The sequence below is a fragment of the Microtus oregoni genome, unplaced genomic scaffold, assembly GCF_018167655.1.
Source record: "Microtus oregoni isolate MIOR12 unplaced genomic scaffold, Mior012 000080F_ref0000499, whole genome shotgun sequence".
NCBI classification, from domain to species: domain Eukaryota; kingdom Metazoa; phylum Chordata; class Mammalia; order Rodentia; family Cricetidae; genus Microtus; species Microtus oregoni.
This window is the reverse complement of record NW_024544538.1, coordinates 5452666-5596844: the sequence shown is the minus strand read 5'-3', so window position 1 is coordinate 5596844 and position 144179 is coordinate 5452666. Positions and strand designations below refer to the sequence as shown.

Sequence of the window (144179 nt, the reverse complement as noted above, 5' to 3'; positions counted from 1 at the left end):
TTTGCAGCAACTGTAAAGAAACATAAAAGGTGTGTGTGTGTGTGTGTGTGTGTGTGTGTGTGTGTGCGCGCGCGCGCACGCCGCAACAGTAAAGATACATGAAAGAAGTGTGTGTGTGTGTGTGTTTCTGTGTCTGTGTGTTTCTGTGTCTGTGTGTCTCTCTGTGTGTTGTTTTTCTTGACTGTTCTGACCAGGTCCTCCCATTTCAAGACAGGGACCTGGGCAACTCCTTCAGGAAAGTCTTGGTTTGTTTTTCTTATTCCATGTTCATAACAAAAGCACATTTGTTTTAAAGTTTCCCCCATCTCCTAACCTACGACCACCAAGCTCCCCCAGGTCCTCTTCCTTCCCGCTCAGCATTGCTCTGACCTTTTCCCTCTTTTCTTTTACCTCTCTATCCTTTCTTCCTCTGCTTTTTTTTTTCTGGCAACCATACTTTCTCAGTTTTCTCACATGTAAAACGAGGACGAGGGTAGCACCATCGGGAGGGAATGGAAAAAAAATTAAACGGCATATATTATTGATCTGATTTGGTATGGAGTGTCTTCTTATAGTCTCACAACATACTACTCTAAGCCACACTGAGATGGAGGCTGCTTCCTTCGAGCAAACATCGTCACAGGAATACCTATTTTCAGAAACGTGTTATATAAAGGGAACTATGCTCAAATAACGTTGGGAGGGAAGATGGGCGTGCACAGATGCGCTGCCTTATGCTGTGCCTCACGCACAAGCCTCTGAGTGGAGCAGAGGGGAAGGCATAAAAGAAGTAGTACAAAGAACTAGGAGAAGGAGTTTGCCAGGGCCTCCATCAGTTTGCGGTGTTTGTGTACCAACCAGCCTGCTAATTCTTCAGAAACTCTCATTGCACTGGTGCCTCTCAGGTCCACGCAGGACAAAGAACCAGGCAGGGAAAGAAGGGAAAAGAGCAGGGCAGGGCTATAGCTCAGCCATCCCAGCTCGCAGAAATAAGAAAAAAAAATCAGGTCAGATAGGCAGATAGGCAGACAGGTAGGCAGACACACACACACACACACACACACACACACACACACACACACACACACAGAGAGAGAGAGAGAGAGAGAGAGAGAGAGAGAGAGAGAGAGAGAGCAATCAGATTTTCCTTCTCTGTCTCCAATGATTAGCAGAAGGGGATGTCTTTATTTTATCTTAATAGTTTATTTTTATTTGAATACTTATTTTCATTTTGAGACAGGATACAGACCAGGATGGCCTTAAACTCACAGAGATCTGCGTGCTTCTGCTTCCTGGGTGCCAGTATGCTAAGCTTGTGCCACCACACCTTAGCTTTTTTAGTGTTTAAAGGCTCATTATCTAACTCAGACTTCCCTCAAACTCACCATCTTTCTGCCTTAGTGTCCCCAATACCAGGAGAGCAGGCATGCATCCCCATGACTGACCAGGAGGGGTTCCTGATTCTCTTGAGTGGATCATTGAAAGAGTCATCGAAGAGACATTGCAAATGACTCGAGCTCAAGTAAATGACCGTGAGGTCTAGCTCAGAACCCTCTATGCTAGCAATCAAACAACCCCCTTTGTAGTGCAGCCAACTGGCCCCTGCACTGGGCTAATTCACCTTCAAAAGGTCATTTGGAACTACTTAGCAAAATACTGCCTCATGACACCACTGACCTGCAAAGCCTTCTGGGAGTCAAACGAGGGTGCATGTACATCGTTGTAAGACAGGCAGCTGAACACGAATTTGGGAGCAAGTTAGTAAGCAGTGTTCCTCCACGGTCTCTGCTTCAGTTCCTGCCCCCGTGTTCCCACCTTCATCTTCCTCTCAAGCTTCCCTCGATGACCGGCTGTGATCTGCAAATGAACCCTTTCCCCAAGTGATTTTGGTCAGGGTGTCTGTCACAGAAACAGGAACATGAACTGGGATAGGGTGTTAGCTCCGAAATATTCCAGAGGCCAGGTAGATGGCGATACATCAGTTTGGTCAGGACAAGAAAATAAAGGGTTGGAGGTTGACATGTCTAGGTGGCGAGAGCAACAAGGAGTCCACTCAGATGGCACACTTGAGAAAGTCCCCTGCAAATGGCCTTCAGGGAAATGCTGATCTGAGAAAGAGAGAAGCATTTTTTTTTTTCCATTCAGGAGTGGAAGCAGAGCTATCAGCTAGGCCATGGTGTTGCTAGGAGCTGCTCTGGCAATGGCTGCAACACTAAAGTAGGTCTTGGTGTTCTGTTGAACATAATGCCACAGGATGCCAGCCCCAGACAAGGCAGCTCTGTGACTGTGATGGATCCAGACAAAGGCAGGACCACTCTGTAATGTCTGGATTCAGACAGACCGTGAACACGGCCCAAACCACAGCAGTGACCGAAAGAATCCCACTCCCAGCTACCATGAGTTCCTGTTGCTTTTTGTCCACTCTAGTCTCCCCTCCTGCTGGATAGGGCTTTATCAAGATTCTCCATTGCAGAGTGGTTGTGCCTCCTGACATGCCCAACCTAGAGGAAACCACAGCCCCTTCCTCCAAACCACCCAACCAAAGTCCAAATCCCACAACATCCTGGGGCGGAGCTGCTTCATGGTTCGTGTTGTTTGTTCTCCCTCCCTGCAGTAAGCAAGAAACTTATTTTGATGGAATACATGTGTGTGGTGCCAGTGTCAACAAGTGGCTGAGGGCTCCAGAGACAATCCTCTTACACAGGGTCATCTGAACCGTTCCCCGAAGCAACAGCTCCTAAAATGATAGAGGCAATCATAGGATAGTGTAGGAACACAAGAACTTCTTTGCACACGTTTTTTGTTTTTAAACAGTTATTGTCTGTTAGGAACTGGGGATGAAACAAAGACAGACAGGCACAGAGACAGAGTGCCTGCGCTCCTCCCGAGAGGTTGTCTAGCCTGGGAGTTGAGAGCACAGCTTGTAGAGCCAGCTGCTGGGGTTCTTATTCCAGCTCTGCCACTCACCAGCTGCCAACAGCTCACAGTCCCACCATCCACTGTGCATAGTAATTTCCTATTTTCCTGGTCACCCTCCAGTGAGGGGGATGACTCAGCTATCCGACACTGCTGTTCCCACACCAACACTTGGGATGCGTCTTTCCGCCTCCCAGCAGACATTCATCCAAGGCTGGGATTTCTCTGTGATGATGGCAAAGAGCCCAGGGAAAAAGGTCCAGATTGGAGTCTAGTTAAATATGGAGCTCAGTGTAATTTACTTACGGTCTTAGCGCCTGCAGGAAAGCCACAGCTGACGTGCGTGGAAGGAACTCCCTTCTGGCTGCTTCGTTATTTCCTTTTTCTTCTTTTCTGCTTAACGCTTATTTATTTGTGTAAATGTATGTGGGCACATGCCACACTGTCTGTGTGGAGGTCAGTGGACAATCTGCACAGTTGGTTCTCTCTTTCCACTGGTTGAGTGCCAGGGATCAAGCTCTGGTCCTCAGTCTTGGCAGCAATCACCCGTGCCCACTTAGCTGTTTTGCCACCCCTTACTTCTGGTCGTTTCTTAAATGCTTAATAAAGACGTGGATTTGATGACATCTTCCCTCAGCTGTATTTTGGAACACGCATTTGAGCGCAGAAAACCTTATTGTCGAGAAGTGAATGGCCTGATGGAGAGACAGCAGAACACTGACCAACCCAGAAGAACCCAAACCCAGAAGAACGCACTAAAGTCCAAGGTCCCTCGAAAGGCCACCTGCACTCCTAAACTCAGGGGCTGTTCTCACAGGAAGAGTTCCCCATTCATCAGGCGAGACCAGGAAAGCCTTGTGATTCAGAAAGAAGGGTAGAACTAAATAAAATTTAGGTCCAAGATGTTTCCTCTGTCCTAAGGGCATTTCGGAGTGTAGCTTTTCTTTCCTTAGAAATGGATTAGGAGTGGTAGATAATTTTGAGACCACTAGAGCTCCACAAGGGTGATTTCCCCAGAACAGTGCTTGAAACTGTCACATTTGACTGCAGGCTCAGCGCCCCCGACAAGAACATTGTCAAACAGCCAAATGCAGTGACTTCAGATATGCATTTTCCTCTGCCGAAAAACACATAGACCCAACCACAAGTGTATGAAGAGCTGCTAACTCTCATCTGAAGAGTACGTGGAGCATGATTCCTATGCCTCTCGCATCCTCAAACTCCCATTCTGCCCTGAACTTCTCTGAGACCAGAGGTTTTTAATCTATTACTAATTTAGTCTCCAGTCCCTACGAAACCACTCTTTATTCTGACCTATACACATTCATTACCGCGCCTAAACATAGGGGCAAATATCGATGAGAGCATTCAGAAACTGGAGGAGTCTCCCAGAAATAGATGTGTAAGTGCTAATGCAATTATCTTGTCGGGACAAAAATAAACAAATGTACATCCTGACGTTCTGCTTTGTGCACTCCGCTGTATATAAATATCCCCCTTAGTCTAAACAGTCTTCTTCTTGGATCGAATTAGTTAGATCAATTAAATCTGGATGAGTTCTGTGGCTCAGTGGACGACCTTGCTTCATTTACTTGACCTCTCCGAGCTTCCATCTCTTTGTGTCTAAGCAGAGAAAATAAAATCTACTCCCACTTTATCCTTGTCTTGTGGATCAGGGGTGGTAATGTGTTTAGTTGCTCAAGTAGAGAGGAAGTGATCACGAAGTATATTAGCTGTCATTATTTAAGATACCCCCCAAACAATTTTGTAAATCCCTTATTGCAGAAAAGTCCACTTTTAAGGCGAGAAAACAAATGTGTTCATGGGATTTCACAATTTCAATAACTTAGGTGACAGAACACGCAGACTTCTTAACTGCAAGGCAGCCCAGTCTGGCCCACACCTGTCATCTGTGATTGGCATGTAGCCCAGCAGAAGTTCTGCAAAAAGCTGGGGGGAAAGGTAGCACAGACCTGAGTATGTCACCAGTGAGCTCCATGAGACGCACTGAAGCCACACCCTATGCTAGATGACGTTTGCCTGCATCCACGTGATCGTCCTTTGACCACTGTGTCGGGAACAATTAAGCCATTTTTCACTAATCTTGCATTTGGCTTCATGCATACAAACCACTACCAACGCTTTGATTCTAGCTGTGGGTGTTTGTGTGTGCGTGCACATGCATGTGTGCGCGTGTGTGCATGCACGCGGAGGCACATGCTCTGGAGCCTGGCAGCCTTCCCATTTCCTACAACTACAATCTGGAAAGGAACGACTATGTGGCACAGTGGCCCTTATCAGCTCCCAGAGATACTGAAAGCACACTCTGTGCTGAACGCAGTTCTCTGAATCTATTGTGGGAAACTTTGGAACACGATATAGAGGCCTACTGCAGACTTTGCATTCTTGGGAAGAAAAAGAAAAAAATTAAACATAAAGCAAAAGAGAAAATCTTGATGGATGTGCTGTTTCTAGAGAAAAAGAAGATAGCAAATTAGTCTTTATTTTGAAAGCTACAGGATCAAGTATGTCAGGCACCAGGGAGACACTCAGTGTCCGAAGGTCAGGTTCTACTGGTAGTGACAAGCAACTTCATCTTTTTACCTTGGTCAAACAAGTCATTCCATCAGCAGTAATAGGGGAATCCCAAGATACTTCCAACCCCTCGAGGAAGGCCAACAGGCTAAAATGTCCATGCATTCGTCATCTAGGGTATACCCACCAGCAGAAGGGATCTTGAGAAACCTATGCTGTCTCCTGCAGAGCCTGTATCATCCATGTGCTTCCATAGGGGCTGAGACCTTGGCCTTTACCTTGGAAAACTCAGAAGGTAGTTCAAGGCCTACCTCTTCCTGTAGGGTGATGAGATACGGGAATAAACCTTCTCATTAACCAAATTCCTGGTAAATGAAATTTTTAAGACCTAAAGTCTAAGTTGGTAATTTATAATGAAGGATAATCTTCCACTGATTCCTATCCAGCAATTATGTCCAGATGTTGAGATTCCACCAAGCAATCAAAGCTCTGGAATACTTTATTAATGATTCATATTCTTTGAGCCTTTACTATATGATAACAAGTAAGATATTCTTTTCTTTGCACTTGTATGTGAACTACATAGGCATGTTCATGTGTGTGGGCACACATGGGTATGTGTAAAAGTGTGTGTGTGTGCCAAAGGTTGATGTTGCAGGTCTTTCTCAATTGTTTTCCACTTTATGTATTGAGATACGGCTTCTCACTTGGCCCCAGAGCCCACTGAATTGGATGGTCTGTCTAGGAATCTTGTCCCAGGGATGCCTAGTCTCTGCCTACCAAACATTTATTTACAGGTGAGACATCACATCAACCTGGCATTGGCACAGGTAATGGAGATCTGAAGTCAGACCCTCAAGCTTACACAAGCAAGTGCTTGCCCACTGAACCATCCTGTGAAAAATTCTCGTACGACTTATTCCATCCAAAATGCCCCAGTATTCTTGTGATATGCTATGAAGTACTATTTTATCTCACTTGTAGATGAGGAAATTAAGCCTCAGACAGAAGCAATCTACATATGGTAAGTGGCAAACCCATGACTCTAAATCCATTGAAGGCAATAATAATAGTGATAATGATGATGATAATAATAATAGAAATCTCGTTCCTTCCTCAATCAGCTAGGAAGAATATGGAAAGGAGTCCCCTGAGCAGAAAGCTGCCTCGTCTACTGCTTGTGACTCAGCTGAAGCTGTGACTCACGGAGCACTGAAGGTCACCCAGCAAGCTAGATTTACCCTGAACTTTAGTATTAGAGCCTGTGAGTGAACACTGCAGCTTGGTGGCTGTCCCCAACTGACCCCTTTCCTCACTAGTCTCCTAAGGCTGTGCATTCTTCAGTCCTTTGCTCCTACCGCCCTTTCTCACATGTGATCAAAAGGGGCAAATAAGGTCCTTCAGTGTGCTGCTTGGAGAATGTGAAGGAAAGAGATGGGTTCGAAGACACCAAGGAGTTTACAGAATACGTCCTTTCCAGCATTCAAGAATTGAGCATCATCCTAGATGTGTCTCGTAGCATTTGCATCATTTATGAGGGTAGGGACTCTGGTCCCTGTGATAGAGCTGATGTTAAGCAGAAGACAGATGTTCCTCCCATGAGAAGATGAGAAAATAGAACACATCTCTGTCTCTCCTCTACTGTCTGAGCCAGCCTGGAAACCAAGACTCCTAAGTCAGAGCTTGTCTCCGCAGAAGGTACAAAATAAAATAGTTGTTTTATATCATGCTCTGAAATCCCCATAGTGGGGTTAAAGGGGCTGATTAATCTATTTCCATTTGGTTTGCAGAGGTGTTGTTGAAGGAAAGTTGCCAATTCTCTTGTAATGAGAATCTCTTGTTGCTCAGTGGGTTATGGGATGGGAAGAATGAGGACCCGAAGGAATGGAGTCCCTAAACTCTATTCTTCCCTTTCTCATCACTGAAGCAGAATAGCCAAGACAAACTTAAGCTTCGGAGGATTTCTTTTGGACCATAGAGTTTGGGTCCATCAAGGCCAGGAAACAGCTGGGGTGGCTCCATGGAAACAGGATTTGGTTTTGTTTCAGCTTTTTTTTTTTTTTTGAGGTCTCACTATGTAGCCTTGTCTGGTCTAGAACTCATTCTGAGGCCAGATTGTCCTCAAACTCACAGAGATATGCCTCCCAAGTGCTGGGATTGTTTTTAAGATGTGAGCCACCGCATCTAGCACAACGGGAGCTTTTGACCCATCTTGGTAGACCAAGAATCAGAGAACCCTGTACAGCAGTGGGGTGGGACCAGGCTATAACCGTCAAAGACCTATCTATGGTGATCCACCTCCACCCTCCATAACCTCTGCCTCGGGGGTTCCACAGCCTCCTAAACAGCACTACCAGCTAGAGCCCAGATGGTCAAATACATGAGCCCATCGGGACATTCTACATTGTAACACAAGCATGAGATGTTGGCTCAGGTACCATGCCTCACATGGTTTACCTGCATTTTTTTTTAATACTCATACATCACTTACTCCCAAAGTTTAGTTGGCTTTGAAGGCATAAGAATGGACATCCCCCGTTCCCCAACAAAGGGGCCTATGTCCTCTTGCCAAGGTAGCAGATCAGCAGAGGATCACGAAGTCTGGGTAGATCACAGTTTTCTAGCTTCAATATTCCTTTCTGTGTTCTCTTGTTTGGTCCTTTGACTTCTTGAGGCATCCACTGGCCCTCATCCTGGGAACACTGAGGTGAAGGTCCTCTTGACAGTAGGACACCGTGATGCGGCCGTGGACCTTTGTCAGTCCTACTTCTGTCTTCCTGGAGGGGTGGGCTGTGTATCCTTCTTTTGCCTTGATTATGTAACCATTGGTCAGCCACTTCCCATCATGCTCTTCTCTGTCCTAGTTGTACCTCTCAACTTAATGATTTCATAGGTTACAAGAGGTGTGGCTGCTAGGTTGCTATGGAAACCTTTGCTCTATTGACTCTTTTCTCCCTCTAATGAAAAGTAAAAAAAAAAAAAAACAAACTTAAAGCAGCTGTTCAACTAAGACTTGAGTACATTTTAAGTGTAATGTTCTTTTTCACTCTGGGGAGTGTTTGAAAGCCTGTACTTCCAATTCAATTTGTTTTCTTGAGCTTTTTGCTGTGTTTTATGTTTTTATACTTCCACCCAAATATTTTTTTATTGATTTTTGAGCTTTACATTTTTCTCTGCTCCCCTCCCTGCCTCTCCCCTCCCCCCTTCACACATCCCCCAAGGTCCCCATGCTCCCAATTTACTCAGGAGATCTTGTCTTTTTCTACTACCCATGTAGATTAGATCCATGTATGTTTTTCTTAGTTTCCTCATTGTTGTCTAGGTTATCTGGGGTTGTGATTTGTAGACTGGTTTTCTTTGCTTTGTGTCTAAAAGCCACTTATGAGTGAGTACAAATAATGATTGTCTTTCTGTGTCTGGGTTACCTCACTCAAAGTGATGTTTTCTAGCTCCATCCATTTGCCTGCAAAATTCAAGATGTCATTATTTATTTTCTGCTGTGTAGTACTCCATTGTGTAAATGTACTACATCTTCTTTGTCTATTCTTCAGTCGAGGGGCATTTAGGGTTTTTTCCAGGTTCTGGCTATGACAAACAATGCTGTTATGAACATAATTGAGCACATGTCCTTGTGGCACAATTGAGCATCAATACCCAAAAGTGGTATTGCTGAATCTTGAGGTAGGTTGTTTGCTAATTTTCTGAGAAATTGCCAGACTGATATCCAAAGGGGCTGTACCAGTTTGCACTCCTATCAGCAATGCAGGAATGTTCCCTTTTCTCTGCATCCTCTCTAGCATAAACTGTCATCAGTGTTTTTGATCTTGGCCATTCTTACAGGTATAAGATGAAATCTCAGAGTTGTTTTAATTTGCATTTCTCTGATGACTAAGGATTTTAGCATTTCCATAAGTGTCTTTTAGCCATTTTAGATTCCTCTGTTGGGGGTTCTCTGTTTAGGTCCGTACTCTATTTTTTAATGGATTATTTGTTATTTTGATGGCCAATTTCTTGAGATTTTTGTATATTTTGGAGATCAGACCTCTGTCTGATGTACAGCCAAATGTTTTAATTGAGTTCTCCAAAAGGAAAAATAAAAACTTGGCATTCTCTTGTGTTAGTATGTGGCATTACCAAAAAACTTTCTTCATTGTTGTGCCTACATTTTCTAGCCGACAGAAGACACCAGAAACATTTGACAGTGCATGCAGAGGAGAGTTGGAAGTTGACAGGTCTGAAGTCACATGCTAACAAGAATAGCCACTGGAAATGGTGCATGCCTGTAACCTCAGCCCTCTAGAGCTTGAGAGGCCATGTCATCACAAGTCCAATGTCTGCCTGTGCTAAAAGGGAAGACCTTAGCTGAACAAAGACAAAGAAAGAAACAAAACCAAAATGCAAACACACACGCATACGTACATGCATCCAAACAAATCAGCTAAGAGCTAGAGTCCAGGCCCAGGAGAGGAGGAATCAAAAATCCTGCACAATAAGGTTGCTAGGCAATGAAATGTAAGACCCCAAGTAAGTAACAAAGGAACAGCATAAATCTCTTCTGAGATAAGATTGGGCAGCAACCCCAGGTGTGGTAATATTGAGGAGTTGTTTGGGGAATATATAGATATTATTATTTCCCTAAGTCTTTGAACATAATCTGTAAATGAAGATAATAAACCTGTCTTGCCAGGTTTAATGGCACAGAAGTATAATGTCAGCAGTTCTGGAAGTTAAGATAAGATCACGAGTTCAAGGCTTGCCTAAGCTACAAAGTCAGTTCAAAGCTCCTCTGGACTACATAATGAGTCCCTGTCTCAAAGCAACAAAAAGAAGTCAAAAGAGGGCTAGGCACATAATTTGTGGTAGAAATGCTTCTTTAGCATGCTGGAGGCCCTAGGTTCAGTCTCCAGCCCCCGCTGACACATACCACTGTGTGTAGCACAGACTTCTACTTCTGTTCCTTTATTAAATACCATCTAAATAGAAATCGTGTATTCTTTGTGTAAACTCAGCCTCAAGATAGTCCCCTGAGCACGCCAGTGCCTGTTTCCTCTTCAACACTCTCTGTTCTTCTCACTGGTAACCATGCGCCCTTTTGCTCCTCTCAACATTCTCCCCATATACTCTAGCGCTTCCACTGTGTCCAGAGCTTTCATTTCAAGTAATAGAGAATCATAGTTTACAAAGAAATAAAGGGGACTTATTATTTTCTTCTAGTCTTTATGGCTAAATGTGAGACTAAGGGGACTAAGATGGGTCAAGAGGGACCCATTTTAAGCAGTTTTCGTTCCCAATAGAGCTCACTCCGAACACAATCATAGCTCTAAGTTCTAAGGGCCCCATGTAAAGCCAAATATGTCACCTTTGCCTTAGATAAAATGTTAGCCAAGGAGGAGGAAAGAAAGAGAACAAAAGGAATGTGGGAAGTAAACATTTTAAAAAGTATGAGCCTTCTTCGCCGGTCACCATTACCAGCATCTCTGATGTGTGCAGCACTGCTCAAAGTAACCTAAGTCATAGGAACCCTGAGGTCATTACTCATCCTGCTCTAGATGCCTTGACTTATATTTTTAATGTGCTCACTGCTACGATGTGGATGTCGACCTGCAGCAAAGCAGTTGGGGCTGGACCCTAGCACTAAGGGATTTAGGGAGAAAACGAATCCATTGAAAGTTTCTCAGTTGCTCAAGAGTCCCTAGGAGAACTTGAAACCAATATCAAGTTCATGCAAGAAAAAGGACCAACCCACTACAAAAGCTGCCCGTGTTCACTGTTTCCACTGTCAGCTTGTCTCGATTTCGAATCACCTGGGGGGCAGAGGAACCGCTCTGTGTGTTAAGGTTTCCATCAAGGATTAAGTGAGGGGGTTTAGTGCACTGTGAATATTGGTGGTGGCACTATGCTATGGACTGGGGGGGGGGGTGGATGGCATAAAGGCCTAAAAGGGGAAAGACATTCCTATTTATTTGCCTTCAGACTCAGCATGATACAAATCGAAATGCTTGGCTATGCCTTCCCCAGTCTGATAGACTGAGAACTCTGAAACCGTGAGACAGAATAAGCCCTTCCTCCAGTAAGGCCTTTTGCTGGAAAGGTGAAATCCTAACTGAATCCTAGTCCATTCGTGACACTACTGCAGTATCCACCACTGGGCACTACCCACGAGAGCCCACCTCGTCATTACTCTCAGGGTTGAACCACAAGCTTCGTCTTGACACATCTGGGCAGGTGCTGCTGCTGCTGCTGCTGCTGCTGCTGCTGCTGCTGCTGCTGCTGCTGCTGCTGCTGCTGCTGCTAGGGAGGCTCTGCCTTCCACAATTATGCATCTGTGGAAACTTCCCCAAATTTTGAAAGAGGCTTCAAATTCAGGGAAGAATATTTTGCTAGCCTTGTCATAACAAAATGCAACAGACTGAGTGGGTTTAAAAACAAAAATTTATGTTCTCACAGTTCTGAAAGAAGTACAAGATCATGAAGCCAGAAGATTTGGGTTCTCATTGGGGTCTCTCTCTCTCTCCTTTGCTGTGTACTTACACTGTCCCTTGTCTTCATGGAGGGACATTAGTTGGATTGAATTGAATTAAGACACACCCGAATAGTTTTATTTTAACTTAATATATTCTGAATTTATCTTCAAACTGTCACATTCTAACATACTAGGGGTTAATGACTTCAACATTGAATCTGAGGATGATGATGCAATTCAGCATGGATGACTGTTTAGTTCCTTGAGATTGCTGCCCTGCCTTGGGCACTGCTGGTTTGAAATGGCTTCACTACTTCATTCTCTCCCAGTCTGCAAAAGGCAAACTAAGCTATCCACTCTCCTACATCTTAGCCACCACTAGTCACATTTACCCAGAATATTTTGTGCCTGCATTTAACAAGATTAAAACATGTAGAATTCTTAAACATCTAGATATGATAGCTTTTTAGATGATCTTCTGGACTTCAAATTGACCCATCAAATGGTGGTTCTTTCCTGTGTAAGTGTCAACTCAAGACTCAAGGACCAAGTGACTATCTTGCTCCTTAAAACAAGTTTTGGATGCAATGATCCAAAATGTGCTCCCACACTCCACTGCCTTTGAAAAGTTCACTGTGTATATTCATCACTTTTGATCTAGGAAGGCCAAGCTGTATATAGGTGCCATGTTTTAAAGACCAGAAATGCATTTTTCAATATCCTTCTAGGTTACTAAGGAATGTTAACTCAACAGCCCCTATTTTGCAAAATTCTTAATTTTTTTTTGGTTAACTGATATTAATTTTTCCCAATGGATGGGCATTGGTAGAAGTGGCCCTTCTAACAATATATAAAGATGGTTTTGTTTATGTGCCCCCCACACATATGTATATGTATATATTTACATATTCATTCTGTCCTTAGCCAACTAGAATATTCTCCCCTTTAGCCCTGCAGCTAAGAGACTGGAGAGTAGGGAAGAGATGTAGTGCTACCCCTGAAGAAAGGGAGCCACTGGAAGACAGAGGCATCAACTGGATTTGTAACACATGTATTAACGTGAGTTCCTGAGTTGTGGGAGTGTTTTTTAGAGTATCTTATATTTGGAGTGGTTTTACAGAGCAGAAATCTTTGAGGATCATGTCGGTAATGCAAATGTACATTGTGAGATCATAGAAAACTTTCAGATTAGAAGTCAAAGCCCGTTCAAGGGCGATGTGGGGAGCCCCAAGCAACAACAGTCAGAAAGTAAGTGGATGTGTAACATTCAGAAATTGTCTGTGGGAGAAGGGGCAGAGAACAGAGGCAAAGTGTGATGCTGAAGAAGGAGGAGGGACTAAAGAAGTAGTCTATGACTGTGCACCCAAACAGGTGAGTCCAATCATGGAAAGGCAAGGATAGCAAATTCCAGAGAGAGAGAGAGAGAGAGAGAGAGAGAGAGAGAGAGAGAGAGAGAGAGAGAGAGAGAGAGAGAGAGAGAGAGAGAGAGAGATCACTTTATTCCAGGCTCTAGAGAAGAAGAGAAAGACTTCCCCAAGGGGCACAGATCAGAAGCCAGAGAGCAAATGTAGCAGGTTGCTGAGTGAGTGTATGGCAGGGGAAGGAAGAACACTCTGCTGTATCTGCTCATTTATATGGCTTTGTTTCGCAAAGGCAGAACAATCTCTAATCAATGTTTTTATACAAAATGGCCCCAGAAAGATTTAGTGAATATTTTATAATTTGATCATTGCTAAGATTCTATGATGTCACCATATAGCCAGCATGCTTAGTAGACTAATCCAGAAAGGGGGGAGGGTCAGTCTCAAACTTGTCAGACTGGAATAGGTGATCATCTAAAGACAAATCCAGATTTAGCATAAAATCTTGATATGAAAGACCCCCCAAAAGATTTCTGAAATATTATGGCAATCTCAGGTTAATACAAGCTGAACTGACTCAAACAATTATGCCTTAGAGACTTCCTATTATGTGTGCAGAAAGACTTAAATGGAATATATGAATTGGATCATTGATTGAAAGTTCTGTAAACTTCAGGTAAGATATACACAGAGTCGTGTGTGTGTGTGTGTGTGTGTGTGTGTGTCTTTTAAGAGAAAAGATATGGGCGGGGAAGAGACAGAAATCTTTAATAAATAAATAAATTAAAAAATAAAAAAGAGAAAAGATATGGCCAGATAGTGGTGGCAAACACCTTTAATCCCAGCACTCAGGAGGCAGAGGTCTCTGTGAGTTCGAGGCCACCCTGGGCTACGAGAGCTAGTTCCAGGACAGGCTCCAAAGATACAGAGAAATTCTGTCTCAGGGGAAAAAAAAATCAAAAAGAGAAAGAACAGATACATGTGTTCCACAAATATGTGGTGCTATCTGCTTAGATACCAATAGGTCAGGATGATGGAAGAAAGTTTAATCATATACTGAGATGACAAAAAAGCACTTAAGCGGAGACTTCTATCTCCTGGAAGGATTTTGGATTGGTAGGTCTTGTTTGTTATATTTTGTTTCGCTTTGCAGAGTAGAAATGGGACCCAGGATTTTGCACATGCTAGGTGAGTGCTCTACCTCTGAGATTCAACTTTAACTAGCCCAGGTGGTTTCACTCTTAGTCGGCTCCATTTAGACAAGGCTGGGACCATCATGACTTATGCAGCAGAAAAAAGGTCAGGAGAGGTTAATATGAGCTAATATGAAGTTATTGTCCATTGAGTAATGGTGAGTTAGTACATACCCAGGCAAGCTTCTTAGGAGAGACAGATGGCCATGCCTAATTGGCTTAAATAATAGCTATATTGATTTTTGGTTTGGGCTTCAGAAGGTACATTGGTCAAAGGATGCAATTATAATCAGACTAAAAGCTTAAAAATTAGGCAAAGTTTTGAAATTAAGTGAAATTTTTTAGTCCATTTATATCTTCCATAAAAATGTCCTTTTGTAGATGAAATCCCGAGTTGGTTTATTAGGTGCAATTGCATTATTAAGATTTATGGAGGCTAGAGAAGTGCTGTTCACCTCAAAACTCAAAGGTCACATGTGTTTTGCTTTGGCAGGGCTTGCTCAGTGTTTTGATTCTCTTGCTTGTGATATGGCCCAGAAAAAGGAGTGTCATGTCTGCAAGCCATCTCTACAGCAGTGTTAATTCTGTCAGTTGTGTTGAAACACCTAAGAAACACAACTTAGATGCTACAGGGGAGGGACTTTGTCTTCTCAAGCCTCCTTATTTTTTTCTGTTTTCCATTTTCAACTGACTTTTGTAGGTAACACTTTAATAGTGGACTTCATTAATATATCTTTGTATAGATACTGTTGTGCCTTGCTCATGTTGACTCACTACCAGCTCTAGCCTTTCTGCCACATCTACCAGTCCCCTTTGCTCCAACCACATAGTCTCCTTTTGTGTTAGAGATTGATTCCACATTTCAGGAAAATGTGATACTTATTTCTTCCTTCCTGTCTCAGTGAGACAGTTGCTGTGGGACCCCTGCTGTGATGAGACACCATGACCAAAAGCAACCTGAGGAGAACCGGGTTGCTTTCACTCCCAGTTTCATATGACTGTTCATCATCATATCCCCGAGGGTCGGAGCTCAAGCAGGGCAGGAACCTGGAGGCAGGAACTGATGCAGAGGCCAAGAAGGGCTGCTGTTTACTGACCTGCTTTTTCTTATCTAACCCACAATAGGCTGGAGCCCTCTACATCAATCATTAACTAAGAAAATACCCTACAGGTCTGCCTACAGCCTGCTCTTATGTAGGTGTTTTCTCAACTGAGGCTCCTTCCTCTGATGACTCTAGCTTGTGTCAAGTTGACATGAAACTAACTAGCCAGTACACCTACCATTACACTCTCTTGTTCACTGCCCCTTTTTATACCTCTTCTTCCCTCCTCATAGTTTTCTTATTCTAGTGTCATATAAGTATATCTCTATACATGCATAAATATTAAATATTAAATCTAGATCATTTTCTCTGTCTGTCCTGTCTTGCATGCTTCAACGTGTCCGTAGACATCCCAGTGGCCCAAAAGGACAGTGACCTTGCCTCTTCCTGTGATTATTACTTAGAACTATACTAAACCTCTAGTGATGGAGGAAGGTCATTGGTTAATTATAATAAAGAAACTGCCTTGGCCCATTTCATAGGTTAGAACATAGGTGGGTGGAGTAAACAGAACAGAACGCTGGGAGGAAGAGGAAGTGAGCTCAGACTCCACAGCTCTCCTCTCGGGAGCAGACGCCTGAGAGAGACGCCATGCTCCTGGCTCCTGGGCAGACGCACGCTATGAAGCTCCGACCCAGGATGGACATAGGCTAGAATCTTCCCAGTAAGCACACCTAGGGGCACAACACAGATGATTAGAAATGGGCTAAATTAATATGTGAGAATTAGCCTAGAAGAGGCTAGATAGAAATGGGCCAAGCAGTGATTAAATGAATACAGTTTGTGTGTTGTTATTTCGGGGCATAAGCTAGCCATGTGGGCAGCCAGGGTGCTGGGGACACAGCCCCGCCGCCCTTATTACTACAGATTGGCGCCCGACGTGATGGACTAAACCCACTTAAAAAACCCGAGAAAGCTTAAAAGTAAGGGAGAGAGAGTTTAACACAGATTTTTGCTGTTTGTTGGTGGCGTGCTGTAGAGAGATTTCCTGATTCGGCAACAGTAGCAGAAAAAACGCTGTGTCATTTTAAAGCGTGACTTCCTGGGGCTGTGCCGCCATTGCGATCTCTGTCTGGCTCCTGCGAGAGACAGAGCTTTTGAATAGAGCATTTGGAATAAAGTGCTACGATTTGTTTGATGGCAACTAGACTCGCTGTGTTCTCGGGTCTGCTCTGCTTGGTAGAGGCAAGCAAGCGCCTCATCTAAGAGAGGCTTCCTGACTCAGCTTTAGCTGCAAAACCCTGCAGCTCTTAAGAGGTCCTGCCACGAAACACTTAAACAGTGTTGACGAAAAGCTGAACACATGCTTTTCGGTTTTCAGCCGTAGCAGGAAAAAAGCTGCGCCGTTTAAAAATGCCACCTTTCTGGGCTGTCCTGCCAGGGCAAGCTCTGACTTTTACGCAGGCGGTTCGTGCAGTTTGCAAGCACAGGCTGCTGAAGCTCACTTGCTGGCAGGGACCTTGAAATGCCATAGAGTTGTGGCAGTAAACATGGCTACAGCTAGTACCTCAGCCATGAGGCTGGAAAGCTAAGGAATGGGCTGGATCCAGCCGGCAAAGCCACGGCTTTAATCCTACTGAGATTGCTTGGTAAATTAAAGACTCATGTGGTCAGAAAAACAGAGAGAGATACAGTAAAGAGAGATTCAAAGACAAAGAAAAATTTTAAATGATTTACAGCGTGTTAAAAATATATGCAGACTAAAAGTTGAAGTTCTTAAAGTAAAGAACAAAACAAAACAAAAAAAAGCAAGAGAGTTGTGTGTGGTAGTACACACCTTTAATCCCAACACTTGGAAGGCAGAGGGAGATTGACCTCTGTGACTTCAAGGTGTGGTAGCACACGCCTTTAATCCCAGTGCCTAGAAGGCAGAGACAAACAGTTCTCTGTGAGTTCAAGGTGTCCTAGTGTACACCTTTAATCCCGAATGCCTGGGAGGCAGAGACAGGCAGATCTCTGAGAGTTCAAAGACAGCCTGGTCGATAGAGTTACTTCAGGTTAAAGATACAGAGAACCTGTCTCAAAAAGTAAAGAGTTAAAAGTAAAAATAAACAAAATAGAGGTTAAAACAAAGCTGCACAAAGATGGAAAATACACAGAGAATTTTGATACTGTATGCTATTATGCTCTCTTTAAATTATTTAAATGCTGAGGAAGGAGCAACAGATGCTAAAAGATATTTATTTATAAATGCTGCTGAACTAATCCAACATAGATATTTTGATGCCTTGTCTTTGAAATTTGGATCTAAGGACATGATGCCTTGGAAAGGAGTTTCATATTTTGTTTTCACAGAGGATGAGACGCTGTTCATTTCTTCTATTCCGATTTGGTATGATGGACCACGCCCTCCTGAAGGGTTGCAGTGAACATCTTCAGAAAATTGCTTTGCTCAACTGCCAACTGAGATGAAACTAGCACACAGGTTATACCATGAAAGGCCTAATTAACGACGCCCCCATTCAGCAGGAAGCAGTTTGGAGAGAAATAACTGCGCCCATATTCCCAAAAAATGTTTATAAACGTTCTTTTACATTTAAAGGGGGATATGATATAGATATGAATGATTTGCATTAGTATAGATTTTGCTTTATTGATAGAGATTTAAGGTCAATTTTGTTATATGTATATGTATTTCTGATATTGATTAAGGTATTGTGATTGTGTAGTTCATTTAAAAATGTAATGTATATAGGTAGTTAATAGATAATCATAATAGTCAAGTTTGTAGTCATGTTAGTTAAGATTTTCTAGTTGTGCATAGACATATTTTAGATAGGCATTCTTCATATTTTTCAAAGATTATAGAATATGGCATTTTAAATGTTTTAATAACTGAGGACTTTTCATGACAATGAGACACTCTGCTCCTGGCAGCACCAATGTACTTCAAGAGGAAGATGGGCATCGAAGAGGCACCTTATGGAGTTTGATAGCCATTTGGGCAAGAAACTGCTCTTGCCTGGACTATTACATACACTGGACACAGAGAACCCGCAGAGAGGACTACTGAACTTGCCTAAGGTGAGATGATCTTTTGGGGTTCCTGATTCATGAAAGAGTCTGTGAGACATTCTGCAGGACACAACAGATAGTGACTGAACTGACTTTGAATTTTCCTGCTTTATGGAAATGTCTGCTGGATACCATGGGCCTGAAGGCTGAAGATGGATGCCCCAATGGTACAGAGGAACTTTGGGTGACTGTCCAGGCAGCGAGATGTCTCTGTCATTTCTAGAGTTTTAAAAGTTGCTTTTTTCTTGTTTGCTTAGGTAGTATTGTATCTTTCTGGAATCTTTGATGGAGTTAAGAATAGTTAGTTATAGTTATAGTTTTCCTTAGTTATGATAAAGATTATTGTTACTTTTACTTGATAACTGTTTTGTTATATGTAATTTTGCTATGTTAAAGTTAAAGCCTTTTTTTTTGTTTAAACCGAAAAAGGGGAAATGATGGAGGAAGGTCATTGGTTAATTATAACAAAGAAACTGCCTTGGTTAATTATAATAAAGAAACTGCCCATTTCATAGGTTAGAACATAGGTGGGTGGAGTAAACAGAACAGAACGCTGGGAGGAAGAGGAAGTGAGCTCAGACTCCACAGCTCTCCTCTCGGGAGCAGACGCCTGAGAGAGACGCCATGCTCCTGGCTCCTGGGCAGACGCACGCTATGAAGCTCTGACCCAGGATGGACATAGGCTAAAATCTTCCCAGTAAGCACACCTAGGGGCACAACACAGATGATTAGAAATGGGCTAAATTAATATGTGAGAATTAGCCTAGAAGAGGCTAGATAGAAATGGGCCAAGCAGTGATTAAATGAATACAGTTTGTGTGTTGTTATTTCGGGGCATAAGCTAGCCATGTGGGCAGCCAGGGTGCTGGGGACGCAGCCCCACCACCCTTATTACTACACTCTAGCATCCAAAAGAAGCCAGGTATTTATAGAATCATTGGATTTAGAGCAAATGAGCTATTTTGAGGACTTAATTTTGCTGAACTTTAAGCATTCGGACATTGTTGATACTTACTTCCAAGAAGCACTATTTGCAATGAGGTACAATTTGGGGGGGGGCACCGCACTTCAATAGATGTAAGAATTTTTTTCCAGTGCTCTTCAATGCACCAGTGTCATGTGCTAGGACATACATGTGTATACGTGGAAGGGAAACAAAGGTGGTCAATTGGTGTGACTATAGGTCGGAATGGGACAATTGGTAAGCAAAACTCTGGAGAGTGGTAGAAGGAAGTGTGGAGATGGCAAGGCTTCTCAACTACTATACACATCCACTTTGAGATGACCATGGTCAAGTCTCTCCTCCGAGCCTCCCTCAATCTTTCCTGGGTATGAAGAAATCAAAATGTAAGAAGGTGGTGTCATGGATTTGGGGAACCCATGAGTTTAAAAGGCACATTTCTCCATTTCCTAGACCTTCATTTTGTCACTGGGAGAACTTTCTAGGGAACCACACTTGGCCCTGGAAAACTCAAAGGAGCCAGAATGGATCCCAGAGGGGAAGAAGCAGAAACTCACAGCTGTGGGTTTACTCGAGACTCTGGAGCAACTCCAGATAGGGACTAGCTTTCTTTAAAGATAGCCCAGTCCAGTTCTCTAGAGAGCAAGCTATGCAGCCAGGCTGAGGGCAAGAACTGACTTGGAAAGGGAACTTGTGCCTTTGGCTTAAGTGTAGTGTGTTTCCTGTGAATAGAGACTGTCAGATTGGACACAGAATAGCAGCACAGTTCAACACAGACAACCATTCCTTCTGGGCCTTAACTGGCCAAGAATTCTGATTTTTCTCGATTACTCCATGGGTCTTGTTAGAACAAACAAGCTTGGACTGAAGTAGATAGAGTTTTCCCATCATTTTATTTTATCATTTCTGAGAGTGGATCTATGTTGCCCTGGCTAGCCTTGAACCCAAGATCCTCATATTTCAGGCTCCTGAGTAAGTGATATTATAGGTGTGTGCCAACATGCTTGTCTTTTTATTTTATGCCATTTGATGGAGGTGGGTCTTGTATCTTATTTGTTGCTTTCTTTGGTTAACTAATAAAGAAAACTGCTTGGCCTGATAGGACAGAAAATTAGGTAGGCGGAGTAGACAGAACAGATTGCTGGGCGAAAAAAGCCAAGTCAGGCAGTCGCCATGATTCTTCCACTCCAGACTGTAGGGGTAGCCCCAGCCAATCACCTTGCTTGTAGGGCGGTGTGGCCTGAGGATATTTTTTACTAATAAATATTGCTGGTGTGCTCTCCCCCGCCCCTTCTGCTTTCCTGTTCTCTGCTGGAACCTCTGGTTCTGTAAGTCTCTTTTTCAATTAAAGCTGTATATATTATTACAATTTCTGTCTGCCTTCATTTAAGCCGCTACACCAGACAGACGCAGGTCAAGATCTTTCCTGGTAAGCCACCTCTTGTGCTACACAGATTATTAGAAATGAGTTAGATCAATATGTAAGAGCTAACCAATAAGAGGCTGGAACTAATGGGCCAGGCAGTGTTTAAAAGAATACAGTTTCCATGTAATTATTTCCAGGGCTAAGCTAGCCGTGTGGGATCCAGGTAGGAACGTAGCCCGCTGCTCCTTCAACAGTGGTGCCCAACGTTGCCAATTAAATCCACTTAAAAACCTGAGAGAGCTTAATTTTAAACACACAAAAAACAGAGTTTAACACAGCTTTTTGCTGTTTGTGGGTGGTGTGCCACAGAGAAAATTTCCTAACTCAGCATCCACAACATAAAAGGCTGCCGTTTTAAACTGCCACTTCCTGGGCTGTGCCGCCATTGCAATCTCTGTCTGGCTCCTGCGGGAGACAGAGTCTTTTTTTATTTTATTTTTTTATTATTTATTTATTTATTAAAGATTTCTGTCTCTTCCCCGCCACCGCCTCCCACATCCCTCCCCCTCCCCCAAACAACTCCCCCTCTCTCATCAGCCCTAAGAGCAGAACGGGTTCCCTGCCCTGTGGGGAGTCCAAGGACCTCCCACCTCCTTCCAGGTCTAGTAAGGTGAACATCCAAACAGCCTAGGCTCCCACAAAGCCAGTACGTGCAGTAGGATCAAAAACCCATTGCCATTGTTCTTGAGTTCTTGACTCTTGAATGGAGCATTTGGAGTAAAGTGCTATGATTTGTTTGATGGCAACTAGACTCACTGTGTGCCTAAAAGGAAGTAATTGCATGCTGTGGCTCAGAGGCACAAGCAGCTCCACCACGCTACTAGTGTAATGTGCAAGGATCAGAGGCACAAGCAGCTCCGCTATGTTGGACCGGGCGGGGCAAGCAGGCAGTACCTGTTTTTGACCTAGGAATGTCACAACTTAGATTCTTAAGCGCTTAACGATTTAAAAGTGCAAAACAAAGTGCTCCTAGATAGTAAAAAAATTACAGATTCACAATAAAACAGATTTCAGACATAAAAGACCTATAAATGGATCACAATGTTGGATAAATATACATAGGCTTGAGAGAGAGAAGAAAAAAATATATATAGAGAGAATAAAGTTAATGGTTTAAAAAAAGGTAAAGTCTTTAAAGAGACAGAGTACAGATAGTTATAGATTAAGAGAAATAAAGAAAAATAAGCCACGTAAAAATGAAAAATTCACAGAGAGTCTGGATTCTTTGTATTATTGCGTTTTCTTTAAAATTTTTGACTGTAAAGGAGCTAAGTACAGAGAGATATTTCATTATATGGGCTGCCAAGTGGAACCAGAACAGATATCATGAGGGTATAACTTCAGAATTTGGGTCTAAGGATATGATGCTTTGGAGAGGGTCTTCTTTTGTTTTCACAGAGGATGAGACCCTGTGGATTGCTTCTATCCCAATATGGTATGATAGACCACGCCCTCCTGAAAGGTTGCTGTGAACACCCTCAAAAAATTACTTTGCTCAATTGCCGACTAAAATGAACCTAACAGACAGGGTGTCCCATAAAAGACCCAAATTACAGCGCCCCCATTTAGCAGAAAGCAGTTTGGAGAAAAAAAACTGTGCCCATGCTCCCAAATATTGTTTATAAATGTTCTTTTACATTTAAAGGGGGATATGATATAGATATAAATAATTTGCATTGGTGTGGATTTTAAGGTCAATTTTGTTATATGTATATGTATTTCTGATCTTGATTAAGGTATTGTGATTGTATAGTTCATTTTTATAATGTAACATATAATTAGGAAATAAAGGTTGTTGATGGATAATCATTGATAATAGTCAAGCTTGTAGTCATGTTAGATTTTCTAGATATATAGACATATATTTCAGTTAGATGGGCATTCTTCATATCTTTCAAAGACTACAGAATATGGCATTTAATGTTTTAATAACTTAGGACTTTTCATGACAATGAGACACATCTGCTCCTGGCAGCACCAATGTACTTCAAGAGAAAGATGGGCTTCAAAGAGGCTCCTTGTGGAGTTTGATAGCCATTTGGGCAAGAAACTGCTCTTTCCTGGACTGTTGCATAAACTGGACACAACGAACCTGCAGAAAGAGAACTGCTGAACTTGCCTAAAGGTGAGATGGTCTTTCGGGGTTCCTGATTCATGAAAGTCTGTGAGACATTCTACAGGACACAGCAGAAGTGACTAAATTGTCTTTAAAATTTCCTGCTTCATAAAAATGTCTGCTGGATACTATGGGCCTGAAGGCCAAAGATGGATGCCCCAACGGTACAGAGGAACTTTGGGTGACTGTCCAGGCAGCGAGATGCCTCTGTCATTTCTAGAGTTTTGGATTTCTTGTTTGCTTAGGTAATATTATATCCTTCTGGAGTCTTTGATGGAGTTGAAAAATAGATAGTTATAGTTTTCCTTAGTTATAATAAAAGATAAAGTAGATAAAATATTGCAACTGTAATTCTTACTTGATAACTGTTTTTTATATATAATTTTACTATGTTAAAGTTAAAGCCTTTCTTTTTTTGTTTAAACAGAAAAAGGGAAAATGATGGAGGTGGGTCTTGTATCTTATCTGTTGCTTCCATTGGTTAACTAATAAAGAAAACTGCTTGGCCTGATAGGACAGAAAATTAGGTAGGCAGATTACACAGAACAGAATGCTGGGAGAAAAAAGCCGAGTCAGGCAGTCGCCATGATTCTCCCACTCCAGACAGACGCAGGTTAAAATCTTTCCTGGTAAGCCACCTCGTGGGCTACACAGATTATTAGAAATGGGTTAGATCAATATGTAAGAGCTAGCCAATAAGAGGCTGGAACTAATTGTCCAGGCAGTGTTTAAAATATTAGTTTCTGTGTAATTATTTTGGGTAAAGCTAGCCGTTCGGGCGGCCGGGTGCCAGGAACGTAGCCTGCAGCTCCTACAACAGCCATTCTCTACTTCATATTTATTGTTTTAAGAGAAGGGTTTTCATACTTTTCAAAGTGGCCTTGAACTCAAAATCATCCTTTTTGGGCCTTTCTAGTGGGCATTACAGGGGTGTGACAGTGAACCTGGATTATTAATAATTTTTTTTCTTTACTGGTAACTGTAATTGAGCCCATGGCCCTGTACATACTAAACAAACAACCTGTCACTAAACTATATCCCAGTCTTTCAGTTCAGTTTTTCAGTCTTTCCTTCCTTCCTTCCTTCCTTCCTTCCTTCCTTCCTTCCTTCCTTCCTTCCTTCCTTCCTTCCTTCCTTCCTTCCTTCCCTCCCTCCCTCCCTCCCTCCCTCCCTCCTTTCCTCCCACTCTCTCTCTCTCTCTCTCTCTCTCTCTCTTTGTTTATTTGTTTTTAAAGTCTTGAGAATCCCAGGCTTGTCTTGAAATAGTTACGTAAGGGAAATGACCTTAAACTTCTATTCCTCCTGCTACCAGCTCCCAGGCACGCCATGCTGAAGTTACGTAGTTCTTCAGGTTAGGCAAGCACTCTACCAACTGAACCACATCCCTGGCTTCTGTCCGTTTTTAAACTGTTTCACTCTTGTGTCCTTTTTCCAATGGTAAAATAGAAGTTTCATAAATTCTGTTCTTGCACAACACACAAATCAGCACCACAGAGAAGATGGGATGCATTGCTGGAGCTCTCTTGCTGGGGCCAGTTTGGTTAATATCACACAATGGCCCAGAGAGTTTTATCAGTTTTCCTATCATTCAGTTGGTGCTGGGCTGAGGCTGGAGCTCAGTGGCACAGCACTCGTTTGGGGCTTGTGGGGCTCAGGTTCTATCCTCGGTGCTATAAAACTGCTTCATGTTTTGGCTTCGCCTTTAAACTATTCTCCCCCCTCCCTGAGACAGGATTTCTCTGTGTAACAACCCTGGCTGTCCTGGAACTTGCTCTGTAGACCAGATTGGCCTCAAACTCACAGAGATCTGCCTGACTCTGCCTTGTGAGTGCTGGGATTAAAGGTGGATGCTACTACCGCCAGGTTTAAGCTATTCTTTTTTGCATTGTTTTATTACTTCAAAAAATATCAATCTAAATTCCCACTCCCCTCCTCCCACTCCCTCTACACACCCTCCCATCCTTCCCTAAGCTATTATTTTTTTAAAAAAAATCATTTTTATCCCAGGCTTTTTCAGACCCAGGCCAGCTGGCCTTGGTGAGTTCCTGATAGAACATCCCCATTGTCTCAGTGTGTGGGTGCACCCCTTGCGGTCCTGAGTTCCTTGCTCGTGCTCCGTCTCCTTCTGCTCCTGATTTGGACCTTGAGATTTCAGTCCGGTGCTCCAATGTGGGTCTCTGTCTCTGTCTCCTTTCATCGCCTGATGAAGGTTAATATTCAGGAGACTGCCTATATGTTTTTCTTTGGGTTCTCCTTCTTATTTAGCTTCTCTAGGATCACTAATTATAGGCTCAATGTCCTTTTAGCTAGTGCATGCATGTGTGCGTGCATGCATGTGTACTTGTGTGAGTGTGTGTGTGTGTTTTCCATGTACATTCCAGGGACTGAACTCAGTTTATCAGACTTGGCAGCAAAGTGCCTTTACCCCCTCAGCCATCTCCTCAGCTCCCTTTAAGCTCTTCTTGGTAAACCACTTAATGAAAATTTAAAAAGCTTAAACGTAAAAAAATTTAAAAAGATAAAAAAAATTCATCAAACATATTAGCCATTGGATGATAAGGTAACAAAAAGTCTTGCCTTCTTCCATGACAGCGCTAGTGATGAAACAGTGGGTAGGTGATCTGCTTGACTCAACCATGATACAGGAATGTTTTATTTACAAGGAAGCTGGACAGATAATTGGAAAATGCTTAAACCCTTAGCTGAGGGGCTACTGACTATAGAGGAGAAAGATGCCTTTTTCTTTGGACGTGTGGTCCCTGGTATGTTCTCCATGCCCCAGGTGATGGCCCCACACCTCTATACATCCAGGCAGCACTCATTCCACTCAGTGGGTTCGAGAAAACAAGGGGGCCAGGTTTGCAGGTGGAAGGGAAACATGGCAGGGGAGGTTCAAGAGAAGTTAGAAAAGGGGTGGGGTGTATGGGATGGATAGGGTCAAACTGCACAGGATTCATCTACGGACTTATTAAAGAGTAAAAGTGATGTTTAAAAGATTCCTTTTGGTAAATGCAAAAGCAGGGATGGCTGGAAAGGGAGAAAGAAAAATGCTTCAAAAATAAGTTGTTAAACATAAGCCAACCTTTCCAGTGCTTTTGTTTTGTATTTAAAAGACACTCAATTTATAGCCAGTGTTTCAGAACATATTAGTCATGACAATCTGTTCACACCTGCCTCGTTGCCAAATACGCAAGTGTTTGCTGCTGGGGCACAGACTTGGTGCCATGAGGAAATGTTTTCATTTGTATTGCTGTGGATTGAATTAAGGACCTGGCTCATGCTAGGCAAGTGAACTACCACGGAGCCACACACCCAGTTCTTTAAAGGGTCTTGTCATCAAAATATGTTACCGCCAATAGGAGGACAATAGCCTCTTTCCTGGGGCTACTGAAAGCAGCTGGTCACTGCTCTCTCTTTTTGATATTTCTGTGGGAATGGGAATGGAAACCAGGGCCTTCTGTATGTTAGGCAAGTGTTCTGCCTGAGCTGTATCTCCAAACCTTTCTTATGGTATTTATTTATATATTATTTACTTATTTAGGAAACAAGATCTCATGGAATTGTTCAGGTTGGCCTCACACTCACTCTGTAACCCACGCAGGCCTTGGCCTTGCAACCATTCTGCCCCGCCCTCCAATGCAGCTGGGATTACAGGCCTGCACAACTAAGGCCAGTTTTTAGTTCTTGCGACAGGGTCTACATTCCCTACGTCAGCGATGAACTTGCAATCCCCTTGCCTCAGCTTCCCGTGTAACTGGGACTGCGCTCCTGTACCACCAGGCCCATTCGGGCCCATTCATTATTTTTCTAGGAAAGAATACACTTTGACACAGAGACAACAGGAAACTTTTGTTTAATGAACAATTTTCACACGACTGGCTACATCACATTGCGATTACAATATCGATGAGCTGAAACTATGTGCGGGTTTAGGAGAAGGGAACGCCTAAAGGGAAACCAGGCATATAGAGGTAGTTGAATAGCGTCGGTGGGGAGGGAGCGTTATCTTAATTTCCCTTCAACTCTGTGCAAAAGTCAAATGGTTGCTTAACAAACAAATGGAAACCAAACACACACACACACACACACACACACACACACACACACACACACACACACTTGCCACTGTTTAAACGGCCTGATGTTTTAATCCCGGCATCACAGAGAACTGCATACAATAATGAGACTCGTTTATCTTTCATCAGCCGACAGTGGCACGCTGAGCTATTGGCTCTTCTTTGTATCTCCCGGGTTGTCTTCGTCACTTGAACAACGGACGAATGTCAGCGGACTTTTCAGATAATGCACAAGGTACAGTGTTGCAGTGTAAACTTCTGTTAATCACATTTGTGGCTGCAAACAGTTTTTAAATGCTACAAGGTCGTGAAGCCAAAGCTTGAAAGAGACACCAGGAACAGCGGTTCCAGGCACTTCTCTCCGGAGGTTAACTTAACATGCTTGGGCACACCCACTTCTAAGTGAAAAGTTCTTTGTTTCACCTGTGGATGAGTAAAGTCCAGAGCATCGAGTAGTTAAGCAGTGGAGTGGGTGGCATCTACCATTCTAAAAGGAACTGGATGTGTACACTGTGCATGGCTCCTTTCCCTTCCTGCTCTCTGTACACGAGAAATGCCATAAAGCAAAGCCCATGCCCTGGTTGCTTTTCAGAGCTGTCTTCCATCCAGAATCAAAATCTCACTCCTTAGGCCCTAGAGTGGGCTTCCCGCCTGCTCACGTCTACTTTGATGAGTAGAAATGGACACACAGTCAACAAGCTTGCAACCCAAGGAATGAATCGACGGTTAAAATTCACAAGGCGGAAATGGAGTTGGCACAGGAAATGCAGGCCCTGGAGGGTTGCAGTCCATCAACAGGACATGACCTGTTGGCTGTAAGAGACCTCTGGGTGCAGTGACCCAGGCATAGGAGTTCTGAGGCTTTTGTGGCTAGTCACAGGGGAATCTCTGAACCCAGGTCAGATCCACAGGCAGAGACGGCGGTGCCACAAGTGCCATAACTCAACTCTGCTATTGAGGCAGCATTGAACTTGAAGCAGCTGACCTTCAGGAAGGCAAGCTTTTGGAATGGTTCTATGTCCCCAAAAGTGAGGAGCAAACACCATTTTCTTCAAATTATCTACGGAAAAGTAGTTTGTTTATTTTTCACTTTCTACATTTTGCTGGTTTTTAGCTAGCAGCAGTGGTACGGTACAAAGCAGAAAGGCATAAGGTCTGCTTGCTACCTAGTGTATGAGTGTGTATATGCACGCACACACACACAGATATACACATATACATACACACAAAGTAAATAGTCTATAGGGAAAAAACTGGGTCAGCCACGCTAGAAAGGAGGACTAACCCAAGAAAGTGGCACTGTGTACAAGGGGGGAATCTTGTCCTTCCAGCCGAGACTTAGAAGCAGAACCAACCTGCAAGCACTAAAGATGGTCAAGTTCAACTGATTATCCCTCTCATGCCCATCGCCAAGAAAGTTAAAGCCTACTCTGGTGCCTCCCTCCATCACTGAAACAAAAGCTGACTGGAGAACAAACCCAACATGGATTCAGGCTGCTCAGAGGAACATGCTATGCAGCCCAGCCAAGATTTCCATGTGCTCAGATTGGGTACCCTCTTACCAATGGGTACCTCAACTTAACTTCCATTAAGGAGCCAAACTTCCTCTTTCCCTTAGACTAACAAGAGATGTGTTGGGCACTTCTCATTTTGAGCTCGTAAGGTGGTTTGTGATTTGACTGCCATATCTATTGAATAAAACATGTAACAAACTGTTCAAAACATTGAAAGATCTGCCGTGTGATAGGCAAAGAATCAAGCTTGGCCACTCATTGAACGAACATGCTACATAGGCATATTCTTTAAAATTGCTGAGCCTCTGTTTCCTTCTCCATATATGTTGCTTAACAACGCTGTCTGAAGGTTATTCCATGTATTCAGGTGAATGAGATCACTCACTTTCGTACCTGGTACATGGTAGGTTCTCAACATACTATTGTAGAGCCTGTTATTTGGGAGAGCATAATGAAATACCATTAGCTATGTGCAAAACCTATAGATGGTGAAATCTAATTATTTATAGCTGAAATTCTCAACACATTTTGAAGAATGGGAAAGGATGGTGTGGTCATGCTCAAAGAGCTAAAACTTAAGGCTTCCATTCTATCAGGAATTTTAGATCCCCCAAATACAGGATTGCTTTTTCAGCCGTTATTAAGATGGGAGCTATTTTCTTGACATAGAAATTAGTCCCTACCGCTAATACTCGTTTGTTCTCCAGTCCTTTCGTTTTATCTACATTTCTTCTATTTCTACAGTACTGGAGCTAGAACCCAGTGACCCATGCAGGTAAGGCAAACACAAGCAACTGAGCCATATCCCCAGCCTGGCTTTCCTAGTTTCACCCCCAGTAGGAGTTACTTGCAAACCATCAAGCTGTGGTCCAAGAATCAGTGGTTTGAACTTTCCCCACCGAGGTTAACGTGGCTGTAAATGAGTACAGCCAGTAAAGGTGGGGCTTCACGTAACTGTAGACTACTGATGACAGCGTACGACATGGCTGGTGACAGAGTTTGTCTCTCTCGTCATCAAGGCACTGTGCTAAGTAATTTCTGACATGTCTAATTTAATGTTCCTAAGAAACCTAAATGCTATTAACATCACCACCATTCCATCTTTTAATACAAAATACAGAATACTATCCAAATCTGCATGTTATCCTTACAAAGGGGCTGTGATAATCTTCTCTGTGCCATTCCAATTTTAGTATCTGTGCGGCTGAAGTGAGCGCCAGTACCATTTCATATGAGGAAACTGGGGCTCAGTGCCAGTTAAATTAATGCCAAAGTACCACGTGTAGTACGTGGAGAGGCTTTTGATCTTTTTCTCTGCTGTGTTTGCACTGCAGGATAGGAAACAATCATACTAGGACTTCGCCATGGCCATATAGTTGGGTGTCAGTCGGGAGGGGAAAGCATCTTCATTTCCCGCTCTCGAAACCCTCTAGACTTAACTCCTACATTTCCATTCCATACACTTGCATTCTCCACTCGCCCAGATTATTCCAAACATCAAAGCTGAGCTGATGACGCTCTAACAGTACAGCCTAGATAAGCAAGTGCAGATGATGACTCATGTACCTTCTGCTTACATGAGTCTCTTTGACAGCATCTGGAGACCACCTCGCTCACACACTCAAACCCCACCGGTGGTTACAGAGGAACCCAGACTGATCCTTGAATCTCTCTCTCTGTGTGTCCTGCTAACAGAATGGAGGGGCTACACGTGAATAACACACCATAGCTGTCCAAAATCACCTGGGAGTAGTTTGCCCAAGAAAGAAATGTGACAATTTCCTTTTTCTGGCTCTAATTTTCTTCTCTGCCTTTAAAACACGTCCACACTGTTTTTCAGCTTTCTCTAACACTAAAAGACTCAAACTAGCAGTAAGCAAGCTAAACAATGCTAACCCTTTTCCCCTTCTTTTCTCCCCATGAAAATCTTTTTTCCCACAGAAATCTTTGGTCCATTGTTAGCAAGAGGGAAGGCAGTGTTTACATAAAATCGTAGATTCATTCTCTGGTTCTTTTATAGAGATTTAAAAGTGGGCTCAAACCTATCTGATATCTTTACGATTTGAAGATAGAATAGCCCCTCAAGTATTCCAGCAGGTGCTGGTACGGGTCTTGATGTCATTCGCTCTGAAACACCCGGTAAATATCAATCTTATCCTTAACCGAACTGGGGAGATATTAATACACTTGTCATCAGATTGCCTGAAACAAATACCTCTAAAAGGTTGTAATAAAAGACACTTCTAATTTATCTCTCTATTTTTGAATAATCCTTTCAGCCTTGTTCTGCATGACACCCACAAAATGTACACTTTTACTTCACTCTTACACACGCCACAACTTATGCCAAATCAAGTATTTTCTATCACTTAACTCAAACTGAAAGAGTGGAATCTGTGAAGAAAAACCACCTCAGAATCCTTCTAAAATTCTTTGAAACTTAGTCCACTAGAATAGACAAGAACTATATAAAAATAGTCTAAGAACTACGGTTACTTCAGCAAAATGTAAAGAAAGAACCTCACACATGTTTAGTACTGTTAATCCCCTACATACAGTCAACCACTTCAATAAATAAAGCAATGGACTTCTCAGTAACGTAAACTTAAATAGTTACAAACGTACATGTAGAAAAAGGATACAGTAGTGCAAAAAATAAATTATTAAAACAGAAAGAAGTATGAACATTATTTTACACAATGCTCTATAAAACCTGAACCATTTGAAATGAGACCTCAAGTCAGTGAAAGAATACAGTGACGCCTGCATCCGCTTCCCATTCCAACCACACAGTCACTCAGCTACGACAAACAAACTTTTAGAAAAACTGACGCTAAACAGCGACTTTTACTGGCCTCTTCCACACCTCTGGCTGTTAGTGTCAAAAAGCATCTGAAGACAGAAAGTCAAACATGTCACATCCTTTCTGTCTTCCTACTCAACTTATGTGTGGTCAAAACGCATAGCAACATCTCTCAAAAATACTCTCTTCTGTTAACGTGTTATTACAACTAGATATCTGATACAAGAACATCACCCCAGGGCAGTGGAGAGGGTGGAAATGCCTCCTTCCCAGTCTGCTCCCCCTAATTTTGGTTTCTGGCTATAAAGGCCAGGATTCGCCGAATACCATTCAGTCTATCCTTTAGGGACTTCATTGCTAGGAAGGGGAGCTGAGCTCTGGTTTCCAGGGGAAGAACCGCTAATGTCCACCAGCACCAGGCTGGACCGTTCGGATTAACCTGCAACAGAGAAACACAGTTCATCGATCCTGCTACTGTGCAGTCCACACACACAAGTCCCCACGCATAAAGTAAACACCCCACATGGGCCCACTTAGGTGTGTGGCCGAGACTGCTGAGAGCTTTCATCACTTCATTTGCTCCTCGTTCATTTCAGCTGAGCCCACAGCAACATGGTGGCAGCTGCTACGGGACACTATTGTTTCCTGGTCTCCCTGGTGGCTAGGTGAGGCCATAGACAAAACTGTGGCTAAGGAGAAGTGGTAAGTTCTGGGTCGTGCTCTGGGAAAAGAGCATGCGGCCTCTGACTACCTTTGTCTCCATATTTCTTTCCTTTTTCATTTTCTTTTTTTAAACTTTTGTTATTTTATGTGTATGGGGTTTTGTCTGCATGTCTGTCTGTGCACCACAGAGGCTGGAAGAAGGCACCTGATTCCCTTGGGCTGGTGGCTGTGAGCCCCTGTGTGGGTACTAGGAATTAAACCTGGGTCATCAAGAAGAACAGCCCGTGCTCTTAACCTCTGAGGCATCTCTACATCCTCTCCCCTTTCTCTAGCAAGACTGAAGACATGGTGATGACCAGTCTTCTTTAGTCAGGAAAAAAGAACTTTCTAGAGATGGCACAGCCCTGTGATAAAAGAGCCTGGGTCCTGGATGCTCTCTTGAAATAGAACTGTCTTAGTCCTCCAGGACTGGGGCCTTCTCCCTCATTGGAGCTGCAGTCTCTTTTAGTACTTGTTAAACCAAGCAAACCAGCATCTTACCACATACTCTGTGCTTCCTAAGCAGCGTGGTTTTACAAGCTCTGGAGTACCAACTATTTTCTCTCTTTCACTCCGAAGACCCTTTGGACTTATCCATTTAAAATTCAGGCCTTTAATCCTAGGGCTCTTTGGGCTTGGCATGATGGCTTCACACCCATTATTTTCTTACTTTGGTGGACGGCTGTAGTCTAAATATACCATGTCCCAAACAGAACCATAGCTACCTTCTCCCCTGAAACCAAGAGCTATGATTTCCAGTTTCAAAGAATAGCAAGCAAACATTTCAATTAGGAAATACATTCCTGTTAACCTTCGGGGTTTTCTCCAATAAAGACATGTCTCATCCCTTACCAATCCTTCACCGACATGTTCTTTGTCATCAGCTTCCTGAGCACACATCTTAGACATTTATTACTAAGCCTCAAATGAGTTTTCTTCCCACAACTTTCAGAACGAGTCAGCTTTCGGCTCGTAGAGAAGCGCTTGCTGGTCTCGCTCCCTCCATATGAAGTTATTTTACTCCAAAATGCTGTGTGGGTTTCTCCCTGAATGTCCCTGAAAGCATTGGGACACCCCCATCTCCTCTGTCTCTGTCTTTGTGTGTGTGTGTGTGTGTGTGTGTGTGTGTGTGTGTACCTCACTGTAGTGTGCAATCTATTTTCTCTTACAATCACTTTTGGATACCAGATTGCTATTCTGAGCTTTCTTTCCCAGGATCACCAGGCAGAGACTTAAGTTGATGTTAATACCATTGCTGTTTCTAAGAAACCTCCCACCGAGGCGCGAAATTCTTATTCGTGGAATTGCTTGGGGTTGCAGGATTAGATACAGCAAACTGGATGAGTTTTTGCTGTCGCCGCCACCACCAAGGCAACATGATAACAAAACTAATAAGAAAGGAAATGATTCGGACTTGCCATGTCATTATGGCCTTATGAATCACACCGAGGCACCTGTGCTTTCTCCTGTGGAAGATGTGCTTAGCACTGTTATTCTGTATCTTTTGCCTGACTGGCAGAGAATGTTCCTCAGCAGGTGAAGAGGAACATTAAGCTCGAACATGACCTTGTTCCGAGTTACGCTGACTTCTTAAATCACCATAGCCAAGAGCTGGGTCACCAGAAAGCACTTGCTGCCCTTGCTCTCTTTAGAACATGCGAGGGATGCCGTTATACGGAGGGAGAAGAGCCACTCTGTGGGCTGCAGGAAGCAAGCCAGTTCAGCCCATTAGGGAGCAGATATGTGTTTTGAGGTCTCAGAATGAAGGAAGAGGAGGAACTTCAGACTCTTAATGATCCCCTCTGATTTTAGAGAAAAGTTGAGAAAGGGGAAAGATATTTACCCAAAGCCACACTGTCAGAAAAGTCAGAGTATGTATATATATAATCAGATTTTTCTATGGTAATAGAATCAGGGAGCATACGTTAGAAAAGAAATCAGAGAGGTTCCAGCAGTGTGGGGGCAGCCAGCTTAGCATATAGGGAAAGGCAGCATTAAGAGAATAGTACAGCTTAGGCCGTCTCTTCTCCAAACTGGAAGTCCCCACAAACACTGCCTGATTGAAAAACAAGGCAGGCAAATTGTGGGAAAACCGAATTCTCCCCACATTCCTAGTGTACTCTGGATCTGCAGCCTGAGCTTGTAGAGACCCAGGCCTCAAGGAAGAAGAGCAATCCAGTAGAACCTAATGAACTATGTCCTGGGGACCACCTTTCTCAGGACCTGCTCAACCTAGGAACAATGGCAAGAGTCTAGACTCGCAGGGTTACACATTGATGGGCCGGCTATGAAGGATTCTGCAGCTGGACTCTTGTAGCATAGGTGATCCTACCTCCTAGCTCTTGCAGAACTGGAAAAGGGGACATCAAGCCAGCTAGAGGTGCAACCTTAGTTTTCATCTCTCTTACTCCCTGGCTGTTACATGTGTCCCTGTCACCTAATATTACCATGGCTGTGGGTCTGGACTCCCATCGAAGGCTCTCCTGTCGGTAGTGTCGCTGCTCCCTTCCTCTCACCTCACCTATGTCTCAATATTTGTCTTAGTTCCAAGTTCCTACTACTTACCTTTATAAAGCCAATTCTGACTGGGGATCCTTTTGGTCCTACCTGTGATGCTCACTACTTAGCCACACAAGACTATATTGGATGCCAACCCCACACCCATCTAGTTACAAAGCCTGGAATGTCCCACCTGGTGGGGCAACCTGTTCTGAACAGATATACTTGTATACCTGGGGATCTTCATCTTTCTCTGGCATCGGACCAAAGTGATTTAGTATCCGATTCTTGAGCGATGTTTTGAGCGAATGAAACCACGAGGAGGCTTGCTCATACACACAGTTATGCAGCCCCATGAGTTCGGCACGGTCTTCTCCCTCAACCTGCAAATATCAAAATGCAAGTGAAGCAGTCTCTGCCTTCTCCACCCACCTCAGAGTTGTTTTCGGACACCCGACTCTCTTTTGAGATTCTGACCTGCCTTTCCTTTCCCCTTCTGGCTCTCTCCTCGGTCAAATGTGGAACACCCAGCAGCCAGGTGCTGGACTGGGTACGAATATGGCATAGAGAGCAGGAAGACGAAAGGTTTAACCGAGAAAAATGCCCGAAACAACAGGCAGAGAGACAGCAGCGGGAAGCTTGAGCTAGCCCAGGTGATGGCATATGAGTAAAGTTCACTGGGCTGCTTTATGCCTCTGCCCCTTCCATCTTTATGTCCTTTTCTTCCCTACTCACTGGGAAGGGAGATACGGCTGTATCTGTGCCTCAGCACATCCTCAAGGCCAAATGAATTTATCCATTCACCATGCATCAATCTACAACCTAATTTATACAAATGAGCATAGGATTACTGACCTCTTCCTCTACCCCTTAGCTCAGGGTATATGACATTTTGCTTTTACTTTTGGGGACGCTGAATGACTCTGAGGTAGGAACACAGTTCTTAAGCAGGTTGGACATTTTAAAAATGAATTTCTATTGCAATCTACAATAATCTCAAAAAATGCACTGGAAAATATAAATCAAGCCGTAGTTAAAATGCTTATGTGTACCCCATTCTACACCGAGCCCCCAGAGGGAGAGAAAGGGGGAGAGAGGGCTTTGGATGCAGGTGGGCAGCTGCCCAGTAGCATTCATCTAGGACCAATTTGGTGAGAAATCCCAAGGCCCCAGTCCAATTCTGAGAAACCTCTTCACAATCATCTTTGTATACCAAGCTACAATAATAATTTGACTTTTAGGTTTCTTGACCCTGGCTGCCCTTACCTTTTGATCTTCAATGTATTCAATATCAGCTGTGTTGTAGCCATCCCGCTGGCCCTGATTGAGCACCTTGAAGCGCCTCTTGCCTATGCTGTCAACCACCGATCGGCCATCAGCAAAGAATTGGACATTTCTGATTTCTAGCATGCAGCCGTATTCTGCAAAGCTGGTTATTGAGAATCAAGTCAAGAGAGTGGATTGTTGATGAGTTCTGCCGTCCTTGGCCTAGATCACCATGCCTAGCACCCTGGGCTGTTTGCTAGAGGACTTCTCTGCCCTGATCTACAACTGTACCTATCCATCAGACAGCACCTGTGAGGAGAAAAGATCTGAACAGAATGGTAAACTGACTCTCATTTGTTGATTGCACACTATGTGCAGTGCTTTGGTTTCAATGTTTGTCCTTTTCAAAAGCTGGTGTTGAAATTGAATTGCCATTTTAACACTGGTCCTGCCTTTAAGAAGTGATCAGGCCTTGAAGGCATTGCCCACATGAGTGGATTAATTACTGCAAAAGTGTGTTCTTTAGCAAGAGGAGGGTTGGGCTTCCCTTCTCTCCCTTCCTCCTTGCCTTTCTACCAAGATGTTATCCACATCCTGGACATGAGAGCATATAATGATAGTCCTAGCCACAAAAGAGGCTGTTGGCAGGTGAACCACAAATTTGAGGTTGGCTTAGGCAACTTAGTCCTACCTGGTCTTAAATGAAATAAAATAGGCTTAGGATATAGTTCAATGGTAGAATACCTTCTGTGGTAGTCTGAATGCAATGATGGCCCTTTTAAGCTCATATGGAATGGCACTATTGGGAAGTGTGGCTTTGTTGGAGTAGGTATGGCCTTGGTGAAGGAAGTGTGGCAATGTGGAGGTGGGCTTTGAGGTCTCCTATGCTGAGGATATTACCCAGTGTCTGAGTCTACTTCCTATTGCCTTCTGACCAAGAGGTCTGCCTGTTTGCTGTCATGTTCTTTCATGACCATAACGGACTGAACCTCTGAACTGTAAGTGAGCCACCCCAGTTAAATGTTTTCCTTTAGAAGGGTTGCCATGGTCATGGTGTCTCTGCACAGCAACAGAAACCCTAACTAAGACACCTACCTAGACTCTGGATTCAGAAAAAGAAAACATTACTGTTATCAGATGCTGGCACATTGGCTGTAGGCATCACAGCCTTGATAACTGTAGGCATAAATGTCTATTGCCTGTGGTGGCTCACACCTGGAATCCTAATGTAGGGGAGGCTGAAGCAGAATTGCCATGAGTTTGAGGCAAGTCTGGGCTATACAGTGAGTTCCAGGTCACCTTAGGTTACAGTATGAAACCCTGGCTCAAAAAAACCCTATTGCTTATAAATTACTTGCTACACAACATTATATTACAGTATCCCCAATGGACTTATTTGGATAGGAACCTTGTGTAATGCTTGGAGCCCATCAGCTCTCCCAATAAGCAAGACCAGCTAGGTAGGCATACCATCATGCCCACTTAACACACAAAGAAACTGGAGACAGAAAGGCTAAATGATTTGCCCAACATCAAAGGTAACTCCAAGGCCAGCACTCAAATATTAAAGTGGGTAACTTAGCTCTAGGGCTAACACTCTTTACAAAACAATTTTGTTTGTGTGTTTCTGGGTTTCACTTGTTTTTGAGACAGGCTCTCATGTATTGTGGGCTGTCCCTGGACTTTGCATGTAGTCATGGGTGACCTTAAACTTTGTTTTCTCTTGTCTCCAACTCACTACTATTGGGATTGTGGGTGTGCAGCACTCCAGGTTTATGTACTGCGGAGGATCGATTCCCAGGCTTTGTGACTGACAGGCAAGCTGAGCTACAGCCCTAGCCTACAAGACAAGTTTTGCAATGTATGGAACCTGCTTAATGAAAGATTACCTCTAGGGTTACTTAAAATAGAACTCATACTATAAAGTAGGTATCAGAGGGAACGTGATCCTCACAGATGTTTGGGTGCTCTGAGCTGGCTAACCTCACGAACTTGGTTGATCCCACCACACGAAGCCCTCCGAAGTAAAAGAGAAATCCCCTTATGTTGAAATAAGGGTGGTGGGGCTGTGTCCCCAGCACCCCGGCTGCCTGGCTAGCTTATGCCCAAAATAACAACACACAAACTGTATTCATTTAATCACTGCTTGGCCCATTTCTATCTAGCCTCTTCTAGGCTAATTCTCACATATTAATTTAGCCCATTTTTAATCACCTGTGTAGCGCCCCTAGGTGCGCTTACTGGGAAGATTCTAGCCTATGTCCATCCTGGGTCGGAGCTTCATCGGGTGCGTCTGCCTGGGAGCTGGGAGCATGGCGTCTCTCTGAGGCGTCTGCTCCCGAGAGGAGAGCTCTGGAGTCTGAGCTCACTTCCTCTTCCTCCCAGCGTTCTGTTCTGTTTACTCCTCCCACCTATCTTCTAACCAATGAGGGCCAAGCAGTTTCTATTTATTTAACCAATGACCTTCCTCCATCACCCTTATACCTAACTTCCCTGTTCCCTAGGTCTCCTCACTTACCCTCTGACAGGATCTCCAAGGCACATGCCAAACTGTTTTGTGCCTGTCTCAATACATCTCCGAATCATCAGGCGATAACAAGGCTCAAAGATATGCAGGGGACAAGGGACAGTGGGATAGGCCATGGTGCAAACGAAAATAGGCACATTCTTAGTTAAGCTGTCGGGAAGAGAAGATGAAATGGATCTTAAACCAATGGAGCAGAGAACCGACAGGTTGGTCAATGTCACAGTATGTTTCCTTGGAGTAAGACAAGGAGTCATCAAAGTTTAATGGCGGATAGGGAAACATTGAAGTGCCCTTGATTCTGTAAGGCAATTTCCATGATCCAAGTCTGAAAGCCTAAGCTGGCATTGCACACATTCTAAGTTTGTTGATTAGATCTCGATTACCATAATACTGTATTATAATACTAATACAGTAATACAGTATACTAATACATAATATAATACATAATGATGTATTATAATACTAATACCATAGTACTATGCTGCTCCTACCTTTCTTCCCTCCCTCTCTCCCTCCCTCTCTCTCATTTGGACCACTTCAGGCATTTTGTTTGAGATATGAAGAAGAGCACTGATGTTATAAATGCACCCAGCTTTGCAGATGGGCAGTACCGCAAAGTCCTTACAAGCATCTCAAGTTTGCCACGTCTCTCAGAGACCATTGAGAGCAGACCCAGCTAGGAGGAGTAGCCAGCAAGAGACCGCCAAGACAAATGTAGCCCAGTGATGCTCAAATGCTCATGGACATAAGAATAATTGGGGACCCTTAAGTCTAGATGACTGGACCATTACACCTTCAGAGATACTGATGCATTCCCTCTGGAATTGCGATGCAGGAATCTGCCTTTCAATAAATATCCTTGAAAATTCAGACACATGGCTCTATGGGGAATCTCCAACTGGGACAGCTCTTCATAGATCCTAGTCCCCTGAAGCATCCAGTAAAACTGGTGCAGGGACACTACATCTAAAGGGGCCAAGAAATGTAAGACCATCTGTATAAATCCTAAAAGGGGTCCAGTCTGAGATGCCTTTAAACAGAAAGCCCCTCAGTATGTACCACTATTTATTAGGACAACTTTGCATGATAGTTGAGAAAAGGACTCAGAGAGGTTAAAACAACCATTCTCAACCTGTGGGTCATGACCCCTTTGGGGTTCAAATAGCCCTTTCACAGTGGTTGCATATCAGATACTCTGCATAGCAGGTATTTGCATTATGATTTATAACAGCAGCAAAATTGCAGTTATGAAGTAGCAACGAAAATATTTTTATGGTTGGGACTCCCATGTTATGAGGAACTGTATTAGAAGGTCACAGCGTTAGGAAGGTTGAGAACCACTGGGTTAAAGACTAAGTGAAGGATCAGAAATGAGATAAAACTGTGCAGAGTGGTTTCAATATAAAAAAAAAATTTAGTCTCTGAGAAAAACATGTGAAGTGAAGGCACATCCAGACAAATGGGACGCCCAGTTCGAAAGTGATCTCTTCCCAGAGGGCATAAAAACAGCCGTGATTTTTCCCTCAGGAAGCTGTTTTCCAGCAGAACGCTGTCAGAACTCTTAGGGAGGGCCGGGAGGAGGGCAGCAGCCAGAGGTGCAGGACTTAGCTGTTATTTCCTGCTTTTTTGCTAAGTGCATGGCACTCAGAGCCCCGGAAGATCCAATTATGTCTCCATTCCGAGCCTTCCCCTCTCATACTGTGCAGCAGAGAAAATACACAGCGAGTATAGGCACTATTGCCTTAATAAGTGCTTGCTGTGCAGCAACTCATTCGGGTCTTCAGAATAAGCCTACAATACAAGAGCTATCAGCTTCAAGTCACTGGCAAGGGAACTGAATCCCAGAAAGGTTGAATGGCATGTCCACGACCACGAAACACACTCCCTGATAGAACTGGGCCTTAACCCCAGGTGTGGCTTCACACCACTGTTTACCCAGCCATCACCCGCTTAAGGACTTGAAGGCATCTCCTAGCTGTCTCATGAGGTCTGCTGATTAAGCTGCCCGTTAACTCAGTCCAGCCCATAGCACGTACTTCCTAGTGCTGAGACGCATCAGGTGCCTCTGTGCTTTGCCGCTGAGCTTCTTAGGAGACATACTGGTAAATGTTTAACAACTGCTTCTGAGAGGGATGCGGGGGGGGGGGGAGGACAATTTGTAGCATTTGTTGACTTCCATGATGCAAATATTCTCCTCATGGCCATATCAAGCTAGTAACGACATGGCATCATTGAACCAGAAGTTGCTAGGAAATGTGTCAGTTTTTGTGAGCGGACACACATGAAACGGAAGCCAGAAACATGCATTAAACATACTTAGAAAGTTCTTCCATTTCCTCTTCATGAAGGCGCTTTCGTTCCCTGAGTTCTTCTGGCAGGAATTTAGCTATTAGTTCTTCCATTATTATGTTCTTGCTGTACTTTCTTGATTGAAAGCCCTAGAAATGGATCAAAGTAATGAGATAATATACAGTCCACACGAAAAAAAAAAAAACACAGACAATCAAGTGTAGCCCAGATGTAGTCTGATGGAGACCAGACAGTAGTCAAATCATGCATGTGTTGTAATTTGGACCCATAATTTGGAAGCTAATCCAGCCACAATATATGTATCTTTTGGATGTTAGAGTTATGATTTTCCTAAAAAAATTCAATTGAACATTTATAATTAAAAATATTTTAACAAAAAATGTTGCATTAAGCTTTTGAAAAATTTCACAGATGTCATAAAGCTTTGGATTTGAGAGGTTCATGTCTGAACTGTATTTTTGTGTTTACGAACTCTATCTTGGAAGTGCTGAAACACAAAGGGTCCAGAGAATCAGACAGCTGTGTTCATGTACCCTTTGTTGCCTTGCCCACCTCCACTCCAATCGAATGCTTGGCTCCTAGATATTGCCAAGTCTCCATGTCTTAACTTTAGTTAAAATAGAAACCACACAAAAACTAATGGCCAAATACAGGTGGTTGTCTCATTGCCAGTTTATGTCACCATCTTAGGTATCACTGAAACTCAGAATCAGACTTAGGTTAGAATGTCCCTACCATATGCATACCCAGAGATCTAAGTGCAGTATGTATTAATAATATGGCCCAAACATTGAATGGTAAAATATCTTCTAATAGAACAGTAAAACCTTAGAGGAGAACTTATTATTTCAACTTTCCTAAAGCAATACAATCTATTTGTAATTGTATTCTAAATACTTATCCTTCAGGGACGTGCAGCTCTCACCCCTCACCGAAGAAGCTTCTTTTTGTAGCAGACAAAGACTAGTACAGAAAGTCACAACTGGTCAAAATGTAGATAACAATCCACTGTGGGCTGCTCATCCCCAATTGAACAACTACAACACAATCCCTACATGTAAGACTCAGGACATCACAGAAGAGGGGACAGAAAGGCGGTAAGAGCCAGAGGACCAGGATGTGTGCTTCCTTCTCTATATGCCTGGAAAGTTGTACCCATAAAATCTGAACAATAATACAATTCTCTAAACAAGGCTTGAACAAATGACATCCCCAGAAAACCTATTATTTGTGTAATGAGGAAATCCCATGAAGCTATTCCTAGATGAGGAGCTCCAGGCCACTAAAGGCTGCTGGGAGGGGAAGGATCCATCTTCCCCAGGGAGAAAGCCGTTAATTGGTCATTTAATATCAGTGATCAGCCCCAAGAGCACATGCGTATGAGCAACACTAACTGGACTCGGAAAGTCGTAGTTATATATTTATATGCACACATATATGAAACACTAGTTAAAGAATATGAGGTCACAAAATTGAGAGGGAGTGGGGGGGTCATAGGCAGGATTGGATGGAAGGAGAGAGGGAAAAAGGAAGTAAATACAGCACTCGTGAAATTCTCAAATAATAATAAATAAAAAATTAATATCTGCAGAGAATTGATTGTGGTGGGACTCAGCAGAGGGAGCTCCTAAGTACCGAATTGCTGGCTTCAGACAATTAATTTTGTTTCTTCCCCAGGAGTCTCTACTCAACAACTAACATGGCTGGAATATGTATCACTCTGTTAAGTGGTGGAAGTATGCCCCTGGATGAATACAGAGCTAGATGAGAATATCTTCGAGCCTCTGAGTCTGAGATCCCACGGCTTCTGCCTTCTGGATGCCTTATCAAGTACGGCCATTGCATGGCAACAGGCAAAAATCCATAATGTCCAGTCCCAGGTTTTAGGGTAAAGCAGTGCCTCAAGAGGTAGGCAGTCTACGTGGGAAAGTGATTCCTCTGCTGATGCTAAAACAAAACTCCAGGAAGCGGACACCCTAAAATGGTAACAGCGCTTTTCTCTAGAGGCTGAGCATATGGTAGATGTTTCTCCTTCTGTTGGTGTGAACTTTATGGTGTTAACTAACACAGCATGGATATCTCATTTAAATAGAAGAACCATGAGAATCTTATCTACAATCAGGTTGTGAATCCCACGTCTTTATCTAAGTGAAGCTATTCCATTAGCGGTTTCCCATTCTCCTTCTCAAGGCTACCCTGGACGATGGCTTCGCTCTAGCTCCTTTTTGTCAATGTCAGAGGTAAGAGAGGCTCAGCATGCACTTCTGTGGGCCTATAAGAACCTATAAATAGGGGGGTTGGGAGAAATGGCTCAGTGGTAAAGAGCATTGCCTGCTCTTCCAAAGGTCCTGAGTTCAATTCCCAGCAACCACATGGTGGCTCACAACCATCTGAACTGAGATCTGGTGCCCTCTTCTGGCCTGCAGACATACACACAGACAGACTATTGTATACATAATAAATAAATAAATAAATATTTGTAAAAAAAAGAACTTATAAATAATCACTTTTCTTCATGAGACAAGGTCTATCCTGGGTGACTCAGGTAGACATTGAACTCACAATGCCACTGTCTCAGCTTCCCAAATCCTGGAACTACCAGCCTGCGTTGCCATTCTCTAGAGATAACCCAGCTCCTGCGGCCTCTTTTCAGGGATGATAAGGGGAAAGCAACAGTAATACTGTTTGTAAGCTGAGATCCTCGAGTCTCTGAAGGAAGGAAAGCAACATACATCTCTTTCTTTTGCTATAGGAAAGCCCATAAGGCCCACATGAAGATATACGCTTGCATCGTTAATTTTGATGACTCTCAAGTCCTCAAAGCTTGACAAGTATCTGCTGATAAGAGCGGTGGCTCCCGAGGAGTTGTCGAAAGATCACATTGACATCTGAGATGGTTCTCTGAGCAGGTGGTGGCTGGGGCCTACAGCAGCTGACCTCTTTAAGCATAAGTAAACATCACTGTATGCCGAAGTCAGAGCTATCTAGTTCAAGGATAGTGGAAGCAAAATTCACTCAAGATTATTGCTTATGCAGTGCCACAAAGGTACCAGAACCAAGATTTCTGTTTATCGTCTAGTTCATGCTTTTGCTTCTAACACAAATGAACTTCATTACTGAGAGTTATTGAAAAGCTAGATGTTGCCTCATTTTCCTGAAGGACTTTGTGGAGAGAGAAAGGATGTTTAGGAGACAGCAGAAATAAACAGATGGTAAGCGGGGGGGGGGGGAATGGGGGGAGGTATTTTGGCCAAGCACAGTACAGTGGCTTAGGACCCAGTTGAGCACTGAGTTAGTAAAAAATAAGTTAACACAACCGAGGAAGAAAGAGCGGTTTACCTGGAAAAGAGAATCTTTGCACAGTGGACACTTCGCGTTATGATCTAGGCATCTCTCAAGACACTTCATGCAAAAGGTATGCCCACAAGTTGTTGTGACTGGCTCATAGAATAATCTGAAATTTAGCAAATGAAATAGAAGAAATTTTAATGAGATTTCAAAATAAAAGATAGGGGCATTCATGGTTAAGTGTTCACAGAACTCTTTATCCAAACCTGAGGGAGGGCACTCTGTGTGTCTTATCACCAGCATTTTCCTTTTCATTCCTGAACTATATGTAGAAAGATGCAGAGCTTCATATTTAGGGCATAACCAAATTATTTTGTAACATTAGCCTTTTCCTGTCTGGTCTAAGAAAAATTCAGATTAGTGCTCAGAGTGTCTGAACAGATTCCATTATTAAGAAAGTATTTGGCCAACCTGTTTACCAGAGTATACTGTAAGCACACAAATACGCACGGAGAGATAGCCACATGCACACACACACATAGACCATGTATACCATATTACAATGGGGGAAAAACTCAATTCGTTTGCTAACCTTTAATTTTTCCTTCATTTAAGTGACATTTGGTGCCTGAAGGTTCTTACATCTGTAACAAACATGCGCCTGCCTCTTGTGTGGATAGACAATTTTCCTAGCAGTAGTAAGTAATATGCTAACGCATTTACTCCTATCAATAGACATGTAAAATATGTGCATATATCTACTTACATTCTTACAAATAAAAGTATGTTTATATGTACCATATTCCTAATAGATCTTATTGCTTTCAGAAGGGAGGATTTTTTGTTTTGTTTTTTGTTTTTTGAGACAGGGTTTCTCTGTAGCTTTGGAGCCTGTCCTGGAACTAACTCTTATAGACCAGACTGGCCTCAAACTCACAGAGATCTGCCTGCCTCTGTTTCCCTAGTGCTGGGATTAAAGGCGTGCACCACCAATACCCGGCAGGAGGATGTTTTTAAATCAATCTGGGGAAACTGGGGACCCTTAATAAAAAAGTATTCTACACATTCAGAGATGCATAGATTTATTTTGTGTAAAGAGAGGTTCATCTGAAGCAGGACCAAGAGTTAGGGGACAGCTGGTGGTGACTATTAACTGGGGCTCAGCCGGATGATGGTGGTACACACCTTTAATCCCAGCACTCAGAAGGCAGAGGAAGGCGGATCTCTGTGAGTTCGAGGCCAGCCTGGTCTATAGAACAAGTTCCAGGACAGAAAGAGCTGTTACACAGAGAAACCCTGTCTCAAAAAAAATTAAATAAATAAATAAAGAAAGAAATGAAGAAGAAGAGGAGGAGGAGGAGCAAGTGGCTTTTACATTGAGCAAGATGAGACAAATCTTGGCCAGCTTCTTTTGACTTCCCACGAGTGTTCAATTTAGAGCAAGAGGTTGTGAGCCTTGTGGTATATGGTATCACACATATTTAATTAGAGGTCAATAGAAGAGGTCAATGATTTGAGAAGGAGGAAGGAGACACAGGAGGAGTTGGAGGGGGAAAGGGAGAGCTGAAAATAATGTAAACACAGGACTCAGAAATGATAGTCTCAAAAAATCAATTAGAAAAGAACTGTAAACATTTGCTGCACCTCAATACATCCCAATGAGTTATTTTATTTGGTTGATTTGTTTGAGGAAAAACTTGGCAAGCATCTTTCTAAATGCAATAAGGATATGCAAAAGGCTGAGAGCCAAGACACATCTGAAGAACAAGGATGTGGGAGGACTTGCTTTACCAAGCATCAGAACTTATTATAAAGCTACGATGGTTAAAACAGTATGTACCAGCACAAGGAAAAATAGATCCATGGAACAGAATAGAAAGCTCAGGAATAGAACCAGGCATGGATTCTTGACTTATGACAAATGTGACATTTGCAAACAGGGCCACAGGAGGGTTTGAAAGCACAAACAATCTGTATAAAGGCTAGAGCGGCTATCTGGACAGAGACATGAAAGTGGGCCATCTTTTATACCACACACAAAAATCAATTCCAGGTGATGTGAAAAAAAAATAAATCTGAAAAGAAAAACAACTTCCAGAATGTAAAATCGGAGAACATCTTGATGAAACAGAGATGGAAGTAGAGAAAACTCAAAGAAACACTAACTATAAGTGAGAAGATCACTAATTTCAACTGCACTAAGATTAAGAATTTTTAAGTTCATCTAAAAGCATAATTAAAAGGGCAAGGGGAGAGTGCTTGCCATGCCCAGGTAAGAAAAAGCTTGTATCTAAAATATACCTAGAACTTGTAAGAAAAACACACCCAAAGCAGTAGGGAAAACCAATAACCTAGTAGAAAACCAGGCAAACACTGGCACACGCAAAAGCGGTGGCCATCCATGATATTTCTAAACTAGAGCCAGCCCAGCTAAGTACCCATCTAGAATAGAACGAGGAGACTGTGGTACACTCACACAACGAGACGCCGTGTGCTAATGAAAATGAACAAACCACTTACATGTTGATACGGACTTTAAAAGAAGAAACCAGACTGAAGAAATATACTAAAATTCAATCTAAGTTTTACAATTTAGGCCAAATCAGAGTATACCCTTTACAGCTGCAAATACACATGGCCAACTTATAAGAAGGAACAAACTAGAACTCAAGAGTGTAGCTTGGAGGTTACAGTAGTTACTTTTATATTGCATGCCTTCCCAGTGCTGGGATTAAAGGTGCACACCACCACTACCCATTCTTCATTGTTTGTTTTTTTTTTTAAGATAAGGTCTTGTTCTATAGCACCATTAGCCTAAGAGCACTGGCAAGCCTCTTGCCTCAGTTTCTTGCTCGCTGGGATTAGAAATATGTGCTGCCTCCCCTCGATTCCTCACCCTTGCTGTTTCTCAGGGGCGGGTTCTCACTCTGTAGCTCAGGCTGGCCTGTGACTCCTAATTCACCTGCTTCAAACTTCTGAGTATTGGTATTATAGGCATACTCATGATATCTGAATACTTTTAGATATTATTGATTATACATATGAGGATAATTGATAAATTCTATCTACTGCTAATATACAAAACTATTTTTTTCTTGAGAGCTTGATGATTGAGACTACTGCTCTTTTAAGACCATAAATATATTTATCCTGCTGTATTTATGGTTGTGTGCAACACTATTTTTCATTAAAATTAACTTTATATATTAATAAGTGGCAATTATGATAAACTATTTTACTGCTGAGGAAATTAAAATGCAAGCAGACGAGATAACATGCCCAAGATTACAGAGTTAGCTGGTAGACAGAAAGCTTGGGATGTATAATCACATCTGACTCCACAACTAATCTTCCTCTTTCGGTCTACAAGACAGCTAGGACTACATGTGTCCTTATATTCAACTGCATTCCAGCCACTCAGCCGACATCTGCCCGCCCAAGTGCACTTCCACAAACGCTTTCCTCCTTCCCTTTCTGTCACTCTCCCTCCTCCCTCTGCTCTGCAGAGAGAGACACACAAAGCATCTTACCTACGAAGAGAGAGAGGTATATACTGGGACGTCTGTCTGTCCTTTTTTCACTTAAGATAAGGGTTTTGAAAACACTTCAGGGAGACAGCTTTAAATCAGAGCAGGGCTGGCTTGTCTCACAAGAAAGCATTTCACATTATCAGAGCGATGTGGTAAACAATAGTAAGAAAAAAATCCCTTCCCTTAGATGTCAGTCCAGATAAAACGTCTGGCTTATCTGGAAAGAGCTATCTTTCCCCACCAGTGACAGCCTTGCACTGTGTTCTTTTGCTGTCAGGTTACAGCAAAGAGAGAAAAAGAAGCAGGAGGGAAAGAGAAGGAAAGGAAAGGAAAACTACCTTAATACCCAGTGACTTAGGGAGCTATAACAAGATTATATATAAAACTGATCCTTTTGCTCATCGCCAGGGTCACTATGCCACCAGAGAACTAGTTCAGATAGCAAACAGTCTCATTTCATATCTCAGAATACAGAATTATCGCAAAGGTATTGTTTTACAGAAGCCCAGAGATGAGCCCCAATGGCTACAGTGATGCATGCCAGATAAACCTCAAGGGGAATTTCATGCCCCTAATGATTGCAGGGCAGGATTCTGAGATGTGGGGGTCATTGGGGCAGACTTCCCTTAATGGAGTCCTTCCAATTCAGCAGTGTTGACTTAAAGACAGAAAAGGGTTTCATTATGTACTCTCCAATTACTCTTCCACTTTTTAGAAAAATAGGGCCTCCTGTAGCCCAGCATGGCCTTGAACTCACTATGTAGCCAAAAAATCACCTTGAACTCTTCACCTTCCTACATCGACATCCCAAGTGCTGGGATTGCAGTGTGTGCTGGCTGCTACCCCTGGCTTCCAGTCACACTTTCCACCCTTTCCCTGTGAAACTTACAACCCAATCTATTTCCTCTCTCGAATCAAAATGTATAAATTCATGCTTTGTCTCCCTTTTCTCCACCAGGGCTTAGATTTCAGTCTAGAATCTTGAACAGGTAGTACAAATGTCTAATTCACACCCAAGCATCTTGAAACTACCTGTGATTTTAGACCCGTGATGGTTAATACCAATTGCCAACCTGATGGATCTAGATTCACAAAGAGAGAACCCTCCAGGACACTTGTGAGAGATTGTCTAGGTTAGTCTGAGGTGGAAAGACCCATCTGAACTGTGGGAAGTGCCATGCATGGCCTGGGCTGGGATCTTGACTGAAAAGGAGCCAGTGAGCTAAGCAATGACACTCCTTAGGGCCTGTTTCCTGTGTTCCTGTGTATTGGGAACTCAATGTGAGCTAGAGGCAGGGCTCCTGATCTTACAACCACACTTTGCCCACCTGCTGTTAGGCCTGCCTCACCATGAGAGCACCAACCCGCCAAAGGAAAGCCAGAATAAATACTTCCTCCCTGAAATTGCTCTGGTCAAATATTTAGTCAGAGCAACGAGAAAAGTAGCCAAATACAAAGCCTCTCCTCCAAAGACACACCAGGGCCAAAACAAAACCCACCAACAATCGTGACAAAAATACCAATGGCTACAAGTGGGAAAAGGAACTTTTGAAGCCTAGAAAAACACAGGTGAGGGCATCCACACTAAAGAAATTCCGTCGGCATCTGATGTGGAACTTCCAGACAGAGCCTGTTGGAAGGGAAGCTGCATGTTTCTTCCCAACCGCTGAAGTGTTAAGAGCTTCTAATCAAAAAGTCCTCTAGGCTAGCCAGGTTCCTTACACCATAAGACAGCGAGAGTCTAGCTATAATTTAGTAGCCTACATAACAGCTAGCTACTCTGGGCAAAGACGGAACAAGGGGTCAGAAAGAGGGACACAGTGGCTTTTAAGCTTAGGGGGTGTGAACTAGACGGGGTGCTTATCCTCCGTGTGTTTATTTCTTGAACCAAATTCCTAACTCTTCTACAAAGTCCCTTGTGGTTAGGGACAAAGAAGATGAAAGAGGAAAAGAAAAGGAAGACGAACAAAAGAATTTCAACCTCAGGATTTTTATTCCACAGGGAAAACACAAACAGGATGAGTCTGTATGTTTGATTGTGGGTCGCCCGGGTTTTGGCAGGAGTGTTAAGGAGGGTTAAGCAGAACAAAGACCTGCTCTTTCTGAGGAAGCTAAATTAAATCTACTTCACAGTGCCTATCATGGGCTTTAGAGCCACTGATTCAGTAGGTACCGAGCCCCTTCTCAGCTTGAAAGCAGGTTTTTGCTGTCTCCTACCTTGGTTTAGCATGATGCACTTGCCACTCTGTTGTGAGGGGCGGGATGAAGCGGTGTAAAGGATCCACTTCTACTGTTCAGCACACTCTTGTCTACACCACCTAAGCGGACTCCTGACAGTGTGTTTGCAGCTTAGTTTGATGACTGGCTAAGACCTGTCTATGCTTATGAACAAATCTTGCTACAACAGATTTTTTTTGTGTATTATTATTTTACTATTATTGTTGTGATACTGATTATTAAATCCAGAACCTCATGAATGGTAGCCAAGTCCTCTCCCACTGAGCTACTCCCCTAGACCCAAGTATATTTTCTCTAAGAAAAGTCTGTGTTTTAGGTAATAGTTAATTCTTAATCAGATGATTAAGAAAAGTCATTCAGAATATAAACTCATATGACCAATAGGAGAGGAATAAGCTCGCAAAGGACAGGCAAACATTTGTTCAAGTGTCTCAGTTCTTTCTTAATACTTTTGGAGAAAGTCACCTCATTTGAGAATCTAAAGAATGCTATGTGCTTTCCTCTTAGAAATATGCACAACCACACACACACACACACACACACACACACACACACACACACTTTTGCTTATTACTTCAATGAATTCATGGATCTATTTGAATATACACAAAGAGCTTCCTCGGAGGTCTATGGATCTAACATGAAAGACCTCTGGGTAAGAAGAAAAAAACTGTTAATTTTTTGAGTACTCCCTGTATTCCAGACACTACTCTAGGCACTGAATAGTTTTTCTTAATCAGTCATCACAGCTCTGGAGTTCACTGCCCTGTTTTCTACTTTACTAAAGAAAAAAGAGTGGCAGAAAATGTCACTTGCTCTAGGACAGAGTCTGTAGGTGGGAAGAGCTAGGATCCCAACAGTGGCTTCAGAGCCCTTTCTCTCAGCTACTACACCACAGCTATGAAATGAAATAAACTATTACATTTCAAGGTGGTGAACAGACCACAATCACAGAATCTTTCTAGTTGTCCTTGAAGTGTGGCATATGGATAATCTGCTCTTTAGAGCCCTGAGGAAGTATAGATAACATACTAGTTGGAAGGAAAATGCTTGACCAAGAATCATATGTACTGTTCTTTAGACAGCATAAAATACACACCAATGTAGGCTTCTCTTTGGTTTCCAAAGAAAATGCTTATGGCATTGATATTAACCCTTAAGTCCTTAATGTAGTAGTTTAGATTCAGGGTCACAAGTTCAAATACCTCGAAGGCTCGAGCAATAATGTGAGACAGGCTGGGATAAGTTCGTGGGATCATGACCAGCTGGCAAGTGTATGCCCACTGTACAGTCATACATAACAACATCAGATCTAATGAGGACCAAATAAACATGCTCCACTTGGGGCCCATCAGTTTTTGACCTTTGTTGCTTTGCCACTCCCCAGATCTTTTGAAATCATGACTTAAGGATGTAAAGATCACCATTTGTAAGCTGGGGACACCAGCGGTCTCGTGACAATGTGATTTCCATCTCATCTGGGCCATGATTTTACATACTAACTAACTCAAGAGTTACTAGAGGGAAAGGCCCAGCCACCAAAGAGAAGGAACTAGCAAGCAGTTAAGTGATGACCCACGTCACATACCTCATACACAGTGAGCATTCAAGGTCAGTCGCATCAAGGGATGTAAGTGGAATACTGAGATCAGGTTTGGCCCCCTCATCAGCAGGGTGATCTGTGATTTAGAACACAGCAAGTCAGAGCTGCATCAACTTGGTTTTACAAACAAGTACTTCTGAGTGAAAAAAAAAAAAAGAAGTTTTCAAACTTCCCCCAGAGTTTAATTTTGTGGCTGCCTGAGCAATTGCCAGGCATTCCCTAAAGTGGACTTCCAGGGGGTGTTTGAGCAGTCTCCATAGACAGAAGGCCAAGGCTAGAGCTCCTGGCGAGCATTCAAATTCATTAGCAGCAGTGGCAACTCCATGGAGTGAGCCAGGTCTTCAAAGCTCACACTTAATCTTGGAAAGATAGGGAGCCTGCTTCTCAGAACACAACTAAGTGAGACATGACCACACCTTTCCCATCCTACATTCCCAGACCAGGGATGAGGGCAGGAAATGGTTGGCCTGGAAGAAAGTGACATGATGGAAAGCATGGGATGGTGTTACTTGATGCAGTACCTACCCCCGATTGTCTTGACTACGGATGCTAATTATCACTTTTCTGTGTGGCAGCTACCCCACACACTCACATTCTGTGAGAAACCTCACAGCAACCCCTGGGATTTAACAGCTGGTGAGTGCCAGAGCTAGGTCACAAACTCAGAGCCAGAGGATCCCCACCCCCCACAAAAAAAAACCGAGGGAAACTACATATGTCAGTAAGCCCAGTCATCTGCATTAAGCTCCTTTCTCCCTGGGTGGAATTAGTACCTTGTCTGGGGACTTTATTAGGCACGTCCGGGTCTTCTTGGTTTTCATCAACTTGGCAATGGTTCCTTTTCTTTTCCTTGCATTTGCCGGTCCTGATGGAGGCAGTATTGAGCTTCTCTTCTTCCTGATCTTTTCCATTGTCCTCCTGACTCCCCACCTTTACTTGAGCTGAGTTCTTCAGGCTGCTGCTTTCTCCCTGAGCTGCTGCTTCCTCCTGACTTGAACAGTGTGGAAGCTCTGGACTTTCCTAGATGGAGCAAAAGCCAGATATCAGAATCGACTAGAGACCAATATCGTCCTCCAATATTGTCCCCTTAGGGGACAAAAAGGAAACAACATAATCCTGCTCTTCACTCCTGAGCTCTCAGTGGATACATAATTCAATGGAGGGCCAGTCATGGGGCTTACTGCTCACACCCAATCTATGTCAAAGGCTTGCCTTGCTTAAATAGAGTTAGGGGACTTCCCTAGGCACGGCCAAAAGGCACATGGGAGGAAAAGCTTCCTGGGCAGGGGAGAAAGGGGACTGTAAGGGAAGGCACCACTCTTCCCTCCTATCCACATCACTCCCCGGTGGTCTGTGAGGAAAGCAAAGCATTCTGTGAGGGGTATCCTGTTACCGGATACTTCCTCTCACCCTTGCCATCATTCGTCGCCATTCTTTAAAGGACTTTAGGAAAGGCTTTGGGGCCAGCTCTGTACAGGCCTTCCAAAGCAGCCCATGTTCCAGGGCTGTATGCTAGTTTCATCAAAGGAGCAGGGGACAATCCATTCCTTTTCCTCAATTTTGGGTGAAAAGTCTGAAAAAGAGACATAATAGTTTGGCATAATAGCTGGTCTCTAGCCTTTTAGAGAATTTGGTCCACTAGGAAGGTATTGGGAAGCGGAACTAAAAGTAATTGCAAAGATGTGCTTATGCACAGTGCTCCGGAGAAGCTCTCTTCTGCAATCGAAATCAATATTTGACAGCAAAAGGCTCACTTTCCGTTGTTTCTCCTCTACCCTTGCCAGCAATCCTAGTGGACACAGGCGGGAAGAAACAAAGAAGTGGAGAGGAAAGGAGAGGACGTGGCTTTTCTCATCCTACATCCCAGGGGTTCTCAAGTACTAAATTAAATAACACTACAGTCTTGACTTTCCATGAGCCCAGAGCACTGTCCACATAAGACCCCAAGGCATTGCAAAACAATGTTTGGGTGAAAATACACTTGCTGCTCCCCAGTCTGCTCACATTGAAAAGCCAGAAGCTCTGTTTCCTTCATTTTAGACTGAGTGGCAAATCGAATTCCCCACTGCAGACCCTGGGTCCTCATGTTAGCTGCGTTAGTCATCTACTAATGACCACTAGGGATTCTCTGATTTCAGGAGATATTCCAAGTTCTGCCTTTACCAAGAAAAAACAGCCGCCTTGGGTTTTATTCCTTCTCTAGAGCAGACACAAAAACTAGGAAGACGTGAGCATCCAGGGCTTATATACAAGTAAGGAACTTCAGGCACAAATGGAAACTGCTCCCCAAAGGTGCCCAGCAATTCAATGTTAAATCTTGCTTAAAGTCTGTTTTTTTGAGCCCCAACTTCTGCCCACTTACCCTGTGCTAGAAAGGCCAGCTCCTAATGCCCCATCCCTCGGCATTTGGTTCCCTTGTTTTCAAAGAAAACTACAAACACTTGTCTTCACTCTCAAGTCAACTCTCGCACCTCTACTTTGCTAGAAATGTGCATGAGAAGCCTACTTATGTGGAAGGCATAGTGCAAGAACAAGAAAGTCCCTCCATTTGCTCCCCAAATGGAGTCACCCTTGCACAAAGCTCTCACTGGTGCTCAAAGGCCATCAGCTTGAATGTGCCCCAAAGCTGAAACCAATAAGCACACCCCAATTACGGGGTTCCAAGGGAAGTGGGCCAATCTCTTTATACTTCTATCAAATCTTTCTATTTCCAGATCTGACCAAGACTACAAGTAAATTAACCAATAAATCAACTTTTGGAGCATGCCTGAAATTCCCAGTTGTAGCTTTAAGCAAAGGACACAGCCATTATCGACTACATCTTTCTTTTTCACTCAGGAACCAAAGTAGGAGAGGTAGGGCTCACTTCTCGTGTGCCCACAAAAGAGCCAAACGAAGCATCATGAGCGAGCTGGGTGAGTTGAGTTTTACCTGTGACAACTTTGGTAGATTATGGCTGGTGCCTTCAGTAGCCATTGACTCTACGTGTTCCTTTAATCTAGGGTGAGGTGCCAACAGCTTCAGGATATCGGGAGAATGTTCCTGAGACTCCCCCGGGACTGATGGTGAAAAGAAACTAAAGAGAAGCTGTGACATAAAACAGAAGACTTCACTACTCAAGTTTCTACAGGTGCTAGACTAAGGTGAAGGGGGAGGGATGGGGGACGAGAGAGCACAGCTTGCAAGGCAAAACTCCATTGAGGAAGCCTTGGAGCGGTGTCCCTAGACACACTAAGGAGAGGTTGTTGCATCAACACACATCAATATCATCTAGGAGCGGGGGACAGGGATACAGGAAATCACTTAGTCATTAAGAGCACATACTGTTTTTGTATGAAGATCCAAGTCCGATTCCCAACACACATGTAAGGTGGCTCACGATCACCTGTAAGTCCAGCTCCAGCGATGGCGGACACCTCTGACACCCAGAGGTGTCAGTACTCATGTGCAAATACCCACACACAGATTCAAACACATACACATATTAAAAAGTAAAATACATGTATTTTTTTATCAAATAAGTCACCTAGGAACTTATGAAAATGTTGGTTCCTGGGTCCAGCTCCAGTCTCCCAAGGTCTGAAATATGACCCAGAGAAGGCAAGACAAATGCCTTTGTTACTTAACCAAGGTTAAGAGCCACCTCTATGGTGCCACCATTTTGCAGAAATACCTGCAATGGAGCTTGAAAATCTGTCTGAACCAAAGGAAACATAGGAGTTAAGTCAGAAGAGATGCCTGTACTGGCTAGTGGGGTTATTTTGTTTTTTGTTTTTCATTTTTCGTTGTTTTTTTTTGTTTGTTTGTTTTTGTCAAGTTGATAAAAACTAGGTCGTCCTGGGAAGAGGGTGATTAAATTGAGAAAATGCCTACATCAGATTGGCCTGTAGGCAAGTTTGTGTGGGTATTTCCTTGTTTAATGGTTAATGCAGGAAAATAAGCACACTCTGGGGAGTGCCACTCCTGGGCAGGTGCTCCCAGTATGTCTGAGAAAGGTAGCTAAATGTGACCCTGAGTCACAAGCCAGTAAGCAGATTCCTCCAGGGCTTCTGCAGGAGTTCCTACCTCCGAGTTCCTGCCGTGAGTTCCTGCCCTGACTTTCCTCAGTGACAGACTGCAACCCAGAATGTGTAAAGAAAGAAAACCCTCTCTTTCCTAGGCTCCTTTGGATCATGGAGTTTACCACAGTAATAGCAAAGCAAACAAGGACACCTTAGCTGAAGAATACAGAGTCAAGCCCGCAGCAGCTTCGTGGGCAGAGAGGTCCACAAATCTACACTGGGTTCCTTATTGCTGTTTTTCTCCGTCTGTCTGTTTCGAGTCCCCCATCATCACACCTGGATTTTTTAAATCCCTTCAGAGCTGGGGACCTGAGTGATTAAATGTTAGGAAAGCAGAGCTCAGACTTCCTCTCTCCTTTCAGCCTCTTCCTCTTCCTGGTCATCTCTGTATAAAGTGTCAGGTTCGCCTCCAATCGGATATACCGATGAGGGAGAAGTTAAGTAGAAGGAAAGGGTCTAGGAGACAAAGGAACGCATTTGAGTGCAAGCTGCAGTGTTAGTTGTTCGCATTCTTGCTTCAGTTCCTCCTTGTGCCAATCAGGGGTCAGGGACTGTATGTAAGTATGTATCTATCTATCTACCCGTGCATGTGTGCATGTGCGTGAGAGAGAGAGAGAGAGAGAAAGAGAGAAAGAAAGCAGAAGAGAGGGCATGTCAACGGGCTTCTCGAATGTTCCTCACCTAGTCGACCCTGCCATGTTTGGAGGCTCACTAGAGAATGCCTGACACTATAGTTCAGTCTACATAATCAGGAGCGTTACTTCATCAAGAGAACTTGAAAAAAACACTAAACACAAAGTTTGGTTTGTTCTCTTGTCTGTTCTTCACAGTTTCTTCGTGACGCTCCTTTCTGCCTCAGCACTTTCTCTGCACAGAAGCCCTCCTCAGCCTTTAAAGTTGAGCTTGAGAGCTGCCTTGCCTCAGTACTCACACCTCTCTGATCGCACCTGCCCTTTCACGTTCTCTGCAGACCACGGGACTGAACCTTAAACTATTTCCTCTCACTCAGCACTGGAAGTCTGTCACGAAGTAAGTCTTTCTTTCCAGCCAGAGATAAATGTCCCTCATCACCCTCATGGAAATGAGGAAGGTGTTTCTACATCCAAGGATGTATTCTAGCACTCAGGTGCCTCAACTCCTCAGAGAGATGCTTCTGCTTCCCTCCACTGTTAAAACCCCTACTTTCGAGGCATAAGCTGACAAAGGTGGAAAGGCCCACAATACCCAGGGTCATAAATGTAATCTCTCAGAGCTAACTCATCCCTAGGAATCAATGTTGGCTCACAGAAACCCTACTCAGGGACCCAAAAGGGTCTATCCACTTCGGAGACAGTCTCCCTGAAGGGGGCCATCTAGGCCCCGGGTACAAAGTTGAAAAGACAGAAGGTAGTGTGAGGAAAAGGAGGCCAGGAGTCAGAATCAAAAGAAAGAAGGCAGGAATAATACAACCGTGCCCTTCTTAGCATTACTACCTAAGATCTCCGAACAGAGCTTTTCAATGGTTCTGGAAAACACAAGTTAGGGTCAGCTTTCAGTGAGAATAATCGTTCCACATGAATGAAAGTTCATTCTGATATAATTTCAGCCAGAGAAAGACCCAACTGGGTTAAGAATCTGTAGTTTAAAATAAAGCACAGGGCTGTGGGTTCTAAGGAGGCTTATTGATGTCTAGCGCATCTGGACCGTTTGCAAATGTTTAGCCCTATAACTGGAATAATCCAGTGAACGCACAGTTGAAGCTGCTCACTGTATTTACATGGCTGTTATAGCTCCATGACACTCAGCAGAAAATTGCCTCCAAATTCTTACATTAATTTCAGAATTTTATAACCATTAATTTAAGCACACATTCATTTATATTGCCTGGCAGTCATATTCACCAACAAAATATTACAAGTTCCACGAGGAACTTAGGCCTTCTTGTGTCTCTACAGTTTCCCACAGTGCCTTGTCTTTCATCAGGCAGGTATCGAAATGACAACAGGCCATCCTTGAAAGCAAACTGAAGAGAGAAGTTAGTTCAGCTTGTAATATCAGAACCTCTTGGGCCACCCGAGGAATGAACAAAAGAAAGCCACTGAGCCTTAGAGTCCGCACCTATTTGTCTCATCTATAACATGCTGAGAAATATAACAGCGAGGCTATGGGGATGATATGGACCCTTATACAGAGAGGACTAACCAAGTGGCTTACATGCTCAGGTCACGTTAGACTATGAACAGACTACACTGAAGTTTTAGGAACGGCCCATAGATTGCTAAATAATTCTACCTGAGCCATGCCCCTTTCAATTAAACCTTATCCACATACACAAACCAGGCCATTTTTTTTTCTAGACAGGGAATGAATTCTATGCCAAAGTCAGAAAATCCAGAGTCTAGCCTCTGCCAACTTTATCAGTTTTGCTAAAATATTCCGTTCTAGAGTCTTCAGAAATCAGTTCTGTCTCTTGCTCACTTTCTTCCCCCCTTTCCCTGTCAAACCATTATAAATGGATAGGAGGGCTTATGGTCTGGTGTTGAATGGTGTATGGGGACAGGAAACCAAATACAACCACTGAATGTCAGCATCTCACTTCCAGACACCAGAAGAATATATTAGGATAAATGACAAAGTCATTTGAGGATCAAATGAGGATGCTTGACCCTTCAGCCAAGTCCTTGGTATTTCTCATCATATTTGTTTTACGGCCACAATCTCCCGGGCCCAAGAATTGGAAGGACTAATCGGATTGTTTCACAATGGACTCTGACTTGAATTTCTGAGACACTGGGTTTAGTTTTCTAGCAGAGGAGGTGAAGTTTTGAGTTCTGTATGTGGCAAGCAATGTGGAGATCATCAGTGTCCTTTCCCGGGAGCTGTCCTCCATGTGTGACTGGTGAGATGTGTGACTGAGGCAAAGCAAAGTCATACAGCTGCAAGCAGTCCCCACCCCCTGGCTCCTGATCTCTCATCGACAAGCAGACTATCCTCAGTGACCCTTTACCCCCAGGTTAGCTTACTTGGTGCAGTGTGGTTTCTATCCCACTGACTCTAAGGCAAAACATTCTTCACTGGCTCCTACAAAACAGTAGGAGCTGCCAATTTGATAGTACATACCAGAGCGGCAGTGCTTCTGGGCAATCAGTTGGCATCTCTCTCATGACCCTTAAACCCAGAGAACCACCCACTCAGGATCACAGATACTGAGGATGGTCGCATCTTCATCATTCTCCCTAGGAAGACAAAGTGGTGGGGGTCCACTAGGCAGCTGACACTGGGTTATTCAACTCACCCTCTGAGCTTCAATTCTGGCTTTCTTGTTCTTTCCATCAAGGGATACACAGTAGAGAAATTCTCTGAGTGCTTCCTCCACCTTGCCTAGGGTGGCTAAAGCTTGTGCTTTTCTGAGGTGTGCCTGGAAGAAAATGTTAGCAGTCAATCACATCTTAATAACCATCTTAATGTAGCTACTATCAACAGCGATGGCTGAGTGCTTACCGAGTAGTCCCTATCGGGTGGAGTGTTGTTAAAAGACTTTGATTTTTGTACCAGTAACAATGGCAAACTATCATGAATCCCATTTTAAAGGCAATGAAAGGGGGATCCCAAGAAATAACTTAACCAAAGTACAACAGTCAGAAAGCTGTAAAGTTCAAGTTTAAACCTGAGACTGACTATATACAAAGCCAAGATTCTTAGCTCCTAGGCTTACTACCTCCTCTCACCCCACAACTGAGCATCACAAACATGTCAGAGCCTCCATTTAACCACAGACTCTAATAGCTCAGTTTTCGATGTTCATCCAGAGATGCCGTGCCTCTCTTTGAACTGGTCTGTAAGACAGTGGTGGCTCACGTGAGCCCATCACTTTTACAGAGACCTGAGAGAAAGACCATGGCCTCTCTAGCAGCAATCTCAAACTGAAACTGTGGCCTGAGAACTTCCAGAAGACCAGTCACTGAGCCAATGCTTTTGTTTCTAGAAACGTAGCTGTCTTTTCCTCTGTTGCTGCACACTTTATAGATATAAGGATGTTTCATGGCCTCCGGATTTAAACCCAAGTGCTCCGGACTAATTTCTGTATAAGGACCTAAGCAGCAATCCTGAGCAGGGCAAGAATGAAAGAAAAAAAAAAAAACAGAGTAAAGGGGCTGCCTCCTCTTAGTGCCTAGTATGAATATCCCTTGTCAGGCATCCCTCTGCCTTCTAACGTGTGGCTGTATGGTGTCAGGACCTGGCTAGGATTCTTGAGCAGTGGCCACAGCTACAAACCTAGTGGGGACCTCTATCCATGCCCTCAATTCTTTCTGGATCCAAATCTTGGCTGACACACCTCCTTCTTGCTCCTGCCAAAAGTGACCTTTTGGAGAAAGGCTAGCCGGTCATTGCAGAGCAGCTTCAGTGCTGGGAACCTGCAGAGACCTCTGGATGACTAGTAACCAATCCAGTAGCAACTCACACAGCCTACTTTCTCAGGGTGGCCAGCTTATGCTGACAGCTGTACTGCCGGCAAGATGCACGGAATGACACAGAGCCCTGGATGGATGGATGAAATTGGGCTGTCTACTGGCCTTATGGCATTTCACCCAGAAATAGTGGGAAATACAGAAATCAGAGCATTCGACCCTTTCAATCCCCAAGACAACAGAGTTCTCTGAACTTTCCCTTTCCTCTTCCTCCCAGCTGTGGGGAAATGAAACCCCTGTCAAGTACTTATACCAGTTCTTTCTTCACTGTAGAAACCCCTTTTCTCATTATGTCTACAACAGGCTTCTCAGGCCTCTTCCCATCGTGGTATCTGGATTTAGTTTTCCAGTAAAAAAGGCTGCAGGGAAGCCCCCCTTACCCCAAGGCTTTCATGTTAAATAGCCCGTCCCCATGGCAACTTAAGGCACTGGTGACTTGGATTAAGCTGTAAATGTCTTCCTTGGGAAAGAGAACACAATGATCCTTTACCATCCACGAAAAACGCTTTCGTGAAAGACCAGTGAGCTTCACTCTAATATTACAGACTCGCTGTCATACTCCAGGCTGGCCTCAAACTCCGGATCCTGATTGGATTATAAGTGCATGCCACCACACCCAACTTCATCAGGCCTTCTCTGAAGTTCCTAGGTCTGTAAAACTTTCAATGATCCGATGTTTTCATAGGTTCAACAACAAAATTCATTAGGCAGCAATATCTGAACTAAACTGATGTAAACGGTTTTGTGGTATTTACCTGATCAGTGTGATTTTGCACGTAAAGTGCCGCAGAGAAGTATGTTTAATTAGACCCACTGGGAGGCTATCTGGAGACTATTGAAGGTGGTGCCTAATCCAAGGTCAGAGAAACATTCTGCATCCAGAGGATACCTGCTCCTGTGACCGTCAGATAGGCACAGTGGCCCTGGTCTTGGAGACACTGCTTTTCCCACCCTCAGGCTGTAGACAGAGGTTCTTAAACCAATATCCTGTAAAGTTTGTAGCTTGCAGAGTTTGCTCTTCTCACCTTTGATTCTTACACATACCTGCAAAATGATCATGGCCGATAGCACTAGCATCAGATAGCAAATAAGAACACGTGAGTGTTGGAGAGTGCAGTCATTTCCGCACAGTCACACTTTGCAAGCATTGAGCCACAGACCCAGTTCTAATCTTCTAAACAAAATACAGACATGTGGAAGAGGGTGGTCCTGAGGCCAGGCAACGATGCAGAAAGTAGTACTTTGTATTCAGGTATCCCCTGTCTTGAAGTCTACCTTGTCTTTCTTCTCACCTTTCCTTTTTGACCGAGATTGTTGGGGGGTATACATGATGACGTATCAAATGACTGTATTAATGATTCCAAATGGCACAGCTATTGTGTTAATTTGACAATCGCTTTAAAGAAAGCTGTTTAAGCTCCCAAGAAGCCTGGTTATCAGTAGACATTCTTAAGGACCAGGGCAGCAATATTTTTCTCAGATTTCTCTACTTATTTTCCCTAGAAAATGGTAAGAGTGATGATGATGGTGGCGGTGATAGCAAACACTCATACAATGTTACATGCATCGTTCTGAGCATCTTCTCTACATGATCTTGTATAATCCCCACGACAACCCCATTTAGTAGTTGCCTTGAATATAAGCATGTTAAAATGAGGACATTAGACACAGAAATTAAGTGATTTTCCCAAGACCATACAGTTAAGAAAAGTTGCGAGCTGAGACACAAAGTCAGGCTGTGTGGCTACTGATTCCATACTTTGAAAAAAAAAAAAACGAAGACAAGCCTATCCTTAAGGTCACCAATTGAAGGTGGACTTACTAAGATTCCTTGCAGACTTATACTTTCCTTTATTAATGGATGCCCTGCACAGCCCAGGCTCTAATATCTCCTGGCCCAGAGGGCCAGCCTTCTTGCCCATCCCTGGCTGCAGACAGCCCCTTTCCCATCCCTCCTGTCCCACACTCACCTTAAAACCCATTGGCCGAAGTTTACATGCTATTTCTGCATCATGCAGTGCATCCTCGTGAGACTCCAAGGTGAAATAAATTTGAGACCGATTGCTATAAAGCAAATGATCATTTGGAGCTGCCGAAATGAAAAAAAAAAGCCCTCATTAATGGCTCCCAGCACAAGCATATGATAAGTCCTGTGTGAGGATGGATCGTAAGCTCTTTCCACTGGACCCAAAGGCTTAAATGTCATTTCCAGTCCTAATATCGGCCTGACTTTTACACCCTAGCTTCTCCGTGCAAAGGAGTAATGTCGCCCTCCTTCTGCAAGCTGGCGCTAGGTGGTGTAGTGTCCATGATACATTAGAAACTTTTCCCTAAAGAAAACCCTGGTGCTCTTCTGCCAGATGAACGATGCAGGCTGCTAGTGTCCAGCAACCTGGCTTCCGAGGGAGCCAGTATCAAATGAGAACGAAGCCAGGGAAGAGAGGCAGCCAGACCTCTAACAAGACAAGTCCATGTTAGTATTCCAGACGGGGATTACCTGTGGCATTAACCACCATATGGTCAGGGCATATGAAGCTTTCCTGGAGGAAACAGATACGCACTTACCAGGTCCAACCTCCCGTCGATGGCCAAATGAAAAAGCACTTTGACAAGGCTTTTAGGGGTCTCACCCTCACCACCACCGAATCACTAGAGCTCAGGCCTGGACAGGTCTTCAACCCCCCCATTCTTTAGATAGGAAAAACAAGGACAAGGAGATGACGTTGATAGGGTTTGAAGCTACAGGGCTGGTTAATCTTTTGAGGCCTGTGTGAAGGGAAGTTCCTTTTTCTGAGTGTGGGCCCAGCATTTTGAATAATAAGACACTAGCCATTTCCAGGATACATTTCATACCATCGGTTGAAGAGGTCCCTTTTCCTCTTAGCAGGGTGACGGTGCTATTGCCATTTTTTTTTTTTTTTTTTTTTTGCCCTGACTGCTCTGAAGAGATTAACAAAAGTGTAGGAAAGATGCTCCCAGGAAAAGTGGTGGTGGTGATAGAAGAGGACCCTGAGAAAGGGCTTTCCTGGCCAGCCTTTGGGGAATGGATGAAAGAAACAGAGCCACCCTTGGAATTCCATTCAGAAGTGGCCAGAGCCTATTCCATTCACATTGCTGCCTTCTTCCTCAAGTTCTGGGCTCTGACGTCTACCTCTACCCCGACCGTCCCTCAGGAGTACTCTCAGAGATGACCTGGGTGCCAATAATTTGCTTTTCACTTTAGCATGGAGTTTGCAGTCTTCTCTGCCACTTTTCTGAACTGCACATTGGCAGCTCAGAGCCTGTTTTGTACAGGCACACACAGGATGTGTTTTGTGAGTAAGGTCTGTGTCCCTCAGTCATGGGGTCCAGTCAGCCCTGGTTTTGTTCCCGCCAACACTACCTGTTGCTAGCTTGAGCGGGATTCAACATGTGGAGACTCCATCCCATCCCACTTCCACCTATCAGAGATGGTCTAGGGGGGGGGGCCTTAGGATCCCACAGCCCTGTCTGCTTAGCCCCACTGCCTCCTCCCCAGCATGTTTCTCTGGACACCGCGCCCAGCCTGCCTGCAGAGGTGCTGGCACCAGCTTGGGGTTCCAAGGCCACTTCCTAGATCTGAGTAGGAGGAGGCTGGTGGAGCAAACAGGTCCCCGGGAGAACTCCCGTGCTCCATCCACTCCAGGAGAGATGTGGGGCTTCCCGCATTGCCCTTAAAAGTTACAGAGCCCACCCTTCCTCTACTGGAAACTTTTGGAGAAGATTGACAGAGGCATGCCCCCTGTGTAGACAGTCCCTTGTTTCCTTGGGAAGTTGCCTGGTCCTGCCGCCCGTTGGGTTAGAGGGGTCAAAGGGTTCGATGTCAGGGCGAAGGCTGTCTGACTGCGGCGCATAGAGGGGGTGGGGCAAGTGCATCTATTTCAGCCAAGGATCGTGTGATAGGAAGCGGTGACAATGAGTCACAGGGCAGCGGGGAGCGAGCCCCCCCTTCTGCCCCCCCGCACACGCTCGCGGGATGGTTTCCGAGGCGAGCGTGGCCCACTTCGGTTACCTCAGCGTTACACAATCCCCGCCTGCCCGCCTGCCCGTCCGCCCGCCCGCGCGGAGGAGGGGCCGCCGGCCCGGGCGGCTCGAGGTCCTTATGCAACCAGTGCTCTCCTGACCTAATTCCAGGCCGGACCCACCCCACGGGGAGCCGCGGCCCCGGAAGGGACAACTCCCAGAGACGGGAGCAGCGGACTCGGGCGCCGGCGGGCCACTTCTGGCTGGCAAAAGCCGGGAGGACCGCGCGGGAGTTTGAGAAACAGTGCCAAGTTCCTCTCCTGGCAGGGAAGGTAGCGGCAGGTGTAAGAGGGAGCGCTGAAATGTCCAGGAAAGATAGAGAAATAGGGACGGTGACACCGCGCAAGGCAGAAAATAATGACAAAGATGAGAAGAAACGCGCAAAAAGAGAGAAACTGGGGCCCGGTGGCATAGAAGCACAAAAGCAAACAGGAGATACGGAAATGAACAACAACTAAAAAAGCAATAGCACCAGAGAGACCAATAACAGCCAAAGAAAGCTAAAGTAGAAACGACAAACTCCTAGAAAGGTCCCTCCTCCTCCTCCTCGTGGGCCACGGGCCATTCCCTCCCTTCCCCCACCTCGCCCGCGCGCGCCCAACTCTGCCCCGTCCATCCCCCACCTCGCAGCTGGGTTCATCCTCCCGCCCCCCTCGTGTCGTGACCAAGCCCTCGTGGCCCGGTGGCGGCGCGGAGGACTTACCCAGCCTAACTGCTTCGTTGTATTTGAGCAGAGCCGCCTCCACCTGGTGCTCGCGGTACAGCCGGTTTCCCTCGTGCCGGAGTTGCGACGCTCGTGCCGGGCCCGGGAACAACTTGCCCAGAACGCCGCTGAGTACCACGTTGACTCGCAGTTGCAGGGGCGCCTGCTGCCCAGCCCACCGCAACCCGAGAGCTCTCCCACCGGCCGAGAGCTTGAGCCCGCAGACCGCGCACCGCCGATCCGCGGCCCGCCCACGTTCCAAGCACAGTTTACAAAAGGTGTGGCCGCACCACAAGGACACGGGGTCCGAGAGAAATCCGTGACACTTTTGGCACTTAAAGCCATCCCATACCTCGGGGACCATGGCTGCAGCCTCCGCTGCCTTTTTCAGGGCCGCCACGCAGCAGCTCGAGCTGCCGCTCTGGTACGAGGGAGCCGGCGCCACGAGGTTTTTTTGCGGGACGCTCTTAGCCAGGCAGCGCACAAACTTCTCCAGCTGCTCGGCCACTAGCTGCTGCTTCTCCGAGAGCTGCCTGTATACCCCGAGGGCTTCCCGAAGGCGTCCTCCGGATGCCAAGGCGTCCGCCTGTGTGAGCAGGACTTTGCACTCTGCCGGCGTCGAGGTCCCCGGTTGCGGTGTTTGCTCCATCTCTTGCTTCGGGGGAGGTTCAGAGCCGTCGGGAGATGCCTCTGGGTGGGCTACGGAGTCTCCTCGGGCCACTGATGCCCCCCGCTCTTCCGGCTCCGCCAGCTCCGCCAGTTCTAAGTTGTTGCTGCCGAGCTCGGCGGGCAAGCTCAACATCTGTGTAGTCTGAAAAGAGTCCAAAAAGAGAGAAACCTGCGGAGGTTGCGGGTGGGTAGGTAGAGGAGAGGCGTCTAGGAACAGGAAACTCGCAGGAAGGAGCGGCGGACGGAAACGAGCTGCGCTGCCGTGAACGCGGGATCGCAGTGCGCCTGGCTCTGCCTCGCCTCCCGGAGATCCATGCCGACTGCCCCGCGCCGCCTAATAACTGTCTTGTCTCAGCAAAGCGTTATATAAAACGTCACCACGTGACTCCACCCCCACGCTGCTCATTGGCCGGCAGCGGGGAAATTGTTACAAAACCAGACAGTTTTGTAACAGTGTTGTGCTTGCTGCTTTTGGCTTCGTGTTTCTTGGCTTCTTTTTTGAGGTTGTTTGTGTTTACTCTTTATTTCCCACTCGCGACCCGAATCTTTTCTGGACCAGGGAGAGGAATGCAACCTCTTCTTTCACGCTTTTCCATCTCACCTCCAAAGTAGCCAGCAAACAGGTCCTCTTTGCCAGCCGCTTGCTAGAGTCCCCTGCCCCGGAGAGGCAGGCTCCCCTCCAGGGGGCAATGGCTGCCGTATGCAAATGCAATGGGTAGCACCCAAGGGGCACCCAAGAAGCCCTCACCCTTTGTTCCCTAGAACAGCCCTAAGTGCTTCGACTGAAGCTCCTGAATTTCCTGGGGGAATCTCCCCAAAGAGACTTAGAGCAATTTCGGGAGAGCGCTCTCTGTTTCCCACATAGGCTGCTAATTCCAAACAACGGATCCAGTGGTTGAAAAAAGTTCGGCAGCCCGTGCTGGGCAGCAATGGGAGCACGAAGACCAGGATTGCTGACTCGGACCCTGGGGAGGTGTCCCTTGGGCCCTCCTCATCTTCTCCCCTAACTCCAGAACCAGTGCAGGAGTGAGCAGTGGGCATCCAGCTGGTGCTTCGCGGACCCCAGGACCCAGACACCAGATAGGCACAAGCTGAGTTTGTTGAGTTTGGGTGGGCTAGGTTGGACATTAGTAGTAGTGCCTGACTTGGGCGGATGGGGGTGGGATCTCGACCAGGCAAACTTTAAAAAAAAATGCCAGATTGGTTCCACAACACCCAGAGATTTTCTGCCAGCCCCTGAATTTCAGACAAAAGCCGTGCACACAATGAACAGACAGGTTTCCATACAGAGAGGAATATCACACTTCAGGGACAGTTGTGCAGCTCCAAACAGGGAGGCAGAGTCCAGCCTTCCTCTCAAATGGCTTCCCCTCCGCCAGTGCCTAGAGGTCCTTGGATAGTGATCAAAGAGTCCCAGCAGAGTGCCACCAAGTCGGCTCCTGCTGTGACCATTTAGCTGGGGGACTTTGGGTAATATCATCTAAACCAGTTATTTTCACTTCTAAACAAACAACTGTCTGGGATGGTTTTTAGCTGGGATGAAATCTTGTATCAGAACTGCGATGTCAGACCTTCTCCGGGCACTGAGGTCCTTAATCCAGACATAAGCTAACAAATACCAAGGTCCCAGAGAGTAAGTCCAGATACTGGGCAGCACTCTCCAGATCCCCTCTCTCTGGTCCGAGAGGACAGTAGGCTCAGGGCAGAGAAGGAAGGCAGTTTATAGACTAAAAGGAAGCAAGAAATGAAAGTGGGCTCCGCATCCAACAAGGAAGGCAGGATCAGCATAGGAAAACTTGGTCTAGTCTTAGCTTTGTCAACATTGGCTGTCAAGCAGACCCTGTACTACAGTTTTCCCCCATCCCAACCTTGAGTGTTCTTGATCCTAAAACCAAATTTCAAGTGTTAACTACTGAATCCCAAATAACTATTCCATATGCCATGGCAGGGGGCAGAGGGGATGCTTGGAACTGGAGATGATCCAGTGGCAGCAAATGCTGTCATCTATGAGAGTCCAGCCTGAGCTAGATTGCAAAGACAGGAAGCCTAGCAGGAGACTGACCAGGAGATGGAGGAGGTGGAGCCAAGTCAGCAGGGAATAAGCTGCTGTTTCTGGTGGCTTGTTGTCTGAACTGTGGCACTCCTGAACGGAGTGAAACCCCTTAGTTTACTGTCAAATGGAACTCCCAGAACTAGTTTTATGCCTACCGCTTCTGGCATATAACGAAGTTATATGTATAAGTGTCCTCCTATAATGAAGGACAATCTGTAGGGCACAAAGAGATTCATATGAAAGGGCCATGACACCCGTAACAATGAAACCTCTTAATTGAAAGGCATTATCCTTCCGACCTTTCTAAAACATTACCGCAGATTGCTTTCCAAAGATAGAGATGGGGGTGTGCCTTGATTCTCAGACCACTCTGTCAAGTAAGCTCCTTGACTTTGTCTCTCCTTGACCTATTGGTGATGGGGAAAGAAAGATGTCAGCCATGCTGGGCAGAGGGTCACAGTCCTCCAAATGGAGAAGAATGTGCTCTCCACGAAGGTCTTCCGGACATCTGCATTACACGACGCTGACCATGAATTGCGTTTGGAATATTTCTGAATGTCAGGGCAATGCAGGGTGCCCCCAGGGCAATTCAGGGTACACTGGGGCAAAGGGCAGCTGCACCTAGTTGGTCACTGCCATACCAGACTCCACAGAAGAGCTTTACACTGTAATCCACTGTAGTAGACTATATCCAACAAGCATTCTACTGAGCGCTGGAACAACTAGCACAGCAGTTTTCTTTCCTTCTTTTATTTAAGTTAAACAAACACTAGTCTCATATACATTGGTGGATCAAGTTTCCTAGTGAAAGTAGCCTCTTCCATGCTCTTAGTAATAACTGGGGGACCCCTGGAGTGAGGGTGGGAGGAGGGAATTTGCAGTATTTTCTTTTCAGATACCCATGTCCCCACTGAAAAATAATATTCTATATATTTTGTTGAGATGAACTGGGGGAGGGAACAAGAATTGAACCACTTCTCATTTCTACTGGAGGAACCTTCTGGATCCCAGAGGAGAGAGTACACAGAACTGGACCCTAGCTTTCCTCAGTTAAGACAGTAGCATATCTACCTCATTCATTTCGTGAGCTTAAGGTACAATGCCATTAAAGGTGTGTCTTTAAAACAAAAATGTTGGAGAGTTATGGACATTTTGATTCACTTTCAGATCTTTATATTTCATATCACCTATGTAACACACTCCATTCTAGGTACTGGAGATTTCTGTAAGCAACCCTTAGCTCCCATGTGTTTCCTTATGGACTGTAGCACAACTCCCCCACCCCCCCGCCGCCATGTCTGTGTGCCGACTTTCTGAGTAAATGAGATGCTCCAGGAAGGAAAGAAAAAGAAGAAAGTCTGGCGCCTCGCGCTGCTCTTGTCCTCCTCGGAGCACATCACTTGAACAGCTTTATCAAACACAATAACGAATGTTTTAGTCCAGACTAGAAACATCCCGAGGAGTAAGCAGAAATCCAGCTGGAATGCAACAGCTCATTCATAAAAAGAACGGAACAGGCATGTAGATAGTGAATGTTTGACATTCCTGGGACGGAAGAGTCCAGTCAAAGCCAAGGACATGAATGAGAAGTGAGCAACATTCTCCTCTCCACACACACAAGGCATAGACCCTTGACCAAAGCACATGCTTTGCTGTCTGCCCGAGCTTCTCAAGTCAGAACCTGGAACTGGCTCACACTTCTTAAAGACACTCACACCTTCACAGGAGACAAAGACTTCCCATTGCTCTGCAGAATATCCCAAGTCCAGCACTAGGATGAAGCCTATATATCAATCCTGGCTTCATTTATGAGGAAATTCAATGCCAGAGAAAACTAGTGACTTACTACAAGTCACAATGGGAATTTAGGACACAGTCAGGATCGGAAGCCAGGGCTTCTGTCTCCATGAGTATTTTCCCATGTGATCATTTTGCTTCCAAAGGACACAGAGCATCTGTCCAAATAAGTAATAAATTATGTCAGATTTCCCATCTACAAGACTTCCATCAGTTCAATTAATGTGCACTGAACATGCGCTGTTGTGTTAACAAAGCTGACATTTGGGTACAATAATAATAGGCTATGATAAACACACTACCTACTCTCTGGGAGCTCCCTGAGGGTATAAGAAGCAAAGATTTAAAGCAATGACGTGAAGACAACAGGTAGCATGTGAAAAATGCCCAGACAGCAGGACAATGTGCTTATGGTAACGCTCAAAGTTTACATACAGACAGCGGTACTTCCTATCTCACGAAGAAGGTGCCTGTCAGCTAGGTGACAGCTGTTTTGAACCGCCGCTTCTCAACTCAAGGGGTCTCCCTTGTTATTGGGGCTGTGTTCCATGGGGGGAAGGGGAAAATTCCACTTTGAGCTGGCCGAGCCCCAGGGTATTGTTTTGTGGCACTGAAGATCGAACCCAGGGCCCTACATAGGTTCGACAGATGGTATAGCACCGCGCTGCACTCCTGGCCCAAGCATTTGTGGTTTTAGAAGGTCTCCAGGAGACTATGATGCTCCAAGTGGTCTAATGTTCACCTGTGGAAAAGATGAGTGGTGTGGGATTCCCCTCTGTTTGCTGGGAATATGTTTTATTACCATTGGTTAATAAAGATGCTGCTTTGGCCTATGGCAGGGCAGAATAGAGCTAAACAGGAAAACTAAACTGAATGCAGGAATAAAGAAGGCAGAGTCAGGCAGACACCATGTAGCTGACCAAAGAGAAAGACACTGGAACCTTACCGGTAGGCCACAGCCTCATGGCAATTCACAGATTAACAGAAATGGGTTAATTCAAGATGTAAGAGCTAGCTAGGAATACACCTAAGCCATTGGCCAAACAGTGTTGTAATTAATATAGTTTCTGTGTGATTATTCGGGTCTGGGAGGCCAGGAACAAAAGAGCACTCTCTGTTTACAGATGAGACAGGTCCTTCTTTCCCTACTTCATCCTCACTATCCCCAAAGGACCTCTGGGATATCGAGAGTTCTTTGCTATATTTGAGTGGAGGGCAAATTGAACATTTAGAGATTTTCAATGATGAGGCCTCCTGCCAAGCAGGAAACAAAGCAAGACCATAAAATAGCAAACTGAGGAAAGCTTGCTTCATTTATCAACAACACAGTTCAGACCTGCTTCCAAAGCCAGTCAATCTGGTGTCCAAAGTACAAAAAAGGAGCAAGGTTGTGGAGTTGGCAGCCATGTAGGAAAGCCAGGGTGATGCTTATTGCTGGGAGCATGCTGTTTTAACTTCACGGTGTGACTCAGGCCAAGCCACTTTCCCCTTCTCTTTATGTCTGTTCTTCACCTATTAATCATTATGTCCAATGTCACTGTCGGGATTATCTCCCAGTGATGGAAAGGGCACACTGTAACTAGTCCTGATACCATTCCTGGGAACAGAAGGGATCCAAGCCATCTGCCCATGCTTGTGAGTAAAATGTGTGTATGCTGCCTTCAGAGAAAGCATCTTCTTCCCAGGAGGAGAAGGAACCAGTCGTGTATGTCTGGGTCCTACCTTAGCACCCAGGGGAGCAGTGTCCAGTGTGAAAGCTCTAGAGGCCCTGACAGGGAGCATTCCAGCCTTAGGACAGAGGAAATAAAATACAAATTAAAAGATTAATCAATCAGGAGTGTATTTTCGGACATCAACAAGACTGAAAACCGGTGAGAATGCGCTAATTATTATTAGGTTTTCCACTTGCCCTCAAATCCACATTTGAAGTTTTATACTTTAACCGTTTGAAGGGCATATTCCAGTGGCATTAAGTGTAGTCACACCGTTGAAAAAACATGACCACTATCAACAGCTAGAGCTTTTTCTTTCCCACTGTGAAAAGGACTGCACAGCCCATTCAATGTGAGCACCCTATCCCCCATCCCCTCACTGCTGGCACCGCCATTCTACTGTCAGTCTGGCTAGTGCACTATGATAGTAGCTCAAATAAGAGGAATTATATGATTTTCTCTTTTTATGGATGAATTATTTCAGTTTAGCACTGTGCTTTTGGTCTTACCTATATTATGGTATATGACAGAATGTCCTAATGTTAAAAGGATGAATGATGTTCCACTGACTATCTACACATTTATCTATTCCTCCATTAATGAACACTGAGACTGCATTGCCCTGGAGCAATTGTATATCGAACATCTGTAAACTGAGGTAAACAAATATCCCTTGGTGATCCTGTGATTACCTCTGTGAACTATGTACCTAGAAGTGGAATTGCTGGCTCACATGGTGGGTACTCCTATTTATGAAGGAATCCCCATACAGTTTTTCACAATACCTAAACCATTTTACATTCCGCGAACGATGCACAAGGTTCTAACTTCCCCACTTCATTGCCAACACATTTTAAAAATAGAAGCTGCCCTAGTAGGTATGAAGTATTATCTCATTGTTGTTTGAATTAGCATTTTGTGATGATCAATGATGTTCAACTTATTTCCATATGCCTTTTGGGCACCTGTATATCTTCTTTACAGAAACAGCTAGCCAAGTTTCTGTATTTGTTTTTAATATCATGTTGGACTTGTTTCAAATCGCTGAGTACTGGTAGTTCTGCCGCTTGTCAGTAACCCAGCAAACGCACCACCGACGGATAGTTTTCTCATCTTGTGGATTACCGTTTCACTCTGTTGGCAGTTTTCTTATTTGAGAAGTTTGTCAGGATTGGGCTTTTGAACTTGAAATCTCTACTTCCAAAATCTGGCTATGAAGCTAGGCATGCTAGACATTGTGGGATGCATTTGCAATCAGGACCCGGGAGACTGGGTGCAAGGACCAATGCCAGTTCAAAACCAGCCTGGCCTGCAGGGCAGATCTTGTCTCAAAAACAACAATAAAAATCTAGCTATGAGACACTGGGTAAGATTCTCAATGTTTTTGAACCTATATTTGTAGGCTTAGCTTTTTTTGTTTTGTTGTCTTCTTTTCATCTGAAAAATTAAGGTGATATGTATGAGAGAATCAAGTTTATAAGACTGATATGAGGAGTAAATGGCATTGTCACATCAAATCTTACCTCAGTCAAGCCCACTTCAAATGTTCAATAACTGGAAGGCCTTCTTTAGTATCAGCTTGAAGAAAGAACGAGAACGACATCACTGAAATGTGGTATTAGTTCCTATCAAAAAGCTTTATCCAACAATATTAAATAACCAAGTTGAACATGGTAGTATTATGCAATACTTAATACTAGTATAGCAGGTTGCAGTGTCAAAAAAACACTTAAATATGTATCATTCATTCAACAGGCCCTGCTGAGAACATAATCACGAGTAAGATACAGTCCCGGAGAGCTGAGTGGGAGAAACAAACCAGGGAAAGGGCAGTTTCAATCAGGCTGATGAGCGCTAAGAAGACAGAAGCACAAAGGGGGAGGAAACAGGGAAGAAAGCAATTCAGATTGGGGGAGGACCTCCTGGGAAGATAATAAGGGCACAGAATTCTTCACAATTCAAGAGCGAAGAGAAAGAAAAGGGCAAGCTGGAAGGACTGAGTGTTCTAGGTACAGCAAAAACTAGCACAAAGGCTAGAGGTGAAAGAGACTGCCTTGGGAAAGAACTTTCAATTTGCTATGACTGCAGTCTTAGGGAAAGAGTGCTGTGGGAGAACCTGGAAAGTGCAGCACTCGTCAGTCATGATAAGTTTTTTAGACCAGAGAAGGGGGTTGGAATATTTTCTTTTTCTTTCAAACATAACAGTAGCTCAGGCTGACCCTCCAACTCTTGGCAATCCCCCAAGAGCCTACATAAGCTACTGCACTCAACTATAAGGGTTGGAATCTTTATCTTGGAAATAACAGACAGCTGGCCAAAGGATTAGAGAATATATATATATATATATATATATATATATATATATATATATATATATATATATATACACATATCCTCTAGAAAGATCGCTTTGGCCACAGAGGAGAGGCTAGAATATAGCTGAGAAAAGAAAGAAGCACAGTATTTGAGAGCAGAGATGGGGACTGAATGGACAACCTCGGACCTCAGTCAACACTTTGCCAGTTAGAGACTTTGGTGTTAGTACAGTTTCCTTCGAGCTAGGCAGTGGGATTTGAGAACAGCTAAGTAGCTGGGCGGTGGTGGTGCACGCCTTTAATCCCAGCACTCGGGAGGCAGAGGCAGGCGGATCTCTGTGAGTTCGAGGCCAGCCTGGTCTACAAGAGCTAGTTCCAGGACAGGAACCAAAAGCTATGGAGAAACCCTGTCTCGAAAAATAAAAAATAATAATAATAAAAAAGAAACAGTTAAGTAGCTTGAGCAAGGTCCTTCTGTCATATGGACTCTGGCATTCCACACTGACATCTCACTCATTCACGAGATAGATGAAGCTGGGAGACAAGTTTCTACATCTGCATGAGTAAATCCCTTTATGGTCCCCAAGCCCTGCTTCCCTAGTGGCTGCTGTGCAATAGTAAGTCATTTCGGAAGTCGTTTATCAGTTCTCAATTGGTCATCAATGCACTATGGCTTTGAATCCTTAACCTTCAGACCTTTCCTCTTCCATCTGCCTGAGTGTTAGGTGAGTAAGAAGCCTACAAGGGAACCTTTCCATCCCAGGGAGGCTCAGATAAAAAAAGCTGGAAAAGGCCAGAAAGAGAAGAATTATGTCATCTTCAGGAAGATGGATGCAACTAGAAATAATTGTAGTGCATGCAATTGGACGCAGACAAACACATTTTCAGCAATTTGTATATCCTGGATTTTAGCATCACTCATGTATATAGAACCTGCAAACAGAAATGAGAGTGCCTAGGGGAAATGACTAGGAATAATAGGAGGGAGGGAGAAAGGAGAGAGGGAGAGGAGAATATAGTCAAAGTACTTGATGTTCGAAAAGGTCTTTATGAAATCCATCATCATGTAGAATAAATAGACGCCGACACAAAAGATCACTTGATTGTAGCCAAAAGGTCAAGACATGATAATGAGAATTTTATATTAAAGAACTCAGTGTCACTTGCAAATAGCTGTGAGACATAGCTAGTCACATTTGTCTTATAAATTCCTCTCTGAAAATCAAGGGAGAACAGACCAAAAAATTGCACTCAAATTCAATAACTTTATGAATACCTCTTAAAAATAAATGTACTTTCAACTAAGTAAATATTCACCTATCAGTCGCCCAGCAAATGAGTTTTCTGATGCAATGCCCTTGGAGTTAAGAGGAATTTTCTCCAAAACTCTACTATTTGTTCACTTGGGAATATGTCCCTGTCCTGGAACTGCTGAGCATGGTGTTATCAAACCTAAACTGTCAACCCAAGATACATAGGTATGTTTCTATCTGGGACACTTGTATTAAGAAGATTTTACTTTGGCAAGGATGGAAAATTCACTGAGAGAAGAAAAATGAACAAGGAGGCGAAGTTACAGCTTCCAGAACATCCAGCTAATGTACCTACCCTGAGGCATCAAGATGATGGAGCATCGCCTGAGTGAATGGCAAGGCACTGCCCATACAGAGGGAGATGATGGTAGCATTATTGTTTCCAGCTAGGAAAGGCTGTGAGGGCAAAGGAGATTGGGGTGATACAAGGCACAGGGGGCTACAAGCTGCTGGGGGAGCAGTCCCACTCAACAGAAAGAACAGAGCAGCCAAATGCAACTACATTCCCAGCACTGGAGTTGTATCGGTCACAGAGCCTATGACAGTGAAGGTCCTTGGAATATGAGAGTCAAGGTTGGGTTTTGTTGTAAGAGGCCAGCATTTCTTAGGCCCTGCTTCCCTTCCAAAGTTTGCATGAGCATCAGGATAGGCTGAGTTTGAGAACCCTGGGCACCTTACTCTCTTTCTATGGAGGAGGTGCCCTGTGTGGGTGTTTCTTTTTGAGGATCACCTACAGTACCCTCTCTCTGCAGCATGGTAACTAGGATGTCAGTGAAAGGCCAAGGGACTTCCTGCCACATGTGCAAAGTGGAGGCAGGGTCACATATCAAGTATAACATCCTCATTTTTTTCAGCATCCCAGGGCAATCATAACTAGCCACAAGGGTGGTGATCTCGTTTGATGCCCCTGAAGGCATCTAAAGAAATGAAAGAAGCGGCATGGGAAGGCCTGTGTGCACAGTTAGACCCAGTGCAGGTGGAAGAGAAACACTGCTAAGGGTGATAAGGTTTCCAAAGCCCCAGATTTATTTGAGGAACATTTTTCCAATACTCATCCCGTGCAGAATCCCATGGCAGGTGCCATAGGTGATAAAACCTTGAGGAAATGTTGGGCATGACCTCTCAAAAGGCTGTGCTTTTCCAGAAAAGCTAAACACTGACCTAAGCATGTCTTTCTGAATTCAACATAGCGTGGAGGACTGAGCACAAGCAGAAAAGAAGTCTCCCAAACATGGTTCATTTTCAGGCAGGATATAAAGGGGAGGCTTTAATTGATTTTTCCCCAGGAATACATCCTTTCTTGGCTGTATATGAAAAAATCCTTCAGGTGTTATACTCTGGAGTCTCCCTCTGCCACCCCCCTCCCCATCTGAAGATCTGCATTTGACCATTTCTGTGAGTGGTAGAGGGAGAGGGATGGGAAAGAATGCCCTTCCCCAAGGAGATCTGGTATCATATCCATTAGTTCACATCATGGAGATTGTAAAGTACGGCAAGCCATAAGTCTTAGGCACCAGTGCGTTCTTGATCCACAGCAAAACTCCAGGCATATAGTAAGTGCTCAAAACATGCTCACTGCACGACTGAATTGCTAGTGTCTGAAACGTCTGCCCCATGGCTTCAAGTGAACAATCAAGCTTTTGCTGACCTGGAAAGAAGCTTGCTTTCTTAGAAAAAGCAAGGTCCCCAGGAGGTTTCAGTTGGGTGGCAGGCTAAGAAGGTTCCCCATTCTTCATTCTTTTTTTTTTAATCACTACACAACTCCCCCAAATTCTTTGCATTTTATCAAGGACAACACCTCCATCCCTCTCCTACAACCAAAGTCCCTTTGAGGACCTGTGCGTGCCTTACTGTGGGCATGCGGAGATGGTGGCCTGCCTTACTTCCTCCTTCACAGAACACTGCTTTTCTTTCAAAGCCCCACATGCTTCCCCCCTTGAGGAGCCCTTCCTGAGAGAAGCCTACATGCCATCATCCCTTCTGATTCCCTTAGCTGCACTGCTGAGTGACCCATGATCTTGCAGACAAATATGCTTGAGTCATTCCAGTCAGATACGGTCTCATGTGCAGTTTTCTCCCAAACAGACTCCGAGGCCTGTTTGGTTGTCATAGATGGTGCCACTTGCTTCTTTACCCTCAGGAATAAGGCCCTGCCACATCGGTGAGCAGATTGAGATGACATGAGAACAGATCAGAACCATTCAGGGACTCTCAAGTCAAAGATATTTACTTAGTGGAATCCAGAATACTAACCTTTCTGAAGTCCGTCTGCTCCAGAAGATGCGAGACAGGTAAGCAATAACGTGTGGTTCAGAGAGATGGCTTAGCCAATGAAGGTACTTGCCACCAAGACTGATGACCTGAGCTTCAGTCCCTAGAACCCCACACAGTGAGAGGAAAGAACTAACTTTTCTGTAAGCTGTCGTCTGTCTTCCACATCTGCACAGTGACATGTAAGTACCCACACATACATATGTGTGCTTGCGCAAGCACACTTGCAAACAAATGTAATAAATTACATCCCTTTTAAAGGAAGGCACTTGTTTCAATTTCAAACTACAAATGGGCAATTTTCCACTACTTTCCTGGGTTTGCCAACAACTTGTGTAAGTTTTCTATAAGCAGTTGACTGCCTTTGATCTCAACTTCTTCAATTTAAAAATTAGAGAAACTTCTACTAAGAAGTAAGTAAGAGAGAGTAAAAGGGGTTTGGTCTACCTTCCTACATGAAAACAATCAAGTAGAGTAAAAAAAAAAAGAAAGGAAGAAAAATGATACAAATCAAGAATTCTCCAGACACTAGTGAAGCAGAAGAATTGTGACTCTCAGTCTGGCCTGAGCTATATGATGACATGTCTCAAAATAAGTAAGAAATAAATAGATACAAAATAATCAACTGTTTTCAACTCTAGCCACCATATGTGTTGTGGACTCAAGTAGATTACCTGAACCCTGTCCTCACTCTCCTTCATTCAGGTTTCCAAAGTCCTCTGGATGCTTGCTAGGAATACTCACATCCTCCTCACCCATCTCTCTTTCTTTGGGACTCATCTGATCCCCACATCACTTGTTGCTGGGGGCCTTGTAGCCACCACTCATAATGAGGACCTAAATAGGTTACCCACACTCTTCCTCTTGGTTCCCCACCATTTGGGTCACCCAAGTTCCTTAACATCTTGCCAGGGATAGCTTCTCCTTCTCAGCCTGTCTACCCACCTCTAGGACTTCCTGTACTCCACCCCTAGTGTTCACCAGGGACCTTTTGGCCATCACATATTACCAAGACTCACAGAACCGTGCCTCTTCCTGGCTGAGAAATGCCAGTTGCCCTATCCTACAGGGCCTTGAGTACACACCACCTAGGGAAGCTGGCTTCAGGCTCTTTAATCAAATTGCTGAAGGCACTCAACTGTGGCAGAGAAACAGAAGACCTGAATAGAGGCTATATTCCCAAATACTAGACAAACAGAGGAAATTGAGGTCACAATCCTGCTATGATTTTATGAATTAGCCCCATCCTGAACACTGTAAATATCTCTGATAAAGGAAGCAAAACTCACCCAACGAACTAACTCAAGATGGCAAAACCCAGCACAAAGAGAAAAAAGCGAAAAACCAAACTAACATCACCTACCAAAATTACAAGTCTCATATTAATGGCCTGTAAGGAAAATGATCTAAAGAACTTGCAAAGCATTCAAAAGAATGATTGCAACTGTGTTCAAACAGTTCAAAAAAGAAAGTCTCCACAACATATCATAGTTAAAGCACTAAAAACAGAGAATAAGGACGGGTATTGAAAGCTGCATGGTAGAAAGGTCAAGTCACGTATGAAAAAGGGCCTCTTAGAATAATACCTGATTACTCAACTGAAATCTTTAAAGCCAGAAGGGTCCAAAAATATACTCCAAGCCCCCAAAGACTACAACTGTCAAACCAAGCTATTAATCTCAGCAAAATTATTTATTAAAATCAAAGGGTGATTCCGTGCTCCCCTATCCAACCTTCCTTTATCCCAATCCTCCTGTTTCCCCAAGGCCCCCCCTTCTTCCCTTCTAACTTTTCTCTCCCCATCTCCCCTTACCCCCATCCCACCCCACCCCCAAGATCCCAATTTTCTCCCCGGCAATTTTGTCTACTTCCCTTAGACAAGAGGATAACTATATGTTTTTCCTTGGGTTCACCTTCTTATTTAGCTTCTTTATATTCTCCTATTGTAGACTCCGTGACCCTTATTTATGGCTAGAAACCAATTATGAGTGAGTAAGGGAGCCACTTTAGGGTTGGCAAGAGATTTGAACCTAGAGTGGCTCCCAGGTGCCCAAGCCGAGGTCCCCAGTTAGTTCCTTGGGCAGATGAGGATAGGGAACCTGAAATGACCCTATCCTATAGCAATACTGATGAATATCTTGCATATAATCATAGAACCTTCATCTGGTGATGGATGGAGATAGAGACAGAGACCCACACTGGAGCACTGGACCGAGCTCCCAAGGTCCCAATGAGGAGCAGAAGGAGGGAGAACATGAGCAAAGAAGTCGGGACCACGAGGGGTGCACCCAACCCACTGAGACAGTGGAGCTGATCTATTGGGAGCTCACCAAGGCCAGCTGGACTGTGACTGAAAAAGCATGGGATAAAACTGGACTCTCTGAACATGGCGAACAATGAGGGCTGATGAGAAGCCAAGGACAATGGCACGGGGTTTTGATCCTGCCTAATGTGCTGGCTTTGTGGGAGCCTAGCCAGTTTGGATGTTCACCTTCCTAGACCTGGACGGAGGGGGGAGGACCTAAGACTTACCACAGGGCAGAAAACCCTGACTGCTCTTTGGACTGGAGAGGGAGGGGGAAAGGAGTGGGGGGAGGGGGAGAAGGGTGGGAGGAGGGGGAGAAGGTTGGGAGGAGGGGGAGGCTGGGAGGAGGTGGAAACTTGTTTTTTTTTCTCCTTTTCTCAATAAAAAAAAAGATAAAAAAAAACAAAAAAAATCAAAGGGTGAATAAAAACTTTCCATGATAAAAACAGATTTAAAAAACGTTTGACTAAAATGTTAGCTCTCTTAAATAGGAACCAAACAATGCAAACACCAATAAATGTGCTATCATGGAAAGGGCAACTCTCACAGGACTTCATGCCTAGACAATGCACTACAGGCAACTAAGGAACACTGAGAGTGGAGGAAAGGAGTCTTCCCCAGGGAAGGGCACACCAATTGGCTGTCCGGTACCAAGTGGTCAAACCTGAAGTCATATACATACAATCAACATAAAACAGATTCATTCTATTGTATTTATATATTTATACATCTATATACATACATCATAATAATAATTGGAGAAAAATAGGCCATGAATTTGAGAGTGGGTGAAGGAGTTCATAGAAGGGGCTGGAGGAAGAAAATACAAGGGGAGAATGCTTCAATTATATTATTAAAAATATATTTTACACTGTGATCCAAGTAGCTTCATCCCAGAGATGCAAGGATGGTTCACCATGTGTAAGTCAATAAACATAATTCACCATGTGAAAAGACTTAAGGACAGAAACCATCATTAGATGCAGAAAAAGTCTTAAAATCCAACACCTCTTCATGATAAAAGTCTTGGAGAGATTAGGGACATATGTGACATACCTCAACATAACAAAGGTGATTTACAGAAAGCCTGTAACCAACATCAAATTAAATGGAAACAAAGCAGTTCCCTAAAATCAGGAACAATACAAGGCTGTCTACTCTTTTCATATCTATTCAATGTAGTACGTGAAGTCTTAGCTAGAGCAGTAAGACAGCTGAAGGAGATACAAATTGGAAAGGAAGAAATCAAAGTATCATGATTTACAGAAGGTGCATAAGTGAAATAGACTGAGAAAAAAATCAGAGGAATAATTCCATTCACAATAGCTTCAAAAATATCTTGGAATAAATCTAACAAAGGAACTAAAAGACTTGTGAAATGAAAACTTTTAGGCACCAAAAAAGGAAATTGAAGAATATGTAAATAGCTCCCTTACTCATAGACTGGAAGGATAAATATTGTGAAAATGACTATCCAATCAAAAACAATCTCAATATTTATCTCACCAAAAATTCCAACATAATTTTTCACAAAAATTGAAAAATAATCTTAAATTTCATATGGAAACACAGAAGATTTAGGATATTCTAAACCATAAAAAAGCAGTTGAAACCGTTTCAGATCTCAAGTTACACTACAGAGATACAGGGATAAAAACAGAATGTTACTGACACAAAAACTAGATTTGTTGATCAATGGAATCAAAAGGGAATATGCTTGAACTCATCGGTGCAGAAAAGAACTTTCTGAATAGGACCCCAACAGTTCAGGCATTAAGACCAACAATTAATAAATGGAATCCCATGAAACAAAAAGGTTTCTGTATATCAAAGGATACAATAATTTGAATGTAGAGGTCACCTACAGAACGGGGAAAAAGACTTCACCAGCTATACCTCTAACAGAGAGTTACTACTTAAAATAACACTAAATATCAAGAAAAAAATTTAAAAATGGAACCAGAGTTTTCAAGGGACAAAATACAAATGGCTGACAAATGGTTGTTTTGCTTTGTTTTGTTTTTAATGCTCAACATCTCTAGCAATCAGGGAAATACAAACTAAGACTACTCTGAGATTTTATCTTACCCAGGTCAAAACGGCTGATATCCAAAAAACCAGATGACGACAAATGTTGGCACAGATGTGGGGAAAGAGGAACACTTACTCACTGCTGGTGGGAGTGCAAACTGGTGCAGCCACTACGGAAATCAGTGTGGAGGGTCCTCAAAACTCTAGAAAATAGATGGACCACATGATCCAGCTCTACCACCCTTGGACACATACCCAAAGAACTCTTTATCCTACTAGAGAGATACTTGCACCCCAATCTACTGTTTGTGGCTTTTTGGTCTCTACAAATTTTCCACCCCTGGAATCTCAAAAAAATAGACCAATGTAGCAGATGGTCTTCATATTCAGTATAACGTTTTCGAGGTCTATCCATGTTAGGGCATGTATTTACTTTATTCCTTCTTATGGTCAAATAATATTCCACTCTAAGAATAAAGCATAATTTTGTCTATATAGTCATTAGCTGATGGATATTTAGACTGTTTCTACTCTTTGGTTATTTCTGTCAGCAATGGGCTTTGAAACTAAGACCTTGTGCACTCTAGGCAAATAGACCACCACTTAAGTCTATCTCCAAACTCACATCCTTCAAATTTGAGACAAAGTTTTTTTTTTTTTGAGTGACCCAGGCTGCTTTTCAAATCACTCTGTATCCCAGACTGACTGTGAACTTGGATCGTTCTGCCGCCATCTCTGAAGCAGCTGCAAGTTTGAGCCTGCGTGATTAGCTCAGGCTCATGCTGACTATTTTCACATGTTCACTGTCTATCTTAGGCTTTTATTGCTGTGAAGAGACATCATGAGCAAGGCCACTCTTATAAAGGAAAACATTTAGTTGGGGGCTGGCTTATAGTTCAGAAGTTCAGTCCATTATCATTATGGCAGGAGGCATGGCAGCATGCAGGCAGACACGGTGCTGGAGAAGGAACTCAGTTATACATCTTGATCCTCAGGCAGCAGAGAGTGAACATAGACACACTTCCTCCCAACAATGCCTCACCTACTCTAACCAGGCCACACCCCCTAATAGAGCCACTCCCTATGAACCTATGGGAGCCTATTACTTCAAGTCGCCACACCATCTATTTGTATAACTATCCTGAAGGAATGTCTATTCAGATTCCAGGACCACTTTTATTATTGAATCCTTAGTGACCTTTATATAGTTAGTGAGCACTTTCTTACATTAAGGATAAGTTGGCATTTCTCTCCCATTCTGTGAGCTGTGACTTCACTTTGGTCATGGTGTTATTTCCAGTGGGATCTCAAGGCAGGGGCCTGCTGGCAGAAACTGAAACAGAAACAATAGAGGAACGTGCTTGTAGCTTACTCTCCATAGTTGGTTCTGCTTTCTTTTTTTAATTTTTTTAAAATTTTATTTAATATTCCATCTACAGTTCTCCCCCATCCCTCTTCCTACCCCCTGTCTTCCCGCCCCCTCAGCCCACCTCTTTCCACTCCTCCCAATGTGTAAGGGCTCCCATGGGGTGTTAACAAAGTCTGGCATATTAAGTTGGGGAAGGAGCAAGCCCCTCCCCCTGCATTAAGGCTAAGCATGGCCTCCCACCATAGGGAATGGGCTCCAATAAGCCAGCTCATGCACCAGGGATAGATCCTGGTCCTACTGCCAGGGGCCCCTCAAATAGTCCAGGCTTCACCACTGTCTCCCACATGTGGAGGGCCTAGTTCGGTCCCATGGAGACGCCACAGCTGTCGGTCTAGAGTTCCTGAGTTCCCACAGGCTTGGTTCAGCTGTCTCTGTAGATTTCCCCATCATGATCTTGGCCTCCCTTGCTCATACATTCCCTCTTCCCTCTCTTTGACTGGTTTCCAGAGCTCGGCCTGGTGCTTGGTTGTGGATCTCTGCATCTGGTTCCATCAGTTGCTGGGTGAATCAGCCTGGTTTCTTATGTCACCCAGGAACACCTTCCCAGGGGTGGCAAAACTGGCAGTAGGCTGTGCCATTCCCACATCAATCACTAATAAGATAATGCCATACAGACTTACCTATAGGCCAGTCTTAGGGAGGCAGTTGTTCAAGTATAGCTCCTTCCCAGATAACTCCAGCTTGTGTCAAATTGACAAAACCTAGCTGGCACATTTTTCTATGTGGTGAAAGACACAATCTGACTTGTTCCTTTTAGCATCCAATTTTCTCAGGCTGGTTTGTTTTCTCCCCAGTGAATGGTCTTGACATCCTTGTCAACAATTCCTCGGAGCTATGTAGATCTCAGTTCTGTTTTGTTGAGTCGTATAGTTCTCCTTAGGCCCTTGCCAACCTCTTTCGATTACTATTGCTTCCTGGTGAAATTTGATAGGAAGAAGTGATACTTCTCTTTTATTTTTTTCTTGAAACAGAGTTTTGTGTCATTAAAATCCAAAAGAAACGTGCACAGGTAAAGAATACAGTACACCCAAAAGAGTGGGTATGGGCTCCCCAAAGAAGAGCTGCACTTCCAGTGGTGATTATATATAGGATTGGGGAAAATATTTCAAATTTCATTGCTGAAGTGATTTTTAATTAATCAAAATTCTTATTATGATGTCAATTATGTTAATTATGGCATTGTCACGAATGGATATAGTATATTTGGTCACATTTACTGTTACCTTCTTTTGCCTCCTTCCCACTCGCACTGAAACCCTTCCTCTTCACAACCAGTCCTCCTTCTTACTTGCATGTCTTTTTACGTATTTTTTCTTGGTGACCCAGTGGATTCAATTAGAGTTGTTTCCACGAGTGCAAGTAATTTATCGGTGGCTACACCGCTAAAGAAAATTCTCTCTCTTTCTGGCCGGCTGTTCCTTAGGGAAGGGTGGGGCCTTGCGATCTCTTCCCTTAATGATGATTTAAGCCCGGAGAGTCCCCATCTTCTGTAGGTCTCGTGCAGATAATCTTCGGTGGTGTAAGTTCCCAAGTGTAGCTAACGATTACATTATGCCCAGATGGCAGGCTTCTCCAACACTCCTTACCTTGCTTTTGCTCATACAGTCTCTCTGACCCCTCATCCACAACGTCCCTTGAACCTTATGGTTGATGCTAATCCATGCCCTGTTTATGGTGGAGCGTGCACTAGTCACTTATTCTCCTCACTTTGATCAGTTAATGAATCACTGCAGTAACTGACACCCACAGTAGAAAAGAAGCTTCTCTGACCACAGGTGACAACACTCATCTATGCACATCACTTCTTGAGACAGTAGTTCGACAAGCACAGCACAATTAGTGCCACAGCAGTGGCCACTTCCCCATTAGGACTTATGACCTCCTCAGCCACAGGTTTACTTTGACCAGGTTTACAGTATTAGTAATGAACTCCCTCATGAGGAGCGGGTCTCAAACCCACAGGAAGTGTCAGCCGTGCCACAATTTCATCAATAGGCATATCATTCTTGTCAGGACAGTGTTATAGCTCAGGATCCACAATTGGTTGAGACTGGAGATGTCTTTTTATCCCCTCGCAGCTATGCAACCAAAGCGTGTAGAGTCTTCAGCGAAAACAGTCTTACCGCCAATTTGTGTTGGGCAGCCAAGAGCAGTGGAAATAGCCTGTGTTGACTTGGGGGCCTCAGGAGCCTCCTTGACTACCAACTCACACGGAGATAGTCAAAGCTCAGCGCTGGGACTTTCACTTACCAACCTATGGCATCTAGGTGCGGCTTTCTTTTTCAGGTAAAGTGCATGTATGTATGTAAGATAGTCCATGATGTGTTTTGTAATTGCTTTACAAAGTAGAAGATTTACTTAAGAGTTTTTCATACATCCTTCGTTTTGGGTGACCCTGCTCTCCACCATTTTCCTGCCCACTCACAGCCACTGAGACCTTTCCATTCCTAGTGTCCCCACTACCGTTGTCACGCCATGTGTTTCTACTGCCCTTTCTAGTGTGTCTTTTCCACCCCTCTCATGGTCCCTTCTGAACTTCCTGTCCTCTGCACATACTAGTAGCTAGCATCCAATGTGGTATTTGTCTCACTCTAAGTTACTGATGCAATATGTTTTCCAGACCCATTCCTGCAAACTTCTCAATTTCTGTTTTTTAAATATCTGAATAAACTTCCATTGTATATATTTATCACATTTTCATTTTCCATTTGCGGGTTGATCTTCATCTAGGCTGATATAATTTCCTATCTAGTGTGAATAGGGCAGTAGTATATGGATATACCAGATTCTTGATGGCAGGGTGCAGAATCTTTCAGATCCATGCCTGAGAGTGGTAAATCTGGCTCATATGGTAGTTCTAGTTTTAGCTTCTTAAGGAACTTGCATACCTATTTCCATAGTGGCCACACACACTCTCCCCAACAGTGAGTAAGAGTTCTCCTTTCCTCAGAACCTTGCCAGCACTCGTCACCATTTGTTTCTTGATAGTGGCCATTGTAACCAAGGTAACACAAAACTTCAAAATTCAAAGTAGCTTTAATTTGAATTTTCTTGATGGCAAACAATGTTGAGCACTTAAAAAAATTTATTGGTCATTTCTATTTCTTCCTTTGAGAAGTTGTTCAGTTTCATAGCTCTTTTCTTTTGCATGTATGCTCATGTACTGCGTGTATGCATGGCGACTGACCATGGAGGAGCACCTGGTACCAGAGCTACAAACATTTGGTAGACACCAATGTGGAACTGGGAATCAAACATGGGTCCTCTGCAAGAACAGCAAGTGCTCTAAACAACCGAGCTATTTCACCGTTCCCTGGGTTTAATTTGTGTACAGGGTGAGTGATAAGATCTAGTCTTATTCTTATACATGCAGACAGCTATCTTTCCCACCATCATTTGGTAAATAAGTATTTTTGGCATCTTTGTGAAAAATTAGGCAGTTGTAGCTTTCCGGATAGTCTGGTCTGGCCGCAGGATCTGCGAATCTGTTTTTATGCCATGCTGTTTCTAGTGCTTTAGCTCTGTCATGAAACCTTTGGAATTTATGATGGTTTTTCTGTCCCCAGCTTTCCCCAGGACCACACAAACTTGCATAAACCAGCACTGGTGTAAAGCCACAGACACATGACCTCCGGTCTCAGCTCCCCTTGAGACCTGGACAAACTCAAATCAAGCCTTGGCACCTGTCTGAGATTTAAAGCAACTGTGACCCTAGATCCTGACCCATCCCCATATTTCTGACAGCTGCCTGTGGTTATAGATAGAGGAGTGACGCCGGGGACCTTCCTGGACTCAGTTCCCACTGTGACCCACATGAACTCTCATTCGCCCTTAAAATCAGTTGCCACACTACCCCATGGGTCTTCCCTTTCTTAGGCTCCAGCTGGGATGAGGTGGTCACATACCCAAAAGCCAAGACACCCGCTGATTTCCAGGCTTCTCTCATAGCAGTCAGGGATTTAGACAACCAAGGCACCTGTTCAAAGTCACCATTGACCTCAGACCGCTGCCTTTCTCCAGGTTCCAGACACACCCTGTATTACATCTCCTGCAAACGAGCCAGAGTCACCTCAGCTTTCCCACCCATGATCAGCAGGAACTTTCCTCACAGCTGAGCTCTAAGCATCACCAACAGATCCAAAACCATGTACGCCTTAGGAACACCAAGCATAGATCCAACTGTCCCCTCAGTGCAGGGGGGCGAACACTTATACCCAAACAAACAACACTGAAAACTAATCCTACATGTGCGTGTTCCAATGCAAAAGAAACAGCAAAGAAACAAGTCTCCCTACAAAATTGCCAGTTCCTTAGTAATGATTCTTAATGAGAGCCTCTTAGAAGAAATTCCACACAAAGAATTCAAAAGAACTCATAAATATATTCAAGGAAATAATAGAGGACATGCACACACTTCTGAATAAATTTAAACAGGCTAGGAATAAACAACTGAATGAATTTGAAAGAATATAACTAAATGGCTGAATGAAATGGGGGAAATCAATTCAGGATACAAAAATAGAATCCATAAAGAGATAGAAATACTGAAGAACAAAACGAACGGAGCTGAAACTAAAAATGAAAATTTCAATACTGTGTGGAAAGCCTCACCAACAGAACGTATTGTGCAGAGGACAGGTTATCAGTCTATATTAAGGTTTTTACTGCTGCGAAGAGACACCATGACCATGCTAACTCTGGTAAAGCAAAACACTTAATTGGGGCTGGCTTACAGCTCAGAGGTTCAGTCCATTATCATTATGGTAGGACATGTCGGCGTGTAGGCAGACATGGTGCTGGTGAAGGAGCTGAAAGTCCTACATCTTGCAGGCAACAGAAAGTGGTCTTAGTGTCACAGTGAGGGAAGTCTGAGCAAAAGAGACCTCAAAGCCTGCCCCTACAGCGACACACTTCTTCCAACAAGACCATACCATACCTATTCCAACAAAGCCACACCTCCTAATAGTGCCTCTCATTATGAGCTTATATACCAATTACATTCAAACTACCACACAAGTCTTGAAGAAAGATAGAAATTGTATTATTCAGTCAAGGAATATTGTAACTATAAAAATGCATACCACAACATGTGAGATTTTAAGACACTGTGAAAAGACAACAACCTCTGGACCATGGGCACAGATATATATATCTCACATATATCTTAGCCAGTTGCATGTCTCTATATTAGGCATTCTAACAGAGGAAAAAAGCAATCATCAATCATACCAAGATGTAGACTCTGCAAGCTACAACAATGACTGGCCTGGCAAGACATGTCCCCTAGTACAAGAGTGGCATGGATGTCATGAGAATAACCAAATGCTTTCTGATTGGATTGGTTTCACTCCATGAGATGAAACCCATACCTGGCACCATTATTAGGCTAAAACAATATGGATAGAAAGGCCATAGGCCCTAGAGGAGAACTTTCATTATTATAATGCTAAAAATGGCTATGATGCTAAACCAACTCCCAATGACATTGTTAGAACCAGAGATCAATATGTCTCTCATCTAAGAAACTTCTAATTGCAGTAGAGATTGGCATACTTGAAAAATTTTTGCAGTAAAATACAATCTGAATTTGAGAACTCATCAAAAGATCATATATCATGATTAAGATAGGTTCATTTAAGAGATGTAGGATGGTTCAATATATGTAAACTAATAACTGTAATTCATCATGTAAGTGGTCTCAAACAGGACTACCACGATAATCTCATAGAAGCAGAGAAAGCTTTTGACAAAATCTAACATCTTTTCATTATAAAAACTTGAGAAACTAGGGATGGAAGGAACTTATATTAATATAAAAAACTCATGTATGACAAACCAATAGTCAATAAGATAGTAAATGGGAAAAAAATTCAAAGTAGTTCTGTTACAAAAAGGAGCAAGATAAAGGTGCCCACATTTTTCATTCTTATTAAGTATTGATCTTGAAATCATAACTAGAACAATAAGACAAGAGAAAGAAATAAATATGAGGTAAATAGGAAAGAAGGAAGTCAAAGTATCCCCATTTGAAAATAGCGTAATTTTCTATATAAAACACACTGAAGGCTTCAGTAGAAAATACTTAGAGCGAATAGACACTTTCAGCAAAGTGGAAGGACACAAACTTAACCCACAAAACTCAGTAGTCTTCTTATTATATATCCATGATAAACATACTGAGAAAAGTTAGGAAAACAATCCCATTCAAAACAGCCTTAAATATGAGTGAGTACATCCCATGTTCCTCTTTTTGGGTCTGGCTTACCTCACTCAGGATAGTGTTTTCTATTTCCATCCATTTGTATGCAAAATTCAAGAAGTCCTTGTTTTTTACTGCTGAGTAATACTCTAATATGTGGTTTCTAGCCATAAATAAAGGACATTGAGCTTATAATTCATGATCCTAGAGAAGCTAAATAAGAAGGTGAATCCAAAGACAAACACATAGACATCCTCATGAATATTAACCTTCATCAGGCGATGAAAGGAGACAGAGACAGAGACCCACATGGGAGCACCGGACAGAAATCTCAAGGTCCAAATCAGGAGCAGAAGGAGACGGAGCACGAGCAAGGAACTCAGGACCGCGAGGGGTGCACCCACACACTGAGACAATGGGGATGTTCTATCGGGAACTCACCAAGGCCAGCTGGCCTAGGTCTGAAAAAGCATGGGATAAAACCAGACTCGCTGAACATAGTGGACAATGAGGACTACTGAGAACTCAAGAACAATCGCAGTGGGTTTTTGATCCTACTGCACGTACTGGCTTTGGGGGAGCCTAGGCAGTTTGGATGCTCACCTTACTAGACCTGGATAGAGGTGGGCGGTCCTTGGGCTTCCCACAGGTCAGGGAACCCTGATTGCTCTTCGAGCAGATGAGGGAGGGGGACTTGATCGGGGGAGGGGGAGGGAAATGGGAAGCGGTTGCGGGGAGGCAGAAATCCTTAATAAATAAATAAATTAAAAAAACAGCCTTAAAATACCTTGGAATAAACTTAATCAAAGATATGAAAGACCTCTACAATGAAAACTTCAAAATACTGAAAAAAACAATTCAAGGAAGACAATAGAAGATGGAACGATCTGTTGTGCTCACGGAGCAGAAGAATAAATATTGTGAAAATGACCACCTTTCCAAAAGCAATCTACAGATTCAATGAAATCCCAGTACCATTTTTCATATAAATGGAAAAAAATCTTAAAATTAATATAGAATCACAAAAACAAAACAAAAAAACCCCCACAATACTGGGGATGTGTCAATACCTGATTTCAAGATATATTAAAGATCCAGGATAATAAAAGCCAGGTTCCATTAAAAAAGCAGACATGTAGATCAACAGAATAGACTAGAAGTCTATTCATATAAGTCCACCCAACTTCAGTCAACCAGTTTTGACGAAGATTCCCATACACATTTTCTAGTGAGTCAGCTTGCTGTGGAGGGCCAATCTCTGCCTTCCACACGGTGAAATTATAAGCAGTCACTGAACCACGTACTGAACCAGTTGATCACTATCTCAGTTACTGTTCTCTTGCTGTGATATACATCATGACCATGACAACCCGTTAATGAAAGCATTTCATTTTAGGCCTCATCTTCTCACCCTTCCCAAACAGTTCCAACAGCTGGGGCTGCATATTAAAATAGATGGGCCTATGAGGGCCATTCTCATCCCAGCTACCGCAACCGCTGAAGGGATAAAGAAGGAAGTTAGCATGTTGCTTAAAAGCAAATGAAAACACAATATATCAGGACTGTTGAATCGGTGCCAAGGCAGGTCTAAGAGTTAAACTATGAATGCCTACATACAAATTACTATAGAGACCTCAGATAATAAAATGTTTGTTATAAGTGTAATAACTATTGTTTCATTTGAGAACAGTCATCTTTGCCAAGATATTTACCACTTCTTGGGAAACATTTTTTTTAAGTTATCTGCTCCAGTCCATGCAAATATATCATAAACAGCAATGTTTTTTGAACTATTTTGAGCAATAAATAAATTTTTGTCCTCGGTATAAATGCACTTTTCACAATAGAATGCTATTTGTATTTTATATAATTAAGACTTTAGAGTTTACATTAACATCAATACAACGGTTTTTAATCTTAAAACAATATTGCAATGAGATGCAGTTGTAAGATACCAAGCAAATCTTGAACACCATCAACCTTTTGCCCCATAGAAAGTATAATTACTATTAATAGACTATCTCCCTGCCTTATAGCACAATGGTATAGAATGTCTAACTCTAGTTACCACTAAATGAAAACTCACTAAATGAAACGAAAATACCACCTGGTTTCTAAGGCACTTGATTAGCTGCTGGGATTTATTCGTTGAAGTGCAGCAAGGTTTCAGAACATTTGCTGCAGTTCAGGGAGAAGCAGGCAAGTCTGTAGTCCAGAAGGTGTATCAACTAAAACATGTCAGTCTTCATATCTAAAGTCACCCAGAAACTGCAAATGTAATGTTTCTGCAGAGGCGTTTTAGGCTGGTGTAGGAGAGTTCAGTGCTTCAGAGGGATAGGTGAACTCAATTCCCTTTTTTTAGCACCGTCTTGCCTCTACTACATGAAATCTGATCTCCAGTCCCATTATCCGATGCCCTGCCTCCCTTTATTGTTACACACAGCAGATAAACATACAGTCTCCAGATAACCCTGCTGAAATGTAACAGCGGGCTTCTGTGATGTTCCAGGAGCTAAGGGATTTTCTCCGACAATTCTCCTGCTGCTAGATTTCATTTTACAAGTACGTTTCGCAGAAGGACGGTGGATAAGCTAATAAGTAAGTTCAGGCTGCTCAAGCATTTCCTCCGTGGGCAGCTGCTGCAGCTCAAACTGTAACCAATCTGCGAGGTGAAATAATGCCCAGCAGTCTAGGCTGGGGCGAGGGGGAACCTTCTTCCAAAGACAGCTCACAATTTCTGCTTCAGGGTAATTCTGAGGCGGTGCAATAAAACCTAAGCTTCACATTGTGCCAGAGCTGCTATGGCTCCAATTCATCTTCAGCCGCTCTCACATTCTGAAAAAAAATGTGAAGGTCAAAGAACCGGTGACAGAAATCTCCTAGGTGACAAAAATCAACACTTTCATCCTTTAACTTTTCTCTTGCCTGGTGGTACTGAAAGCGCTGGATAGCCTCTGTCGACAGAGCTGGATCTGGTGTTTCCTTCAGTGTCCATTGTGATTGTTTTTCCAGTAATCTTTCACATGCTGAATACGATGATGTTTTTTAGTAAGTAGCAAGAGGCATAACAAGCCCGTGTTACCAAGTACTTACCTATGGCTTCTTGGTGGAAATATTTTTAGACCTTAAAAGTTCTCCACTTCGGCAATTCACTAATATTGCGTGAGCGGCATTTTGACAGTCCTTGAGCTGCAACAAGTAATGGATGCATTACATAGGGCCTGATATCATCATTGTCCAGAATGCCGAGCGGGTTATGCAAACGTCCATCTTTAAGTAGCTGAACTCTAACATCTCTCTTCTCTCACCTCACTGCTACAGTGAAATGCCTGTTTTGCTTCCCACCATGCCTGTCTGTGTCCTGCCCTGATGACCACGTATTAACCCTCGAACACTGTAAGCAATCCTGCAATTAAATGCTTCCTTTTATAAGAGTTGTCTTGATAATGGTGTCTCTTCATAGCAATAGAATAGTAACTAAGATACTATGTAATAATTGATTACTTGACCTAGGGGATAATATGGACTTTTATCTATTCTAGAAAAAATTTCTGAAGCCCAACAAAAGGGTATATTGTTAAATACTCATTTTGTTAAAAATTAATTGACTTTTTTTAAAAAAGAACATTACATAGAATCAATCAACAAAAAGATTTTTTTTAAAGATTAACAATACTTGTTACTCCCTAGACAAATAAACTGATAGAATCTAAACAAAAAAATCAAAAGTGGAAAAGTGGATGCTACAACAAATTTGAATGAAATTCAGAAAGCTAGGAGATACTTTGAAAAATTGTATTATAAGAAATTAAAAAATATGGAAGAAATAATAAATTTCTAAACATATATAACTTACTAAAATTAAATGAAAATATATAAACAAACCAGATCTGTAACAAGCAATGAGACTGGGGAAAAAAATCTACCTACAAAGAAGAATCCAAGGATGGATCAATTTATTCCTAAATTCTACCAAATTTTTAAGAAAGAACTAACATTGACACTCTGAAAACTATTCTACAAAATAGGAAGTAAAGGTTCACTAACAGTTCATTCTATGAATCCAGTATTACTCTGATAACAAAACCAGATAACTATACAACAAAAAGTAAACTATAGACCAATTTCCCAGATGAACACACATGCGAAAGAGCTCAATAAACTATTTGCAAGTTCGGTAGTGGTGCACACCTTTAATCCCAGCACTTGGGAGGCAGAGGCAGGTGGCTCTCTGTGAGTCTGAGGCCAGCCTGGTCTACAAGAGCTAGTTCTAGGACAGGCTCCAAAGCTACAGAGAAACCCTGTCTCAAAAAACAAACGAAACAAAACAAAAAAAAAGTATATTTGCAAGTTGAATTCAGGAGACTCAAGGTGATCATACAACTCAACAAAGTTGATTTTATCACCAAGATACAAGCATAGTTCAACATGTTCAAACCTATTAATGTAATGGCACAAAAACAGAGTTAAAGGCAGAAATCACATGATCACTTCAATAGAAACTTACTTAAAAGGACTGACAAAGTTCCACACCCATCCATTACAGAATCCTTGAATTGTATATTGACAATTCCAGGGCAGGTAACATGTTCCCATCTATTATAGAATCCCTGAATTGTTTATCAACCACATTCCAGGGCAGGTAACATGCCCAGGAGCAGTTGGCCAACACAAAATGGATTCTTATGGTTAGGTGTGTGTGTGTGTGTGTGTGTGTGTGTGTGTGTGTGTTGGTAGCTTTTTTTGTTTCACTGATTTTTTCTTTAGTTTGTCTGTTCTGTTTTCCTCTTCTTGTTGTTGTATAACGTCGGGTAGGTATGAGAGTGAGGAGGATCTGGGGATGGAAGGGTATATGGTCAAAATATATCATATGAAAACAATAATAAAAATAAATAATATAAAAGTCCTGAAGAAATTAAGAACAGAAGGAGCATATAATAAACCTATAGACGACATTCAATTAAATCAAGAAAAAGCTGAACGTGTTTTCTCTACAATAAGGAATGAGTTAAAGGTGTTCACTCTCATTTCTTTTACTCAATATGATGCTTGAAGTCTTTGAAAGAGGAATATGACAAAAAGAAGAAAGAAAAGGAATGTGGGCAGGAAAGGAAGAAGTTACATATCCCTTTTTACAGATGATATGGTCCTACATTTAAAACCATCTAAAGAGTCAGACACATCCCCCACTCTCAGTGTTAGGAATCCACCAAGCTACACAACCATAAGGTATATGCAGAGGACTTAGCTCAGGCCCATGCAGAGTCCTGTTTGTCACTTCTGTGTCTGTGAGCCCTTATGAGCCCTGCTTTACAGAAGGAGCAGCAGAGAGCATTCCTGCCACCAGACTCCTGGTCATCTGGCTAGCTTATGCCCCAAAATAACAACACACAAATTGTATTCTTTTAAACACTGCCTGGCCTGTTAGTTCTAGCCTCTTCTTGACTAACTCTCATATCTTGGTTAACCCATTTCTATTAATGTGTATAGCACCACGAGGTGATGGCTTACCAGGAAAGATTCAGCATGTCTGACCTGGTGGCTGGATCCATGGCATCTGACCCAGAGAGGAGAGGCGCCATTGTGTCACTTTCCTCTTCCTCCCAGCATTCTGTTCTGTCTACTCCACCCACCTAAGGGCTGGCCTATCAAATGGCCAAGGCAGTTTCTTTATTAACCAATGAAATCAACACAGAACAGAAGACCCTCCCACATCACTGCTTAGTTGGTTCTGTGGAGAATGTTCTCCATGGTGTTCTGACTCCTTGGGGTCCTACAATCCTTTCTCTTTCTCTTCTGCAAGGTTCCTCTGGCTCTCCCTAGTGTTTGGCTGTAGATCTCTGAATCTACTCCTATCAGTTGCTAGATGATTTCCTAATGACACTTGGACTAGGCAATGGTCCTCAACCTTCCGAATGTTTGACATTTTAATACAGTTCCTCATATGATGGTGACGCCCCCAGCCATAAAATTATTTTTGTTGCTATATCATAACTGTAATTCTGCTACTGTTATGAATCATAATGTTTATTTTTGGAGAAAGAAGTTTGCCAGAGTTTGTGACCCACAGATTGAGGACCACTATCCTCCAGCCCTTACCTCTCTATACCTCTTCTGGGAGAGGTGGAACCTTACAAGTTTCTTCCCTAAACATGATGAAGTGTTGATGAGCCCAGTCTTGTGCGTGCTTGAGCAGCTAATACTGATGTCGTGGGTTCATGGGTGTAATAGCCATCTCATGCACAGAGGACAGCACTGCACAGCCCTTCTCCCCATGCATACGTCCAGTTCTTACATTTGCTGTGATGCTCTCTGAGTCTTAGTCACTGTTCTTAGCACACTGACCAGTCATGACTCAGTATTAACTGTCCCCCAGTACAGAACTTGTTTTGGGGTTATTAGTTCCAGGAGCTTTGTGCTAATATATACATGCTCTGCAGATAAAGCCATGTCAATTTCTTTGCAGTTGTCCTTAGTGCCCTGCTCCCTTATTTTGAAAGGACAACGGCCTTCTGGGAAAACCAGAAAAGCCTGTCGTTCTTCCCAACTCCAAATGCATGACATTTTACAATTTCAATAGACAATTTCTAAATGTTCTAAGAGAAAGTTCTATTTTTTTTTCATTAAGAAGCTTGACCTGGAGCATACAAAGAACAAATCAACTCAAATATTTTCCAGCGAGAGAGAGCACAGAGGAAAAAGAGCAGCTGGGGATAGGTACACTTAACTAAAGAGAAGAGACTAGGCTGGGGCATTTAAACAAACAACGTCCCCGAGTGCCCTGAAGTAGCACGGTAAGCTTCAGCACCTGGGTCAAGAAGACCCAAAGGAAAGAACAGAAGGAGGGAATAAGCTCATGGGGGTTATGATGTGTTGGGAGCTTATGAAAGACATAATTTAAATTCCCTTTAAAGTCTGTATTTAGATTTTTAGTTTTTGATCTTGATACCAAACAAATAGTAGGCATTACAGTAGTTATAGTTCTGAGAAATTTTATTTGCATAATCTTTACTATGTTTCAGGTAAGTTTTTTTGGTTTTTGTTTTGTTTTGTTTGGCAAGGTCTCGCTCTATCACAGGTTGTTCTGGAATTCATTTTGTAGCCCAGGCTTGCTTCAAATATCATAGCCTTCAGTCTCTTGAATTCTAGGACTGCAGGCATGAACCAGCATGCATGGCTTCCATGCATTTGGAAAACCTAGTTATCATTGTTCACATCAAGAAAATGTGGTTATTATATACATGATCAGAATGCAGATTTTCCTCATAAAATTGGTATGCTTTATGATTGCTCATGAGCCATGCAGTGGAATAAAATGCATTGCTTTAGGACAAACTGTTAATAGCCTTTGGGGGAAATGAAGGTAGCAACTGTGTACTCGTCCTGTAGAATTCAGAGCAGTATCTTCCACGTTCTCAAAATAGGCATTATAAAGTTGAAGCAGAAAATTCAGTTCTACTAAATAAACTTGGAACAAAAGTGATTATAGCACATAGCCTCTGGTACCACTAACATGGCCTCTTTCCCCTTCTTAAGTAAACACACCGATTGCCCCATTTCAGGCCTCTTCTTAATGCTTGGCATGATAACCTTACCTTTTCTCATGAGGCAGAAAGACTTCAATACATAGTCTACCTCCAACTTGCCTGTTGGGTCCATAAGCACAGGACAGGCTAATTTGGAAGGGTCCAGGATAGTTCTTTGGATAGGCTACTTGGGAAGGGTCTGTGTTAGTTCTTTGCATATTTTCTAGTTCCTCAACTTAATGCCCTGATTCGAAAAGATGAAGATGATGTCGGGACACACAAACATTTCCAGCACAGTTTACATCTTATTTTTGCCTCTTAACTCAAACCCATTTTCTTCACAAAATTAATCCTTTGGAGAATCCATTAAGGACAGCCTTGAACAGTGGAAAGGCTTTTAAAGTTCTTAAAAGTTCACAGAAATAGGATTTACCAAATGTTCAAAAATAATTATGATGAATCACAATCGCGAAGAAACAGTTTTCTGTCGTTATTACAAAGTTATTTTTAAAGTGTTTCTTCATGAATCATACAAAATAACCAATTGCAAATAAACTGTCAGCTTCATAACCACTTCTGAAAGAAGGAAACTGTAGTTAAAAAAGAAAACCAGTATTTTAATTGAAGAATATATTCTACACAATCAAAACATGGTACAATAGTGGAAGAAGCAATATCTTGCAAAATGAAGGGTGGTATCATTAAACAATACGGTCCTTAATCTTTAACTCAATTGTAATTCAAAAAATTTTAAATTATCATCAGAAAAGGGCAAACCATTGCAGGACATTTAATTCCTTCACTATCAGAGCCGAATCTTCGTAGTTACTGAAAGTAGAATCTAAACCTGTGGAAGGCTAGCTACACATGCTTCAAGGGTTGTCCCCACAACCCTTGTCCCTATTGGGGCAGCCCAAATTATAGTCTATTTTTAAAAAATAGAGCATAAAGTTGGGTGGATAGGAAGATGGGATGGGCTTGTGAGAAGTTGGGTGCTGTGATGAAAATAATCAATATACATTGCATGAACTTCTCTAAGGATCAATAAAAATACGATTTGTTTTAATCTGGAGAGATTTTTTTTAAAAGTCAAACCTATCAATAGTGGAGGTTACAACTCCTCTGTCCATAACTGTTTCTATTCAAACGGAAGCAAACAACATTGGATCCTTTCATGCACATTCACACCATCTTCCAAAAGCAAAGCAAAGAACAACAATACCAAAAGCTAAAAGCCAGATGTAGTGGTACATCTCTAAAATCAACATTTTGAGAATTTGGAGTTCAAGGCCCACCTCAGCTACTTGAGACACTTCTACAATACAAACACATGACCACACATTTCCTCTGTTTGAAAACATCAGAAGTATATTTTTAATTAATTTTTATTGAGCTCTACATTGTTTTCCCCTCCCCTTCCACCCTCTCCATGTCCCCATGTTCCCAATTTACTCAGATCTTGTCTTTTTCTACTTCCCATGTAGATTAGATCCATGTATGTCTCTCTTAGGGTCTTTTTTGTAGTCTAGGTACTCTGGGATTGTGATTTGTAGACTGGGTTTCTTTGCTTTATGTTTAAACACCACTTATGAGTGAGTACATATGATAATTGTCTATCTGGGTCTGGGTTACCTCACTCAATATGATGTTTTCCAGTTCTATCCATTTGCCTGCAAATTTCAAGATGTCATTTTTTTCTGCTGTGTAGTACTCTATTATGTAAATGTATCACATTTTCCTTATACATTCTTCAGTCAAGGGACATTTAGGTTGTTTCCAGGTTCTGGCTATGACAAACAATGCTGCTGTGAACATAGTTGAGCACATGTCCTTGTGGCACTATTGAGCATCCTTTGGGTATATACCCAAAAGTGGTATTACTGGGTCTTGGGGAAAGCTGTTTCCTAATCTGAGAAATTACCATACTGATATTCAAAGCAACTGTACCAGCTTACACTCCCACCAGCAATGCAAACCTCTCCAGCATAAGATGTCATCAGGGTTTTTGATCTTGGCGATTTTTACAGGTATAAAATGGAATCTCAGAGTTGATTTGCATTTCTCTGATGACAGAATGTTGAGCATTTTCTTAAGTGTCTTTTAGCCATTTTAGATACCTCTGTTGAGAGTTCTCTGTTTAGGTCTATATTCCATTTTTTTTATTGGATTACTTGTTCTTTTGATAACCAATTTCTTGAGTTCTTTGTATACTTTGGAGATCAGACCTCTGTCTGATGTGGCTTTGGTGAATATCTTTTCCTATTCTGTAGGCTGTCATTTTGTCTTGTTGTCGATGTCCTTTGTTGTACAAAAGATTTTCAGTTTCAGGAGGTCCCATTTATTAATTGTTTCTCTCAGTGTCTGTGCTCCTGGGGTTATATTTAGGAATTGGTCTCCTGTGCCAATGCATTCAAGCGTACTTCCCACTTTCTCCTCTATGAGGTTCAGTGTGGCTAGCTTTATGTTGAGGTCTTTGATCCATTTGGACTTGAGTTTTGTGCATGGTGATAGATATGAATCTATTTTTCTTCTTCTATAGGTTGATAACCAGTTATGCTAGCATCATTTGTTAAATATGATTTCTTTTTTTCCATTTGATATTTTTTGCTTCTTTGTGAAAACAAAAATCAGGTGTTCGAAGATGTGTGGATTGATATCCGTGTCTTCTATTTGGTTCCATTGGTCCTCCTGTCTGTTCTTATGCCAATACCAGGCTGTTTTCAGTACTGTAGCTCTGTACTAGAGTTTGAAGTCAGGGATTGTGATGCCTCCAGAAGTTCTTTTATCGTACAGACTGGTTATGGCTATCGTGTTTTTTTTTTCTTTTTTTGCTTTTCCATATGAAATTGAGTACCATTCTTTCAAGGTCTGTGAAGAATTTTGCTGGGATATTGATGGGCATTGCATTGAATCTGTAGATTGCTTTTTGGTAAGATTTCCATTTTTACTATGTTAATTCTGCCTACCCAAGAGCATGGTAGATCTTTCTACTTTCTGGTATCTTCTTCAATTTCTTTCTTCAAAGATTTAAAGTTCTTGTCATACAAATCTTCCACTTATTTGGTCAGAGTTACTCTGAGATATTTTATACCATTTGTGGCTATTGTGAAGGGTGGTGTTTCCTTGATTTCTTTCTTGGCCCATTTATCATCTTTGTAAAGAAGGGTTACTGATTTTTCTTGAGTTAATCTTGTATCCTGCTACATTACTGAAAGTGTTTATGAGTTGTAGAAGTACATTGCTAGAATTTTTGGGGTCGCTTATGTAAACTATCATATCATCAGCAAATAGTGAGAGTTTGACTTCTTCTTTTCTGATTTGTATCCCCTTGAACTCCTTTTAGTGTCTTATTGCTCTAGCTAGGACCTCAAGAACTATATTGAATAGATATGGAGAGAGGGGACAACCTTGTCTTGTTCCTGATTTCAGTGGGATCACTGGGAGTTTCTCTCTATTTAGTTTGATGTTGGCTATTAGCTTGTTGCATATTGCCATTATTATGTTTAGGTATGTTCCTTGTATCCCTGCTCTCTCCAAGACCTTTTTCATGAAGAAATGTTATATTTTGTCAAAAGCTTTTTTAGCATCTAATGAGATGATCATGTGGTTTTTATCTTTCAGTATTTATATGGTGGATTACGTGGACAAATTTTCCTATGTTGGACCATCCCTGCATCTCTGGGATGAAGCCAACCTGATCATGGTGGATTATGGTTCTGATGTGTTCTTGGATTCGATTTGCCAGTATTTTATTTAGTATTTTTGTGTTAATGTTCATGAGTGAGAATGGTTTGTAATTCTCTTTCTTCATAATGTCTTTCTGTGGTTTGGGTATCAGAGTAATTGTAGGACTTGATCATGGTGGATTATGGTTCTGATGTGTTCTTGGATTCGATTTACCAGTATTTTATTTAGTATTTTTGCATAAATGTTCACGAGCGAGAATGGTTTGTAATTCTCTTTCTTCATAATGTCTTTCTGTGGTTTGGGTATCAGGGTAATTGTAGCCTCCTCAAAAGAGTTTAGCATTGTTCCTTGTTTCCATTGTGTGGAAAAAATTTGAGGAGTATTGGTATTAGTTCTTTGAAAATCTTGTAGAATTCTGAGCTGAAACTATCTGGTCCTGGGCTTTTTTTAGTTGGGAGACTTTTGATGACTGTTTCTATTTCTTCAGCAGTTATAGGCCTGTTTAATTTGCTTATCTGGTCTTGATTTAATTTTGGTAAGTGATATTTATCTAGAAACTTGTCCATTTCCTTTAAGTCTTCCAATTTTGTGGAGCACAGGTTTTTTTAAATATGACCTGATGATCCTCTGCGTTTCCTCCAAGTCTGTTGTTACATCCCCCTTTTCATTTCTGATTTTAATTTAGATATTCTCTCTCTGCCTTTTGATTAGTTTGGGTAAAGGTTTGTCCATTTTGTTGATTTTCTCAAAGAACCAACTCTTTGTCTCATTGATTCTCTGTATTGTTTTCTTTGTTTCCATTTTGTTGATTTCAGCTCTCAATTTGAATTTTAGGAAGTCTTTAATTTTAGGAAGTCTTTAATTTTGATTATTTCCTGCCGTCTAGTTCTCTTGGGTGAGTTTGCTTCTTTTTGTTCTAAAGTTTTCAAATATTTTGTTAATTCACTAGTGTGGGATTTTTCAGCTTCCTCATGTAGCCATTTAGTGTTATGAACTTTCCTCTTAACACTGCTTTCATTGTGTCCCATAAATTTGGGTATGTGTTTAATTTCCATGTGTTTGTGGGCTTACATCAGAAGTATCTTAGTGAAATTGTAAAGTCTGTAACCCTGGTTGCTTTCCTTCACACTACAGGAAACACTATGCATCTGGTTCTTCAAACATTTATAGTCTTGGAACATAACGGTAATTGAATGAAGGATACTTGATACTTTACAAGTGTACAGAGATGCTACTAGTCAGCCTAATATTGTAAGTTTCTCCATCAATGACAGCTGACATTTCAGGGCACCCATCAAATATACAATAATACAAATTATATGTATATATTTTCCATTAGACTATGAACTTGCTGAGAGGAGGAGTCCTTCTTTATACAAGACATTGAGCATAGTAATAATGATAAAAATGGTGATAATAAAAATTACCTCACTGGGTACTTACTATTTACTAGGCTCGACATCCTAAGACTTTGACATGATTAGCTCAATTCTCATAATGATCCTATGAAAGGTCTACTGTTTATATACATGTACAAACGAGGAAAATGAGCACTTATAGGCTGAGTAACATCCAAGATAAAATCCAGCTAAGTGAGTTGGAGGCAGCCAATGCACTCCAGCTCTTAAGGTGGATTCTTACCCTCTAAAGGGATGCTTTGCTACCTACAGTACATGCATGATAATTCAATCGGTTTCAAGGAAAATGTTTGTTCAATACCTTGCTCTTTCAAAAAGCTAGTCTTCTCCTCTAGCAAAGGCTTGTGCTTTCCTCAAGGTAGCAATCTGAAGGACAGTAATTTGGACCCGTGACGAGCAAGAGATACTGTGACCGAAGAAAAGATTGTCTTATGCTTCCGTGGCTTACAGTCCATAAAGGCAAAGAACTCTGAGATTACACAAAGCTGTCTCTGGAGAGAAAACACGGTCTCTAGAAGTGGGTAAGTACTATCTGGCTTGGGTGGAGTGAAACGCATGAGTATGATGAAAATTGTTGAAAGCTTGGAAATGATATACCCAGGTAAGAGCTCGTTAGTTCATTTCTGTAACTCTTACCCTTTGGGTATCAACCCTAACTCTGTCGAAGTTTTCTTTTAAGAGACAGAGTCTCTCTGTGTAGCCCTGGATCTACTGGAAGTGGCTCTGTAGACCTGGCTGGTCTTGAACTCGGAAATCTGCTTGCCTCTGCCTTCCAGGTGCTGGGCTTAAAATCACTCACCATCACTACCTGGTAGTAGGAATTTTTATAGAGGTCAAGGAGGTCACATGACAAGATGGCATAGATTGGAAGGTATCTCAAGTGTGAGGTTCTATTTGGGAAGGACGTACATTTGGGGGGATTAAAGATTTATGGCCTTGGGTAGGATGACAAAATTGGACATTTCAAAGAAAGGAAAAAAGTTATAAGCAAATGACAGCAGAGACAAATGATCTGTTCCACAAGTCAGTTTAGAAGTGAATCAAATGAACTCAGAACAGGGGCCCAGAGAGCTTACAAGGAAAGCCATTTTCTGCTTGACTCCCTTCTAGTTATTTGCCTATTTAGCACATGAACTATTTTTATAACTATGATACAAAGTTAAAGAAACTACAGAAAAGAAGCTAATATCATTTCTACCCTACCGCACTTTGTAACCAGGAGGGAATCTGTTGTATAAAAGTTATGTTTCTGTGTCTTAGGATTTCTATTGTTGTGAAGAGACCCCCATGACCACAACTCATATAAGGAAAAATTAAATTGTCGTAGCTCACTTAGAGTTCAGAGGTTCAGTACATTATCCTAATGGTGGGGAGCATTGTGGTGTACAGGTAGACATGGTGTTTGCTATGTCTTGATCAGAAGCCAACAGGAAGTCAACTGTGATGCTGAGGAAAGCTTAAGTAGAAGAGACCCCAATGCCTGCCGCCACAGTGACACATTTTCTTCAACAAGGCCACATATTCCCTCAAGGCTTTGCCTTTTAGTAGTGTCACTCCCTATAAGCTTATGGGGGCCATTCCACCCAAACTATCACACTCTGTGATAAGTCCCAGAACAGGAAGAGAGATGGCATCATGTACTGGCCTTGCCCTACCACATCCTCTCCCCAAACTGTCATCAGTCACCCATAGAGATGGCAGGGAGATCAGTCTTCTTTAGAAAGTCCCCTTTCAAAGCTAAGACTCTTCACTTAATATTTTTTATTGTCATCATGTACATGTATGTGATGTTTCTGCATGGGTGTGCAGGCCACAGCACATGTGAGATCAGAGGACCACTCTGTAGTGCTGGTTCTTCACTCTACCTTCATGTTGGCTCTGAGGGTCCAACTCAAGTTGCCAGACTCATATGGAAAGTGCTTTCATCTAAGTAACGGTCTCACGGGTCCCTAGAACTCTACTTTTGAGAGGCCATGAAATCAATTTTCAAGCTCCAGTGTGGGAATTCTCCCACTCTAAAATCAATTCCAAGAATGAGAGCATAGTTTTCAGTGCTGGGCAGCAAATCTAGGACCCCGTGCATGCTAGGAAAGCTTTCTGCCAATCAGCTACACCTTCAGCCTCTCTCAAACATAGGTATCATTGGGCAAGGAAAGACTATTCATACTTTTTATTATCCCAAACAGAAGTTCAAGATAAAGATGTTACTAAAGACACAAGAATATTCTCTCAAAATATTTCCCAGATCATAGAGACTGCAAAAACTCCAAGACCCGCCCTATTCCTTTCTGTTCAACTTTTCTACCCATATTCCTGGCTTCTATGGCTAATTGCAGTCAGCTAGTTGCTGGCTTCGCCCCCCCCCCACACACACACAATTTAAGATTAACTTTACTAACACAGTCTTGCGGTGTCACAACATTGCAGGATGGCTTGCTCTCTATGCTATGGTTGGCTCAGTCTACTTGTTATACCATCTGGGACCACTCACCAAGGTGTGGTGCCTCCCCCAGCGAACTGAGCCTTCCCAAATCAAACATCAATCCAAAAAATGCACCACAGGCTTGCCCATAGGCCAATCTGGTGGGGTCCTTTTCTCAATTAAGATTCCTTCTCCCCAGATATGTCTAGATTTGTGTCAAGTTGACATAAGCCTACCTACACAACTGGAAAGCATATTCCAATAAAAGACTTATATTTGGAATATGTGAAAAACTAATAAGCTTTATTAGTACACTTCTGTAACTAAATATAATGTACTTCGATAAATCAGATAAAAAGATGCATAAAACTTAAATGTGGAACACTAAGTCATTTGCTAAGAGAACCTGAATGAAGAGATCCATAGCTTATTCATGGTCAGAACACTCAGTATTGTTCAAATGACAATTCTTCTTAAATTGACTCGTGAGTTCAATAAAATGTCTTTCAAATTTCCAGTAGGAACTTTTGTAGAATTTGACAAATTGATTGTAAAACAAAAAAACAAATTTAAATGGCCTAGAAAATGCAATACAAAGTTCATTAAAAATTATGTTATAATTGAGATAATGTAGGATTTATATCAAAACAGAGATATATTATATTAATGGAACAAAAGACTAGAAATACACATAGAAAAATATAGATAATAGCTATTTGTTTTTGTAAAAGTACAAGGGCAACCGACTTGAAAAAGAACAACCTTTTCAATAAATGCTATAGCAACTACTATATATAAATAGGCAAAAACTTGGATTTATATTTGTAACATATATAAAATTAACTCAAAATGGACAGTAGGCCTAAATATAAAATGTATAATTGTAAAAGTCACTAGAAAACATTTAAAAGAAAAACTTCTATGATCATAGTTAGGGCAATAATTTCCCAGACATTATGCTCCTCCCAAATCTATTACAGATCAATTGATGAAAACTTATTTTTTTGAGACAGCCCTGGCTCTCCTGAAACTAGTTCTGTAGTCCAGGCTGACCTTGAACTCACAATGATCAACCTGCCTCTGCCTCTCTAATGCTGGAATTAAAGCTGTGCACCACTACCAGCCAACTTTCATGAAAAGTTTTGATGTTATGAGAATATCAAAGAATTTTCAATTTAAATTAAATGCATTTTAAATAAAGAAGACAGAATAGTGAAAAGACAATTCATGGCATAGAAGAACATTTTTTGCAAAGCATGTATCAGGCAAGAGTTATATTAATAATCTATAACATAATCTAAAATTAACGAATGGAAAGTATAGCCATCAATAAAAATTTGATGAAATATTTTAATAGGCACTTTAGCCAAAGATATACATATGTCACAGAAGCACATGAAAAGATATTGACATCATTAGTCATTAGGTGAAAGTACAAATTAAGAGCATGGTGAGTTGTAACTATGCACTAACTGAAATGACTTAAATTTTAAAGAATGGTGAACAAATGCTAATGAGTTTTGGACAGTTAGGAGGTATATAAATGGTTGAAGACGGTATTCTAAATTTAACTTCTTCCGGTTTAAACATATACCTGTAAAGTAATTCATCCATTGTTCATTATTTACACAAATGGAATGTATATATATATGTGTGTGTGTGTGTGTGTGTGTGTGTATGTATGTATATGTGTGTGTATGTGTGTATACATATATATATATATGGGGTGGTATGTAGCTCAGTAGAAGAACACTTGCCTAGTACCAGAAGATCTTCCATTCTACCCCAGCACTGCAGAAAGAAAGAGAGAGATAGACAGAAAGAAAACAAACAGAAGGAAGATATAAAGGAAGAAAGAAGGAAGGAAGGAAATTGAAGGAGAGAATGAAGGAAAGAGAGAAATAGAGGGAGGGAAGGAGGAAGAAAAATCATTTGTATTATCAATGTCTATTATATTTAGCATTATTTTAGTTAAAATCTGAAAGCACCTGCAGTGCTTGCTCAGCATAAGATAAATGAATAAACAAATAATGCTGCAGGTCCGAAACCCAGTATTCTAAATTTTAAAATGCACCAAAATTGAAACTTTTGAACAGTGAATGATATTACAAATGGAAAAGCCCACACGCACCCTCGTGTGAGGGTGGAGGTCAAAATGTAGGTACACTAAGGCTAGTGTATAAAGTTACCTTCGATCTTACATGTCTAAAACATACAGGAATTTTACGATGAGGTTCTGGTTCTGTCTCCAATATCACATTATATGTATGCCAGTATCCTAAAATTCCAAACCCTCAAAATAAAAACACTTTTCTTTCCTAGTATTTAGGACAAGGAATACTCAACTATACATGCACATGGTGAAATATACTCAGGCAAAAGAATAATGGGCTAAATACTTGTGTTACGTGGGTGAATATGCAAATTATTCTGTTCAATCAAAGAAGATAGAAGATATTTTACTTGAGATATGATTCAACATATAAATATAAGAATATGTAAATTTATATTTTGGAATATAGTTTACTTTCTAATATATTTTGAAAATGCTGTAAAATATATATATTTCAAAGTGTATATTTTTTAAATGATGTATTTATTTTTCTTTGATGTGCGTTGGTGTTTTGCCTGGATGCTTGTCTGTGTGAGCATGGTGGATCCCTTGGAACTTGAGTTATAGACAGCTGTGAGTCACCATGTAGATGCTAGGAATTGAACTCAGGTCCTCCTGAGGAAAAGGCAGTGCTTTTAACCACTGATCCATTTTTCCAGCCCCTAAAATTGTAAATTCTAAAAACTGAAAATTCATGCAAAGTGACAAAAGCTGTCACTGCCTGGAGTGCTTGCCTGTGGACTGATAGGGGAAGGGGAAAGAAGGGATTGCCTAGTAAATTTAGGAACTTCAGGGAAACATTACCTTAAGTGAAGTGATGGTTTCTATCCAAACTGCAAAAAGAATTTGGGAGGATGTGAGGAAAAGACCCAGAGAGATTTGGCAACAAGATACAAGAGCCCTTCTAAGGTTAGGACAGCTTGTCACTAACAAAGGGAATGAATGCCCAAAAGTATTGAGTCTTTGTGATCCTTGTGGCATCAAAACAAAAGGGGCCTCCCACTCTCTTGTGTACTGACAGGAACACAAGTTGTTCTGCCAACATTCGGATAAGCTACAGGTCACATCTGCCTGGGTGCTGCAAGCTCCCAGCTTTCCAAGCCAGAGTTGTCCTTCTGTATCTCCTATGCCATTCCATAAGGGGGCGTCTGTACCTACCCTTGCTCTGCATCCTCTGCTGGCCTTAGACCCTTCCAGAAACATGATGCAGATGCACAATGCAAAAAAGGGGGACATCAACAAGAATGGAACGTTCATGTAACTTCTGTTCTCTGAAAGATAATGTGAATAGGATTAAAAATAGCCCACAGGCAGAACAGATTTACAAACCACCAGCGTGTGTGTTTTAAAATCCTTTAAACTAGCAGACTGACCACCCAATTTTTAAATTGATTTTTATTGAGCTCTACATTTTTCTTTGCTCCCCTCCCTGCCTCTCCCTTCTCCTTCAACCCTCACCCAAGGTCCCCATGCTCGCAATTTACTCAGGAGATCTTGGCTTTTTCTACTTTCCATGTAGATTAGATCCATGTATGTCTCTCCTTGTGTCCTCATTGTTGTCCAGGTTCTCTGGGATTGTGCTTTGTAGGCTGGTTTTCTTTGCTTGGTGTTTAAAAACCACCTATGAGTGAGTACAGGTGACAACTGTCTTTCTGTGTCTGGGTTACCTCACTCAAAATGATGTTTTCTAGCTCCACCCATTTTCTTGCAAAATTCAAGATGTCGTTAAAAAATGATCACCCGATTTTTTAAGTGGGCAAAAGCCTTGAACAAACACACCACCAGTGATGATACACATGGCATATTCACAAAAGACACTGAAAATCACTAGTCAAGAGAGAAATTCAGATTAAAATACCAGCGAGCTGCTACTATGCACCTGTCCAGATAGCTAGCACAGAAAATGAATCAAATGCTAATGATGGCAGCAAATGGGACCTCATGCACACTGAGAGTAGAGATGCAAAATAATATAGCCACTCTAGCAATAATTCTGGTAATTTCTCAAAACATCAACCATTAGGTTACCATGTGGCTAGTAATAACACTCCTAGGCATTTATTCCAGAGAAAAATATCTCTAATGTTCACGTAAGAACTTGTACACACACTAGGTGCTTATGATTGTGCCAAAACAATACAAATCTTACTTGAATGTTCACAGCCATTTTTAACACCCCCAAATTGAAAGCAAATTAAATATTCATCTTTATGAATGGTTAAATGCATTCTTCTTCTACGTTATACTGTGGAGTACTGCTTAACAACAGAAAGAAACCAGCCCTTTGACACATCCAAATGACTCTTTAAGGACACTGTGCTCAGTAAATAGCCAATTCCACATGCCATATGCTTCTATCTATACAACATTCTCTAAATCAAAAGCTAGAGAGATGGAGCGCATCAGAGTAGCTGTCAAGAAAGAGGTGGTGGCCAGGCGGTGGTGGCGCACGCCTTTAATCCCAGCACTCGGGAGGCAGAGGCAGGCGGATCTCTGTGAGTTCGAGACCAGCCTGGTCTACAGAGCTAGTCCCAGGACAGGCTCCAAAGCCACAGAGAAACCCTGTCTCGAAAAACCAAAAAAAAAAAAAAAAAAAAAAAAAGAAAGAAAGAGGTGGTGCTCTTGGGAATGTACCCAAGAGATGCCTTATCATACAACAAAAGTATATGCTCAACTATGTTCATAGCAGCATTGTTTGTAATAGCCAGAACCTGGAAACAACTTAGATGCCCTTCAATGGAAGAATGGATGAAGAAAGTATGGAATATGTACATATTAGAGTACTACTCAGCAGTAAAAAACAATGACTTCTTGAATTTTGCATGCAAATGGACGGAAATAGAAAACACTATCCTGAGTGAGGTAAGCCAGACCCAAAAAGAGGAACATGGGATGTACTCACTCATAATTGGTTTCTAGCCATAAATAAAGGACATTGAGCCTATAATTAGTGATCCTAGAGAAGCTTAATAAGAAGGAGAACCCAAAGAAAAACACACAGTCATCCTCCTGGATATTAACCTTCATCAGGCAATGAAAGGAGACAGAGACAGAGTCCCACATTGGAGCATTGGACTGAAATCTCAAGGTCCAAATCAGGAGCAGAAGGAGAGAGAGCACGAGCAAGGAACTCAGGACCGCGAGGGGTGCACCCACACACTGAGACAATGGGGATGTTCTATCGGGAACTCACCAAGGCCAGCTGGACTGGGTCTGAAAAAGCATGAGATAAAACCGGACTCACTGAACATTGCAGACAACGAGGACTGCTGAGAAGTCAAGAACAATGGCAATGGGTTTTTGATGCTACTGCACGTACTGGCTTTGTGGGAGCCTAGGTAGTTTGGATGCTCACCTTACTAAACCTGGATAGAGGTGGGTGGTCCTTGGACTTCCCACAGGGCAGGGAACCCTGATTGCTCCTTGGGCTGATGAGGGAGGAAGACTTGATTGGGGGAGAGGGAGGGAAATGGGAGACCGTGGTGGGGAGGAGGCAGAAATCTTTAATAAATAAATTAATTAATTATTTAAAAAAAAGAAAGAGGTGGTGGGAAGAGCGAAAGTGAAAATAAACAGACATGGAGAAACTTCCTCGTGGCTGTGTTGGCACTGGTGGTTACAGAAATCAGTACCTTCTGGAAAATGCCATACAATCATAAGGATAGTCAAAAATGGTATGTGTGTGCTGAAACTGATAATACCTGCAGAAACCATGTAGCCTAGTCAGTATCTTATGTCAGCTGATTTTCCCTGTCCTGGAGGAAAGAACCTGTGGCCCTAGGATAGAGAGGTCTGAGGAGGGGCACAGACCTCGGATCACGGTGTTGGGAAGTGGCGTGAGATGAGGCTAGTTCTTCCAAGTGAACTGAAAAGTTCCAAAGTGGATCGGCTGGTGCTCTTGGGAAGATTTGCCGTTTCCCAAGTGAAGAAGCAAGGCTGAAGTGATGCTCACAGGAAGCCTGAGCAGACAGGAAAGCCGCAGTCAGCAAACAGGAAGGAACAAGTCCTTCAGTTGCTCGGTCTCCTCTCTACTGATCCCCCGTGGGAGAACCTAAAACAGAGTCAGTGGAGAAGGCAACACATCACTTGGCCGTGTGCTTTTGCTAGTGTCACGAGGCAGGATAGAGACAAGTAGGTTTAGGACTGAGATAGCAACTTAGTAGTCGGCAAAACCTAGCTGGAGCAAAGGCACTTGGCTCTCCCCCAAATCTCCTAACCACTCTTCTATCATCTTCAACATTATTCGTCAGTCCCTCTTGTCTATCTTGTGACCTTATGACAAGTCCTTACCAGCAGAGGAGTAGTGGAATGTGGAAGTAACAGAGCTACCCATACCTCAACGGATATGTAAATCTCCACAGACTGTTTTGACACCTCCCCACACACACACAGACACATGAAAGGGGACAGACACAATGTTGATAGTTGCCATGAAATGGCCAGAGAAGATTTTAAATGCTCCAGCAAAGAGCTCACAAGTGATTATCACGACTGTATTCTAAAGCCAGACATAATAGTGCATAACTGTAAGCCAGTCCTTGGCATAAGAGAGGAGGAGGATCAGGGCTTTGGGATAGTCATTGGCTTTTAGCAACATTTAGGTCAACCTGGGATACATGAAACTCGGTCTTAAAAAATATCTTAAGGGTGCATCTCACCCCAGTCAACATGACTATCTCAAAGAAACAAGGAGAACAGATACTATTCTCCATGAAACTCTGTCTCCAAACACCCAAAAATGAGAAGAAAGAGAGGAAGAAAAGAGGAGAGGGAAAGGGGGAAAAGGAGAAGAGAAGAAAGGAGAGACCTCTACTCTGAGTCAAGTTTTTGGCCCAGGCCCGTGTTCCCAGCTACTCAGGAGGTTGAGACAGGAAGGTCCATGAGTTCAAGGCTTCATAGGCCTACAGAGTGAATTCAGAGCCAGCCTGTGTGAGAAAGTGATACTCTTATCTAAAAATAAAAAGGAAAAGCTGGGGGAGACTACATGTAGCTCAGTGGGAGATATGTTCTGCTTTCAACTGCCAGTGCCCCCCCCCCACAAACAGTAATAATAATAATAATAAATTTCTACTTTTCATATAAGAAGAAATGTTCCTTTTACCTTTTGAACTTCCAGATCATTTAGCTGAGGATAATAGATGTTCTTAAGTGTTTTAGAGAATTTATTCATGTATTCTAAATTGGAGAGTACTTAGCACTGATAATTCTTCTGGTTTAATGTTGCAGCTATATTATAATAGCACACCATTAGAGTTATTAAGAAAATCTGTCTCATTTTATGTAAAATACACTGGGTGTGGAGTAGATGATTTGATGAACTTTAAATCTTCTCCCTTCACCTCAATGATACATCTTCAGACACTTATTAAAATTATATGATAACACGCCAATTTGAAATTCAACAGTTGAATCCAGTTCCTTTATTTGACAAAGGTATAAAAGGTGAGAGTTTGCTAAGTAAATGGCCTTAAGCAACAGTTTTTCAGGAAACGGTATTCAACATTCTCCCAAATGTGGGAAATAGTCAAGAACATGCAGAGAGAAAGATTTTTCCAGTTTAGTCAAAAAGAAAACATCATCTAAATTATCCAGTCCTGGGCCAAGGTGATGGCTTAGCAGATGAAAACCCTTGCCAGACAAGCCTCCCATGCCTGCAAATCTATGTATGTTTGGATTCTCAGGGCCCACATAAAAAGGTGGAATGCGGTAGCAAGCATCCGTAAAAACAGCATTCCTGCAGGAATGTGGGAGGCAGAGACAGCTTGTAGATCACTGGCCAGCTAGCCTGGAGTACTCAGTGCAGCAGAAACAAGAGACTCTGCCTTGAAAACAAGATGGAAGGAGAGACCGACACCACACAGGTGCCGTGGCAAGCACACACACTTGCATTAACATATACACATGGACATGTGCACGTACACACACAAAAATAAATGCAAAATAATAAAATCTCCTGTCCTTTTGAAGGAGGAAGTCTGGAATCTCTGCAGCAAAGTCGCATGATTTACGTAAATTACCTTTTAGGCTGGGAGTGGTGGCACATGGCTGTGCATTATTCCAGAACTCAGGAGATGGAAGAAAAGGCGTAGCGACACAGTGCAAGGTCATCTTCAGCTACACAGCAAGTTCCTGGCTATGTCAGGGTGCATGAGACTCTGTCACAAATCCACACAAGACAATGTAAGAAAACAAAAGAGCTAAACTCATGTTTGGAATACTTAAATCCAAATTTGCTTAACTTTTAATATTTGAAAACTAGTGACAAAACTGGTCAAATATATTTTTAGAAAAGGGTACCAAAAAGCTCTTTCAAAGGTGTTGGCTAATGAGGCCAAGGACAAAGGAGTGAAGAATAGCAGCAACAAGTTGGTGGAATGGCCAGAAGGCATTTCGCAAAATCAAATGTGCCTTCCCAGGGGCCGGATGTCTCTAAGACCAGTAAAGATACCTTAGAGAAGAATATGAAAACTTCCTTCTTTTCCTTTTGGTCAAGTTTCTCCAAGAGCTGAAGACAGTGGTTACTAACAAAGTCTAAGAAGAGGAGTAGAATACTAGAATGGCTTTGATGACTAGATATCAATACAAACATCAGTGGATTTCCAATCTAGTTAGTGGGTATCAGGAGCAGCAGGCTCAAACATGAGTGCTCACTCAATTTGTCCCTCTTCATCCCCCTTTCTTACTTTTTTTTTACCTCTCCATCCTCATCCCCAGCCCCAGGCACCTCCTCTACAAATCTAAACTCAGAACATTGGTCTTACCAATTGTAATTCTTTGCAACAGCTCTCTCTATTCTCCCTCTCAAAGCTCTCTCTATTCTCCCTCTCCCTATCTCCCCCCCTCTCTCTCCTCTCTTCTGAGCGTCTGTAATGTCACTACACAAAGAGTTGCTACCTATTTTTCTGACATAATCTCCCTATCAGGGTACCAATTCTAACTCTCTCTTCCAGGACACCATCCAAAGAATGACATATAACTCACATAGCACAGAACCAAAGTTTACAAGATTTTGCAAAAGTACATAAAATAGAATTGTTTTTATTAGAATTCTCTATCAATAGAAGTAGACACATTTTCAGCAAAATGAAAAAATTTACCTACTAGAAGTTTGCGATGCTATAAAGTCAGTCACAAGTCAATGTGGGTTAAGACACACACAGACTAAACTACTAGGATCAGAAACCATCTGCCAGCCTCTAAAATCCTCCCACCAGCAGCTTTCTTCTAACCTTGGAACTCTCACCAATAGCCACTCACATTTTCCAAAAGAATAGAAATAGGTTTCCAAGGTCTTTGTGCAAAAGAATAAAGTAATTCCCATTGAGCTTTGGCACCACCGAGGACTGCTTAAAGACCTCTGAGCTGTGGCTTCTTCATTTAAATACAAACCTTTCTTAATCTGGGTTGTAAATCAGGAGAAGAGTACTTGTGTAGCACCTGCTTGGCCCTGGCTCCCACCCCTATGGCCACAGAAAACACCCTTTCTCTTCTCTGTACCTAACACAAGTCTCTTGGGGTCTGTGAGCAGCTAACATTCATTATCACATAGGGGCTCAGTAGGCTGTCTTTCTTCCTGGGGCATCTACATTTTAGTAATAGTGACTCAGTAGCACATCTAGTGCACATTTGCAAGCTTTTCACCAAACTGTCCCATCAGCCACCCAGTTATTCTAATATATATATATTGAGAGAGACCTGGTCACCATTATCGAATCTGTCAGTCATAAAACCTGGCTCAGTAAATACATTTTACTTTCAGCCAGTGATCTTTTCTAGGGATGAACATTTTTTTTCTAAATGCACCATCATTTGTTTCTACCATTTAGAGAAAAAGACAGATGTCAATCCCAGCCTTAACCTGAGTGGAAAATAAAAGCCATTACTTAGCTCTCTATGGCCAAGCTTCCACGGAGCCACACTCCCCCATCGGCGGTCCACACTGCCAACTCTTCATCACTCAGCTGCCATACCTTCTCCAGGGCTTTCCTACCCAACTTCACACCACAGCCTTGCTTACAATTAAACTCCCTCCACTCCTAAGAAGTCCGAGCCTTTCCCTAGACTTATTTTTGGTTATAGCAATAAAGTCTTATGCACTAGCTTATGTGGAAAAAAGAAACGACAACATAAACCATGAGAGGTTTAAGAAAATTGTCAGATTTTTGATGAGGACAGAGATTGCTCAATGTTTGATTCAATTACTTCTACTAAAAAAAATTGATTTGGCAAAAAGATGGAAAATGTACTTTCCAGATTTACCTCAGTCACTTCGGAGAATGTTACAATAAGAAAATATCCTAGGTATAGATTATGGAAAAGGAAGCTGGGAGAATTTAAGAACTAATGTTTACGGAGGAGTGCCCCCAAAGTGCTGTCTTCTAGACATAATGTAGACAGTGAACTCAGAATGGCTGTGGTTACCTGCGCAAGATTTGCACAAGATCAAGCCAGTGAGAAGGATGGAATAGCTGGAGGAGGTGCTTTCCAGGCTCCAGCCATTCCCAAGTGATGTAGGCAGTCCTTCTATATTTATGTTGCTTTCATTGGTTAATCAATAAAGAAACTGCTTGGCCTGATAGGGCAGAACTTAGATAGGCAGAGAAGACAAAACTATATTCTGGGAGGAAGAAAGCAGCAGATAGAACAGAGCAGCCATGAAGCTGCCAGGTCAGACATGCTGAATCTTTCCCGGAAAGCCACGACCTCGTGATGACATACAGATTATTAGAAATGGGTTGAATCAAGGTATGAGAGTTAGCCAATAAGAGGCTAGAGATTATAGGCCAAGGAATAATTTAATTAATACGGTTTCTATATGATTATTTCGGGGGTTAAGCTAGCCAGGTGGCGGGACGCAGCCCGCCCCTTCTACTACACCAAGGAGTTAGTGGCAGTTCATAGCTGCTAAGAGAGGAAGAATCGTTCTCTTTGGAGCATATTCCCACTGGTAGGTCTCTCATGCTCAAGTGGATGTCCCCACATTCATACACTTAAATGGGCAGTACTAATTAGACTTGGCAAACAAACAAGGAAACATAAAGTAAGGAAGGAGAAATTTGGGGGGAAGCTGCAGGGGAGGTGAAGAAAAATGAGGAGATAGTCATCATATTTCATAGAATTTCATTTTGTGAAAGCACAAGAATAAAGAAAGTTGTTAAGAATAAGGAAAATGTCCCAGGTATAAGTAAAATGTCCATCTTTTTATACCCAAGATCAAGAGAAAAATTTGAAAATAATATATTTGTCATATCTGAGAACAATACAACTCCTTAGGATATGAGGGGAATGGACACCCCTAAGTCAGAATTTGGGTGTGAATCTGGAGCAGAAAAACCTCAGCTGAAACGTCTGTTGGCACTCTCTGAATCTACTGACCTTCACAGCTACCCCTGGTTACAAGAAGACCCTGATATGAACTTTGGTCAATTTGCAAGATTATGGAAGGAAGATAAATAAAGGCAAGAGGACAACTTAGGAGAGGTTGGCATCTTCACATTCTTTACTTATATTTCTAAAATTCTCATGCCCCCTACCTTGGTAAGAGATGATTTTGTCGACAGTTGCAGGACTTGCTTTAATCACTAAATTATAAAATAAAAAAAAACCCTAAAGTTGGTAAGTGAAGAACACATGCAAATGTTTGAGATTTAGCTTAGTGGTACAACATTGCCCAAGCATTGTGCTGGGTTCACTTCTCAGTAATAGCAACAGCAACAACAACAACAAAACACACACACACACACAAATTATCAAAATGCCAATAGTAGATCCTTATTTACCTATAATTAAGTATAAAAGTTCCAAAACAAAGGTTTGGAAGTATTTGAATGAATTAAAATTACAATATGCATAAAGAATGAAAACTAAACCAAACATGAAGTAATGCTGTGTATACAAGACTCACTTTAAATGCAAGAACGTGCACGTTGCATGTCAGTAACTCAGCACTCAGAAGGACAAGACAGAAGGAACATGCAGAATTCAAGGTCAGTGTGGGATACACAGCAAGATCATGTCTTAAACAAACAAACAAACAGAAACAGATGCACGAGCTCAAAGGGAATCAATAGAAAAATATATTTCATTCAAATATCAAGTGAGAGTTCATTGATAGCTATACTATTTGAGAAAAAATAGACTTTAAGTCAGACCATAAGGCTCAGTGGTTAGAATGCTTTTCACACAACTGTGAGGACCAGTGTTCGAATTTCCAGAGTCCACATAAATATCAGATGGGGTGTGGCAACCTGCCTGTAATTCTCATGCTCAGAAACAGAGACAGGGGAGCCTTGGAACAAGCTGCCTAATCACACTAACTGTGTCAATGCGCTCTGGGTTCAGTTGAGAACTCCTGCTTAAAGAGCATAGTGGAAGAGTTATGGAAGAAGACTCTTGATGTCCACCTCAGGCCTCCATATTGCCTGACATACAAGTCAGAAGCTGCAAGTAGAGTCAAACATCCATATGTAATTATCAAAGGAATTAGTATTCAACAGGAAATACAGTACTTAGAAGAGTGTGTTTGTGTGTGCAACATCTGAGACGGAAACAGGCAACAATAAAAGTAATAGACTTCAATACGTCTCTTTCAACGAATAATAGAGCATCCATACAGGAAATTAATGAGGAAACAGTTAAATACGAGTTTAAATAAAAGAAGCTTAACAGACACATGCTGAACTTTCCACATCCAGTGGCGGCAGAATGTGCATCCTTCTCAAGAATCCATGGAAAATTCTTCAGTACAGATTGCATACCAGGTCATAAAATAAGACTTAACAAATATAAGAATACTGAAGTCATAAAAGGGCCTTGATACGGAATACTTTTTTGTATGCTGTGAATATGTTTTATTGCCATTGGTTAATAAAGAACCTCATTTGGCCAATCGTCAGGCAGAATAGAGTCAGGTGAGAAATGCAAGCGAAGATACAGGGAAAAAGAAAAGAAGGCAGAGTCTGGGAGACGCCAGTGCCACTGGGGAAACAAGATGTTAGGTAACAAGCCAAGAGCCTTGTGATAAAATATAAAATAATAGAAATGGGCTTATTTAAGTTGTAAGAGCTAGTTAATAATAACTATGAGCTAATAGGCCAAACCGTTTGTAATTAATATAAGCCCTGAATATAAGACCTTATCTTTTGAGATAGGGTCTCTCATTTCCCTCACCACTCATCAATCAGCTGCACTGGCTGGCAGGTGAGCTCTTTGGACGCACTTGTCTCCATTCCCTGGATATAAGGGTTACCAGTGCACACACCCATGTCTGGCTCTTATGTGGGTTCTGGGGATCTGAATTTAAATTCTCACGCTTGTGAAGAAGGAACTTTATCAGTTGAATCATCTTTATGATCCCTCAAGATATTCCCCAGCACAAAGGCAGGCAGAGCTCCAAATTTTTTTTTTTAAAAAAAAGACTGGGTTATTTCTATATCTTGAAAAATCTGTCTCTTTTTCTGTTGTTGGCATTTAGTTTCTATTGTGGTCTAAGAAGGCACTGTAACTGGATGTTTCATTCTCACTTGCCACCTCATGGACGTGCTCCTGCATCCATGCACAAATACACGAATATATATGTACTTCATGCAAAACTCATGTGATATATCAATAGTAATACCGAGAGAGCAGCTTAGAATGATAAGCAGCTACATCAATAAAAGAAGAACGATCTCAACTAAACAAGCTAACACCACAAATTACAAAACTAAAAAAATAAAATACAAATAAAGTAAATCAAACTTTACAAAGGAAGGGAATACCAAAGAGTAGTGCCAAATTAAATGAAGTTGAATACATTGTATGCAGAATAGAGAATAGAAAAATGATAGGATGCCTGGTGGTGGAGGCGCACACCTTTAATCCCAGCACTCAGGGAGGCAGAGGTAGGTGGATCTTTGTAAGTTCAAGGCCAGCCTGGTCTACAGAGTTCCAGGACAGCCAAAGCCACAGAGAAACCCTGTCCCAAAAAATAAAAAAAGAAAGAAAAATGATAAGAAAAAGCTGATGGGTTTCCCTTGCAAGGAGAAAAATCAACAAACCCTTGCAAAACTAAGGGGAAAAAAAACTTCAAAAATCAGAAATAATATTGAAGACATTATATTAGATGGCAAAATAAAGAAGACTATAAAAATTATTATGCACAACTGACCACTGACATTTTGAATAACCTTGAAGACATAGAAAAACTGGTGAATACACAATCAACTAAGCCTGAACAAAAACTAGCAGACCTTCAACAGAGCGGTAAGAAACCAAGTGAGTCACGAACTAAAATGCTTCCAACAATGAAGAGCCCAGGTGCAGATGGCTTCACAGGTGCAGGCTGCAAAACATTCAAACAACTAATACCAATTTGTCTTCAATATTTTCAAAAAACAGAGAAGGGAACACTCTCAAAGACTATTTACAGGGCCAGAAGCAGAGTGGTTTCAAGGCCAGAAACCACACAAGAAAGCTGCAGGGCAATAATCTGATTGAACTAAAAGGTGTTTTTTTTTCCCCAAAAAAACTCTCAATAAAGAGCTAGCAAACTAAATTCACAAGCACACTGAGAAGATCAAATAGCTCAGCCAAGTGGGGTTTATCCCTGAGCTGCAAGGATGCTTCAACATAGGAAAATAAATCAATATGACATAGTGCATTGATAAGAATGGAGGACCGTAACCATGCATATATCTCAATAGGTGCAGAAGAGGAACTGGGAAAAGTTAATATCCTTTATGAAAGAGAAGGCCTCATCAAAATAGGCACAGAAGGAGCTTCACAGGACAAGAGACTACAAAGCAGCCAAAGCAATCTTAAGACTAGGAAGCAAGCCAGGTGGTGGTAGCTCATACCTTTAATCCCAGCACTCCAGAGGCAGAGGCAGGTGGATCTCTGTGATTTTGAGGCGAGCCTGGTCTACAAAGCAAGTTCTAGGATATCCAGGACTGTTACACAGAGAAACCCTGTCTCAAAAAAAAAAAAAAAAAAAAGAACTGAAAAAATGTTGGAGGCATTGCTAGATGTTTTTCTGTCAAGATACTGGTTGATGAGGTGATCGAGAGGATTCCCCGGTTTCTAAAAGATTTTCTTTTTCATTTAAATGACACAGGGATTTTGTTCAAGTTACAAACATGGAAGACAGTGTAACAGGAGTGCAGAGAACACTGTAAAGGGGGGACAGGTGCCAAAGTTGGCACTAAGCGGGGAACACGGCATGAATTCTCATGACAGGCAGAAAAGCATCACAACAGCAATGGAAACTTTTCAATTCATCATCATTCTTTTATTCTCTAGATAAGCCAGCTGGGAACACGAGCTGCTCTTAAGAGGAGATAGGGATGGTGAACACAGAACCCAGGAAATTGCCAACACTTCCCAGCAAGGTATAATGCAGTCCAGATCTGAGCATGTGGGATGAACGTTTAGTCTGGGTGGAGCCGTCTCTAGCATTTACATGGCTCTGGATCCATTCCCCCTTAACACCACACTGGCTGTGTGCCCCAGAATGCTGATGACCCCTACAGGTCACAATTAGAAAAGAGAACATGCTGTGACAAGGTCATTTACTACGTTCGGGAGCGGGGGAGGAATGAGAGGAATGGGAACTGTAATGTGAGCATCCTTCTGTCTTCGTGGCTCTGTCTGACTCTGGGAGAAAATGAAGGAGCTGATCTCTGGGGTTTCTATAGCTTCTTCCATAGCAACAGCCTGGTTCTTTGATTTATGGGTCCTCTAGGCTTTTCTATGTCAGTTGCTCTCCTTGGTACAAATAAGTTAAAGATGATCATATTCTTTTTATAAGCTCATAGAAACAGAAAATAATCCTAAGATTCAAGAAAATTAGAAAATGCAAGTAAGTATAAGGGAATGAAAGTCAACGGGGAAACTGTGACTTGTCTCCAGGACCTCAGGCCAGTGTTTAGCTGTACAATAGTGATACCATGGCCTGAGAGCAAACCAATAGCTCAAATGGGGAACTCTCAGACTGTCTTATTTTCCTAGCCCCTAACCTTTCTATCTTTAGAGGAGATGATTAAATTCTCCTTCTAACTTTCTCCACAGTTGACATGAAGAATTGTACACACACACACACACACACACACACACACACACACACACACATAGTAGGTGTATAGAGGCCAGAAGAAGGCACCAGGTGCCCACCCCGTCACTTTCCCTCTTGTTCCTTTTAGACAAAGGGTCTCCAGAACCTAGAACTATCTTTTCTTCCTGTTAGACTGGCAGCCAGTAGCTGCTGGAAATCCCCCTATTTCTGTCACTCTCAGTGCTGGCATGTATGGGGACCATGCCCAGCTTTTCTGTGGGTGCAAGGAACTGAACTCTGGTCCTCATGCTTGTACAACAAATGCTCTGAACTTCCAAATCATCTCTCTAGCCCCAAGGCGATTTTCCTATATATAAAATAACGTGTGTTCAGCTACTGCCTCAGCACGCCCACTCTTCTTACCAAGCTTTCAGAGTTTCGCTGGGGATATTAGGCTGCCCACTTTCCTGCCATGCTGTTAGCTAGCAATTCAACAGCGACGCTCTAACATCGTTCTAAAGGTTAAAAATAATTCAAGAAGGGGACTGTGACCAAAAGAACATTGCCCTTTTGATAAAAAGCTGGTACATCTGATCTATGAGTAACCCTTGTTCTTTCCCAGGGGCGAGGAGAAGATTATTTAGAAACAACTCCATAATCTCTTCTTGTGAACAAAGACGGAAAGTAATTGCTCTAAACGCAGTGGGCCAAGATAGTCTCTGCTTCCTTCACATCAGATTTGGGACCACGGACCTCACATGCCTGGCACTGTCAGTACCCACTTTGACCAAACTGACTGTGGCATCTAGTCTACCACCTAGTCAGTATGCACACATGAGCCGAGTTTCACAATCAGTACAGAGGAGCACATCCAGAAGCTTCACCCTGGATAACTGGTAATGGTTGAGGTTTCTGTTTCAGATTGAGAAGCCGATTCTATCCCTTGAGCAAGGCATGCGGGATGCCACATTGCCTTCTGGTCTTTGTGCCAAGGCAGGCAGGCCACAATTCTGGAATCTGGAGATTGCTTGGGTGCCAGGTTTTTCAGCGGATGGTCTCACCACCGTGAGGCATTTAGTGTGTAGCCTCTCAGGAGGCTGGGTAAGAAGACACCAGCAAAAAAATGGAAAACGAGGTCAACAAAAATGGAGGGGAAGTTGCTGTTCCACTTACAAGTGTGTGCCCCAACAAGAAAGGGCGGCGGATGTACTAGCTCTAAATATACACTTCTTTCCCACCCTAGTTTGAGTCTCAAAAATGCTTTACTAGTTTCCTACATGTATCTTACTTCTTCTAGTCTTTAGCAGATATTACTTCCTTTATGGCTATTAATTTTGAAGATGCTTAGAACTCGAGTTTCTCAGTTCCCCCACTTCTGGGGCCATACCTAAGCACATCTGCCGGATACACAAGTGTCATGGCCCAGACTCCAAAGAGAATGAGACTGCCTGCTTCAGCAGCGCGCCTGTTCATCTGTTGCTGCTCTTATTTAACCATGGACTGCTGGCATTATGTAGCTTGGGGTGATAACCAAGGTAAGAAACTGGGCTTTTGATTATTCTTTTGATGTTTTAATTGCCCTTCTGATGCTCCGAGAGTCAGTTACATATGAAGAAAAACAAGCAGCCATCTGTTTCCTGAACCATTCGATTGAAGAAGCCTCATCCGATGTCCAGCCTAGCAATTGCTGGGTCCTGGCTAATTGGCAGAAAGGCAGCTACCCTGGCTGGATACCACATATGGCACAAGTTGCATGTGCTTATTTGGGGGAAAGTTGGAAAATGATACCAGTGCAAAGGGCTAAGACGCTGGTTGTCCCTAGTCAAGAGGGGTACTCCCTTCCTGCACACAGCATGCAAAGATTCCCTAGCACACTTGGTTTCGGGTTAAATCCTGTCACAGACTCTGAATCCCTTCTCTTCAAAATTTTTAAGTGTGTGTGTGTGTCCACAGTGCCTATGTGGAGGTCAAAAGACAACTTACAGGTCAGCTCTCTCCTTCCACCATATGGATTCTGGGTATTAAATGCAGGTCACCGACTTGGTGGCAAATGCTTCCCTTATATAAAATGGCAGTCTTCAATGCATAGCAGTCAAGTTCCTTTTACAAGTAGTACTTCAAGGATAGCTTGCTACCAGGGAAAGAAGAAAAAGACTTTTAACAGAAAGGAGAGGAAGCTAAATAAAGAAAAGCTCTCTTGCAACGGAAGAGGACACTTATCCCTAGTTTTAGCTAAGTGCAGTGAATTCATAAACAGTCTTTTTTATTGAAGTAAATTTCAAGGCTTTTACTTAGTCTGAACTTGATAGAAATATGAGTGCATCACAGTTGCTTCCCATTTCTGTGATTTAAAGAAAAAACCTCTCAAGAGAAACTTAGGGAGGGTTTGTTTTGGCACAAAGTTTAAGATTATAGTCATCATTTTGGAGAAATCACAGGATCAGGAGCTTGGTTCAGTTGCATCCACCATCAAGAAACAAAGGGCATGCTGGGCAGTGGTGGCACATGCCTTTAATACCAGCACTCGGGAGGGAGAGGCAGGCGGATCTCTGTGAGTTCGAGGCCAGCCTGGTCTACAAGAGCTAGTTCCATGACAGGAACTAAAAGCTACGGAGAAACCCTGTCTGGAAAAATCAAAAAAGAAAGAAAGAAAGAAAGAAAGAAAGAAAGAAAGAAAGAAAGAAAGAAAGAAAGAAAGAAAGAAAGAAAGAAAGAAAGAAAGAAGAAACAAAGGGCAAAGAATGCTTGAGACCACCTTCTTCTTTCTATATAGTTCAAGATTGATGGAGGAAGGTCATTGGTTAAAAAAATAAAGAAACTGCTTGGCTGGCCCTCATAGGTTAGAACACAGGTGGGTGGAGAAAACAGAACAGAATGCTGGGAGGAAGAGGAAGTGAGCTCAGACTCGACAGCTCTCCTCTCGGGGGCAGATGCCTCAGAGAGAGACGCCATGCCCCGCTCCCGGGCAGACACACGTGATGAAGCTCCGACCCAGGATGGACGTAGGCTAGAATCTTCCCGGTAAGCGCACCTTGGGGTGCTACACACAGATGATTAGAAATGGGCTAAATTAATATGTGATAATTATCCTAGAAGAGGCTAGATAGAAATGGGCCAAGCAGTGTTTAAGTGAATACAGTTTGTGTGTTGTTATTTCGGGCATAAGCTAGCAGGCGGCCGGGGTTCTGGGGACGCAGCCCCGCCGCTCCTAACACAACAGAACGGCACCCAACGCTCTTATTACAACACAAGATCCTAGCCAAATCAAGATAATCCCCCATGGGCACACCCAGAGGCCCATCTCTAGGGGATTTCAGATCTCAAGTTGAAAGTTGAGGTTAACTATAAAAACAATACAAGAGCAAATATGACAGGCAGCCATCCAATTTCATATCCAAGCCTTCCATGATATAACCTAGGCATACTTATGAAACAGATACAATTTGTTCTGAACATGCTTAAATACTGTCATTTTTTTCCTGACTGTATCCCACCTTTGTAGGTCCCAGTAACTCCAGCTCACACCTGCTGAAGCCTGTTCCCCAAATCAACCTTTAATACTTGACTTGTGGTTCCCATTCCTTAGTCCTGAACACCATGCCAAGATTTTTCTTACAACTCAAATCAAAATGTGTCTTTCTAATCTCCCAAGTCCCAGCTTCTTAGTGGGATCCTTCATAAATAGTATACCTGCATCAATCAAAAGAGATCTGGAATTTCTTAGCCCAAATGGGTGAGAATGCCGGGGAGTTCTGACTTGTTGAGCCTAAGCAAGAGACCTATGTGTTCTCAGAAGGGCAGTTTAAGAACATCTTAAAGCCTTACTTTCTGCATCAACTGTACCTGTACCTCTAGGTAGAAGTGTCTCTCGAATGCCATAGGTGATTCCTTTGGCAGGAACCCCGTGGGAGTACAGAAGGCCTCTGACTGAGGCTGCCCTGCTAGGTTCCCTAGTGAGTCAGAGATGTGTTGAGGTAGGCAGAGATCCTGCTATTTGATTTTATAATGCAATAACAATGAGTTTTAGAAACGTCTCATTTTTTAGTAGAAGATGAAATTCAGATATAGATTTTTAAATGTAAGCAAAAGTCATGTGACCAAATGTGAGTTCCTCACACATAAATACTATGGTTGTTACACCATCAAAAGCCCCGCTTACAGAATTCATCACAGGAAACACTGGGGAGCAGTTTTTGAGTAGTTACTGTGCTTCGGCAAACCTTAACAGATGAGATGGCTCAGTGGTCCTCACAGATGCCATGCCGAATGAAAAGAGCGTGTGTCAGTAAGGTGGTGGTGGTGCACACAGAGGCAGACACAAGTTCAAGTACAGCCTGGACTACAGTTTGAGTTCCGGGACATCTAGGCCCTACCCAAAGAAACCCTGTCTCAAACAAAAAACAAAAGAAGAAGAAAGAGAAGGAGGGGGAAGATGAGGAAGAGAAAGAAGGAAAGAGAAAGAGAGGAAGGAAGGGAGGGAGGGAGAGAGGGAGGAAGGAAGGGTGTCTTAAAGCCACGTGCTATTTGAAGTTGTTTACGTGGCCTCCTCAGAAGACTATGATGAGTATAACAAATATATAATCAGTAATAGGGCATCAGTGGCTGTCAAACTTTGGAGGTGGAGGGAGGAAGTTTTGGAGATAAGGGAGTTGGTCTGTAACCTTACCGTGGCGGTAACAGCATGCATCTCTGTGCTAAAAAAAAAAAAAACTCATAGAAATGTATGCCAACAGTCATTTTTTTCTTTTCTTTTCTTTCTTTCTTTCTTTCTTTCTTTCTTTCTTTCTTTCTTTCTTTCTTTCTTTCTTTTTTTTTTTTTTTTGATTTTTCGAGACAGGGTTTCTCTGTAGCTTTGGAGCCTGTCCTGGAACTAGCTCTTGTAAACCAGGCTGGCCTCGAACTCACAGAGATCCTCCTGCCTCTGCCTCCCAAATGCTGGAATGAAAGGCATGCACCACAACCATCTGGCCTCAATTTTTTTCTTTATACTTTGAATCAAGTTAGGGAGATGCACTTTCCCAATCATTTAGTGATATAAAAAAAATCAAACTTTACCTTCTAAAAATAGGGACAAGATGCATCCTCTCTAAAGAATAGCCATGAAAAGAGCTTTGAAGGAAATCTTACAACAACTCCCTAAGCTCCTGGGAAGTAAAGAGACAGCTGGAAAAGGTAGAACACGTGTTCTAAGGCCTTGGCTCAGCAATGGCACGTGGACTCTGTGGCTAATCACCACAGAATCTGCTCCCCTCCCATTTTCTCTAGAGGTAAAAGCCTGCTGACGGAGTACCCAGAGTTTGGGTGGCATATTTTCACTATTTAGAGTCAACAAACGCATGAAGGCTTATTATCTTAACTTCATGACCAATGAACTAACAAAGAAGGGATAGGGAAAAGAAGGACTACGATATCCTATCTTTACCTCCACTTCTACCCTTAAGTATGGAAATTTATATAGCAAATTTTTGGTGTTTACACCAAAGCAAATTTATGTCAAATTTGTCAAGACTTTCCAGAAAGTGAACAATGCATTTCTGTATTACCAGAGCTCAATTAAGGTATTGCATACCCAGGACTGGGTAGTCACTGGTTTCTGTAACTAATCTGATAGACGGATGGCCGATTTAATTTTGTACATGTAATTTTGTACATAAGCTAGATCCATTAGCTCAGTGTCTACCAAGACATTAAAAACTCAAATTTTGCCTTTTCTTTCTTTCAAGATAATTTTTTTAGAATTTTGAAATAACTTCAGATCATAAACAACATTGCAGTGTCATTCCTATGTGCCCCTTCCTCAGTTTCCCCAGTGAAAACAGCTTATAACATTCTACTATAGTGAGCTAACTAGGACACTGCTACAACCCATTCATGCTTTTACTTCTTTTCATCATTTCCATATATGTATCTATATCTAGCTCTGTGTAATGATGTTGCCTATGTGTAGTTTCCTATTCACTAAAACAATGAGAACTGAGCCATCACATGCATCCACATCCTTCTTGCTGTCCTTTCTAGTTCTACCCAACTTCCTATCTACCCCATTTACTGGTTAACACCAGCTAACCTTCCCCTCACCCCACCGCCTCTAAAACATTCACAAGAATTTTTATCTATATACACAATATGTACTCTTTTCAGATTGGCTTTTTCACACAGTAAAATCCCTAAGAGATTCATGAAAGTCATTAAGAGAACCTGTACCTCATTCCCTTTTAGTGCTGAGTAGCATTCCACGGCATGAATATATTAGTCTGTTTAATCATTAATTTGTTGAAGCAAACTAACAATACATGATTTATGCAGTTGCTTTATATCCTTGCCAACACTTGGTATTGCCACTATTTTATTTTACTTTTTAATATTTTCTGTTTTCTTTTGTTGAGATAAGGTCTTACTCTTTATCTACATAGCCCAGGTTTCTCTCAAACTTACATTAATCCTCCTGCCTTAGCCTCCTGAGGCTGGAATTAAAGGCATGAGCCACCACACCCAGCACATTTTAGTCATTTTTATAGGCATGTAATAATGTCTCTTTGGTTTCGCTTTGTATTTTCTTTGATGGTTAACGATACTATCTTTTCATGTGCTGTTTTCTGGTTTTACATCTTCTTTGAAGAAATAGCTGTTCATACTCGTTATCTGTTCCTAATTGGATAGAATTTTGATAGTTCTTAAGTCCTTTGCTGGAGGTGTGGTTTGAAAATATTTTTGCCTGTCTGCAGTTTGTCTCTTTATGCTTTAAAAATTGCATTTAATGTTGTATCAGTATACAAACGACCAGATTTTCTTGTGATATTTTCATAGCTATGTAGTTTTAGCTGATGCTCCCATTCATCCCCCTCCACACACACACACACACACACACATCTCTTTGCCCTTACTCTTTGCTTGAACCCTTCTGATCTCAACATTCCCTTTCCACTTTTATATAGCAAATGGTCTGTTACCTTCCCTGCCCCTTTCCTTAAAGTTCCCTCTTCCCTCTTCTGGTCCCCTTTCTAGTTTCCTAACCTCTACCCTACTCACTCACATGACACGGTTTTGATGTGGTGAAACTTTTTAAAATTTTGATGGAGTCCAGTTTTTTTTTTTCCACTTGTGGAGCATGATGTTAATGTTAAACCTAAAAACTCTTTTCTAAGTCCTAAAATATGTAGTTTTCACCTATGGCTTTTAATAAACGATGTATAGTTTAATGTTCTACACTGTGGAATCTACAGTCACGTTTGCCATCTATTCTGAGTTAAGTCTGAGGAAGTTGAATGTTCCAAGTCGACTTGTTTTGCATCTGGGTGGCAGCTGCTCCTGTGCTATTTGTTGTAAAGGCTATTCTTTCTCTCTCAAGCACTTGGTTGAAGGTTCTAGCAGGGAGCTCATCTGCTTGTATACCCTTAACCAAAGACCAGACCTCTCCAGTTCAGGGAAGGGTGTCCGTTTTAACTAAGCACACAGCTTCAGAAAGGATGTAGACGGAGGGCTAAGGGAAGACGTGGCCTGCCTAATCATCCTGATAACCCAAACCACAAACAGCGATTAATGGGGTGACAAATATCACAGCCACTTCAGTCTCAAGCACCCCTTTTCTCTGTTGAATGCCTTTACACTTATGTCAAAAAAAATCAGTTGAGCAAATTTGCATGGATCAAATTCACCACGGTCAAGTTCCAGGGATGGTTCAACATACATAAATCAGAAAATGTAACACATCATATAAATAGACTTAAAGAGTAAAATCACATGATAATTTCAATAGATGCTGAACGAAAGATTTTTTTTCAAAATCCAACATAAGGAGTATGACTGGAGGGAACATATCTCAACATAATAAAGGGTATATATAAAACCTCACAGCCAACATCACACCCTAAATGGAGAAAAACTTGAGCAATCCCAATATAAGTCAGGAAGCAGACAGGGTTGTCCACTAACCCTACTCTTTTTCCATATTGTATGTTGTAGAATATTATTTTAACTATATAAAGATGTGTTACAATTGTTTATGCTGTGGAATATTACTTTAACTATGTAAAGGTGTGCTAGTTTTATTTATGCTGTATTTGTTTAATTATGTAAAGATGTGTTGCTGTCTCACCTTGCCTGCCTAAGACACCTGATTGGTCTTATGAAGAGCTGAACAGCCAATAGCTAGGCTGGAGAAATGACAGGCAGTGCTGGTGGGCAAAGAAAATAAAGAGAAGAGAATAAACAGAAAGAGGGGGATGCACCGGGGCAAGAAATCAGGTAGCCAACAGCTAGTCAACCAGACATGAGGAGCAGTGAAAGAAAGATATACAAAAGGAAAAAAAGTAGATAAAGAGAAACAGGTTAATTTAAAAGAGCTAGCCAGAAACAAGCGTAAGCTAGGCCAAGCATTCATAGCTAACAATAAGTCTCCATGTCATGATTTGGGAGCTGGTTGGGGGCCCAAAATAAAAAAAAAAAACAACCCAGTACAATTGTACTCAAAGTACTAGCTGAAGCAATAGACCAAGAAAAGAAAAGGGATACAAATAGGGAAAGAAGCCGAACTATGCTTGCTTGCAGATGGCTTAATTCTATAGTGATCCCAAAAGTTCTACTGGAAAGCTTCTAGAAACAATAAACCCGCAATGTGACAGGATATCAAATTAACTTATAAAACTTAGTAGTCTTCTGACAGAGCCATAAACAACAAGCATACTGATCAAAAGATCAGGGAAACATTCAAATTCACAGTGGTCTCAAAAAATATCCAGGAATAGGCCTAACCAAGGAAGTGAAAGGCTTTCACAATTAAAACCGTTCCATCTCTGAAGAGATTAAAGATGATCCTGGAAGATGAAAAGATACTCCATGCTTGTGCACTGGTTAGAATTACCATTGTGGAAACAGACTGCCAAAAGTTATTTACAGATTCAATGCAGTACCAATCAAAATCCCAAATTTTGGGACATTCTTCATAGAAATAGGAAAAAAAATCTTAAAATTCATATGGAAGTACAAAAGACCCAGGACAGCCAAAGCAATTTGATTTAAAAAAAAAATGCTGGAGAAGTTCATATACCTGTTTTAAGCTTTATTACAAATATATAGTAATTAAAACAGCATGGTACTAGCACACAAAAAACAGACATGTATGTCAATGGAATAAATAGAAGACTCCAACATGAGTGCATTTAATTATATCCATCTAATATTTAACAAAGATTCCAAAAGCATACATTGGAGAAAAGGCAGCATCTTCAACAAGTGGTGCTGGGAAAACTACATGTCCACATAAACAAAATCCAAAATCAGATGACCTAAAATCACCTGTAACTCCAGCTTGGAGGATCTGACACCCTCTTCTAACTTCCAAGGGCACATACACATAAATACACTTACACACATGGAGACATAAAAAATGGTTAAAAATCTTTAAAAGAAATATGGCTACTAGACATTACCTCCAATTTTCTTCTCTATGTCCCTAAATGTTTACTTTTATAACTTATTTTTCTGTGCTAAGATTTTCTATTTGTTTCAATAGACATTAAAATTCTACCTCATAAAGTAGCTCTGTGATTGCTACTTTAAAGCCTTTGTCCTCATAATTCTACCATGCAATTTATCCTGGTTTGGTATTAGTTGATTACCTTCAGTGGTTTTATTAACTTCTGAATATGCTGGCTATTCAGAGATTCTGATTTCTAATTAAGCTTCAGCTTAGCAAGCAGGTACTTTGCCTAGGTTTATTGCACAGGTCCAGGCTTGCTTTTATCCACAGTGATTCAGTGACAATTTTCTTTCCAGAAGCTCTGTCATGCTATTTCTGGTCTGCTCCATTAACGCACTGCTGGGTCAAGTTGTCCCTGCTGGTGCTGTCCGAGAAGGTCAGCTGTTCCAGGCCTCTATGTGCATGGGGGTGGGGGCCCTAGGGGGTTGTAGGTTCTGTGGTCTCTGCTTGTATCGCTGAGATTCTCCTTGCCTATGCTGCCTGGGCTTCTGTAGGTGCAAGGGGAAGATTGGCCCTTCAAGAGCATGGTGGCTACAGGAATTTCTGGGCCAGGCTACTTAGGGTGCTGCTTCTTCTCGATGGTTTACTCGTTTGTAACGTATCTTTAAAACGGGTAGGAAGAATCTCCTCCGGTGTGTGTGTGGCAGGGGGGAAGAACCAGTTCTCTTGGCTGATTGTCAGTGGAGATCCCTGCTAGACCCCTTGGTTGGAGCTGCCATGTTCTCCTGATGTTGCAGCCAGGAATCCCATACAATCCAGAAGAAGAAAGGATCTATCTAATCCATCTTCTGTTGCTAGGTTGGAAACTAGGAAATGTTGGCTTGTGCCCTTCATCTTTAGGTTAGGGAATGATAATGCTTTGTGCTACAATGGGGATCATTTGATCTTGCAGATCCTAACCACTCCGACTTACCCTTTGCAGTTTTCAAAATTCCCCTTTCATCATCTTTTGCATTACTTCCTTTGTTTATGTTTGTGCTCAGCTGGAAGGAGCAGAGGAAAATGAGTCTGCACCATTTTATTTAGACTGGAGATGGAAGGTTAATTTTGTATTGGTTTCTGCTGCTGAGTCTCCAACGAATGACTCATACTTTCAAGTGTCACCATTTCTTAGGCACGAATAAGCTCAGGACGCTTTGCTTTGTCTAATATAGCAATCTTCCAGGAGTAGGTGGCTGTGCATGTGTTTCTGTCTATATACACTTTTGAGAAGAAATCCTAGAAGAGCCTGGCCTTGAAATAACTGTTTTAAAATGCAGACAAGACACTGAATTAGCCGCTAATTTGCCTATGAGATACTTTAATCACTATGTTCACAGAATCACCATATTTTAAGGAGCCGGAACAACTATCTCTTGATAGTTCCAGACAGGCTTGAAGCAGATAATAAGATTTTAAGACATTCTCTTACCTTTATATAGAATCTTGGAATATCAGTACATGGCATACTCTGTGAAGCCCTGGTCCTCAAGAACAATGAGATGTCATTAAAGAGTGCTTTAGCAGGCTGAGCTATGATCTCCAAAAACTGGTCATCCCTAATTGATGCAATCATATTGCTTTTCACGAACAAAGAATCTTCATAGTATCTTTAAATTAAAGGAGCCTAATCTAATTACAGATTCCCTATCAAGGACAGGCAGGAGGATCAAAGTGCTATAAAAATGATTTGACTTGGGAATCTGAGAGTCCAAAAGGGAGATGTGAAGATGTTGTACTTCTGGCTTTGAAGATGCAGTAAGGATCCATGCGACAAAAAAAATGCAAGTAATATCTAGGAGCAAGAAAATAGATGACTTAGGATTCCTGACCCTTATATTTCTATGAAAATATATTTCTGCTGTTTTCATAGTCATTTGTAACATGAAGGGGCCTGCTTGTTGGGGTTTATGTCCTGCCCAGTTCCCCATAGCCGGCAAGCCCCAAAGAAAATCACACAGAGATCTCCATAGTTATAAAACTGATTGGCCCATTATCTCAGACTACTTATTAGCTCTTGTAGCTTATATTAATTATTCTCATCTATGTTAGCCACATGGTTCAGTACCTTTCTCATTGGTACAGATCACATCCTGCTTCTTTGCGCAGGAGTGCGGAAAGAGCTTCCTTCTTCCCAGAATACTCCTGTTCTCATCGCCCTGCCTCTACCTCCTCTCTGGTTGACCCATCTATACTTCCTGCCTGGCCAATCAGCGTTTATTTAAAACATGATTGACAGAATACAGACAATTCTCCCACACCAGTCATTTGTTACAGCAGCAATGGGAAACCAATATACTCACAGGCAGCAGGCACATGATGGAGGAAGTTGGAGGTCAGAGGGTATTAAAGTTTAGAAGGACATTCATGTGTGCTCTACAAAGAAGCAGTAAAATATGAGACTAATCTGGAAACATGAAGTCTAAGAGTGGCTCTGTATCTGCCAGGCATATCCAACTTGAGACCTGTGGAGTGTGTGCACCAGAAGGAAAGCGACAAATGGAACCCAACAGAGAAGCTTCCTTCTGGAATAGATGGGAGAAAATATAGAGACCCACAACTACACAATGTACAGAGAGTGAGAGACTACAGAATATTCATTACTAAATAGGTTTTCTCCATTAAATCCCTCCCTGCAGAACTCAGGGAACTCTACAGAAAAGGAAGTGGAAAGATTCTAAGAGCCAGAGGGGATGGAGGACACCAGGCAACAAGGCCTTCTAAACACAATAGTGCTGATGCACCTATGAACTCCCAGAGACTGTGGAAGCATGCACAGGGCATGCAGGGGTCTGAAACAGATGAAGTCCCAGCACTAAGAGGGAAAGTGGACACATGCTCCATCCCTAACCCAGAAGCTATCTCCATTTGATAACTTAAGTAAGAAAGCTTAGTTTTCTCCATTGGAATCCAATATGGAGTATACAAACCTACTTCAGGGCAAGCCCCATACCCATCAATATATGGCCAACACAAAACAAATCCAATGATATTTATGAAGGTTATTTTGTTTTCTCATTACAAGTCTTTTGCTTATATATTGTGGCTTCTGATTTTGTGCTTTTATAGGATCTCCCCGCCTCTGTGTGTGTGTTTCTGTGTCTGTGTCCATGTGTTTCCTGTCCTTTTCCTTGCCTCTTCTTTGCTGTTTGTTTATATTATGCTATTGTGGTTTGTTTGTTCTTATATAATCTTATTTCATTTTATCATCATTATTTCATTTTAGATGCCTGTATATCTCCTAATGAGAGAAAAAAGAAAGGGTGTGGATTTTGCGGGTGGATCTGGGAGGATTTGGGGAAGGGAAAACCATAATGAGAATATATTGTAAGAAAAACAATCTATTTTCATTTAAAATTTTCTAGAAGTTACTTAAAAATTATGAGGGATTTTTAACCAAATTTTTGGTAGCTTGATTACATGGCTCTGAAGCATAAATACTGTTAAATGACAATGTTCTGCCACAGTGTCTAATGTTGGATAAGCCTGCCTAGATCACTGCTGTCCAGCAGAACTTTCTGTAGTGAGAATGAAAATGTTCTACATTTGTAGTCTCCAATATGGGAGTCACTAGCCTTGTGTGATTACTAAATCTTTGAATGTGGTTATAATAAATAAGGAAGTGAATTTTTCATTTTATTTATTCTTAATTTATATCTAAAAATCTTAACATACATGTAACCTGTAGTTAATATAATAACTGTTAAGGAAATGCTCAAGAAATAAAAAAGCACATAGCCTTTTCTTTTTAATTTTTTTTTGACAAAGGGTTTCTCTGTATATATCTGGCTTTCATAGATCTCATTCTGTAGACCAGGTTATCCTTGAATCAGATCTGCCTGCCTCTGCCACCCAGTATTGGATATGAAGCCATGTGTCCCCACAACCAACTACTCTATTCCTTTTTACTTAGGACTTTATCATTTTTTTAAATAGAGTTTAAAATAAAACCACAAATAAAGATGAAAAATACACAGAGAAAAAAAAGCACATAGCTCACAAAAGTTTAACTCATAACAACAATACAATTTCATAATATTTCAAATGTAAAAATTACCACCAACTGAAGCCAAACATGGTTATATGGTGTAGGGGGGCAGAAGAGAGAAAGAGAAGAGAGAGAGAGAGAGAGACTATATTATTCAGCAATAAAAACAATAAAGTTCTGGTTCATAGTATAGCATGAACTTTGAAAGTGTGGTACAAAGTGAAATCAGAGTCAGAAACTAACACACAACGGCACACTATAATTCTGGCACTTAAGGAGATTGAGGAAGGAGGATCGTGAGTTTCAAACCAGTCTGGGCTACATAGCAAGTTTTGGACTACACTGGACTTCACAGTAATACCTGTGTTTTTAAAAAACAAAGTATAAAAATACAAAATAAGAATATCAATAAATACAGGAAGTAGATTAGTGTTAGGGTTAGGCTGGGAAGAAGTCTTTAGGGATGATAGCTAAAGTGTACAAGTTTCTTTTTGAGTTCATGAAAATGTTCTTACCATGGCTATATTTGCACACACTCACTAATACATTAAAACAATTGAACTATAACCTTTAAATGTGTGAATTAATCCTCAATAAAGCTATTTTTGAAAGTAAGTGCAAGAATAATGCATGTAGCAGGAGCTCATTTTTATAAAAACCATACGTACATATGCATGTAATATAAACATTTGTCAGTGTATGCAAATATATAGAACATGATTTGGAAAGAAAGCCACCCATCTGTTAGCACTGGTTACTTCTGGAGAGGGAAGTGGGACTGCCTTCTGCAGCATCCTTCTTTCTTTTCCTCCTACTCTGCTTGTTCTCCCAAGTCTTCTGTAGGCATTTCTGCCTCCATTCATCCCTTTAGAGGCCACATTTGATTCTCCTGGCCCTCCACACATATCATCGACTTTCTTACTCATTATTCATTCAACAGATATCCATTAAAAACCATACTAGGTACTATGCTAGAAATCAGATACGAAACAGGAGCAAAGCAAATAAAGCCAGCAGTCTTTTGGAGTGTACAAGCTAGCGGTGGCCAGGAGATATAATAAAGAACACCTTGATCAATGCTACAAAATTGCATATGATATTAAATGATAGGGATATAATAAAATAGGGGATGAGACACTGACCAAAATAGGGTTACCTCACTGGGACTATCAGAGAAAGCCTCTTTGAGAAGCCAACACTAAAGCTGAGACACTGGCAATGAGGAAGAAGGTTAGAGGAAACCATTTTAGGCGGAGTGCCAAAGACCCCAGCGAAAACAAGTCATAGCTGGGAACATAGTTATCAAGGAATGTCATATGGGATACGATTATTCAGCAAGGATTGTATCTTATTGGGTCCAAGTAAAGAGCGTGAGTGCCACTTAACGTATAACTGGAAGCTCTTAGAGGCTTCTGCTACAGGGAGGAAAGTAAGGGCAGATTTACATATGTCAAAGGCATCTCTGGATGGTGTGTGCAGACTGGAAGTAAAGAGGCCAGGGAAAAGACTCCTGCAGTGAACAGATGAGATGATGGTGGTGACGAAGGGGATGAACTGAAGTAGAGAAAGATGAAATATGCTCACTGGAGATAGGGTAGAATTTGCTGATGGATTGGATGTAGAGGATGAAGGAGAGAAAGAATCAAGAATGGTCCCCAGGAAACTGGATGAGGTAGCATATGCCTGCAATCCCAGCACCCAGGAAGCTGGAACAAGAGGAAAGGGAGTCTGAGACCACTGTGGGCTACATAGCAAAACTCAGTTTCGCTTGAAGATGACTTCCAGGAACTTTTAATTGTATGGCTAGATGGAAGATGTCATTCCCTACGACTAAAAGGGGTTTCAAGAGGTAAATCTGAGCCCGAGAATACAGCTTGATGTTATAGTGCCTGTCAGGCAGGTGTGTGAGGCTCTGCTGGATCAATCCCCTGAAGAGAGGATGTAGAAGAAGTCGGGAGAGACTAGACTTAGGACCTATTAAGTTCAAGATATGTATTAGTTATTCAAATGGAGATCCTAAGTAGATGGTTGACTATAGGAATCTAAACTTCGGGGGGGGGGGAGGTTAGGGCTAGACATGGAAGTTTACAAACAGGACATTTCTAAAACCCTGAAAATGGATGTCCTGTGATGAAAATGGAGACTGGAGAGAGAGCCCTGGCGTAGAATTCTGAAGTCTCTCTGAGTTTTAGCTTTCAGTCATATCCTACTACCCATATGAGTTCTAGAAACACATGCTAAACTGCCTTGTATAGGCCTGCCATGCCCCAAAGTAACTATATTTCTCCCCCAAACTCCTCTTTTTTCTTCATTTCCTACTACCTATTTATCAATCAACTGAGCAATATTTTCAGGCCTATTTTATATTGTTCCAGCTCTGTGAAAGTTTGTTCATTACCTCATCGTTTCATGGCGATAGTCTCTTAGCTACAGCTATTATCAGCTTGTCTCTAGATGAATACAATGGCTTCCTAGCTGATCTTCTTACCTCCAGCCTTGCCCTAGACTGTCCTCAGAGCCATCCTTGGAAAACGCCTAGGTCATAGTACTGCCAGACTTAAAACCCTTCAGTGAGTTAGGCACAGGGAGTGACAGAGAATCTGTAATCCCAGGATGTGGGACGTTAAGGCAGGAGGATAAAGAGTTCAAAGCAATCCTTAGCTCTCCAGCACATGTGAAGTAGCCTGGTCTGCATGAGACCGTGTTCCAAAGGAAGAGCCACAACAGCAGCAAATTCCTCAACTGAACTCATAAGATCTTTCAAGTACTGCTTCCTGCTCACTCGGCCAGCCTCAACCTCCCCCTGCCTCCTCCGCCTTGCACAGTAGACCTTCTTCATATTCGCAAACAAATACCCACAATGCAGCTCCACCACACCTTGGTTCCCTCCACCCCTGCAGGAAATGCCCAGATGGGCCGCCCCAATGAACTTGATCCTTCTTAATGCCCCTTCGATGTCCTCACATACTTCCAGCTTGATTATCTGTAACACTTCAGTGTATTAGGTTAATGAGGGCAAGGGGAGCACTTGTAGTTTTCCGGCACCTAATATAGCACACAGTCTTCAAATGTCTGCATGTGGCAACTGTGTACCAGTTCCAAGTCCTTCTCCAAGTGCTTTCCAAGTAGTTATCCACTTCATCTTTACAATAGCTCCATGAATTGTAGGCTTTTGTTATGCCCAATTGATGAATGAAGAAAAAAGATGCTATGTATTGTGCTCAAGGTCACACAGCTAGTAAATAGGGTTACGAGCACACGAGTAATTCAGGAGTCCATGCATATAACCATAACCAGTCTCTCAATAAAGAGCCAGCAAATGAAACCAGGCTCGGTATTGCTGGCCCGTGCTCTTAGCACTCAATAGGTATATGCGGGATAAACAGGAGTTCAAGGACATTCTTGGCTAGTAAATTTTTAACTAGCTTACAATACATAAGACCTTGTCTCAAAAACACAGTCTGTTCGATAAACAGGAAATGGGGAAGGTGAAGCATGCAATTTTTTTCCTTGGAATATTCTGACTTTGAAATTTCATCTTTTCTTTAATTTCAAAATCTCATTTGTTTCAGAGTTCAGAACACAATAAGAGTGCAAAATTTTTTAAAAATCCTTTGTTATGGAAACTCAGTGAGGGCCATTGTCACTGTCTTCATACCCACGGCATAAACAGGACGGGCTGATTTACTGATGCTCACTGACTATAGAAGTACAGAAAATAAGATGGAATTAAAAATTCTAACATCAAAAATTCATAACAGTAACCATCGACAGAGAGCTGCATTGATGCAGGGCACTTTGTTAAGAGTTTTATGTGTATTGCGGATTTAATCTTTCCAGCAGTCTTGTGATATAGGCAATACTATCATCTCCACAACATCTTTTTGCAGGGAAAAATGTTCTTGAAGCTATTGGGTGCCTTGTTCAAGGTTTCAGAGTTAGGAAGAGTCAAACGAGGATTTCTGCTGGGGACTTCTTAACTGCAGGTGTTTGTTCTCTGTAGCACTGTGGCAGATTGGTTGCCACCAATACCAGCACCTGAGACTCTAGGGCTATAATACCTCAAGGATAGCATCTAGCCACATGTGGCTTGGTACATTTAAATAATAAAGCTAGAAAAACATATTAATGCCTCGCTTGCACTAGCTACGTGTCAAGTGCTCATAATGAATTCTCAGATAGGTGTGCTCCATTTAGAATATCTATAGAGGTCAGGAAATTAGTAAGGGGTTAGTGAAGGGATTTCTTTTTAAATTTTCTTTTCACACACAAAATATTTTTATCATGCTTTCTCCTCCTCCAGCTTCTCCCAGATCCTATCCACCCAATATCATGTTCTTTCTCCTTCTCCCTCACCCATCTCAAAATCAAAACCAACAAAAACCCAACAAGACAAAACGTGCCCAAATTAAACAAACAATGAAAAACACCCCCAAAGAATTCATTTTCTGGTCTAGCCAACTACTCTTAGCACAGGCCCAGTCCTGGAATGTGGTTGATACACCTTGTGGCACTCTTTTGGAGAAGACTGATTTTCCCATTGCCAGCAGCTATTAACTGAAAGCAGCTTCCTGGAAGGGAGTATAAGCTTGTGTCTATTCCTCCTTCTCAGTGCTATGACTTCTGGTTTGAACCTGTAGAAGTCTTATACAGGCTACCACACTCTCCGTGAGTCTGTATGTGTGTCATCCCTGATGTCTATGAAAGGCATTGTTTCCTTGAAGTCATTGGCCACCTCTGACTCAAGAACCTACTACTATTATTCTTTCAAAGAAGCATGGCAATCAAGTGATTCTTAATGACAAACATGTTACAATACCCATAGGTCAACCCTCGTCAGAGAAGCAGCTTCTTGCAGTAGGTGGTAATTGACAGAGAGACTCACAACTGAACAATGTACAGAGAGTGAGAGACTTTAGAACACTCAGTCCTACATGGGTTGTCTTCATCCAACCCATGGTGGCACTTCAAGGGAGGGGAGACAGAATATGGTGGTATGAAAAATAAAGACGATTTATGGAACAGGAATAGTTAAATGGGGCCAGGTCATGGAGTGAGAGTGGTCCCCAAAGGCTCATATGCTTGAATGTTGGTCCTCAGTTAATGGAACTGTTGGGAAGGTTTAGGAGGTGTGGCCTTGCTGAATGAGGTATGCCATTTGGAGTAGGGTTTGAGGTTTCAAAAACCCTCACCAGGCCCAATGTCTCTCTCTCAGCCTGCTGCCTGACGATCAGGATGTAAAACTCTTAGCTCCTGCTCCAGCACCATGTCCGTCTGTCCTCTGCCATAGTGGTCATGTATTAACCATATAAAACTGTAAGCAAGCCCCCAGATGAATGGCTTATTATATAAGAGTTGCCTTGGTCATGGTGTTTCTTCACAGCAATAGAACAGTGACTAACAGTGAGGGATGGAAGAACGGGATAAAAGGGACAGTGATGGATAAGTAACACACTAAAGATAATTTTAAAAAGCATATAGGCACCTTCTACCATAGAAACTTCCAAAAATACACACACACACACACACACACACACACACACACACACACACACATAAAAAGAGATTAAATGGAGTTACCATCTAAAGGAGCAACAATGTCCCTACTAGAAGCCACAGGCAAATAAAGAAAAATATTCATTCCAGGAATGGCTATCTATTTTGGAGTTGTTGGTCAATGAGCTCTGTTAGGTCCCAAAACATTTCAGCGTATCGCCTATGTTATTGTTTATCCTCCAGAACTTGACAGTAAGGTCTCATTTCTGAAGAAGCCACATATGTCAGTCACAGAACACAAAAAAAGCAAGCTGGTACTCATCTGGAAGCCTTATCCTTAATGGCAAGTTTTCAGAATGCTGGGAGAGGCTACACACGTGAGCAAAGTCATCATCAGTCTTATCCAGCTGTGAACCCTGCAAGCTACAATAACAATCAGCTTGGCAAGACATGCCCACTGCTATAATAGTGGCATGAATCTCATGGGTGTAACCAACCATTTTCTAAATAGATTTCAGGCCCACTCGGGACCAAGAAGCTGTGGCTAGACAGGTCATTGTCCCTAAGAGCAAAACTACTTCTATTGCTTTGTTAAATAGGCAAACTTTTACATTTAATCCTAATGACTTATTGTTAGACACATAGATTAGCACATTTCTCAAACATCATCAAAGAAACTTTGAAAGAAGTAATATAGATGGGGACTAACACAGAGACCCACAACTTGTCAAAGTAGAGAGAATGAGTAACTGCAGGACACACGGTCCCAAACCGGACATCTATATCACACATTTATATCTTCCCTCCCAAGGGCCAGAGATCATTTTGGAAGAAGGAGCAGGGATATTGTAAGAATCGGAGGTGGAGGATGATTACAAAGAAACTCATCCAGACACAGCAGGGAAATTGCACATTAGAACTCATAGCAGTTTACGACAGCACGCATAAGACTGGCATAGGCTCAAGCCACACAGAATCCCAGGACAGAAAGGAGAGATGAACAGAAAGTCTGGCCCTTGGCTAGGGAGCTATTGGTAACTGGTAGCTGCTAGGAGAGGATGAGCCAGTCTTCTTAAAGGTATGGACCCAGTAGGTCGTCCATGCTCCAGTGGAAGATCATACTCCCAAGAGTACATAGGCCGTGAAAACTACTTAATAGGTTTTTTCTTTAAATAAAGAGGATACAAAGTTGATTGGGTAGGGAAGGGGAGGATCTGAGAGGAGCTGGTAGAGGGTGAATCGGATCAAAACACACTGTGCAAAATTCTGAATGAACTAACTAAAAACTGAGGGGGGAAAGCAACAGGTGCTGGTGGTTCCCGCACTACTACTCTGGAGTGCAGAGAGAAAGTCTTTACATCTGCAGCAGATGGCTTATAGGGCAATAGGACACTAGAGTGCACACTCTAGGACGTGGTAGAACGTTAGCTCCCTCAAGGTGCTAAAGCCTCCTTTCCGCCCTGCTAGTCTGCCGCTTCTCACTTTGGAGTGTCAGGGAAATTTTGAGGTAGTCATAAATATAAGGAATTTAACCTCTGCTCCTTCTCAATTCCTCAACGATAGCACCCTGGCTCCCTCACTTCTGCTGCAGTTGCAATTCATCTGCCACGCCCTCTCCCCAGTTCTACGAATTCAGAGGTGGGGTACTACTCATTTGCATGTTTCCGCCAACCCAGAGAACACTTGACAGCCTCAAGTACAAATGGACTCCTAGAATTAGAACTCCCTGGTTGCTGCCTGCTGCCACACCCTGCTTTACCACCTGGTGCTTGTTTGGCTCTCCAGAGGGCACATCCGCTCTTCCCCTGGCTCACCTGGCTGAAAACAAAGAGGTGATGGGGCGCAGCAGCTTGTAAAGACTCCGTCATCAACGGGAAGCCAGAGCTAGGAAGACAACGGCGTGGAAGGTTTTCTGTATCCCATAGGAGCATCTCCAGCGGTGATGAAATTGCTTAGGACCCTAGAAGGCGACACATAATTGTCTCAACACACAGGGACAAGTAGGACACAGGCACCCAGAGACAGGAGATAAAATACACATTTATTCCCGGTCATGAAGAGATGTAGTAGATTATTAAGCCACCAGATCATCAAAAAGGCTCTTCAGAACATAAGACCCTCCCATATCTGACTTCTGAATCCGGGCAGATTTCTTTCTCTAATGATCTTTTTTTTTCAGACTAACATTAAATGGACATATATTTTCCAAGCTGAATCCAGATATATCCAAAGGAAACGAGCAAGAGTGTGCAGACTGGGAAGGGTAATGACAAGCTAAAATGATTACTCAGCCACTGAGCCTCTCAAGCCCAGGCATCTGAGAGTTGTCTGTACAGGCTGTCCAAAGAATTCTACCTGTTAGGGGCACCTAAGAGTTGACCTGCCTAAAACTCTTCTTGGAGAAGCACATCAGAGAAGTAGATGATGTCAACTCAAGAGTTTTCAAGCTGGCTGTCTCTCAGTCCCTAATGCTGTCAGCCCCCTCGTACCACATGGCCCAGATCAGAAACACTGTCTTGATTCCCAAACAGGCTCCTTCAGTAGCAAGTTTAGTGCATAGCACCACTTTGCCTTGAGATATAGCGAGCAAGGGGAAGCTGGAAAGGACGCTGCCATATCTCTGTGATGTAGGAGCCATGTCAGCTCCCCAGACACAGCATTGTGATGGAGCAGTAAAGAGCAGCATTCTGGCTTGGTCACGCTTGAAGGGGTTCAGAGCACTGTGATAACAGAGTAACAGAGCACTTAAGGACCAGAAGATGGGAGTCAATGCTTCTGAAATGAACAGTACTTGGGAGCTGGAAAAATAGATCGGTGATTGAGCAAGCTTACTATGAATGCAATCAAACCTGCGTTTAAATTCCCAGCACCCACATAAAAGATGAGCATGGCCGCCGATGTTTGTAACCATAACACTGGAGAGCAGCAGAGAGAGGCAAACCTCAGACATTTGCTGGTCAGCCAGTCATCCAAACTGAAAGGCCAGACACGTTCAGTGGAAGATCCTGTCCAAAAACTAATATGGAGACTGGTAGGGTAAGACACCTGGTGTTCTCTTCTGGCCTGCACATGCACATTCTCCTGCATATACACCACACCACACACACACACACACACACACACACACACACACACACACACCACACACCTACACAAACACCTACACACACACCTACATATACACCTTCACAGACACACACACACCTACGTATACACCTACACACACACTTACATCTACACACACCTACATACACACACACACATTATTGTACTTGCTGAAAATGTTATTGGTTTCTGCTTTTTCTCTAAAGTGAGAAAAGTAGGTCAACTTGCTGAAAGAACTGCGACCAGGAATTTGAGTCAGAGAGGGAGTCGTTCGCTGAACCCTGCCAAGGTGGAGTTAGAAGAATTATGCCTCTCATTTCTGGGCCCTTGACTGAAGTTATGAAGTCTTGGGAAAATGTAGGCCTGATCCCCAGTGTACATCTTCTGCAGGTCCTAGAAAGTGGGTACAAGGGGAGGTTCAGCATTTCAAACTCGGTATCTGAATGGTTAGCTGGTATGAGCCAGCAAGAACAGAACTGTTTCTGAGCAAACTACCTTTGCAATTTGGCTTTCAGATGAAGTGGAATGGGCTCGGGGCAGCTTAGAAGGGATAGAAAATGGGATGGCTAGGTTGCTTTCCTGAGCTCTTCTCTGAGTCTCTGAGTTCTCCCTCTAGAAAGCTTTCTGGATGTCTTTACTTCATACACTAACTTACTTTTAGAAAGGCAAGAATATTGAGGCCATTTCTCCAAGTCTATTGATGGTTGGCATAGACTGTGATCCATTTCCTTGTCTCGTCTTTCTTCAAAATGTCCGTGTTTGACCAGTAACACAGACACTGAGAGCAACAATAAATAAATGGGACCTCCTGAAACTGAGAAGCTTCTGTAAAGCAAAGGACATGGTCAACAAGACAAAATGGCAGTCTACAGAATGGGAAATGATCTTCACTGACCTCACACTAGACAGAGGACTGATCTCCAAAATATATAAAAACTCAAAAAACTAGAAATCAAAATATCAAATTATCCAATTTAAAAATTGGGTACACATCTAAATAGAGAATTCTCAACAGAAGAATCTCAAATGGTTGAAAGACACTTAAGGAAATGTTCAACATCCTTAGTCATCAGAGAAATGAAAATCAAAACAACTCTGAGATACCATCTTACACTTGTCAGAATGACTAAGATCAAAAATACTGATGACAACTTATGCTGGAGAGGATGTGGGGTAAAGGGAACACTCATCCATTGCTGGTGGGAGTGCAAACTTGTACAGCCACTTTGGAAATTAGTATGGTGGTTTCTCAGAAAATTGGGAATCAATCTACCTCAAGATCCAGCAATGCCAATCTTGGGTATATACCCAAAGGCTGTTCAATCACACTACAAGGACATGCACTCAACTATATTCATAGCAGCATTATTCATAATAACCAAAACCTGGAAATAACCTAGATACTCCTCAACCAAAGAATGGATAAAGAAATTGTGATACATTTACAAAACGAAGTACTAGTCAGTGGTTTAAAAAAAATTGACATCTCGAAATCTGCAGGCAAATGGATGGATCAATAAAAAAATCACCCTAAGTAAGCTAACCCAGACCCAGAAAGACAAACATGGTATGGTATGTTCTCACTCATACCAGACATAAAGCAAAGAATAATCAGCCTATAGTCCATGACCCCAGAGAATCTAGGTAACCAGGAGAACCCTAAGAGAGACATACATGGATCTCCCTGGAGAGGGGAAACAGACAAGATCTCCTAAGAAAATTGGGAGTGTGTGGGTGGTGGGGAAGGGAGGGCAGCAGGGAAGGGGGAGGGGAGAAGGGGAAGGGGAGGACACATGAGGGAATGGGATGGCCAAGATGAGGGAAGAACAGAGAGGGCGAGCAAGGAAAAAGATGCCTTGATTGAAGGAGCCATTATGGGGCTAGCAAGAAACCTGGCACTAGGGAAATTCCCAGGAATTCAAAAGGATGACCCCAGCTAAGATCATAAGCAGTAGTAGAGAGAGTTGCCTGAACTGGCCTTCCCTTGTCATCAGATTGATGACTATCTTAACCTTCATCCAGTAACTGATGAAAACAGATGCAGAGACCACAGCTAAGCACTGGACCAAGCTCCCAGAGTCCAGGCTATCCCCATCATGGTCTTGACCCCTTTGCTCAAATTATCACAGAAACACCTGACCTAAGTTAGTGGGAACTCAATGACTGA

The 144179-nt window shown here is 42.5% G+C and overlaps 1 protein-coding gene and 1 non-coding gene across 2 annotated transcripts; both read right to left on the bottom strand.

Annotated features, from left to right (window-relative positions):
- Nucleotides 1-26913: 26913 nt before the first annotated feature.
- Nucleotides 26914-140775, bottom strand: LOC121441667 (LON peptidase N-terminal domain and RING finger protein 3-like). The gene is made up of 13 exons (XM_041642870.1): nucleotides 140722-140775; nucleotides 64678-65680; nucleotides 61904-62022; nucleotides 58760-58882; nucleotides 54356-54511; nucleotides 52198-52444; nucleotides 51410-51500; nucleotides 44105-44219; nucleotides 40772-40893; nucleotides 38447-38605; nucleotides 35929-36091; nucleotides 34896-35045; nucleotides 26914-31900 (listed from the first exon to the last, which is right to left on the bottom strand). Exons 1-13 carry the CDS (start codon nucleotides 140773-140775, stop codon nucleotides 31745-31747), a joined length of 2658 nt encoding a protein of 885 aa, XP_041498804.1. The 3' UTR covers nucleotides 26914-31744.
- Nucleotides 29769-29875, bottom strand: LOC121441713. Its single transcript, XR_005973493.1, has one exon. It is a non-coding gene; the product is annotated as a U6 spliceosomal RNA (small nuclear RNA).
- Nucleotides 140776-144179: the final 3404 nt, after the last annotated feature.

Coding starts and splice junctions, on each gene's coding strand:
- LOC121441667 (XM_041642870.1), bottom strand. CDS start 140,775: ATGACGGAGTCTTTACAAGCTGCTGCGCCCCATCACCTCTTTGTTTTC. Junction 62,023..64,677: donor CAACGAAGCAGTTAGGCTGG/GTAAGTCCTCCG, acceptor TCATTTCGGCAG/CTCCAAATGATCATTTGCTT. Junction 58,883..61,903: donor TTCGGCCAATGGGTTTTAAG/GTGAGTGTGGGA, acceptor ATTTTCTTCCAG/GCACACCTCAGAAAAGCACA.